Raw genomic sequence first — 135,953 nt, 5'->3', positions numbered from 1 at the left:
AGTACTTCCGTCAATTTTTCCGTCCGTCTTGATCGTTATTGATCCAGCCACACACACGATATGACATTTCTATCCCTCATTGACATGCATTATACTTGTACTTGTGAGGGGTAGAAACATCATATCGTGTGTGTGGTTGGATCAATAACGATAAGACGGACAAAACGATCAAGAATTAACGGAAGTGTTAAAAATGGAAACATGGTGAACTTTAGGTGCTATTAAAGTGAACCGGTAACTTTCGGTGCTATAAAACAAAAAACGTGAACTTTCAATGCTATATAACCAATTTTTCCTTAATTGCAACTCCTTTAACCAACTAACCAAAGTCTTTTTCCTAAGATGTCATTGGGAGAGATCTGATTAAAGATTAGCAGGCAAGGCAATAGACAAATGCCACAAGAGTTGGTAGGAGAGAAAAAAGATGACAAAAATATTAATTTCAAGTGCTTGTAATGGACAGCCTCCATGTGGACTTCATGGTGTACATGTCCATGTGGGTGTGTAGATAGAACCTGCTTAGAATTGGCTTAACTTGTTTCTCATCATCTTATCTCAGGCAGGTATCAGCTCACAAACAAAAAATATTGCGTGTTCTGGATAACTAGCATAAACCTAACCATGGCATGATTGATGTGGCAATGGTGTTTGATACTTTGATGTGTCATGTTTTGGCCAACTGTCCAGCAGATATCTACCTGACCTGAATGATGTGTCTTGAGTCTTGACATGTACAGATGTACTTCCTCCGTATTTTAATGTATGACGCCGTTGGCTTTTTAATCAACATTTGATCATTCGTCTTATTCAAATTTTTTATGCAAATACAAAAATACTTATGCCATGTTTAAAAAACATTTGATAATAAATCAAGTCACAGTAAAATAAATGATAATTACATAAATTTTTGAATAAGACGAAAGGTTAAACGTTTGTTAAAAAGTCAACGGCGTCATACATTAAAATACGGAGGGAGTACTAGTATAAATTAGACTCCAATTAGTTACTTGGTTTAGTTTGTCTCACCTTAACTAGGTTCCATTTGCTTTGAGTTCATCCTTAGCTTTCTCCTCCTTAATGCAATGATTGCGTAAGTCTTATCCTCTTTCAAGAAAAACTAGGAGAGTTCATGCTTCACAGGTGGCTGACGAAAATGCCGTCATGGTCATATTCGCATCACACAGGATCACATTCACATCACCACAACCACAAGGCACCATATATGCTGTATTCCGTCTTACGTACTTATGCAGTTCTGCCCATACTCTTTCATCGTTCTCGTGTAGCTAGCTTATGTAGGAATACTGTTAGCAAATTGATTCTTTATCACGTATTATTGTATCATTTGAAAACTCCTTCGGAGCGTATAAATTAATTTTACGAAGATGTATCTGTTCAATTCGCTTAGAAGACCTTCGCATTCCCGATAATTCAAAAATGTCTTGGGCCTCTTTTAGAATGGAGAAATTTCATAGCAATTGTTGGAGTTGAATATATGTCTATTATCCTTATCTCTAACATTATCCCGTGCAACAATTCCTGCACCCACACATCTTGCAAGCTCAGTTCCCATCAGTGTTAGTTGACATCCATCCCAAAATAGATATCTAGCAAAATCAGTACAGAGTGAGACTTAGAGTCGTAATAGGTCTTTAGAGTAAAAGTAGAGCCGGACTCTTATTCTAGATCCTCTCTTAAATTAATTAAAGAGACACCCCGGTATAGGGGTGAAAATGGAGCGGATATTATCCGATCCGATCCGCTCCGAGTCCGTCCGAAGTGAGGATATGGTAAGGGTTTTTAGATATCCGGCGGATGCGGATTTTTTCATGCGGATGCGGAGCCAGATGTGTATCAACGATATCCGACGGATGCGGATTATTCAATATTTTAATCGGATTATCCGATGTACTATTTGGCGGATAATCCACAATTTTCATGCCACATAACTACTCAATTTAGCCCATTTTTCATCGAGTGGCCCATCTGGCCCATCTATCATAACCTAATCCAACCCTCCCCCAAATCTTTTTGACTCTCATCTTCTCACACGTCTCTCGGTTTCTCCAACTCCACACATGCGCCGCTGCAGGCTGCTAGCGCCGCCACCGCTCCTCCTTCTAGCGCGTCGCCTCTGGCATTGCTGGCACCGTCGCCTGTTGTCCCCACTCCCATACGTCAGCGCGTCCTCCATTGGCCCGTCGCCTCCTCCTGTCGTCCCCGTCGCCACCATCCACCGTCAGCGGTCAGCCCGTCACCAGTGCCAGCGCCTAGGCGCCACCGTCACCAGCACCATCCCCACCGCTAGGCTCCACTGTCGACCCGTCGCCAATGCCATCCCCATCGTCTGTCGTGCAGTGTCCCCATTGCTGCTTCTTGCCGTCGTCAGCCGTGCTATGTATCTTGGATTATTTGAGCCCTTAAGCAATTGACAATTTGCTGGATGTGTTATATTATACAAGCTGTACTTTACCAATTAAGCAAAATTATATTATTGGTTTTTCCTAGAGAGCTGAGATCATGTTCAGATATTGTTTTGCCATCGTATTGCGGCTAATTGTATTGCTGCCCTCTTGTTGTATGGATTGAATACAAACTTAACATTCGACAACTTTTTGTCCGTTTCCGAACCGAGTCCGCACCGACTCAGTACCGAATCTGACGTCCAAAATAATCCGCTCCGTATCCGCACGTCATCCACACCCGCTCCGCATCCGCTTAAAAAAATGGTTTAGGATGTGGTATAACTACTATCCGTCCGAATCCGCTCCGTTTTCACCCCTACCCCGGTATAACCGCATGACAATAGTAGCATAGGGAAGGGAATGATTGACCGGTGGTCTAGCTGGTTAAGGGACTTTCATACCCAATATATTGTAATTATGTTAGATTAGAGAGGAATGCATGTAACTGATGCCTCGAGGACGTAGAATCCGGCTAAACCTCGTCAATAACTATAATGTCTTGGTGTGGTCATCATGATTGGGTCTCTTATGGTGTTATTTCTTGTTCGGAACCGAGGCCAATGTCATGCTGATTTTTATAACAAGTGATATCAGAGCCTAGATATGATGAAAGATCCATGGGGATATGTGCGATGAATGTGCTCCACACCGTGCAATCTGCACATAATGACTAGGGAGGGACATTGGTGCAAGGTGGAGTATGGTGTTGGTCAATGTTTTAACCAGTGGTGTTGAACACTTTAAAGGGTAGCTCGGACCATTCGATGACCTGCAATCAAAAAGAAGACGACCAAATATGGTTCTCAGATTGATTGGTGACTGGAGCAATTGGTGATTCAAGGTGCTGGACACTTCAAGCGGGTTGATTAAAGGCTAAAAGCAATCGATGAATCAATCGGTATAGTTGAACACTCCGGATGGGTTGCCTAGACGTCTTTTCAATGAGTTGTATTTAATAGGGAGATAGACAGACATGACGCTTGGGTCATTTGGCGGCAATGAAAATGACATGGCAATTTGTCGGCTTTGTCTTGCGGCTAGATTAATTGGGTTGCGAGCTTGAGATGAAGCAACAATAGTAGCGGAAGCCACAACTAGATCCTAGAAGTTGATGGAATTCAACTAGAGTAACCACGGGATTGCAATCAACCAAACTTGCAAATCACCGAAGAAAAAGGAGGCACCAAACCTTAGATTTCTTGTGCGGTGATGGTCTAAAGCAACAAGAAATTAGTGTAGAAGGTGCATGACCCTAGTGTGGGTGATGTGCAAGTGGCGTAGGGCTCAACATGATCTTGCTCTAGGCTAGAGGAGGTGGCAGAGTAGAATACATCGGAGATGGTTGGAAAGGCATGTGCATGGAGGTTCGTTAGCGTGAGGCGGTGAAGGAGGAGATCCAGGTTGATTTCTTCAAGATGACGGGCTTGGTATAGGCTCGTGGAAGAGCTCAACGTGGGTAGCAAAAATGAATAAACTCAAGTAAGGTATATGGAAGTTCACGCACGAACAAGTTTAGGTTGATATGGCATATACATCACGTAAAATTTGTTAGATTTTGTGTCGAATACGTGTATAAAGTTGGTTACAAAGTATAGCTTGGAGTTGTAATATGTTTTAGAATAGAAATATAGTTGCTCTCTTATCCTATACTCTCAGTCTTAAATAAAGTGACATAAGCTATATAACCGCATAGTAACAATAACATAGGAGAGAAACGACTAGGTCAGTGGCCTAGCCGGTCGAGGATTATAATGGATTAAGGGGGTGCGTTCATAATCGGTGTCCGGATATTACATATGTTTCAACTGGAAACTCATCAATAAATATCATGTTTATATATGTCTTGTCATATTTGGATATTCTTTCGCATTTAGCTACCAAGGTCTATATCGATGATGACGGTTCCTGTAACATATTTTGTGGAATTTAAAGTAATTACTGAAATTCTATGGAAATTCTTGTGTGTCGAATTCGCCCCCAACATATTAGTTTCAGCTCAGCATGCGGCAGAGGAAGCTGTGGTGGATCGGTACAGATCGCCGTCTAATCAAAGTAAGTCTAGGGCGATTCTTGTTCACACGGTCTTTGCCCCTGAGCCACTAAACGCACTAAAACACCGAGAGGTGCCTGTCCATTTGTATTTTTTCGATGGGCCACTAGCGATGCTGCCCTTTCTTTCTCGTTTCATGTCGCGAAAATGACCAGCAGCTAGCAACTTGACACGGACGGATCTCTCATCAGTGGACGACGCATTTTCCATGGCCTTTTTTCCACTGTTACTTTGCATGCTTCATGGACCAACCGAACTGTACAAGAAGTAGTATATATTTATATAATGTGCTTCTTTGCAAGTCAACCGGTCAAGTCGATCGATCGACTGCGCCCTCCGCTCAGCTGATACAGTGATACGCACACATTAAATAATTAACACAAATATGCAATGATAAGTCTTGGGTAATCCTCAGTCTCAAAATACATCAATTTTTCCCTTATATTTGTTTTAAAATTTATTTATTTTAAGTAATTATTACATCGGAGTTTGTGAAATTAGAAAATAAATGTATTGGAAGTAGATAAAAAAACTAATTGCATTGTGATTTAATAACATAGTGGTATTTTTAATTTTTTTTATATATTGTTATATGTGGAATAGAACTTACTTTGAGACGGAGAAACTCGTCGGCTCCATCATTGGAACGGAAAAAAAAAAACAAAGAAAAGATGGGGGGCGACGCCTGCCTAAACGCCAAACGGATCGAACAAAAGCATCGGTTTCCGCCGGAATTTCCAAGCCCCGGCGTGCATACGGCAACGACGTGTTGGCTCGATCGGCCGGTGCCCCCGCCCCGCCGTGCCCCTCGCGAACTCCAGCGGCTTTTTGGCTTGCCACGCCGCACGCGACGCACAAAACAAATCGCCGCGGCGGAGAGCTCGTAGTACTGGAGTACTACGAGTAGTTTTTCAGCCGAGAGAACCGCGGCCTGCATGCGTCTGCACTGCGTGGACGCCCCCTGCATCTCGCTCCGACCCACGCACGCTGTTTCAGGGAAGAAAACGGCCGCGCGCGCGCGCTCCTCGTGCTTCTCGCTTTCGCGGGTGCCATCACTGATAGGGTGTGGCCATCCTTTTCAGGGTTAAAAAAAACCAACCCATGCTCGATAATAAAACAGGAAGACACTAGACATCGTCTTGCAACCAGTATCCTATCACGACGACATCTAATTAATTTAAGATCACTTCTAAAACTTACTCCTTCCGTTCAGAATGTAGCCTACTAAAATCAGATGGAATATATCATAATAATACGAATCTGATATATATATCCCATATCTAAATTCGTAGTATTAAGATACGTCTCATCCGATTTTAGATTGCTATATTCTGGACAGCAAGAGTAATCAGTTGCAGTGGCTAGGACAGCAGTAGTAGGAGCATGGTGCTACTGTGCATAGTGGATGAGAACGTAGCGATCGCAAATTTGCAATAGCGGCCTAGTAAGCAAAAGCAAGCGTTGAACGAGACAGATTAATTTGCGGATACTGTGGTAGAGGAATTTTGTGCCAGGAGGGAATCAGGTGATCAATTCATCCTTGGAGAGTTGTGTTGGGAACACGCATGTTTTCGCGGGCGCTTTGGGGGAAAGATGCCCTCCGAATGTGATGCTGCCGAGATAGGTGGAGTCGTCGTGTATAAGATGGTTTGTTCTAGCTGATGAAAGTGATAAAAGAACTTTTTTTTTTAGCGTAGATGATGCATTGGTTAGGAGAAGAAGCAAAATATAGATATGGAAAGATCAATCCGTTTTGTACGTTGGCATCTCACCTGGGTGGCCTCTCATAATTGCATATATATATATCATATCCTTTTCTCGTGATGTTTGCGGTTCTTTATCTTATCCTTGGCAGGAAAGATGATGAGTTGTACTGCAAATACTTTGAGGTGAGTTGGATTCCGAAGCTTGAGGTAGCTCGTTTGGCAACCATTCATGTCATAACAGTAAAAGTAGAAGGCCTTTTCTTTGTGAGGAAAGATTTTTCTTTGCTAAGAATGTTATTTATAGACGTCGTCTCAAAATACACTCAATACTATATAAACCTTACATGATTAGCTAATACGGAGTACAAATGTAGCCTGGCATATTATAGTTACAAAGACACACCTCATATTTAAGATTAGCTGACCAAAATACAGGTCATTTGCATGGCCAAGTAATATCTAATATTAACCTAAGAAAGTACTATGGTATGCTGATCAGGAGAAACCATAGATATATAACTTTATCCACTAAAATTTAATCTTATTACCTACACCTCTATCTAAAAAAACTCAAATGTTCGCTATAACAAGAATTTAATTATTTTTAGGACGAATGGAGTACAAACTTATTTGCGGTACCGTTTTACTAAAGTTTTTTTAATAAGGGTGAGGGTTCAGCATGTGTATAAGTATGATGTGTGTATCTATTATGATCGAAAAAGATCATGATATAACATTAATTAAATTTTGCAAGGTATCCTTCCGTTCCATATTATAAGTCGCTTTGATTTTCTTTGTCAATTTTTTCTAGGTTTGATTAAGTTTATAATAAAAAACTAGCATCTACATTATAAAATTAGTTTTCTTAAATATAATATTTAATATTTATTTTGTGTTGAAAATGCAGTGTATAATTACACATATCTTATGAGTATTCTCTTACTATATTTCTCCTTGGTAGATGGGTTAGATATATACTACGTCCGTCTCAAACTGAGTTCATTTTTCACCCCACACACATACCAATACAAAATAAAAAAACTGCAGTACCTCTACATTATCAAATCCTAATACAACTATTCATCATTTTATATCTACTTTCAATATATTTAGTTTTCACTCTCAAAAACTTTAATGCAATAATTACTAACAAATTAACTTATTTTTAAAATAAATAAAATGAGCAAAAATAAACTTGTTATGCAACAAAGGACGTTCTCATTCCGTCCCATAAAAAACAAATATAGGATCGAATGTGAAATATGTATATTCAGATTTGTAGTATTAAAATGTGTCACATCTAATATTTTTTTATAGGACGGTGTGAGTGGTTGAGTATTACGATACGGATATACCCCTATCCTAATTGGCCTCCCCTAAATTTGTGCCCGTGGGAATACCCAAGCGTGCGTGAGGACAAAAGTACCCAGCTCGCACCGCACCACACCACGCACCGCCCACCACCGGGACGATGGATACGAGGGAGGCGCAGGCAGAGGCCACGGCCACCACGCGAACGGCTATAATTAGGCGGCTCCAAAACGCGCCCCCACGCTTTTGCGCCCACGACCCCCCGCGACTCCCCCGCTAATTACACAACTCGCCACCACCGTAACGGGCAACGCCCAGAAGCGTCCGCATCCCCCTCCCTCCGAGGGCGAGATCGGAACGAGGCCCACCCCCCCAACCACCGCCGCCGCCGCCGGCGATCGCCGGCGACGTCCCCTCCCCCCGGGCCACGGGAGGCGCCCCGCCCTCCTCGCCATTGGAGAGGACCTTCTCTCCTGCTCGGATTCGTTTGCTCTGGTGGTGGTGGTGGGGCTTTGCTGGCGCGAGGCCGCGCCTGCCATGCCGGAGACCGGGCCCTACGGCCACAAGAAGACCGACGGCATCTGCGACGGTGTGTGCGGCGAGGTGAGCCATTACTACCCTCCCTTCCCCCTTCCCTCCCCATGCCCCCGTCCGTCCAGAGTCCAGACATGCTCCGCTTGTCGCGGGCGTCGGTTCCTTCGATTCCCCTAGACGCACGGCGCGGCGCATCCGGTCGCCGTCTCCGCGCGCGGGCCGATTTTTTGGAAGCTGATTGCCATATGCTCCGATTTTTGGATGCGATGTTGCTCGGATTTGGGGGCGGTTTGCTTTCCCATGCTTATCTGCAGCGCTCGATCTGCCCCGTTGCGGGCGAAGGGGGGGGGGGGGGATTAGGTAGGTGTGGGTGGCGATATGGAGTCCGGATTCTTAACGAGTAACGACTTTTTGGTGGTAGAATCTCGCGACGTGGCCGAACCGCGTGCTTCGTGCTGGCATTTTCGAACTGTGGAGAATCTTTTTCTTTCGATGAGGTTGGGACTTCCCCTCTTTCTTGCTTGGATCGTGGCTTTGTGCGGCGAAAGCTTCGGGCTCTTGCAAGCTTGTGGAATTTGGGATGCCTACCCCTTTTGGTTTACCCATAAAAGATGCATAATTTGGGTTAGGTATCTTACCGGCTTCTGTGATGGCTGGTGCGTGTTATTGGTTAATGAAGTTAGTTTAATTTGGTTATAGCTGGGCATTGCGATTACCTAGTGCTCCAGGTTCTTGTTGTCTATTTTTTACATGGCTTTGCTGATCTTCACGAGCGAAATTGTCTTTGGCTTTTTGCATCTGTGCTTTTAGCTGTGGCATTAGGTCTCTCATTTGTCCTTTGCTACTTTGTTGCGGTTGTAGTGGAATTCTGAGTTACCGGTGAATTTCAGATGCTGCCTTTGCTGACTGTAATAAGACCTGTATTTTGAAAAGCTAATGTTTAGCGAATGCTTCATGAGGTTATATCTTTTTGGCAAGCAGGCTTTGATTATGGCCTTATTGCCCACTTTGCTCCTGCGTTAGGAATAAATAGTGCTAATATATGCACATACTGAAATTTTTAATAGTTTTTGTGGAGGAGCAGTTGGCATGCAGATGGTTGCTGTTCTTATTTCTTTCATAACTTTTTTATGTCCACTACTGCTCGTTTGATTTCTTATTTTCTTTGTGAATTCATTTCCAGCCTGCGTCAAAGGCAGTTCTGACCATGTCGAGGCTGAGATGTGCACTTCGGGGATTTGATTTCAGAGCACTATTGGCCCTGTTGATAGGAGTGCCAATTCTGATTTTAATGATATATGCTCATGGTCAGAAGGTCACATACTTCCTCAGGCCAATATGGGAGTCTCCTCCCAAGCCCTTCAAAACTATCCCTCATTACTACCATGAGAATGTCACTATGGAGAAACTCTGCAAATTGCATGGTTGGAAAGTCCGGGAGACCCCACGACGTGTCTTCGATGCTGTACTATTCAGCAATGAGCTCGATATTCTTGAAATACGTTGGAATGAACTAAGCCCCTATGTCTCAGAGTTTGTGCTGCTTGAGTCGAACTCAACCTTCACTGGATTGAAAAAGCCCCTGCACTTCAAGGAAAATCGTCATCGATTTGGATTTGCTGAATCACGGCTGACATATGGTATGATTGGGGGAAGGTTCGTGAAGGGAGAAAACCCATTTGTTGAGGAGTCATATCAGAGGGTTGCCCTGGACCAGCTTATTAAGATTGCAAAAATAGAAGATGATGACCTGTTGATCATGTCAGATGTTGATGAAATCCCAAGTGGCCACACAATTGATCTCCTGAGATGGTGTGACGACATTCCTGAGATCCTTCATCTTCAGCTTAGGAATTACCTCTACTCATTTGAATTTTTCCTGGATGACAAAAGTTGGAGGGCATCGATACATAGGTACAGGTCTGGGAAGACAAGATATGCACACTTCCGGCAGACAGATGAGCTTCTTGCTGATTCAGGGTGGCACTGCAGTTTTTGCTTTCGCTACATTAGTGATTTTGCCTTCAAAATGCAAGCTTACAGCCATGTCGATCGGATTAGATTTAAGTACTTCCTGAACCCTGAAAGGATTCAAGATGTTATATGCAGAGGGGCGGATCTTTTTGACATGCTTCCTGAAGAATACACGTTCCAAGAGATCATTGCCAAGTTGGGGCCGATTCCAAGTACATTTTCTGCTGTTCATCTTCCTAGCTATCTGCTACAGAATGTTGATCGGTACAGATACCTTCTCCCAGGGTACTGCAGGAGAGAAAGTGGGTAGATTTTGATGATCTACACTCTTCAATCTGATGTGCATGCCTGTCACTGCCATGTTCTCCACCTCCGAGATTGACTGGCCGTGACGGTTGCATCTGATATGATTGGCTAACTTAGCTGGATGATTGCTTGGGATGAGTGGCTATGGATGATTTCATCATCCTTCACTGTGCAATCTAACACCGGACGACCCTACAGGCTACAGCATAGTGTATAGCCAGAACTATACACACCGGTCGTGGCATGGTTACCTTCCCAGAGGAGCTCATTACCCTGTGGTAGCCACCACAAGTTCACCTGTCATTCATATTACTTCCCTGATTGATACATAAACTGAGAACTGCTGTAGATTGCAAAATCAAGTGAGATTTCAGATTTATATGCTGTAGAACTAGCATTACCCTGCAGATAATCCACACATGCTTTTATTCTCTCTCTCTTTCTTTTTCGCGTTCGTGTTCTGTTCCTTTCTTTGATGGCTGCATCCAATTTCTGGTTGACCAAAAACTCTGGCTTCCGTTGCTCCGTCGTTGGAAATTGCCGCATGATTGCGTGAGCACTTCTTCTGTTTCTTCATCCATCATTGACTTGAGCGCTTGTCTGGTATGTGTCCTGTGGTCAATCCGAGGCAATATCACACACAAGTACACAACCCAATGCCCAAGTTGAACTAAGTTATTCCTTCTTGTGCGTCTAATCTACTGTCTCTTGACCTGTTCTCCAAGCGGTTTAGCAGCTGGTTGGTAGTGAATTGCTAGGTGCAAACAGCTCGCTGTCTGCAGGCCCGGCCTGGCTGGATCGACAGGTGGATGCTTCTATTATCGGTGGGCAAGGTATATTGCGTATAGAACTATAGATAGGCTCGGAGGACTTGGGCAGTTGGGCGAAGCGGTCAGTGAAACATTCTCTGATCACTACCCTATTATTGATACTCCGTACTTGGTATAGCAAATCGGTGTTCTATTGTGCTCTAGTTGCCTCAAATCAACAAGAGGTTTGAGATGGATACTACTACTACTCGTGTAGCCAGTTGTTTTTTCCGTTGGCCAGCCACAAAATGGTTATTTGTCGCTGTCCTTCCTTTCCCTTTTTCGAAGACCCGCCCAGAGTCCATTGACCAGGAAACATAGTTGAGGCCACATAATCAGGTTTCCTTCGAGCACGGGAACTTAATTTATTTTTTCATAGAATTCCTTCGGAAAATCGTCCGATGAATTGCGAATGTGCCGAGCAGCAAATTTGAGTAATCTCGCATATCAAAATCAGTCCAATCAAAACCGATCGATTGATCAGCGTGCGAGGCCCTTGACCTGACCCTTGACCTGACTCGCAACTGGCCGTGGTGTCGCGAGTCGTTTGCACCTGTCGGAAACCCGGACACCAAAGTCCAGCGCTCGAGCCTCGAGGGATCGGCGGTGGGCGGTAGCGTTGCGTGCCATCTTCTCGTCGTCTCGTCAACCCGTCAAGTCGACGAGATCTCAATCGCAGGATACGCCATCATTTGGTCTCGCGATTTCCAGCAATGGGCGGTGGAGGCGACATCATAAGAGTGCATTAGAGCAAGTATAATAGTGGACTATAAGGACATCAGCAGTGTATAATGTCTGCTTGTATCATAAGGTGGGCCCATGTGGACCCAGCCTTTAGCTAATAAACACTTACTGCAATGTGTGGATGGCAAAAAAGGCATTATGGTGGGTCCCACCTAAATAAAAAACATACCACTCCTCAACTACCCGGTCTGGCGTTCCCTTCTCTTCCTCAGTTTCTCCTCATCCAATCCCCTTCTTTCTCGCGGGCGGTGGAGATGGATGCACAAGCGCCGACGATGGAGGCGCGCACGCCAGTGCGGACGGTGGAGGCGGCGCACGCCCGCGCGGATGGTGGAGGCAGCGTGCATGAGCGTGGGCAGATCCCGTGGCAGCATGGCCAGATCCGGAGGCGGCGATGGTGATCCGACGGCGATGAAGGTGGCGTTCACGCGGGGTGTGTGGGGGAGGAGGGGCGTATCTGGCGGCGGTGATATTGGCGGCAGTTCTTGCGGGCATGGCCGGATCCAGTGGCAGCGGAGGCGACGCTCACGGGCGGGGCCGGATCTGGCGGTGGCGATGTCGGCGATGGTGCTCGGGGCACGGCCAGATCCCACGACGGCAACTCCATCCAGGTGCTCCGAGCCTGCTCTTCGTCTTCCTCCTCTTTTCACATGACGGGTTCATCACCTTCTTCCCCTCCCCATGGTGGCAGGCAACCGGCTCCCAGGGTAGGAAAGAGGAGAGCGATTTTTTTTATTGCTTATGGCCGGTCCTTAGGTGTAATGGTAGCTCATCCAAATGACCACTATAAAGACCACTCCCACAATGTATATGGACTCCTTAGGTGGCTTAAGACCCCCTCTATTTCCCACATTGTGGTCGTCCTAAGCCTACTAAAAGCTTATGTGGAGGAGAGAGATAACAAAAAATCAAAGGTGTTGGCTCTTATGCAAGAGCTAGCTTAACACAAGCTCCAAGACAAATACATTAAATGTATAAGTGAGAGATAGAGAGAAGAGAAGAAAATTGTAACCAACCTTATAACCAATATATTATATATGTTGGCTTTAAGATGGATTAATAGTAGGAAGTGAGCTATAGTATTATCCTTGCTCTTAGGACTTCTCGCCGTTGGATTTTCTTTGGCCATAGGAGCCTTCCTCTGTTCATTTAGAGCAGGTATAATAGCAGGCTATAAGCTAGCTGCAAACATATTTTAAGAAGATAAATGAGGAGAGAGAAGAGCAGTGGGCTACAGATTTGTAGCCAGCTGTAGCACGGACTCCAAGATGCAGTGTGTGTATGACAGGTGGGACCAGGTATTAATAGTGTAGTATGTAACTATTGTATGAATGAGCTATTAGATTGGCTATAGATGAATTGGAGCTAGTAGTTGGCTATACTATTAAACTTGCCCTTAGTACAGCGAGATATTACCTTCATTATATATAAAAAAAACTACGGCCCCTTTGAATTGGAGGGAAAATGAAAGGAAAAGAAAGAAATTGGAATCTACACTATTTATACCTTTGATTCGTAGGAATAAAAAAAAAGAAAAACGTAGAAACTTTCCTATTCCTACGATTCCAGAGAAAAAACGTAGAAAATTTAACATGCACTCTAACCTCTTGGAAAATTCCCTCTGAGTTTATCTCTCTCATTTGATTCCTATGTTTTTCCTGCGGTCCAATCAAACGGTCATTCCTATATTTTGCAATCATCTGTGTCGATGGGTGGTACCCGTGGACCGGATATAGAGGGTATTGGGGTACGTTGGTACAAGGATCTACGTAATATGACATCAAACAGACAAAAGACGAGGATTATACTGGTTCAGGCCCCTTGGTAGGTAATAGCCCTAATCCAGTTGATGTGGGATTATATGGTGGAAAACACAAGTTACAAAGGGAACAATGGAACTTGACGGATCCGGCGAGATCGTGGTCGAGTTGGTTCGACTAGATCCTGGCGATTTGGCTCCTTGCAGGCTCCGACTTCGTAGGCTGTGAGGGTTGTGTTGGCTCTGAGATTCGATGCCCCAGGACCTCCCCGGGGGGTCCCTTTTATATCGCAGGTCAGGCGGTTTCCAAGTAGAACTCGGAGATCACAGACCCTATACAATACATTGATGACCCAGTCTTGTCCGAGTAAGACTCTTCCCATCCGTAGACTTCGTGAAGGATTTCCTTAGTGTACGCGGGAAGTATCCGTATGCGCGTGGGTATGCCATACCGATATGTAACGTATATCGAAGGGTAAAGGGTATGCCTAACCCGTAACCCTGACAATCTGTTTTACACTTGCATTCCTATCATAATAATGTGTTTTTCCTATTTCTCCCTTTTTTCAATCATGCGATTTAAATGAGCCCTACATGTTTCATTAGGACGATGAGAAGTAAACGTACTACTACTACGACGACGATAAAGATTTCTCCAATAAGAGTTGGATGAAGATAAAGATTTTTGTAGCATGCTTTTCAAACTGATAAATGGTGTGTGTAGTGTGAAAACTTTCTAGATTAAAGTTTCTCTAAAATATCATATTAATTTATTTTTTAAGTTTGTAATAATTAAAACTCAATCAATTATACGTTAGTACCACCTCGTTTTACGTAAAATCCTTAATTTTCATCTTCATCTTTATCTTTAGAAGAAAAGAACATCACCAAAGTGCAATAGGAGCACTAGAAGGTAGAGTAGATTTTGCAGCTTGGCAGTGGTATGAACTATGAACTTGCGCAGAAGTCGCAACAGTAGAAGTCGTACGCGTACTTCTGTAGAGGATTTACCAGCTCGTCGCGGCAATAAAACATATACATGTACTATTACACCTCATGTCAAGCCTCCCAGTGTGTATAAAGATGCATTTTTTTTTTCAGAGCTTTTGTATAGGCAGAGAACATAGGCTTATTTAATCGTGAAAGAGTGCCGACTTGGGCCCTCCATTTGGCCCAAGCAAGCCCACAAAAGTGACAGGCCACGCATACTCTGCTCCGTGTATGCCCTGAAGGGCTCCCTCCGTTTTACGTAGTTTTGACTTTTTTTTCTAAGTTAAATATTATTAAGTTTGATTAAGTTTACATTAAAATGTAGCAAAACATAAAAATATCAAATTAATTTTATTAAATCTAACATTAAATATATTTATTTTGTGTTGAAAGTAATACGTGGCACATGCAGCAATACGTTTCCCTTGCCAGCAGGGGCGAAGCTAGGAAAAATAGTCACCGGGGTCACCACTAACTGATTATAGCTTATAATAATCTCAAGATAATCACAGAACAAAACTATCGACCATATAATATAATAAAATAAAGTCATGTTGTAGTAAAGTGGTTATGTTTTACATGTTACAAACTTATAACTCCTGTGTACAGTTACGATCCTCTATCTTGTGAAAAAGAACAACCACATCAATACATCATCATCATTTGGACTGTAGCTATATTTTAGAACGCAAGGAGTAATTCATATATTTATTACCGATACGATTGTGTGTAATATTCTCTTACCAACTTTTTTTTACCGAGAAGAACCTCTCCACTGATAGAGGAGAATCAGTACCAGAGGAACTAGTAAGTAGGTATGTTTCTTTGTTAATTTTCTATTTATTACTACTTGTTAGTATTGTTTAGTTGCTAATTGAGCTTGAACATAACAACGTCACCGGACTACCGGGGTCTAGTAGTTTCCTTGACTGGGGTCGTAGCTGGTAAATTAGTGCTGGTACATGATGTTCGCAAAAAATCGTCGGGGTCAGTAGACCCCGATGATTGACTCTAGCGTCGCCCCTGCTTGCCAGTGGGTCCCCAAGTCACTGCGCCGCCTCCTTGTGAGTTGTGACATACTCCGTACAGTACTGTACACAGCTGATTCCGATCATCTTCTGAACATGGCGTACGTGGTCGTGCATGGGCCCAAACGAGCGAGCGGTGGTCGGCCGATCTCTCCGATCCGCACCACCCATCCACCGCCTGGATGGACCACTTGCGCAGCGCAGGTGCCTTCGACACAAAGCGGCAAAGCCCGTAGTAGCACCGCGCGAGTCAAGTCAAGTAGCCAACGCCCGAGCCGAGCCAAGACAGCCAAGCTGCAGCACGCAGCACGCAGCTACAGCGCATCGCATGCTACTCCCCTTCCCTGCAGCTCGCGGCTACCGCGCAGCGCATACTACTACTCGTCTAGTACTTCCCTTCCCGCCGCTGCAGCACGCGGCTACAGCGCAGCGCGTACTACTCCCCTTCCTTTCCCTTCCCTTCGCTCGGGGCTACTGAGACGTGAGAGAGAGCTCTCAGCGTGCCACCGCCACCAAGCGCGAGTGCGAGTTTCCGTTTCTGCTGTGTCGCTCCCTCGCGGGAGTGTGGGGTTGCGTGCTTTGGCTTGGAGAGGAAGAAAAACAGGGCGATGAGAGTGAGCGCGCGGCGCGCCACCAGTGGGCCGTTGACGTGGCGGCATCCCAAGAACCAGAAGGGACAAGGGGGCGCGTGGGCCCCACTCACTCCTGCATCCGGGCCAATTGCCATTGGGCCACGACCGCGGGTGTGCCTGATCCTAGCCAATGGCCAAGGCGGGCGGGGGCTTTTGTCCGGTGCAAGGAAGCGTGGAACACTCGCCGCATAGACGCATAGGAGTACTATACTAGTACTCCGTATACCGCATACGTGCGCCTGTAGGAGAGTGCTGATGAGCGTTGTTCGTGTCTGTCTGATGGGAACCAGGGAACGACTAGTAGTGGTACAGTAGTATTCATGTCCCTGTGTGGAAAGATTACACGGAGGCAGAGATTTTTAACACGGAAATGGTACACTCTTGTGACCCCATATAAATTCAATGGGAGTGTTTGGTAGACGTAGTAGCAATTGCTGTGGGTGCAAAACAGCGAACCGTGCTACAGGACCAAAAGAGAGCTACTTCATCCGTTTCACAATGTAAGACTTTCTAGCATTATCCACATTCATTTAGATGTTAATGAATCTAGACATATATATGTGTTTAGATTCATTAGCATCTATATGTATGTGGGCAATACTAGAAAGTCTTATACTGTGAAACGGAGGGAGTAGCAGCTAGCAGCTGCAGTTGCTTTGGCTGTTAGGGCGTGTTTAGTTGGTGAAATGAAAGTTTTTGGGTGACACATCGGACGTTTGACCGGATGTCGGAAGGGGTTTTCAAACACGAATGAAAAAATTAATTTCATAACTTGGCTGGAAACCGTGAGATGAATCTTTTGAGCATAATTAATCCATCATTAGCACATGAGGGTTATTGCAGCACTTAAAGCTAATCATGGCCTAATTAGGCTCAAAAGATTTGTCTCGCGATTTACATGCAAACTATACAATTAGTTTTTCTTTTTGTCTATATTTAATTTTCTACTCCCTCCGTCAAAAAAAAAAGAAAACCCTGGGTTTCCGTGCCAACATTTGACTGTCCGTCTTATATGAATTTTTTTATAATTAGTATTTTCATTGTTGCTAGATGATAAAATATGATTAATACTTTATGTGTGACTTATCTTTTTAATTTTTTTTATAATTTTTTTAAATAAGACGGACGGTCAAACGTTGGACACGGAAACAAGGTTTGTCTTTTTTTTTTAGGACGGAGGGAGTATATATATGTCCAGAGATTCGATGTGATGTTTTTGGGGAACTAAACATGTCCATAGTACAGCCCAGCTAGAAGCACGGCCGAACACATCCTGCTACTCCATATCTGAAGAAACATTCACTGGTAGGGAGTGGTAGGCAGCTTGAGAGAGTACTACAGTAGAGTTTATACAAGGCTGAGATGAGAATGACTGAATGAGAAGCGGGCAGTAAGGCAGTAGCGGGCTAGCCGCACCGCACCGCACCCGAGCCCGGTTTCCCGCCAAGCGAACAGGATGGATGGTTTTGGTTTGGATTTCGTCGGACGATGGGTAAAGCCAAAGAAACCCCAACCCTTTCCAGACGCGAACCCACCAACGAGGCTGGCTCGCGCAAGCTCCCCTATTTATACCCCCGGCTTCCTTGGCCACTCCCCCCTCTGCCTCACTTGCCAAGAAGTTCCTCCTCTCCTCTCGCTTCTCCTCCTCTCTCCCCCCTCGGATGCTCTCTACCTCCCAGCCCAAGCTCCCGTCGCAGCGCCGCATCCATGGCAAGGTGAGCATCGGGGGGTGGGGGTTTCTCCGATCGACCGGGGTGTGGCCTGGTTTGGTTTAATCGGTTCCTGTTTCTTGGGGGTGGTTTTCTTCCTGCGCTTTTCTTCTGTTCGTTCGCAAGGGCTAGTTTTTTTTTTATCCTCTCTCCCACTTCTCTTTTGCGTGTCTGATGAGCGGATCGATTTGGGGATTTCGCCTCCGCCAGCTGGCTCGTGGTTCCGGGTTGACCCGAGGAGGCGTAATGCAGTGGTGGTTGGTCTGATCGGTGAGAGGTGCATTCTGGTGTTGGGGTTTTTGGAAGGGGGGATCGATCTGGTGCTTTGGGTTCTTGTGTGTGGCGGAGTGCAGATCGAGCTGGTTACTGGTGGCGTGATGGAATCGTGGCCGGAATGCGTGAGATCGGTGGATGTAGCGGTCTCGGATGGTGCATGCGGGGGTGGGGGTTTTTGCAGGCAGCTGAGGTTTGAGGGGGAATCTTCCGCTGGAAGCAACCAAGAAACAAGCAGAGGAGGAAGGCTCTGCTTCTGTTCTATGGAGACTGGGTCATGCGTCGTCTTCCGATCGTTCACAGCTGCTCCTTGCTAACAGAGGGGAAGATTTCGGGTTCGTGTCATCTGATTGCCGATTGGATTGCCACCGGCCTGGGCGATGGTGCAGAAATGGCGTTCAGAATCGATGGACAGAAGATTTTTACGCTGTCAGAATGTGATTTTGGACGAAACCTTACGCTGCCTGAAACTCTGAATGTCCGGTTTGGGTGGATTTTTCAGCATTCTAGCTGCTAAGTGAAGGCTTATTGTTGCTGATGGTCAGGCTTGTTACAGTTGCAGCTGCCAAGGTGAAGGGCTTAGCTTACATATTTCGATACGTTTGTAGTGGAACACTGGATCAGTGAGTAAATGAGCTGTGGAGCCTGTGGTAAATTACCCTGTTCTTTTGGACCCGTGCCTAGCCAATCATAATGGAGAGTAATGTGGCAACAGTTTAGGGAAGTAAGCAGATCCAAAGTGGATTGCCTGAGTGTGCTTGAATTTTGAGGCATATAGCCATTCACTGCTATAGATTGCTCTGTCCATTTACATTTGGTTTCTTGAAACAGAGGGTGAGCTCTGCCCATGCTAGAAAGCAGGGAATGAGGAAATGGAACTCATGGAAAGTCAAGACAGAATGGAAATATGACAATCTTTGAATTTCCAACAACAGCAGTGCATGACGAATGATGTGGAGACCAAAAGTAGTACTAGACTAAGTACTAGTTAGTGTGCTACCATCCATGTGCCCAACATTTGGAATCATGCAGGCCTAGGACACATCTGAATTAGATAGCTGTTAATTTTAATCTTACTCCTACCATTTTTGTGATAGTAAATGCACATAAGATTTCCGGAACGAGTAACTGCACGAAGTACGGTTTGTTGATTAATTATGTTGACCCCTGTTATAGTCATGATTAGTTGCTATTAATTATGTTAAACCAATTAGTGCCTGTCACTATATCTAGAAGTTCAGACTAAGTTCCGTATATGTAGAAGAAGTCTTTCCATATCTGTAACTTAGCACAATTATACTATGTTAGGCTGATTAACCTGAAAATCTGAACTTTTTGGTGAATGACAAGGCGATAGATTGTACTTGAGATAAGTTGGGTCTTTGTTATGTATCTGTTAGGTTCAAATCATCCTACAATATGATGAACATGTCTCACTTCTGTCTTTTTACTGCAGGCCATGGATTATAGCTGGTGGAAAGGTAATTGCTACAAAAATAAGAAATGCAACTCAGCTTCTGAGTTGTAAACTTGGAGAATTGGTTCCAGAAGCATGGAGGGAATGCCCAAACTGCAAATGTCACATTGATAATAGCGATGTAAGTTCAGCTACCTATTGTACTTATGAATGCTTGATTAAACTTTTTAGTTCAGTTGTCTGATACTCTGATGATGTTTTGCCACTAAAGTTTTGTGTGTAGAAAATCAACACTAGACAACATTACTTTTGAAGAGCGATGCTCCGGTACTCTCTACTGGTAGTATTATACTACCAGTCTATTGGTTGTATTATACTACTAGTATATTGGGGGTAAATTAGTAATTTACTAATACTATGATTAGGAGTAACTGTCATTTATGTTTTTTTTCCCGGCTAAATCGATCTATGATCATCCCTTGGCGCTAGTATCACTCATATTCATTAAAAAAGGTGTTTTGCCCATTACTGTGCTGTGTGCTACACTTTATTCCTATTGTCCTGGCTCCCACGTGTCACAATTTCAATATAAAATCCACAAAGCTTGTGGCTCCCTAACCTTGGGTATGACGAGGTTGGCTTTAAGCAGAAATATCAGTAGGGTAAGTTTCACATTTTCTATGCATTTCTTGGTGGTGCTAAATAAAACATCTCATTGCAGGTTACTTTACAGTGGCCAGAATTCCCTGACGGTGTTAAATTTGATCCATCTGATCTTGAAGTACTTGAACATTTAGAAAGAAAAATTAACCTTGGAAATCCAGGGCCTCAGGGTCTTATTGATCACTTCATCCCAACTCTAGAAGGGGTGGAAGGAATCTGCTATACACATCCTGAAAATCTCCCCGGTACTGGATTATATATTTTAAGTTGTTATCAGGCCTTTTGAGCTAGTAGTGATTAGTTAGCTCATGTCTCATACAATCCTCTGTAATTCTGTCAGGTATCAAGCTGGACGGCACCAGCAGCCATTTCTTCCACAGAATATCAAACGCATATGGTTCTGGTCAGCGCAAGCGTAGAAAGATCAGCCACACCGGCCATGCTGCTTCTGACGAGAACATAAGATGGCACAAAACTGGAAAATCCAAACAGATTTACCATAACGGTGTTTTAAAAGGGTGGAAGAAAATACTGGTTCTTTACAAAGGTTCTAAGAAGAACAAGATAGTACAAGCTAATTGGGTTATGCATCAATATAATCTTGGTGTTGAAGAAGGCGGGGAGGACGGAGAGCTTGTTGTTTCCAAGGTATTCTACCAATTATCCTCCAAGCAAACTGGCTCGCCTGAAATGGACTCTGTTACTGAAGAAGCATCTGATGCACTGACCATAAGAAGTGATCCCATTACACCCATAACGAACCCTCCGCTGCCTCGCTGCCTGATGAACAGCCCGTGTGACACGGAGCAGAATGGCACCATTTCACATGATCGGGTAAGCCATGCTACTGATAATGAGCATAGGGCAAACAAATTAATTGCTCCTTTTTTTTTTTACAATACTTCATGTTGTTGCATTGCTGAATTTTACACAGGAGGGGGAGTGCAGCACATCCACTCTCCGGCCCACGGTAGAACCTGGAAACCGTGCAGGGTGTTCTGCTGGAGCGTCAACAACCGGGGACTTCGACGAAGATCTGCTGCAGCGCTGCGAGTTTCCGGGGGACCCCGTCCCAACTCTTGATGACACGCTGCCTTTTCTTTACACGGACGAAACGGACCTTTTCAGCTGGGAAGTACGTGTGCTTTGCTCGTAGTACTCCTTTCTTTTTCCGACTTATATTTGTTACGGTTAAGAACAAAATCTGATTTGCCTTTCCTGAATTGAATTTCTTGCAATAGGATTTTCAATTTGGATCGCAGGAAAGCTTCGGCTGGGTCGATGGGGATCACACGTAAGTGATGCTCTGAGGAGTTGTGGGAGGCAGCGGTACTGCAGGAAGACTCCTACAGGGGTTAGGGTTTAGGGTTCGCTACTCTAGTGAGCTGCAACACTCTTTTGGAGCTGTAGCGCTCTTTATAAGATTGGCGAAATTTGGAGTGGTCGACCCTTCATGTAGCTGATTCTTCGAAAATTTTGTATATGGATCTGCGTATTAACACCAGCTCTATGTAGCCGAGCAGTAAGTATAGTAGTCTCTCTTCCCCGCAAAAAAAAAAAAAGAAAAAAAAATGTAGCATCTCAACCTGAAAATGTTCTGTGAGAACATGTTTATGTGTTGTAACCTTTGAACCATGTTTATGTGTTGTAACTTTGAACCATGCCTAAGTGTTGTTGTAACATGTAAGCCGTTGCTTGACATTTTTCCAGTTTTTTTTATCTGTCTTGTTCAGTTTTTTTTTCTCTCTTTTTTTTTTAAAAAAAGTCTTGTTCAGTTTCTGTATCTCTGCATGAGACCGCCTTTTGGTAGTCGATCTCCTGGGAGAAAAATCAAATACCATTTGCCCAGCTCCGTGGAAAACTCACGAAAAACCCTCCTCCAAAGTTCCCCCATGGCGCCGCCCACCTCCGCCGCCGCCGCCGTCGCGGCGGCCGCCCGCGCCTCGCCGACTTCGGCGGCGGCGCTCGCTCTCTTCAAGTCGGCGTTGTCCGCGGACCAGGCGCTCTCGCCGCTCGCCGTGCTCCCGCACCTCGACGACGCGCCGCCGTCGCTGCCCAACCTCCTGCTCACCGCCTCCGCCGCCGCGCGCCCCCACGCCACCTCCCTCCGCCTCTACTCGCGGATGAAGTCCCTCTCCGTCCCCATCTCGACCTCCTCGCTCCACCCGCTCCTCTCCGCCCTCCCCTCCGCCCCGGCCTTCGCCCTCTTCGCCGACATGTTCCGCCTTCGCCTCCCGCTCTGCACCACCACCTTCAACATCATGCTCCGCCACCTCTGCTCCGCCGGGAAGCCCGCCCGCGCGCTCGAGCTCCTCCGCCAGATGCCCCGCCCGAACGCCGTCACCTACAACACCGTCATCGCCGGGTTCTGCTCCCGGGGCCGCGTCCAGGCGGCGCTGGATATTATGCGGGAGATGCGAGAACGCGGAGGAATCGCGCCCAACCAGTACACCTACGGCACGGTGATCTCTGGCTGGTGTAAGGTTGGCCAGGTCGATGAGGCAGTGAAGGTGTTCGACGAAATGCTCACCAAGGGAGAAGTTAAACCGGAAGCTGTGATGTACAACGCCTTGATTGGTGGATACTGTGACCAGGGTAAGCTGGATACTGCACTCCTTTACCGTGATAGAATGGTGGAGAGAGGGGTCGCAATGACAGTCGCGACCTACAATTTACTCGTGCACGCCTTGTTCATGGATGGGCGTGGAACAGAGGCATATGAGTTGGTCGAGGAGATGGGTGGAAAGGGTCTTGCGCCGGATGTGTTCACGTACAATATATTGATAAACGGGCATTGCAAAGAGGGCAACGTGAAGAAAGCACTAGAGATTTTTGAGAATATGTCCAGGAGAGGGGTCCGTGCGACAGTAGTGACCTATACGTCATTGATATATGCCTTGTCTAAGAAGGGGCAAGTTCAGGAGACAGATGAGCTGTTTGATGAGGCTGTAAGGAGAGGCATTAGGCCTGACCTTGTCTTGTACAATGCTCTGATCAATAGTCACTCCACTTCTGGCAACATCGATCGAGCTTTCGAGATAATGGGTGAGATGGAGAAGAAAAGGATCGCACCAGATGATGTGACCTACAATACGCTAATGAGGGGGCTGTGTCTACTGGGGCGTGTTGATGAAGCACGGAAGCTCATTGATGAGATGACAAAGAGGGGAATCCAGCCAGACCTTGTCACTTATAACACACTGATCAGTGGCTACAGCATGAAGGGTGATGTCAAGGATGCTCTGAGGATTCGGAATGAGATGATGAATAAGGGGTTCAATCCAACGCTTTTGACATATAATGCGCTGATACAGGGGCTCTGTAAGAATGGCCAGGGAGATGACGCTGAGAACATGGTGAAGGAGATGGTAGAGAATGGCATCACCCCTGATGACAGCACATACATCTCACTGATTGAGGGTCTTACCACTGAAGACGAGCGTGCCATTGATGATGAGCGACTGGCTGCAGCAGATGCTGCGAAAGTATGAGCCATCTATTAAGCAGAGAGGCATATTGGGCATCAGTTCAAATACTTCATGCCTTCAAAAAAGGAGGAAAATCAAATGCTTGAACGACTTGCTCAACCTCTGCCATGTGTGCAATATCATGCTAAATTGCCTGGCCATTTTCTGACAGGAGTGCAACATAATCATTTTGAAGCCTGGCGTATCTGGCGATGAGGATCAGGTGGCACTCACGTTTTGTCTCCCCGTTGTTCTTGCCCAAGTTGTAGACGTCCATCTTTTCTCAGTTCATCTGTGGACGTATGCCTGTAATTTTGACAAGAAGGAAACACATGCTGTTTTGAAGATTCCCGACAACAAACATTCCAACCTAGAACTTTCAAGATTCGGCTTGGCTAGATCAGAACTCACTCTGTTTATTTGGTTTTCTCATTGTCATACTATCTTCTATTAATCTGATAACAATAAGGTTAGACAGCTTGTGACTTGTCACTAACGGCTAAGGCTAAGCATAACGCATCTTAATGATCTGTCCTGCCCAGCAAAGTGGAGACTGGATAAAGTTAATCACCCTGGCCAGCTTACTTGTCATTGACAGCATCACAGTGTCTGCACTTTGTGTGGTCCTGGTTTCCATTACTACTGCAAGTATCATCTGAAGAGGTAGCACTGAAGATCATTTTTATTGCATAGAGTAAAGAGGGCCTTTGTTGGCATGTGCTTAGTTACTTCCTGAGGTGCTGCTTTTCATCATTGTCGATTTTGATGTTTCATTGTCATACTCTATGTTGGTAATGATTTATGTATCATGATGCATATCATCACTGATTCACTGTTACAGTGAACCACAGAGCGATAGGTTTATCTAGCTTGTCCTTTTCTTTGTAAGAGTGCAGAGTGTTTGGTCATTGAAACTGTACAGCAGAGACCGTTCTGTTCCAAAACCATAACAATGTTCCTCTTGTTAATTTGTACTATTGGTTTGTCGTTTGGAGCCACAATTTATAGTGCTACTAATTATGACGTCATTCTTTCCTTAATTAATTTCCAGCGGCCGCCTAATATACTCAGAAGTATGTACGCTCTTTCAGTTGCAGCATTGTAAAGCCCGCTGGTTGATCAAAGTTCCGGCTTAATATTTATGTGATTTTCTTGGTTCTTACGCTGCTGAGCTTATCTGCTTTTTAAAATGAATTCGTTTCATTTTACTATTGAGACTATATAGCCAGCTATGTAATTGCATTATTTCACGGATTTGTCAGTGCAGCTAAGCTAGCATAGCATCCAATCATCCATTGTGCGTAAAATGGAAGCAAAATCAGAGATGGGGTCGGTCGACGACGTGGAGAAGCAGCAGCCGCTGCTGTCCGCGGCGGCGGCAGACGAGAAGCCGTCGTCGGGCTGCGACTGCGGCACCACCGCGTCGCCGCCCTTGGCGACGGGGGCGCTGGCGCTGGTCGTCCTCGCGGCGGGCGCCGCCTTCGCCGCGCAGCTCGCGGCGCGGGAGGAGTACGTCCTCCTCGCCGTCCTGGCGTCGCAGGTGGTCAGCTTCGGCGTCTTCACGTCGCTGCTCGCGCTGTGCGCGCTCCCGGAGGAGGAGGAGGAGGGCAAGCCCCGAAGCATCGCCGGCGCGCCGGGGGCGCGGGCGCGGGTGCTGCTGCTGTGGCCGTTCGCGATGGCGCTGCCGGTGAGCATGGCGTGCTGGGCGGCCGAGAGCGCGCCGGCCGCCGTTGGCTTGGCGCTGCTCACGCTGGCACTGGCCGCCGTCCTCGCGTGCTACGCCGAGGTCGTGCGCTCCCTGTGGCCCCGCCAGTGATCGTGACCCCGTCAACCGACGACGAGCACAGGAATAAATTTTCGCCAACGTCGTCTTGCGCGTACATGGTTGTCCTCCTCGTCTCCTCGATTACCGGCCAAAACCACTGAAATTCTCAGACATTTTGTCAAAATAATAAAAAAATTTGTTTGATTTTTCTTAAATTTAGCCGGTTTATGGAGTGGTTCTAGATAGGAACCAATTTGATAAAGCCGCAATAGCAGAGCTGTTACCATCGTATTTTAGAACCCGCTGCTCCGGAAGCAAATCCTTAATGTGTTACTGATATGTGGGCAGTGACGGAGCTAGCTGCTAAAACCTATGAGGTCAAAGCTATATTTTTTTTCAAGTTTTATGTTATTTCAACATAAATATCAATAGCTTTTTAGCTGTTTTGCAAAAACCTATTGAGCCAGTCTACAGATTGCATGTACTTGTAGCTTCGCCTCTGCATGTGGGCCCGTGAGCGATGGGCTCACATAAGACATAACCATGTCCCTTGAGGAGGATCTCTGTAAGGCCATGGCCAACGCTCTATACTGGAGCGTGGTCTCGCCCCTCCCGAAGCTAATATGCCTGCCAGCTCGGGCGGGACCGCACCCCCGCAGAGCGTCATGATGCCTAGTAGAGGGCCGCGTAGTTTTGTCAACTTTGGGCGAGGAACGGGCGAGGAGCCGCGTTGGGGAGAGGCGTCACCCCGCGCCGGGGAAGAAGATGGCGAGGGGCTGGACTGAAGAGAAGGGCATACCCGGGAAGCTTCGCTGCCGCCGCGTCCCTCCCTGTCGTTGCGTCGATCCACGCCGCTGCTGCTTCGATCCGCCGGCGCCGCCTTGATCCCTACCTTCTGCGCCTCCATCCGCCGCTGCCGCCTAGATCCGCCGCCGTTGTGCTCGATCTGCCGCCACTGCTCAAAGCGCTGAGGAGAGAGGCGGCAGCCCCAACGAGAGAGAGGGGAGAGGCCACGGGAGAGGGGAGGTCGCACCGTCCGGGAAGGAGAAAGGCGGTAGAAGAGGGAGGGGTGGACCCTTATATATGTTTGTGATTTTTAAGAGATACTCCCTCCGTCAAAAAAAAAATCAATCTAGGAGGGGATGTGACTCCTCCTAGAACAATGTATGTGGACACCCCATATGTCCACATACATCAATCTAGGAGGGGTCACGTCCCCTCCTAGGTTGATTCTTTTTGGGACGGAGGGAGTATACTGCATATATTAGATGTATATATAAATAAAAATAATCTAAGAGTTTAAATGCAAAATGTGACCGACTGATAGTTAGTGTAGTTTTATCCCACTTAGCATCATCTTTTTATGGGGTTATACCCTGCGTTGGTCATTGCCTACGTCTACAGCCGCTGCTCCCGGTTTGCATACTACTCCCTCCGTCTCACAATATAAGGGATTTTCAATTTTTGCTTGCAACATTTGACCACTCGTCTTATTTAATTTTTTTTGCTTAAAGTACTGTAGATAATAAAGTAAGTCACAAATAAAATAATTAATAATTTTAAAATTTTTTGAATAAGACGAGTGATCAAACGTTGTAATCAAAAACTCAAAATCCCTTATATTATGGGACGGAGGGAGTATTTGCTTTGCTCAGGCTAGCTATAACAATTTGTAACAGCAGTTTCGATTTCATCAGGTTCATTTGATTTGACACCGCCAGATTTTTTTGATTCCCTTGTGAGTGGATACCACACAGCTCTGTAGTCTTATCGTAGCCTAACCCTCACATCGAAATTGTTTCGGCCTTTGGAACACCGATTTTTTTTTTTTTTTGAGAATGCGGGATAAACCTGCTAATAATAACAAGAGGAGGACCACGGGTGTGTGCTTGTCCATCTCCCTCTCGCACTGGAGTGAGGCAGCGACTGGCCGACCGTGCACTCCTGTCCTATGCTCCTGTGCTAAAACATGGCCAATCCTTGGAGCGACGGATTACGACTGGCCTTTGGCCTATGATCATTGAAAACGTTGCGCATGTTGAAAATATGGTCATATGTCAGTCTGAGATTGTGACACACGTGTCGGTCGCACGTGCTACCGTGTGCAAGCGGCCAAGAAGATGTTGGTGGTGGTGGATATTAGTCGCTAGCGCTACGTGTTTTCCGTATCAAACCATGGTTTTAGCACTTACGTTTTGCTTTAAGACGCGAAAATTTTCTTTTTTTTATTTTTTTTACTAAATCACTGGACCCAGGGGAGAACTTCCCCTCCTGAATTTTGTCATTGCATAAAGAGGGAAAAGGTACATTACAACAGATTCAGAGTTTGTAGAGGGGCAGAGAAAGTTTTTTTCCAACTAGATGTTACATCTCTCTGTGAGATGGCAAGGGATGTTTTGCCATAAAAAAAACAGAAATTTTGCCATCAAACACAGGCGTTGTCTAATGCCCTGCACTCTTGTGCTTCCTGCGCAGCGCCTACAGCACCCTCAGCACAATTTTTTTTTTTTGTTGCGAACTTGCGACAGGCAGCCAAGCCAACCGGGTGACCAGGACCTGAGACAAAATTTTGTGGCGGCTGTGCTGCAGCTGCAATCATCCGAGTCGATGAAGACCAAAGACAGAAAAAATTGTTGCGACTGTTCAGCCACGGCCAGCCAACGAAAAAAAGCCTCCACTTACAATGATTCTGGACAGCTTTATCACCGGTTTTTTTTTATGTCACATTCTCTTCTAGGTTGTATTTTTTTAGACGGATGAAGTATATGTTTGAGGGGTCAATAGAATTAGTTTTTTCTTCTTTGAAAATTTGCTTAAGATACACTAACTTTAGTGTAAAAATTGACGTACACAGCACAGACCAAGTCACTGGTCGCCTATCCTGTCTCTGCAACTCTGCCTCTGTAGCCGCGTTCTGTATCTTGCATTAGGAGAGTATAAACTCTTTTAGAGTTTCGTTTATAAGATGAAAGTATAACTTTCGGTCTCTGCAGTAGCTAATAAGGATGTGAGTTGGGTGTGTAGTGTTAGTGTGTTGCAACAAAAGAGAAATAAGTTTTTTTTTTTTAACCGTTGAAGTATAGCTTCATGTGTCTCTGTACCAACTATGTACACTCTCTGTCCAGAACAAATTAATTTTTAGGGATTAATTTGGATAAACCCTTGTTCATATTCGTCCTTACAAAATGTTTTTTTTAAATGGAGGGAGTGTACACGCAGTCATATCAGTGCACACAACTTCCCCAAACTTCAAGAACTAGTTGGAACAAAATCAAATCTCGAAGGAACAAATTTTACTTACAAATTCAAGCATATTTGTACACGGTATGTACGGATCAGCTTTGCTTGCCGCCAAGTGTCTCGATGCCCCTTAGGTGAAGGTTCTGCTCGTCGGCCATAGCCTGCTCAGCATCCGCTTGGACCTCCCCGCCGCCGCCGTGATACGCGACGACGCGCTCCGTGCCAACCCCGCGCGCGTCCTATGCACGAACGCCTCGTCGCCGGCGTCCTCGCCGTCCTCCTCCTCCAGCCTCATCTTCAGCGACGCCACCCTCGACGCCACCACGCTCCAGTCCCTCCGCCCCTCCACGCTCCAGTCGCCGTCCGCCGCCACGCTCCCGGCGGGCCTCTGCTCGTCCTTGCCGTTCTCCTCCGTCGTTCTTGGTCTGGCAAGCAGCGCACTGACGTCGCCGGGAAAGCGCGCGGCGACGCGGTTGCCGTGCCCGGACGAGAGTCCGGCGGCGCGCGCGTTCTCGAAGAAGAGCACCTGCACGACGACGCGGAGGGGGAGCAGCTCGTTCTGCGCCGCGTGCATGGACGCCTTCTCCGAGAGCTTCCTGCAGTTGAGCACCCTGCACAGCTTCTTCCTCGAGCTCTTGTCCATCTCCGGGTGCGCCTACACGTGGCACAGAAGCAAAGGCACACGGTGAGAGAGAGATCAAGAATTCTAAGATTAGCCATGGCGAGGTAATGTCGGCGTGATCAAGTGTCGCGCGCATGCACACCCTGAGATATGTGTCGATGGCTCGGTATAGATCGTCGTGCTCCGGCCGCGCGAAGTCCGGCACGGCCTCGGCGACGGCGATCATCTTGTCGAGCGGCGTGCGGGCGTCCTTTGTGGCCACCACCGCCAAGAACCCGTCCACCAGCTTCCCCACCCGGACCATCGCGCCGTGCGACGCCGCCGCCATGGACGTCGAACGGCGCGCCCCCTCGAGCTCACCGCTCTCGGCCGACATCGATCGCCGGTGCCTGCCCGCGCGCCTCGGGCTACCCTCCGGTCTCCCCGACGCTGCCGCTTGCCGCAGCGCGAATTCCTCGAGTATGGTCACCACGGCGTCCACGTCGTACAGCGCCCCGCCCGCGCACGGCGGCGTCGCCGGTATCAGGAGGTCGCTCACGTTGGCGTCTTCCAGCTGCGACGCTACCCTCCTCGTGAGCTCTTCCTTTGACGCCGGAGAAGCGCCTAGGATGTTCGCCGCCTTGAGAAGCTTCAGCAAGAAGCCGCAGGAGACGGCGTTCCTCTCCGCCGGGAGCAAGCTCGCTATCTTCTCGACGAGGAGGCGGTGGTTCTTGGTGGCCCGGTCGGCATTGGCCGCGCCGCCGCCGCCGCCGGCGGCGGTTTGCTCCGCCGCGTGGTGGTTCTTGGCGGCGATCGGCAGCCACCGGCGCGCGTAGGCTTTGAGCGCGTCGCCAATGGCCTTCCCGTGTACGGTGCCGGTCGCCTTGACGGCCACCATGACGCGCCAGTAGAGGTCAACCCCGAGCTCGGAGATGTCACGCACCCACCACGGCGGCGACGACGAAGACGAACCGGCCGGAACGGCGCCGGAGGCATCGCCGCTGGGGTCCGCGACGGCGAGGGCCGCGACGGCGTCGACGCAGCGGGACGTGACGCCGAGCTCCTCGCAGAGCGCGGCGTAGCGGCGCGTGGAGTGGAGCACGGCGAGCGCGTCCTTCCAACGGCGGAGGAGGCAGGAGGACAGGAAGGCGTCGAGCTTCCCGGCGAGGTTGCCGCGGTCGGCGGCCTCGGACATGCCGAGCCGCGCGGCGGCGCAGCGGACGGCGACCACGTTGTGCGGCCCGATCGTGACGGCGACGCCGTAGCAGAACTTGGCGCACGCCTCGAACGCCTCCGCGCCGCCCGGGAAGGCCGGCAGCTCGACGGCGCCGCCGCCCTCGCCGGACTCCACGCATAGCGCTTGCAGCCACATGCACTTGGAAAGCAAAGGAAACTGTTCCATCCAACGAACCACCCAAAAAAAAAAAAACAAATCAGTTCTTGATCGACGCAAACCACAAGAAAATCTTTGCAGCTACCTTGTGGAGACGAAACAGGCAACCATCCACAAGAATCTGCATGTCAGTGGCCAAATCCGTGGAGACCGACCTGCAACCAACACCAACACCGATCAAAAACAAAAAACGATTCACACGACAACCAAACGATCGAAGTAAAAGGCGATGAACAACAAGAACAAAACTACCTGACGGGGCCTGACAAGAAGAAGGTGTCCGGCCTGTTCCCGAGCTTCATGACCCTCATCTCCGACGACACCGATTCTCCGGCGAGCTCCGGCCGTCGTCGTCGTCGTCGTCTCGCGTGGACGATAACCAGTCCACTCCACTCCCGCCTAACAATGGTGCGGAGCTGGACACGATTCTTGCGTCCTCCTCGGTGGTTAAATCGCAGTGGTTAGGGAGATAGTGGGATGGGATGGGGCAGCGGGAAGGATGGGACTTGGGAGTGCTGGGAATCGCGGGGGAAGAGTCTAAATTTGCGACTGGAAATGTCCAAGGATTTGATGGCAGCAGCAGCAAGGGGATCAGGGAAGAATCTTGATCGGAGACGGCGTGGTGCGGGAGGCGGGGACCAGGAGAGTTTCAGGGATGACAAGTGAGAGGTGAGAAGAGGAGAGCAAAATTCAGTAAAAAATTGCTGAATTTCGCAGTTAGATTTTTTTTAACTTGTATTTCATCCGTTCTAAAAAAAACTTAATTTAAGGGAGCATAAGTTAAATTTGAGCTTTCATGTTTATAGAGTGATTTAACACATATAAATTTATCTTGTAGATTTTTTTAAAAAAATATTGTTTCATCTCCTTCGAGTTTAGAATCCACTCCGTTTACTTGGCTCTTTTGTGCAGCATTCGGTACAAGATATTACCTGTCACTGAGTGGGGTTTCAGTCCTAGTCATTCAACTTGTGAACGAGAGATTTTCCGGATTATGTTATCTTTTTCCTTGAGTTGAAATGTTTGGTTATCTTGTTATTTTGTGGATTTTGTCGACATACGATGTAATGTGATAAATAATAATAGGTTCTAGCTCCTGTTGAGTGAAAGGCTGAAATGGCGGGATTCTCATTATCTTTTAGAAAACACAGATTTTTCCGGAATATTTATGTGAAATGGACTTGTGATGGACTACATAAACCAAGCTGGAACTATGTAAAGATGTTTTTATCAGGTGCAGGTTCAGAAATGGCTATATTCTTTTCATTTTTTTTTTGGTGTGTGTGGGTGCATAACAAATTCATTATAGCCCATTGATTTGACAGTTGTGCAATCCAGTCCAACTAATTGCGGAGCTGAGCCAGGGTTGAGTGGACTGAGTGCGGTTTAATAAATTTGGGGAGCCTTTGCTGCAGTGCTTGTTTGTAAACAAAACAATAAGGAAATCAACTGTGGTCCAAAAATGTGGAGGAAAAGTTTGAATACTCCAGTTCAGGTACATTCATCATCAGTTCTCTTATAAAAAAAGGGAGTATATTCATCATCAAAATCTAAAAGTTCTTCTACTTAATTAGTCCCGAGAACTCTGTTTTTGTTTCCTTTCTTTTTCTTTTTCTCTGTTTTTTTTTGGCATGGTATCAGTACTTCGATTTTGCACTGACCTACAGAATACTCCTTTTCTCTTCTGATGTTGTCACAAAATAATGGGCCGTGGTAATGAAAATTTGCCTGAAACTTTCCCCTATGTATTGACCTGAAGTTCTAGCCAATACAATATTCAGAAGACCATTGCCCTGCATAGCTACATTCAGACCTTCTGTATTTCTCGGATCAAGCGCTGTGCAGTTGCAATTGCAGGTTGCAACAACTTGGGCTGGCATTCCACTTAAGGAAACTCGAGAGCATTAGAGCTCATATTCCCTAGGCAGATGAAATGTTGATGTCAAATACTATGAGGACATAACTTCAGCCGTACTGCACTGAGGACGGATCTACATACGAGCATCTTAATCTCCTTATAACAGGTCCACCAGCTGACTGCTTAATGAAATGGAGATAGTTTATCTTAATTCATCGCATGTTTTGCTCTAGATTCATTGTGTAGGAAGGTAAAGACTTGATAGCCATGAGTAACCTTCAAGATGCTTTCACTTCTACACAAAAATACTCAAGTGCTTGTGCATTGTAGTATATGCAGGAGACATTGGTGTCCCTACGTACTACTTGGTGTGGCCACAGGACCTGGTTGATTATTCAATTCTGTCTAATTTATACCATATTAATTAAATATATCAGTTAATAATTTTGTAATTAGTACACATTGGGTTCTAGTTTTTTTTTGGTTCGTCACTTACTGAGGATGTAAACCGTTTCCATCGTGTAAAAAAAAAATGCGTGTCCAATTCTAAGACGATTGACTCTGTGCGGTGATGCTGCTTGAGTCCAGCTGCCTGAGTCGGTCACTGTTCTGAACTTAGACGAACTACTCTGGGCGGTGAAGTTCTTTTGGTTCCCCACAGGCCACCGTCCACTCATTTGCTTCCATGCAAGTTGCAACCACCTCCACCTCTTGCATTTTATGCTCAGTTGAGTGTGTATTTGTGTATTGTGTAGGTCCCGGAGAAGTCTCTATATACCATCATGCCATAGCCCACCACAAGCCCACAAGCTTTCTTCATCTACGTGTTCAGTTGTACGTGTACTAATCTAGAAGAACCAAAACAATTAGTAATTATCTGCACTCAAGATATCGAAAAGGAACGGGCGTGTATTCGCTTTAATCACCGGACTTTACTCCCTGTGAACTGTTTCCTTTTTTCCAGTCCCACTGGAAAGAAAAATCCGTGTATATATACATGCAGCAAAGGCTCGCAGCGACGGACATGCTACCACGCAGTGTGTTAATCGTCCAAGCTTTTTTTGTTCTCCGTTAATCGTCCACGCTGATGCCTGTGCGAAGTGTCCCCTTTTCTGCTCCGACCGAAGCGTGTCGTGCTAACTTGCCCCAACCTTTGCAAAGGATCGGTGTTCAGATTCAGACATCGTCTCGCACGGAGGCACACACGACGACGCACGTCTCCTCTCCTCGGAAAAAGTCCATTTTGACTCCCTTAAATGTACAACGAATCTAATTCATACCCTTCGACCAGAAAACCGGTTAGAACAACTCCCCCAATTATTAAAACCGGTATAAATAGACTCTCTTGGCGGTTTTAGAGGGCGGTTTTGCTGACGTGGCGCTGACGTTGCAATGTTGATTTGGTCTTCGTCCCACGTGGCGTTGATGTAAGATTAGATTTAAAAATATATATGTGGGACCCATTTATTATTCACACACAAAAATTATAATAGGATCCACTGACATGTGGGGTCCACATGTCATTCTCTTCCCAACCTTTCTTCCTCCCCCTCTCTCTCCCTTATCTCTCTCTTTCTCTTCCCATCGGCGAGCAGCGCGGAGAGCTTGCCGAGGCAACGGATGGTGGAGCGGAGGGCGGCATGGGAGTGCGCGAAGCCATGGGCGGCGGTGGGTGGAGAAGGCCGGCGCAAAGGCAGCGCGGAGCGGCGATGCGGCGGCATCAAGAGCTGCCAGTCACCGCGGTCGCTGCTGTCGCGTATCCTGCAGCGAGGCGACGGCGGCGGTGGGAAGTTCGGGTGGCGGGTGCGGCTGCCGCAGCGATACAGCTCCACCTCTGCCGCCGGCGCTGGAGCTGCCGGAGAGAAGGAGATGATGTCGAACGCGTTCAGGCTCGACCGCCGCCGCGAGCTCCCGCCCAGCCCGAATCTCCCTTCCAGCAACGACGGCGCCGCCATAGTCCCGGTGCACTCCGCCGCCGACATCGCCGCCGCCGACACCCTCTGGAAGGCCACCACCGCGGTCGGGGCTCCCCTCGCGCGAATTCCTCAGGCTCGTCACCAGCGACGACGACGCTGACATGGACATGTGCTGCTGCTGCTGCGCCGCCATGGCGGCATGGCGCCATCCACTCACCGGAGTAGTAATTAGCTAGCTAGCTAGCTAGGCAACATGACGACGACCCTAGCTTAATTAGCTTGTGTTTAGTTGGTTAATTTAGTGTTCTTGGTTGCTCGGCGACGTCATTAGCTAAGCTAGCGATGTAGTAGTAGCAGCTAGTGGGAGTATTAATTATCACTCAGGGCGAGGAAACCGACACCCAGAAGGGGGGGCAAGGGCCGCGGCCATGCCGCCCAGATCCGTCGCCACTCCACCCGGCCGCCGCCGCCACCGATGCATCCGAAGGGGGAAGAGAAAAGGGGGAGAGAAAAGAGAGAGAAGGAGGGAGGGAGGAGGAAGAAGAAGGGAAGGAGAAAGAATGATATATAGGCCCCACATGTCGGTGGATCCCACGATGTATTTTATGTGTGAATGATAGATGGATCCCATAGATATTTTTTAATTCTAATGCCACGTAAGCGCCATGCGGAATGAAGACCGGGTTAATATCGCCATGTCAGCGTCACGTGGAATGAAGACCGGGTTGGTATCGCCACGTCAGCAAAACCGCCCTTCAAAACCGCTGGAGTAGTCAAATTATACTGGTTTCAATAATTTAGGGAGTCATTCTATCCGGTTTTCCAGTTAAGGATCACGAATTAAATTCGGTGAACAATTAAGGGAGTCTAAGTGGACTTTTCCCCTCTCCTCTGCTCGTTGGCACGCGTGGTGGGTGCGTCCGGCCCGTTAGCCGCGCGGCTCGATCTCGGAATTTTTTTTTATTTATACATTTTTTTATTAAAATATTTACAAAAATAATTTTTTGTTTTGAAAATTTACAAATCTAATCGCCCGCCGTCATTTGGGAGGGCAATTTTTAAAAATCGCCCTTTCAGCGGGCGGCAAGGGACCTAAATGCAAATTTTCCAGCACAACTTGTTAGCTCTATGATTTTAATTTAAAATTATATTATATAAAGTCAGATGAAATAAAACTTTATATCAAAATTGTAGAGCTCAAGGAGATCTACAACTTTGTAGTTGACAACTTTTTCATTTAAGATGTTTTAGATATCCAAATATTTGTTACAAAATATAAAACATATTTTAAAAAATCTCATATCTATATTTCGAACAACATTGGATGGAGATAAACTTTATATAAAAGTTGTAGATATTGATGAGATCTATAACTTTGTAGTTTATCACTTTTCCATTTAAAATCATTTAGAGTATCAAATAAGCATTATTAGTTTTTAAGCAATTAAAACCGGTGGAAAGGGTTTGAACACAAATAAAAATTTTGCATTTAGATCCCTTGCCGCTCTTTGGGAGGGCGATGATTAGATTTGTAAATTTTCGAAACAAAAAAATATTCATAAATATTTTAATAAAAAAATGTACAAATAAAAAAAATTCCTCGATCTCGCGTGCGTGCTGGCGGGGAACGTGGGCTGTGGCACCGTGCGGCCCGCGTCGCTAGTGGTGGTGGCCGCGAGAGAGGCGAGCCGGTGGAAGTGCCATCCACGCGACTACGCGAGTGAGCCGCGCCACGCGCGCGGATGGGGTGTCGTGGGCATCCGTGGAACGAGACGGGGCGAGCACGACGAGAGCCCTGAGAAAAGGCGTGTTGCTGATGTGGGTTTTTCCACGCCGTCGCATCGTGGATTTCGTCTTGTGCTGCTGGACCGCGACCGAGCCAAGGAAATTCGTATCTCCGGGGCACGGGCGCAGCGAGCGCAACGGCTCGCCTCGCCTCGGCGAAGTCGGAAGGCGCCGCAGATGCGGCGGGTGCCGACCTGTCGGCCTCTCGCTGCCTCCGTGGTCTGTAGCTCATCCGTGCCAAGGCGAGGCATCGACGCGTAGTACTTTTACATCCACAAGTAAAAGTAACCCAACACCCAACACCCCTGCAAGGGTCTCGTCAGCATTCATTGGTCATTCAGGTGGTCTTCGGATCCAGGACTTAAGTTTAGTCCCTGTCTTTAGACACTAATTTAGAGTATTAAATATAAACTACTTACAAAACTAACTATATAAATAAAAACTAATTCGTGAGATAAATTTTTTAAGCCTAATTAATCTATAATTAAAGAATATTTACTGTAGCATCACATAGGCTAATTATGGATTAATTAGGCTCAATAGATTCGTCTCGCGAATTAGTCTAAGATTATGGATGAGTTTTATTAATAGTCTACGTTTAATATTTATAATTAGTATCCAAACATCCAATGTGATAGAAACTTAAAAGTTTTAATCCCATGTAAACTGGGTCTCAGTCGTCCTTGCTGCTGCAAAACGGGGATAAGACAAAGATTCACACTGTGGCCCACAGGTCATAGAAAGATCGGTGACGGGCTGACGGTGAACGCGAAGCAAGCTGCCACAGCCCACAAGGTCGTGACTCGTGAGGTCCTCCGTTGGGTTATTACTACAAGGATTACACAAGTAATAATATTATAATTCCAGCCCCTATCCCACTGACCAATGGACCCCACAATGAGATAAGCACTATAGTACAAAACCACAAGCACACACTTAAACTAATTTTAGAATTACAAAACGCCCCAACCCCAAACCATTCTCCTCCTGTCACGCCACCGAGGCACCTACCCCAGCTCTGACGCTGCCACGCAAGCGACGCCTCTCACTGACAGGTGGGCCCAAAAACCCCGCGAAAACCCGTGAATTTCCTCCTCCCAATCCCTTCCCATCGAAGGAAACGGAATTTGCTTACGGATTAAAAGGGAGGTCTTGACTCAAGCCCGTCTCCTTCTCCTCCTCCCCTCCGCCTCGTCGTCTTCGTCACACCGCCATCGCCATCGCACCGCGACGCACTCCACCTCCGCCACATCCCCCATCTGTTCGTGCAGGGTCACCGGTCGCTTCTCCGGGGGCAAGTGAGTGTTCCGGGGCGGCTGGTCTCCGCCGCGGGGCTTCGTTTGGTCGGGATGTCTCGCCGCCAGGACGCTGCACCGACGGCGCGCGAGGGCGGGAGGGATCTCGTCGTGAAGGTGAGGTTTTCTTTTCTTTTTCTTTTTATTTCCCCGGCTCCTCGCGGGTGCGGTGTTTCTGTGCTGGGAATGCCGCGTTCTTGGTTTGCTCGCGCATGGGGGTTTTGTCGCAGGGAGGTGGGGAGTGGGTTCTGTTGCCCGTGCTGGGTTGTGGAGCGATGCGACCGGGTGGTAGTGTTGTTCTTGGAAGGATGGATTTTGCATCTCGCTGGGTGCATGTAGGTTTACGATGGTTTTGATCTTGTTCGCCGAAGGATGGATTTTGCATCTTTTTGGGCGCCCAGGATTAGATCGTTTCTGTGTTGTTTGCAATTGTGAAACAGTGTATATCGGTCCTTAACGCGGCGATTTTTGTGAGGACTCCTTCGAAATCAAGATTATTGCAGGGATTGTAAAATAGTGTAGAAATATCAGTCCTTAACGCTGGCGATTATTGTGAGGACTCCTTCGAAATCAAGATTATTGCAGGGCTTTTTGTTTTACTGATTAGTTAGATAAGAGTACTTGCTTTGGGGATTTGATTGTGGAGTATCTTGATCACTTGATGTATGTTCCTTTGTAATTTGTTGGTATGTTGAATGTTCCAGGTTTGCATGCTATGGTAGAATAAATCTGTTTAGGTTTGCATGATATGGCTGTATAAATCTCTTCAGTGTAGAAGACAACCCACTTTCCTCAACATGCAACGGCTTAACTTGGTAGTCATCCTTAATTGATTAATGCCATGTAATTTTGGTACTTATGTAGCATCAGGTGTTGAGATTTGGTTCCGTGAATTGTGTTTTGACTCTACTGTTAACTGAATCAACATTGATCAGCTGCTAAGATAAGAACAGAATTGAGTTATCATTTGCTTATGCTTCTTGCCTGCAAAGCAAACCACTTGCCGTTCTATTTAAGTTTACCTGTGCAATTTAACTAGATTGTTATTCTTATCTATCTCATTTTATTTGCTTGACGTTTCAGGTAAAATTCGGTGGCACTCTTAAGCGGTTCACTGCTTTTGTGAATGGTCCGCACTTTGATCTTAATCTGGCTGCTCTGCGGTCAAAGATTGCAAGTGCTTTTAAGTTCAATCCAGATACTGAGTTTGTACTCACCTATACTGATGAGGATGGGGATGTTGTCATACTGGATGATGATAGTGATTTATGTGATGCTGCCATTAGTCAGAGACTGAACCCTCTTAGGATTAATGTTGAGTTGAAGAGCAGCAGTGATGGGGTACATCAGACAAAACAGCAGGTATTGGATTCCATATCTGTAATGTCCACTGCTCTGGAAGATCAATTGGCTCAGGTGAAATTAGCTATCGATGAAGCTTTAAAATTTGTACCAGAACAAGTTCCCACTGTCCTTGCAAAAATATCACATGACTTACGTTCTAAAGCTGCATCATCAGCGCCATCATTGGCTGATTTGCTGGACCGGCTTGCTAAACTGATGGCACCAAAGAGCAAAATGCAGTCTTCCAGTGGTTCTGCTGATGGTTCATCTGGCTCCTCTAGTGGTAGGGGACAAACTATGGGAAGGTTGAATATTAAAAATGACACTGAGCTCATGGCTGTTTCAGCTTCGAACCCTCTGGATATGCATAACTCTGGATCAACTAAATCACTTGGTCTTAAGGGTGTGCTTCTTGATGACATCAAAGCTCAAGCTGAACATGTATCGGGATATCCTTATTATGTGGATACCCTTTCAGGCTGGGTAAAAGTTGATAACAAAGGAAGTACCAATGCCCAAAGTAACTGCAAGTCTGTTACATCCTCTGCTGTGCCACAAGTTACTAGCATTGGTCATGGTGCACCTACTGTTCATTCTGCTCCTGCTTCAGATTGCAGGGAAGGGTTAAGAAGTGATCTTTTCTGGACACAACTAGGCCTTTCTTCTGAGCCCTTTGGGCCTAATGGCAAGATTGCTGGTGATTTGAACTCAACATGCCCTCCTCCACCACTGTTTCCCCGTTATCCACTTCAGTCTCTCCGAGCTGATAAAAGCAGTTACAAGGGTGGTTCCTCTTACCCTCCATGCATCTGCAAAAGTAACACATCTAAGCCAGAGAATCTCTCCCATTATCCAGTTCAGTCCCTCCAAGCTGACAGAAGCTTTAAGGGTGGTCGCTATTTCCCTCCATGCACCTGCAAAAATAACACATCTAAGCCAGATAATCTTTCACCAGTCGGTCTTTATGGACCTTATTCTGAAGGCAGCAGCTGTAATAGGTGCCCATACAGGGATCTCAGTGATAAGCACGAGAGTATGGCACAGCACACACTGCATAGATGGATACAGTGCGATGGCTGTGGGGTCACACCTATCGCTGGTTCTCGCTACAAGTCAAATATGTGAGTTTTGAGTTCAATGGTTCTAGTTCATCATCGAAAGTTGAATTGGAATGGAAGGAAAAAAATTGTCATTATTCTAACATGATTTGTTGTTTTTTGCGTGCAGTAAAGATGATTATGATTTATGCAGCACCTGTTTTTCTCGAATGGGCAATGTGAATGAATATACCAGAATAGACAGACCATCTTTTGGGAGTAGACGATTTAGAGACCTCAACCAGGTGAAAGTAGCAACTTGTTCAAATTCATGATCATATAGTTCTCGTAAAACATTTCCAGAACAGTGTCAACTGACTGTCATCTGGCCATTTTTCAGAACCAGATGCTCTTTCCACATCTTCGACAGCTACATGATTGCCGCTTCATTAAGGATATTACTGTCCCTGATGGCACAGTAATGGCACCATCAACCCCATTTACGAAGATTTGGCGCATACATAACAATGGATCTTCCATGTGGCCATATGGGACGTGTCTTACCTGGGTTGGCGGACATCTATTTGCACGCAACAGCTCAGTTAAATTAGGGGTACACCCTAGCCTTTTCGTATTTAGTATAACTACCAATGTATGGTCAAGAGTGTTAGGCAGTATCGCACTAAAATGTTAACTCTGATTCGGCATGTGCAGATCTCGGTGGATGGTTTCCCTATTGATCAAGAGATCGATGTTGGTGTTGATTTTGTCACACCTGCAAAGCCTGGTGGGTACGTGTCGTACTGGAGATTGGCATCACCCACTGGCCAGATGTTTGGTCAGCGAGTTTGGGTTTTTATTCAGGTTTGTTCCACCATAGATTGCTTTTTCGTCCTCATTGGCTTTGGCACTTCCTTTGTTATCTGATCATTTGGATTCCAAATTCATGTGCAGGTGGAACACCCGGGCAAAACCAGTAGCAACAAGCAGAGTGCTGCTATAAACTTGAACATGCCCCCAGAAGGAAGCAACACAGAATGGAAGCATTCTGTTGATACGAATATTCAGTCTGCAGATATTGTGGATGAATACTCTGGAAGCACCATAACTGATCCTCTTGCACATACACTATACCATGAAGCCACCAAACCGATGGAACCTGAGCTTGTTTCAAGTGGCGCACCTTCTGTACCTAGAACATTTGAATCAGTGCTAGTGCCAGCTACTGATCTCCTCACTTCATCTGCTGGAGCTGAAAAGGCTTCGAAGCCTGCTGCCGTGCCTGCACCTGCACCTCAAGCCATTCCCCTGCCAAAACCTGTTAGCATTCCTGCATCTGGACCTGCGCCTGCTCCTGTTAGTGCGACTACCGCTGCACCTATCGGAGCTGCTGCTGCTCCTATCAGTGAGCCCACCGCACCTGCTGCTGCCATTGGAATGCCCTCTGCAACTGCTCGTGTTGCTTCTCGCCTGCCTACCGAGCCTTCATCTGATCACATCAGTGCCGTGGAGGACAACATGCTGAGAGAGCTGGGGCAGATGGGCTTTGGGCAAGTCGACCTGAACAAGGAAATAATTAGGCGGAACGAGTACAACCTGGAGCAGTCCATTGATGAACTCTGTGGCATCCTCGAATGGGATGCACTCCATGATGAACTGCACGAACTGGTAAGTTTAGGATGTCTCATTCCTATGCACCATATTTTGCCATAGCAGGTAAGAGTTACTCTGAACCTTTGCTTCTTATTTCCCCATCAGGGCATCTGATCAGAACGGAGATGAACGGAGATGAACAAGGCGCTCACCAAGGACAGCGAGGAAGCATGTGGCCGTGAATCTTTTTTGCCCCTCCCAGAAGGGCCAGTGATGACCTCGTCGTGTTCAGCTATTGAGCACCTTGCAGTATCCTTAGATAGACCGTAGTATTTATAAATAGCTACCTAGTTAAAAGCGGCGTTCGTGCTGCTGTGCTACCCCTACTCGCCAGCAACCTTAGAGAGGGTCTGGTGTAGTGCCAGTAGTGGTGTTTAAAGACTTCTAATCATCAGTGTGTAATCGAAATAAGTACCGTACCTATTAGTTGTTTATTATGCTGTATGATGTGTTAAACTTGTTGCTCGCCTGGTTCTTTGCGCTATTCTCGTGAATGTTGCTGCTGGTTCGGCTTCTCCCCTTTGTGGGGGAGTATGTTGTAAGTGCTTGGTTTTTGGAAGAATTCTCGAATGCAATAGCGCCGTGTAACACAGTATTTGCAAAATTTTGAGAACACTACTCGTACGCGTGATACACAGAAAGGAGATCGAGAAACGATGAGCAAAACGTGAATCACAATTGCCAAGAAACGGATGAGCAAAACGTGAATCACAATTGCCGGCGACGGCAACACGGCCGCTTTGCCGCCGCTTCCATTTCTAGCGCAACTAAAACCATAGCATATGACTGGCACACGCATTGAGGCCTAAAGCCCACTCTCAGCTCATATTAGTCTCCACATTATTATTCGACAAAGTAATATAATACTGTAACAAGTGAAGCTACGAAAAGTAATATAACACAAAACGATTTTCCCAGATGAGATGGTAAGCTTGGAACGCATATAGTATGTACACGATGCTCAAACACCACACATGTGAGCGCTTTCAGTACTGCTGATCCAGGTAGGCATCTTTCTCCGTCTTGTTCTCGCCACTGAGGTACCCCACAAGGCTTCCGGAAACGTCGGAGACCCAGGAGACGCTGCGTGCCAGCCAGGCCGAAGGAGTGGTCGGTGCTTGAGGGCTCTCCGCTGCTGCGATGCTCTTCCGTTCTTCCTCGAGCAAGATGTCAAGCCACCTCTGCAACATGTATTCTTTCACCGCGTCCACGCCTTTGCTCACGATCTCCATTGGCGGCATAGAAAGAGGATTCTGCTCCAGGTTGAGCTTCTCTAGCTTATCCAGCCGACCAAAACTGTCGGGAAGAGCATGGATCTGGTTGTTGCTGAGGTCAAGCTCGCGCAGATTCAGCAGGTCACCGAAAGAAGCAGGGAGATCCTTCAGGTCACTAAAGTTGCTGCTCAGGTTCAGAATTTCAAGACTTGAAAGTTTCCCTATGGCAGATGGCAGACCACATAGTTCATTGAAATGTGCATCCAGGAGGTACAATGACCTCATCTCACAGATAGATGACGGAAGTGACCGCAACTTGTTCATATGGACCCAGAGTTTCCGCAGATTTACCAGCTCATACCCAATGTTGGTTGGCAGATAAGCAAGCCCATTGTAGCTCGCGTCAAGCTCAATTAACGACCTGGAGTTGCACCAATCAGTCAATTGAACAGTAACACTTGCTGAACCCAAGAATTAAAGCTAAGGAAAATTATCTACCTGCACTTTGAGATGCTATCTGGCAATGACCTTAGCCTGTTGCTTCCCACATTCAGAATCCTCAAATTCAATAGCAGTCCAATGGAATCAGGAAGAGAAATCAAGGCATTGGAAGCAAGACGAAGCTCTTCAAGATGATCAAGTCCTCCTATAGCATCTGGAATAACCTACAATCACATTGATTCACCAATGAAGCAAGGGACACAACAACAGCATACTTAACAAAATGTGTAGAGTATATCGCAAAGGAAATATGACCAGGCAAGCCACTGAGGATAAAAGGGTTATGAAAGGAAATAATTATATTTAGTACGTGCATAACTGTTTATGTCTATCTTTAAACTTAAGTGATTATAAAGGTTTATCAAAGAAAATAATTATAGTTAGTATGTGCTTAATTGTTTATGTCTGTTTTTAAACTTAAATGAGCACAACCTATTATCCCAAAAATAAACTATGAAATTTCTAAACATCAATGTAAGCACAGATATAGAGAAAGTGGCCAAAATTCAAAACAAACCCAGCCTTCCCTACTCTTATCTATGATTTTCCAATGATCCAAACCAACCATGAAATACAGGATGATGTTATAAAGTGAATACACAATCTAATCAGGAAAATACATACACACCAAGCTCCTACCAGTTCTACATTTGTTCTGTCAATACTTATTATACATAGTATCCAGCTATTCTGAGTTTCAGATTGTAGAAGGTCAACAGCTAACACACAGTACTAGTGCAACTTTCAGCACTTATCCACCCATAACCTAATTTAGTAGTCAAACAAAAACAGTAAAAAGAAATACTAACATACAGTGTTTCACTATTTACATCCTAAGGCCTAAGATAGTACTAGTAACTGTTTCATCACCAATAAATAAGTTGCACTAGTAATAAATCTATAAAGAAAAATAGTACATGCGCCCAGTCTTGAGGACTCTAAAATAATAGGATCTGACCATACCATAATACACACAAAAAAAACACGATCCTACTGAAAATTCAGTGCCCAAACTATTTTCAGCATACAGTTCAATCCATCCATTCACAGGTCAAATGGTAGACTGTGTACAACACCACAAAACAGGCATTTTATGGCTCACGTACACATTTTGCATATGGCCCTATAATTCTGATCATCTTCAACATAAGATTCAATCCATGACCATGAATTCACAATTTCACAGTACAGAAGAGAAAAAATCCCATCCGTTCACATGTGTAAATGCGTGCAAAATCCAGTGCAAAGCATTGTTTGGGTTACAGGGCTCTAAACAAGCAGATCTAAAGCATGCAGAGATAACAGATTTCTCACCTCGAGCTGATTGCGCGAGACATCGAGCACGCGGAGCCCCTGGATCCTCCCGAACGCCTCCGGCAGGTGGCGCAGCTGCCGGTCCACGAGGCGGAAGCTCTCCACCGGCTTGCCCTCCTCGGCCTGCCTCAGTACCGCGATCACCTCCTCCTGCACCGCCGCATCATCCCCGGCGGCCGCCGCCGCCGATTCGTCCCTCCCGTCGGGCTCCTCCAGGTCCTTCCCCTCCATCGCCGACCGGTACACCGCCTCGAGCCTCCCCTCGGCCTCCTGCAGCAGCGCCTCGTAGGCGTCGTGCGTCTCCTCGAGCCGCACCACGGCGCGGCAGGCCTCGAGGTCCCCCTCGGGGACCCGCCGCGAGCCCCCGGCCTCGGCGTCGGCCGCGGCGACGATCGCGCGGGACGAGTCGACGAGCTCGTGGTCGGGCCGCGGGCCGAGGACCTGGAGCGCGGAGCGCGCGGCCGACACGTCGGCGACGGCGCGGGTCATGGCGCGGAGCACGGACGGGTGGCGCAGCCCCGGCATGCGCTCCACGAGCTCGAACTCCCCCGCGGTGGAGGGCGTCCGCGGCGACGGCGTGTGCACGGGCGGCTGCTCGATGTCGAAGTCGCCGCCGCCGCCGTCGCCGCCGGCAGGGCGGGTCTTGGCGAGGGTGGGGAGGCGGGAGAGCACGTAGGAGAGGATGGGGTGGGCCTGCGGCGCCGGATCCATGGCGGAATTCGGGAGGGGGCGAGGCGGCCGAGGAGGAGGAGGAGGAGATGGGGGAAAGCAGTCGCGAACGCGAGTCGCGAGAGTGAAGGCTGCTTTTGTGGAGTAGCGGCGTCTGGCTCGGTGGTTTTTTGGGCGATTTTGGGGGGAGGCGGCGGCGACGACTTGGTTACTGTAGTAGTTGGGTGCCCTTTCACCCTTTGCCGAACGGCGCCGGCTCTGAGGGGAAATTGGTCTCTCTGTTCGTACCGAAAGAAGAAATAAATCAGAGTTCAAATTTATATCGTCCGATTTTTTAGCACAATTCAATGTTGTTGTAGTACAGTTTGAAGCTTTATAACGTCGTAAGCCAATTTTCTCGTTTCGTTAGCAAAGCTCACGTCTGGTTGTAATTCATATACGATTATAGACTGTTCTATATATTCTTCAAGGTATTAGAGATCCGATACATTTATTTATTTTAAACTTATTAAATTTTATTATTTAAATTTGATCTAGAAAGTTTTTTAAAGAACCCCATCTTATTCCTTATTGTTTGACAATAAGACTCGTTTTCTTATCTTGAAGAAAATTTTATAAGAGCTTTGATGTAGTTATTGGTTAATTCTAACAGATTTTTACCGAGAAGCTGGTTATGTGATTAACATCGATAAAAACATAAAAATAGAACCAGACATTTTTATGATGAGAAACTTGATTAGCATTCAAGCCTGTACACCTAAGATGAAACTGAGGGATGTGCACCTGGAAATCCATACAAACCTAGCACCACCACCATGACTCTCAGAGCAGGTACAATAACAGGCCTGCTATTAGCCAGCTATAAATATTTTTTATAATGAGATAAAAGATAAGAAAGAAGAGCAGTGGACTACAGATATATGGCCAGCTGCAGCACAGACTCCAAGACACAATGTGTGTATGACAGGTGGGATTATATATTAATAGTATAGTAAGCAACTATTGTATAAATTAGCTATTAGATTGGTTAAAATGAATTAGAGCTAGTAGTGGGCTATACTATTAAACTTGCTCTCATGAGATCCCATGAGCGGTGCGGTACTGCAGTGGCACCAGGAAGTCGCATGCACCCACGTTCCGCAGATGATGATCTTGTCTATCCAACGAGCAGTCACGCCCATGTTCAATACGGCATCGCCCGATCTACCTCTATATACATCCAACAGTTGGCCACCTCCCACCACAACGTGCCGGCTCGACACTAGGAAAAACCACCGGAATTCGGCCGGTTGATCACGCGCGCGCACGCACAGCTCGGTTCGGGTTTGACACTTGTACGCTTTGGGATCATGTGTATAATCTCGAAGATATCGTATAGTAGTGTAGTTGGTATACATCTCCGTATTCCCCATTTGTTCCGTTCTGTTTTGGAGAGTACTGCGCTACAGCAGCCCAGCCCAAGGCAAAAGCCGACACAGTTCAGTCGTGCATGCAACCTCTCTGCTCCTCTGCAGAGATCTCTCCGTTGCGGCCTTGCTGGAAGAACAAGAAAAAAACAGCCGTCTCCTCCAGCTTCTCGCTAGCCCGACACGGCCGGGGCGATCTCCCTGGCGGCCGCCTCGAGCACCTCCTTGGCCCTGTGCGCCAGCTTCTCGCAGATGTTCCTCGCGATCCTCTTCTGGAACTTGCTCCTCTTCACCCACTCGATCCCCACCAGTATCTCGCACCGGCTCCCGCTGCTCGTCGCCGCCTCCGACGACGCGGCCTCCACGCTCCGTATGTTGTGCCTCAAATGCACCTGCATTATAGTCAAATTAATCGTGCACACAATACATTAATACTGGAGATTTGCTTCAGTCTAACAAAAAAAAAAGTATCTCGAGGTACCGGTACGGTACTAAATCGTTTCCGATCGTTAGCTCTAACAATAAACGGATTTGTATCTCGAGATACTTTTTGCTGGACCGATGCAAATCTCTTAATATTAACCACTGTCAGCATAACCACCCTTTCACTCACCGCCACTTGCCTGGCTAACCACTCTCCTCAAACCACACCAAAACAAAAAGGAGAGGAAAAAACAGTGGCATGACGACATCTTAGCTACAGCAAGCACTAGCATCCAACGTGAGTACTCCCTCCGTCCATAAAAAAAATACAAACCCTGGTTTCCGTGCCCAACGTTTGACCGTCCGTCTTATTTGAAAAAATTATGAAAAAAATTAAAAAGACAAGTTACGCATAAAATATTAATCATGTTTTATCATCTAACAACAATAAAAATACGAATTATAAAAAAAATTTATATAAGACGGACAGTTAAAATTGGACACGGAAACTCATGGTTTGTCTTTTTTTTTGGGACGGAGGGAGTAGCAAGTACCTGAGAGTTCATAGGTGTGGTTGGTTGTTGTGATTTGTTGGGTGCGTACCCGGAAGAAGTCGCCGAAGGGGACGTTGCGCAGCGTGATGACGTCGTAGACGGTCCAGCCGTCGCCGTCGTCGGAGGGGAGCCTGAGCTGGGTGCTGACGACCTCGCCGCCGAAGATGGACATGTAGCGGTTGAACTTGTAGCTGGCGTGCCGCTCCAGGACGCCGGGCCGGGCGTCCTGCCACGGGGTGGCGGCGTAGTCGAGGCAGCCCACCCTGCTCATCGCCTTCGCCTCCAGGGGGCCCCCGTCGAACACCCCCATCAGCAGATCCGCCTGCGATGCACACACAATTGTGAGTACAGTACAGAAAGCGATCAAAGGAACGGTGGCGCACAACAGCATGCTGAAGTGACAACCGTGCGCACACAATGCAGTACTCCTACTACAAAGGGACGGTGGAAAACGGGGGTTTCTGCAGAGTTCAGACTGCAAATGGTGGTGGCACAACAGCGTGTTGGTTGACAAGCATGGGTTTAGGATCTTATCTATGGACTATGGAAGAACAAGATTTTGGGAGGTCGGACAAAATCCCACCGATATGTGTTTGAATTTTGAACTGATTTGAATGTAATTCAACCAAATTTGGAGAAATACGAGTATAAACGAACTTTTCAAGCAGTGCAGCTGTACAGAAAAACGAATCCCAGGAGTGAAGTACACTGACGAGTGACCGTTAAATGCAAGAACGCCACTAGTAAACAATAATTATCCTGTAACTTCGCCAAACATTTTAAAATAAGTACGCTAACAGAAGGATACTCCACTCATGTACATTTTTGTGAGTCTAGAAAATCATAAGATAGATTAATATGAAATATATCACTATAAAAATATGCAAAGGCAAATTCAACTTCTACAAGTTGTAACAAAAATAACAAATATAAGGGCATGTTTAGATCCATTTGGAATGGCAAATGGCAAAAGTTTTGGTGGCAAAAATTGTCATTGCAAAAGTACTAGTTGGTGTTTAGATGCATGTTAAAGTTTTGCCATTCTAGCACTAAAGTGAGAGAGAGAAAGAGAGAGGGAGTGGTCCCAAAGCACTTTTTAGCACAATTTGCTACTATGGACTAGCAAATGCCAAATGCCAAATTGCCAACTTTTGCTACTAGTGTTTAGATCCAAAATGGCAAAACTTGTGCCATTTTGGAGGATCTAAACAGGGCCTAATTGTAAATGCACGATAACTATTTTCAATTAAATTTGTTCTTTTTTTGCAACTTGTAGAAATTGAAGTTGGTTTTGCATGTTTGTGTAGTGATATATTTCATATTAATCCATCTTGTCATTTTGTCATTTTTTTATAATTATTTAGATGACATATAAGCAACGAGGGGACATACCCTCGAGGGATGAAAATCCACATCCATGTTTACACAAGTATAACTTATCTAGCCTCTTCCACTAAAAAGGGAGAAAAACAAACGCAATTCTATCAGCAGAAGAACTAATGAAGCAGAAAACTCACATCGATAGGCAGTTCCAAAGTATACTCCTTTGACAGTGGCACATCTCCAATGCTCAGCACAGATTGAACATCATTAAGATCGACATAGTTTTCATCTTCTTGATCTTCTTCTAGTTTAGCCCTCTGTTCAATAGCTGATGATTTGGTTTTCCATAGTCCAATTATTGTTCTAACAATGAAGAACAGATAGTTTTCTCGTCAAATAGATTCTCCTTATCTTATTACTGGTGATAAAGCTAGGAAGAGATAAAACAACCTGTTAGCCTTGCTAAATGAAGCAAACGAATGGAACTGAAACTTCAACCTGCCTTCCTTATCTTGGGACTTTGCACCATTCTTGGCATCGAGTCCCCGGCCGCTCTTCAAGACAAACAACAAAGATGGAGTACCTACTGTTGTGAAAGATGGAGTTAACTCTTCGATTTCCTCGACATCTTCCCACAGAAAGAAGAATTTCGTTTTATGTCCAAACAGATTGGCATAGAAACCAACTATTCTGGCTGACAGAAACAGTCTTCCCTGCATCAGAAGCAACTGCAAGTTACTACTAATATCCACAGATATAATATGTGAATGACCTGATGTTTTCATATTGTAATGGTCCAAAAGAAGACATAAGAGTAGTATAAGGTGATATTGGATTATTAAGTAAAATAATGTTTTCAAAGTAAAATTCTAGGATTGATTTCATATCATGTCAACCGCAATGTGCTCAAACTGAATCCTCGACACAGAGAAGGGAATAAAGAACAATCATACCTGCAACGGCAACTTCCGTTTCAAGGAGCACGCATAATCTGCTATAAGGAATTCTTCGTGTGGTAAACCAAAAAGCTTCTGGAACGTTGCATTTCTGTGAGGTGACTGAACATGTAACTGCAATATAATTACAAATACTGCATCATCACGAGGTTTAATTATTAGTTAAGAGTCAGTACCCAGGAACAAGTTAGTCGAAAGTTACCTTCTTACCAACTTCCTTCTCCATCTTACTTAAGTACTCTCTCATTGATGTCTCAGGTCCTTTTGTGTTCTCCAGAAATATTCTCAAATGTAACCTACTCTGACAAGTCTGAGCTAATTTTCCTTCCAGTGGCACCCATATATCTGCTAGTTCTGCTGACGTGTGTTTAAGGAAGTTAATTTCAGCATGTCCCAGAGAAACTGCCAGATCAAATGGTCCATCAAAATTGAAAACCTCAACATCCAACGTAGCAGGTGGTTCTTCCATGGCATCAAACTCCATTATCTCTGAAATGTTCTTTCAGTTTGTAATAGATGATGAATTAAATTAAGCTAGGAGATTAATGAGTTAACGTGTGAAATCTACTAACCGTTCCATTGAGGGTCATGAGTCTGAAGTTGCACAGAGCTTGTTCGTGTTATGCCGTTACAGCTGAACACAACATAAGGATCTACGGAACCGCTAGAGACAGGCGGCAAGCTTGTGGCCTCTAGCAGAGCTACAGTTAACAACCAACCATCTCCATTTGCTTTAATCCCATGATCACTTCCTGTGACAAAAGAAGATACATAGTTAGCACAGTTATGACTTTATGTTAATTTGCATGTCTAGTGCACGAAATACGGTAAATACACAACAAAGAAAACAAACATACCTCGCTGTACCCTTGCCTCTACAAAACGAGATATCATACTCAGTAAACGTTCTAGCTGAAGAACTAGTATGCCAGATATGATCAGCTCTCCAAACGTGTCAGGTAAATCAAGACCTTTGAACTCAAGACCCATAAGTGGGCCTGGTCTTGACAGAAAGATGTGTACAAGAACATACAGTGCCATTATCACTGTAGAGATGACTGTGAAATTGCAAAAATACTTGTAAGCAAGTCTGATATCTGACTGATGATCAGTCTGGAGCGGTGCCAATAACCGCTCTTTATCCATCCCAGCAGAATCAGCAATTTTTACATGCCGAGACAAAATTTCTGCGTAACTTTCGAAATTTTCTTTCAGCCCATCCCGAACACTTCCCTCAATCATACTTTTCATCATGGTACTCTGAAGGAACTCTACATTGTATGATACAGTCAGATGTGACATTCCTTCACCTGACGACGACTCAGGGTAGTGAATTATTTTGTACAGCATAACAACCTCAAAACAATTTCCAAATGGAACCTCAGGAGTACGAACACGAGTCATAATTACATAACTCTTGCCATCTGCTTTAAGATATGTTTGCTCTTCAATAGTTTTGACGGCTTTCATAAATTTTGTTGCACCTTTGGTGTATTGACATGTCCTGGTTAAGCTAGGAGGATTATTATTGTTCCATGTCCATGGCTGTTCCTCATAGTCTGTAGTTCCTTGCAACTCGCGCAACTCTTTGGAGAACTGAGAATCAGGCCCAAAGACAAGAGAGTTCAAATTCTTCGAGTCCACAAGGTAAGTGTGATCGAACATGACACCACCACTAAGATCTTCTGGCATGTCAGGGATGCTTTTAGACTTCATGATTTCCATAGCTTCTTCAAAGCTTGCATCTGGAACCATTGGTTCGATGTCACTTGTGCCCTTTGCTGTTGCTGCACTAGGCTCTATTAGATCATCATCTTCAGAGTTGGAATTGGAATTTGCTTGGGCTGAACGGTCAGAATTTTCTAAAGAAGATCGTTCTATTGCAAAACTCCTGGGAGAATCAACCATCCCACTGTTGGAACTTGAATGTTCCCAATAAGTTGATCTCTCAAATTCAATGTCAGTGTCGCTCCTAGAGCTCGAACAAGGTGATGAGTGGATAACAGTATTGTCGCTGTTTTCTCCATGCAGTGAAAAGGTGAGAAGAATTTTCCCTGGTTCACAACCATACAAAAAAAAAGAACATATCAGCAGAACATTCACCTGAAGGAGAAGAACACCGTCTCCGTTTTCTATATATGATGTCATTAACTTTTGGACATACGTTTGCCAATTCATCTTATTAAAATAATACGTAATTAACATTTATTTTATTGCGACTTGTGTTATCATACTTTAGGCACGACTCTTTTGCATATTTTTTTAATAAGATAAATAGTCAATGGTGTCATATATTAAAAAAAGCAGAGGAGTTAATGTCTACACCAAACGGCGATGAGTGTGTATACAGCCGAAACTAGGCCGTTCCCAGCTGAAAGGGGATCACACTGCACTACCATAAACTGACACACACACTGGTTAATTGTCTACTAGCAAACACTGAATTTCATCCTGGTTTCCTGCATCGTATTAAGACTATTTGTTCAAATAACTCTCGAGAATTATGTGCGCGTTGAACAATTTCATATACAGTCTGTAGCCTGCTCAAGTCCCTTGCTGATCATTGATCACTAGTATGTATGATGTATCCAAGTCTAGTTTAGGACAAATGCTGCGAAGACCTTAAGCTGGCTACATCTACATGATTAATTGCGCAAACAGTGCAAATTAAAAGAGCATGTCGTTGCTGGTCAGCACGAGTCTCAGTAAAAGAACAGCCGTGAAAGAGACGTCGTCGAACTGCACCATCGGGGATATGCTGGAATGGGAAAAAAATAATTTCAAATGACTTCGAAAGCTACTCAGTTTTGCGAAAGGGCCTGTAGCCTAGTGGTTACAGAGAGCCTCGGTAGCATCATAAGTCCTAGGTTTAACTCCTCATGGAAGCGAATTTTCTATTTAACTCCTCATGGAAGCGAATTTTCTAGGATTTAACGGTTTTGTGTTTTCAGTGGTAGGCGATGTATCCGTCAACAACGAGGTGTCTGTTATGACTTCATCAATCTCCAGGATGGATTTGCCAGCCCAATCTTCAAAGATGCTCGTAAGGGTAGGGTTTGCGCGCGTACGTTCATGGGGGTGAATGTGTATGCGTTGTGAGTGTCTGCGTTGTACTGTGTAATTCTCAAAAAAAAAAAAAAGCTAAGGAGTTTTCATTCCGTATAACAGCATGCTAATCCCTCTTACTACGAGATTGCGTGCTGCATTTGGCAAAGCTAACAAAGATACTGGTAGCTTCACCAAAAAGTCGGCCGCCGCGCCGCGCGCCGACCGATTCGAGAAGGGAGCGGATTAACCCAAAGTACGGACGGAATCACACGTAATTTACTCCGATAATCAAGCTAGAGAATGCGTGCACGCACCGCAATCCGCCGCCTCCGCCGCAGCGCCCGCGCCCTTCTTCCGGCGCCGGTGGTGCTTGGGCTGCAGCGTGAACCACGTCGGCGGCACGGTCGTCCTCCTCCTCCTCCCCGCGGGGACGGCGGCGGCGGGCACCGGCAGCTTCACCCTGCCCACCACCTCCCTCCCGCCGCGCCCGCCGCCCTCCCGCCGCCGCGCCACCCCGACCTCCACCGCCTCGCCCCCGTCCACCTCGAGCACCAGCTCCTCGTTCCACTCCGCCGCCGCCGCCACCGCCCCGCCGCCGCGCGCCTCCACCTCCCGCGTCCGCGTCCTCTGCTTCCCCACCTTCGCCCTCGCGTAGTACGGCCCTCCGCCCCCATCGCCGCCGTGCTCCGGGAGGCCCCGCGCCTCGATCACGTACAGGTAGAGCCGCATGGTGAGATCGATCGATATCAAGCGAGCGAGCGCGGTGCAGTGGGGCAGTGGGAAAGGTTGGTGGAGAGGGTGGTGGTGGAGTTTTAACTCTGTGTGGGCGTGATGACGTGGGCGGGGGGAGGGGGCACGCGGCGGGAGGGGGGAGGCGCGACACGCGGCACGTGGCGGATAGGGGCGCGGCGGGCGAGGGAAATCGCGTGGGCCAGAGGGTGTCAGTGAGAGCCGACGACGCGGCGGGGGAGTTACGGGTGCGGGTGGGGGTGGGGGTGGGGGGAGGAGTCGCGGCTTTGAATTCCGGCCCTTCTAGAGCTTCCCGCTCGGTCGTGGCATGGCATGGCATGGCATGGCATGGCGCGAGGGCGAGGCAGGTTGTGCGGCTTCGTCGTCGAAAGTTTTCGGACGCTTTGATGTCATTTTTAACCTTACCAAATTTTGATAAAGTTGTTAAAAAAAGTGGCTATATTTAGTTTGCTGTTAAATTTTTGTAACTATATAAGAAATCCTGTAAAAATTTTGGCAAACACAGTTGCCAAAATTTCGGCAATGCCAAAATTTGATAAGGTTTTTTTTAAGCATCTAAGTAAATAGGCCCTTCTTCCTCCCCCATGTCATGACTCACAATGGTGACGTTTGGCCCGTTAACAAGTTGGTAGGATGGAAACTATTTTAATCCCTCGAGAGGATGTTCTCTCTCGTTAGTTATATATTACTTAAATAATTATGAAAAAGATACGAATATGAATGTATATCACTCCATATACATGCAAGTTCAGATTTAACTTTTACATCTCGAAAAAAACAAATTAAACTACAGCTGATTAACATATATTCATAGTTAAATTTGTTTTTTTCGTTGCGAAATGTAGAAGTTGAATTTGAAAATGTTTGTGGATATATCACATATTAATACATCTTCTCAAAGTTTTTCATAATTATTTGAGTGACATGCAAAAAAAATGAGGATACATCCTCTCCAGGGGTAGCATATAAAGTCATCGAGACATGGATTATACTCCCTCCACCCTAAAAATATAAAAGATTTTGGGTGGATGAGACACACATCCTAATACTACGAATCTGGACATGCTCTCTATCCAAATTTGTAATATTATGTTGTGTTTCGTCCATCCAAAATCTCTTATATTTTAGACGGAGTGAGTATGGTACATTTGCAGTTTTTCTACGTAAATAATGCATCAGAGCTTAGAAACATTATTTCGTGACTGATATGCCATAGAAAATAAAATAATTCAAATAAAGATAACAATAAATTTAGAATGAAACTTTTATATTTTTACTCTAGCGGTTTAAAGGTGAAGGCTTGAAAAAGAAAATGATTAAAAGAAGCTTTAGATTAATCTAAAATTAAGGTTCAATATTTATATTTTGGCTTAGAATTTTATGAGAACTCTATGAAAGGTAGTTTATTGTTTAAAAAACTACCCTCGTATTTAAAAGGAAATCTACGTCTGCGTAGACAGTCTAACAAGGATTAAAGACAATAAGCACATCATCTTTTCTATAATATAGCAATGTGGTATCTTATTTGATATAATCTACTACGACTCTGAACAAGATTGTAACAGAGATGTCTAGATTAATAGGTTAGGTTATGTCAAATACGGTACTAAATTGCAATATTTTAAAACGGATGGAGTATGTGACTGTTAGGTTCCTTCATCTGGAGGCTTGATGCAGGAGAATAATATACACAGGAGTTCTTGGAGCCGCGTCAAGTGTCGTATCTGTGGCTGTTACGAGTATAATCGGGCAAGTCAAAACATGGCTTGATAATTGAGTCACCTGGGCCAACTCCTTAGGGTGAAGTGAAGTATTCTACGCACCACGGATGCTGAAATACAATTCCTGCCTTCCTGGGTCAACTCCTTGTATCGGTAATCTACAATTCTACATATGCTTGCTGAAAAACCATTCTCATAACATGTGAACGATCAATTTTCAGAAAACTGAAAAACCATTCTCATACCATATGCACGATCGATTTTCAGTATGACAAGAAATGGTGAGCTTGCATACGATGAAAATAATGCTCAGGGCTCAGTGCAACAGCCAACGGCATAAGATGAAACTAAGCATTAGTGGTTGGCCATAAAGTTCAGTGTGATTACATCATTACATAAAGTGACAAACTCCAGAAAGGAAAGAAAATGGTACTCTACCAACCAGCAAGGGGTACTGCTACGCTACTGGTAGTCTTGGTACTGCGCTGCTCCAGGTCGCAATCCACATGAGCAGAAACAGAGACTAACATTCCTAAGCTGCACTACATACATAATACATTACTTTCCATATCAATTTACAGTAGACAGTCCAAAGCTGCACGGACAGTTCCAAGTCAAGGGGGATAATTCACAGAAAGCATTCAGAGGGGCAGATCATCCTGCAGCAGGAGACGATGATAAACCATTATTACACATGGACAGGAGGGCCTGGTGCAGCTTGTAGGACTAAATTTGAGTTAGGCCTGGAACAAAAAATACGGGGTAAGGGCACGATGAGATTATCTGAATAAATCAACACCACAAAGCAAAGTACAGCACAAAAGGAGAAGCGGCAAAGTGAAGCGCTTACATAATCAGTATTAGGAACATCATTTGTTCCCCTTTCTTTTCTTTCTCTTCCTTGTGGAGTTGGAAGCCACATCACCCACATTGGCTGCTGGTGCTGGAGGTGGCACTGCAGGTGCTACCACTGGTGGTACTGCAGGGGTGAAAGGTGGGAAAACCATCGGATGTGGGTGCATTGGTACCAAAAACATTCCGGCGGGCACAGTTGCCGAAGTAGGCGCTATAGCCACCATTGTTGGCGTTGCCTGCATTGTTGTAGATGTGGCCACCGCGACTGTCGCCACTGTTGTAGTCGCAGGTGTTGAATCTGATATGCCATTGCCCCCATCCTCATTGGATGGTCTTGAAGACTTGCCATTTCTCTTACCAGTAGAAACTGGACTGTCTCCAGGCCTTCTATCTTTTCGAGATTCCTCGAACTTCCGTACCTTCTCTTTGGCTTCTTTCATGACCGACAAAACATACTCCATTGCATCAGGGTCCGTTGCTCCCATTTCCACAATGTCAGCAAAGTACTGGTGACCATGCTTGTACAGATTGTCCACTTTATCTTCACGGGCATTTTCCGGTTTTGTGCCCTTCCCTGTAGCTTTGATCGCTTTTGGTGAGATGGGAGTTTCCTTGGATTCCTCGGGGCATTTGTAGTCCTTCCTCCAGCGATCGAGAATATATTTATAAGGTATCAGCATCACAAGTTCCTGTCTCAAGACAGCAAGAGCATGGCTACACAAAATACCTTTAAACTGGAAGGACCTGCAGATACACCACACCTCTTTCTCAGCACTGTTATACATCACTTTGTAGTCATACTTCCTCTCCTTACCAATGACGGTCACAGTGTAAGTCACTATTGATCCATTCCTACTGACTTCAGTGCAAGTCACGTTCATCAGCTGCTTCAAGTGATCTTGGAACTTCTGAAACATATTTATTGTATAAACATTTGCAAATTGCTCCTCAAAGAGTAGACCAGACAAGACTTGAGGCCTTTGCTGAAATGAGCGAAAATCATCATACGCTTCTCGGTCAGACCTAAGCTTCATAGCAGTATCAAATTGTTCAATAAATGTCTTAATTGTGGTCTCTGGTGTAATGTATCCATCAAAAAAGGCCTCCAACCGCTCACTGCGGCGAACAGTGGATATACCAGCCCAGAAAGTATCCTTGACATATGCTGGTACCCATTTTGCCCTCTCTTCAAATAAGGTTGTAAGCCAATGATTATCATGAAGGTTATACTGATTGACCATCTCAACCCATTCCCTCTCAAAATCAGTTGATGTAATAGTGTCGAAGACTACCTTTTTCATTCTTAGGCTAATTGCCTCCTTATCCTCGACTCTTCCAGACATTTCAGGAAGCTCTTTCATGATATGCCAAAGATTGTATCTGTGACGAGTATTTGGAAATACCTCAGCAACAGCTTTGATCACTGGTCTTGAGTGGGTGGTAATAATTGCTTCAGGTGATTTATCATTCATACATTTTAGCCATTTCTTGAATAACCAAGAAAAAGTCTCTGGAGATTCGTCCCCAAGTAAACCGCATCCCAACAACACAAATTGCCCATGATGGTTGATTCCAAGAAAAGCAACCAATGGAATGACAAATTGGTATGTCAAATAAACAGTATCAAAGCAAACAACATCACAGAAGTGCTGGTATGCAGCTCTCGATCTAGCATCGACCCAGCAAACATTCTTGAGCCGACCTTCATCATCCATGTCCCAGTTGTAGAAAAAGTTTGAATTTTGAGCTTGCATCTTATCAAAGAAGACCAAGAGTGCCTCAACATCACCCTCTGCAAATCTCAGCTTTCCAGCCTTGCCTGCTGCTTCAATGGAATAATTTGATTGTGAGAAGGTTTTTTTCACCATGAAGTCTTTGTTTTGGTTGGGTGGCCTGCCTCTGCCAGAGTGAATCTTTGGATTCAATCTAGTCTTGGCATTGAATGGGCGGTGCTCCCTCTGCCAGTCAGGGAGATCTTTAAAGCACATCATGAATCTAACCATTTCAGGATTACATGGATGGTTATGCTCCAGCTCAACAAAAACTACCTCCCACTGGTTTTCAGTTGTGTTATACTTGACTACCATCATTGCTTTGCAACCAGTCTTTGCAACAAGCCTCCTTCGAGCTTTGAGACCAGGCTTGATCCTAGCAATGCCGCCTTTGTAACAAACAAATGTTGCACGGTATTTCACCCCATCAACACTATGGGAAGTCCTCTTTGAGACCCCGAACCCTGCACGGTAGCCATATTCTAAGTAGAACCGATATGCCAAATCGGCTGTCTCAAAAGTCATGCCAACTTGAGGGCTTGTAATATCATGCTTATCCAAAACAGAATTGTTGTTTTCAAAGGAAACAGAGGTGTCCCTGAATTGCAGCTGCAGGCTGCTCTTTGCATATTGATCGCTGTGATGGGTGTCCATCACATCTGCACTTGGGTAATCAGAAACCTATATCGAGACAGAAATTGAACACCCACGAGAGTGTAAGCATCTTGGAATACAGTACACGAAACAAAATTGACAATAGATCATAAACATGTAATTTTGCTGATACAACTGTTATTGATAGACCATAAACGTAACTTGTAATTACTAAATATGACATGGGGAAATGCAAATAATTGGTATCAGCATCTTGAATATATGACCAATATATGTGCCTAAAATTATGGGGCTGACTATATATAATTGGTAAGTTTTTTTTTTACACTAAATGGTATCCCATATCTTCTCCTCCTCCAATAATGTAAACACCATCCCCCAGCCATCACTCAACGCCGCCCCTGCTAACCAATCTCCACCCCTGCATACCCTCTACCTTAGAGGCGTCAGGTCGCCGACAGCAAATCCATCCCCAACTGCTGCCACCTCTACAGACGATGCACCCCACCCCCTCCCCTCCACTTTGCCTTCCTCCATATCCCACTGCACCGATCCATCTTCCTTGCATCCGCTGCCCCTACGCCACCTCCTTCCCCATATCCAGCGGCTAGTGCTGTCATCCACCTCGGAACTTCTCGTTCCCCTTCGTCCCTGCTGCTGAGCCCTCCCACTGCCCTCTCCTGACTCAGTGACTCTGGTTGTGCCAGTACTGCCCAGACCTCCCTCCAAACCCAGCAAACTGCCCCCGCCCCAACCCCAAATCCTAACTTATCATCCTCGCCGCTGCCTGGTCCATGAGCTTGTCCGAGATGGAGGGGAAGGGTCACTGAAGCACGAACCATGGAGCGGATCAGAAAGTAAGGAATTTGCAAGATTTTGCCCCCAATTTTCATTCCCATGTTCAGCCAATCCATAAAATTAATTTGTAATCAGCAAATCAACTAGGTATTATGGGAAACTCCTATATATCACTAAGTTATAATCATCAAACAAGCTCGGTCATTATGGTAAACTCCTATTTACCACTAGAGAATCGACGAGACAATGCCAGGTTGGGTTTCATCGGATTCATCCCTCTAAAAAGTGCGGAGCCAGGAAATTTTGGAGCCTGGGCAAGCCCTCAAGCAGCATGAGACTACGCGAGCAAGGTTGAGAACCGCAATCGTTTCAGCAATCTTCTCATTTCTAAAACTACTAGTAAGGGTCAGTACCCCCAACAAATCAAGCAAGGGAAAAAGGGGGAGATGGTTAGGAGTGAGCAGCAGCTTACTGCCTTAGCACTGGGGACTGGGGCTGTAGCCCGCGACTTCGCCTTCCTATAGCTTTTGCCCGGGCATCGCCGAACGCCGCGCCCACCGCGCGCAGCCTCAGCGCGCGCGTGTGCCGCCCTGCTCTCTCTCCCGTTCCCGCTTTGCCGCGGGAGCCGAGCCGACTGCCCTCGGCGGCACCGCCGCCTGCCGCTGCCGCTCTGCGGCCTCCGCCGAGTGTACGGTCGCCGGACGCCGCGCCGGTTAACTAGGGTTTGCCACGCAGCGTGGTGACTCACCACCGATGGGTAGAGCAGTGGATCGGGCCTAGCAGCAGCGGGGGGAGGGGACAGGGGAGTGCGTGTGTGGGGAGACGGGGGGGAGTTGATGACGTCAGCGACGGCCCAGGCTCGAGGTGGAAGCCCATGGGCTGGAGCAGCAGCCCACGTCTCTGCCTCCACTGGAGTCCGCTCGCCTCAGCCCGCGTCGGAAGGGTGCGGCCGCGGCGCGCGGAGCCTTTGGTGGGACATTTAACTTTCTTTTCTTTTTTTTTTCCACTTTTAAGAGGTGGCAATTAAGAATTTACTAGAGAGGACTAGGAATCGGACGCCCATGTCAGTATGATGTCATCAAGCATGTATGTATGCAAAATTATTTTAAACTATTTTTTATCTTAAATTATTTGTCCAAATCATAATTCGTTTGCACTATTAAATTCGTTACAATTAAATTTTTAAAACAAGACCACACATGGATATATTCCAATGAAAAAAAATAGTTTATTATTGAATTATTTTTAAATGTTGCACGCTGTTCCACCAAGTATATCGGAATTGTTTCACTGGGTAGATCGAAAATGTTTCAATCATTTAAATAGGGCGTTGTTTCACCTTATATAAAAACAATGTTTCAGCAAATAGCGAAAGAATGTTTCAAGTCACTGCAACATTTGATCCATACAAAGTGAAACATTATAAGTATACTTTTTTGTGGAAAAAAAATAAAACAAATTCCCTTAATAGAGAGTTTCCATAATATATGGGTGATTTGTTGCAAAATAATGTTTCAATTCACTGCAACATGAGATCCATACATAGTGAAACATTGTGAGTACACTAGCTAAAACATTTTTAGTGGAACAAAAAATGAAACGGATTCCCTTGGTGGGGACACATGGCAGCACGAGAGCGCGTGGGAGAGACATAAGGATATAAAGGGCATCCGATTTCTCGCATAGAATCGGCCGTCCGGAGAGAAGTATTTCTGAGATTTATCACTCATTGTCTATGACATGTGAGTCCTCATGTATCTATGACACGTGAGTTCAATGGTAATCTTTTATCACCACTCGTAATAGTGGCAAATAAGTTAATTATTCCTCTGGAGGGTGCAACGGGCAAACTAATGTAGAGCAATCTAAGCATCCAAAGTGATTATACTCTATTTAGCACATAATCAGTTGATTGACAAAAAAGCTAGGTCATTTTACCTTTTTGTTTTCAGACGTAGTGACTTGCCTTTCGCCATCTAGTGTGATACGTCATACGAGTACTTTTTAAATACCGGGTACAGAATTACCTGTCTAAAATACCTAGAGTATAGACTATTTGGAGTAGCACCTATCCGCACGTACATACATGTAGACTATCTGTAGTAACACAGACTATTTGGAGATAATAACAGACACCGGGCCTCCGGAACATCTTAGAAATGTTCTCAAATAGGAAGTGTTGAAGCTCACAAATAACATTAACAACCATTTCAGATTACTCTAGTGACCCAAGGCCAAGATGTTCAAGGAAATTGGTTGGTACGATACAAATCAGTAGGATAGTACAAGACTCTTTGCTCAAATACTTAAATACACGCCTGCAATGCTACATTTCAAACCTAACAAAGTTGAGACTTGGAGTAAATTTGTTAAACAGTTAATTCCATTAGCTGCACGAATGCTTCTGAAGCATAAACAATGCTTTAATCTGAAAACCTCAGCTTTCCCTCAATAATATGAAGCGCCTTGCGAGGTCTCGATGGCGAAATCAGAACCAAGTCATACTATAAATAATATGGGATCACGTTCCTTTCCTTGTGACCCTCCGGAACATGTCTTTGATGTTCTTCGATTCTACCTCAGCCTTTTGTTTCTTTGCTGGCCTCCCTTTGCTTGACCTAGTGCTACTACTTCCAAGCTTCTCCTGCGTTAACACGATTAATAAGCTTATAGCACATGAGCTATCCGGTGTAGAACACCCTGATCATCTTCAAGGAGTTTACCTCAGCAGGGCGTAAAGGTACAGGAGAATTCTCTGCACAGAAGGAAGCTTCGCTAGTTTTGTTCGCTTCAATGATCTCCTTGATATCCAACCTGTGGAGAATGCAATGTACCAATGTGAGCATAGTCGATCGGATTTCGCTCAGAAAAAAAAATGCATAGTCAATTAAAAGTCTGTACTGAACTAAAATCTTCAACATAATGCAAGGAGAAGTCTTACTGCAACTTCTTGCAGAGTAACGTTAACCATGGTTCATCGTTCAGGTATTCGCGAATTATTTGGACGGCATCCTTCACTGTAACCAAAACAATGGAAACCGCTCCATTAGAACAATGATTTACATTTTCATAAAATTCTTGAGTTGTGCTTCAAAAGTAACTCAGGAATTTAATCCCTGTGCAATATCTTGAATTGAAGTTACATAACTTTAGTTAAAATGTTTAAAAATAATTTGATATATCCCTTTCTTTAGAGGAGATCCACCTCCACAAGCAAAATCTCCTTTAAGTTTACTCAGACAATTTTGTAATGCAAAGTGGATTCACTAATTAAGGTTGGGACAAAAGTGATCCAATAGGATGTAAATCACACTGACGATCCATTTTCAAACAGTTTTTATTACCATATAATTGTGAAAGTTAGCAACGGTAAAATGTTTATGTACATTTGGATATCAGTTGATAAAACACTCATAAAAATAAACAGAAACATAAGTTTACAAGGAGCTATATCCTTCTTATAATAGACTAATACAGTTGTATTAGACTTAACAAAAAGAGTTGCAGCAACATACATAATTCTTTTTCTCCTTGGGCAGCATAATTTTTGCCTAGCTTGGGGAAAACCTCTTTTAGATTGTGAACCTGTATATGAGATTCATAAGAGTATTTTCGAAACTACAGAGTAACAAGTGAAGTGAGATCAATATGATTCGAAATTCACAGGCATGAATATTAAGTACAGCTAAAGGACGTATCAAAACATAAATTATGAGGGCACATGAACTGGTATGTTCTCATGATGCTACCAAGACAAACTGTTATTTTGAATTTGCAAGGCAGCATAATTTTTTAAAAAATCTAAGTGATATCCCAAAGTGGCATTTGTTTCTTGCAGATAACAATAGCCATTACTAGGTTAATCATGCAAAAATATTGTATGATGTTTTGAGTTGCATGTAGCATGTGGCAAAGTGTTGGTACAGCAGATAGCAGTGGTGTTATAGTGGGCACAACACATGCTAGCTATATTTTTGCAAGAACATAGTTAAATGAAATTTATGAAGTAAAATTGTTCAACTGGAAAATGGCAGGAAATATGCAACAAATAAACAGTACTGGAACACACCGTACATTATAATGGTTGTAGAAGGTTGTAACATAAGGTAGGCAGAATGCTACAAACAGCAGTCAAGGAATAGCAGCCACTACCCTCTGACACCTATTTAGGGACGTTTACAAGAATGACCATGTGCATTCATGTTCTTAAATATATAGGAAATTCACTAGGGTCCCAATTCATGCTTTATTTATCATCTTCAAAACCAAAGTGAACTTAAAGACTAATGTTTGGTGCACATAGTTTATATACAAATATAAATTAAAACATGGTGTGGAAGAATTAAGTTTTAGCCCATCAACATTCTCAATGTTGTGCTCAGTTTGTTGGATTGTTGCATCCTTATTCAAGGCAAACAGTCTAAAAACAATAAGATGCCTCTTTTCCTAACCCACATAAGCAACATTCCACCCTAACTTCATGTTAGATCCTTGCTTTTGTAATATGAAAAGGACAAGTAAAGATAAAAGGTGGGTTAGCTTCTGATAAGAATAAGTATCAGCGGAATAGCATAGTGCAAATCGAGTTAGTAGATGTAATTACTGACACAAGCTAACCTTACAGCACAACCAAGATAAGACCTTGGAATCGTCCAGCCTAAAGAACTTCACATTAGCAACTTCTGCAGGAAAGAAAACATCCATGAGAGATGGTTAAGTAAAACTTCTCTTCCATGAAAACACACAGGAAAGCACGGATGAAACATAAACATCCATATCCAATAAGTGTTTCAGTTCAGCAAGGTAATGAAGCGGTAAAAATGCACCGCACAATCACCGGACTACAAATACAAGTAGGCAGCATTCTGACAGCAGTTTGCTATAATATTTAACTACATATAACATTTAACTTCAGAACAAACATACAAGTCAAACATCTACCTTTAACTTCACAGACCAGATCAATATGGTTTCCTGCTATACCCATGAGGTGTTGATATCCAGGATATCCTTCAACATACAATATTTCATCCAGTTGCCTAAATTTTCCTGGATCTTTACCATTCTGCAGCACAGTAAAGCTGTTGAGGGACTAGCTTTTCAAATTTTCAACAGGCAAATATGTTGAATGTGAACCTCATATTAGAAATATTTCTGATTTGATTTGGCATACCGACATACGTGCAGCTTTCAAAATTGGTAGAAGAATAAAAATGGGATCAACAACTGTGCAGTAGTAGAGGCTGCCATCTACAAGAAGTCAGGAAGGACAGCAGGTCAATAAACTCAGGTATTGAATTTCTCCGCAGTACGATATTTTTCAAAAACTTTATCTGGAATAGATTGTGCCATTTGGAAGTTATTTATGTTGCTGTGTTAGAACAAGAATAGCACCACTCCTTTAACAACATGTCTGTCTGATTCCATATTTTAATTACTTGCTAACAAAATCTAAATGGGTGATTTCAGAGGCAGGGCAATAATTCCTATCAAAATGTCTTCCTATAGCCCACACAAGATAATAATAGACAAACCTTACCATAAAGGCAAAATACAAAGTTTTTCTTAGAAATGACAACTGCATAGCTATGTGTCTGCCATACCTTCACAAACATAATCACCCAAGAACCAAGATCCAAATCGCTCCTTAAACCAATTGAACTCGTGAAGTTGACCGTCGATGAACAGATACCCTGTTTCTTCATCTGTTTGATGATGAGGCAAGAGTTAACGCAAAACTGTTGAATGCTGATAATCTACTTCTGCATGGCTATTCTTCAGATGCTAACAGGCTACCAAATTAGTCTACATTACTAGTGCAGATTTAATAACCGACAAAGAAAACAGAAGCAAGGAGGAATAAGAGCACCTGATCTCGGGTGGCGGAGAGACAAAACATTCCCTTGACAATTGCCATCAGAAGGACCTGCAAGGAAAACACAAAATGGGATGTGATTAACTGATTATACATTTATGCATGTGATGCTCCTCCATGTGATACACTTATTGCTCCGTAATCCAGTGTTTAAAAGACCCCCAAGGCCCAACCAAAAAACTCAGGCGGTAATCTTCAGTTCGCACAATTTTTAAGTCCGCTGGCATTTCGACCAAGCCACATAAATCCACCGAGCTCAAAGGAATCTTGAAAATTGAAGACGAAAACAAACTACTGCTACCAGATGCTTCCAATTGGGGATTTGGAATTAGAATCACTAATCGCACTACCGCCCTGAAACATGCGAGCCTAAACAGACCAGACAGCACAACGATGGCCGGGGGCGGAGGAGGGGCACTCACGAGGGGCGACGAGGAGGCGGGGCGGCGCAGCCAGGTCGCCGCACCACGACGCCATGGACAGCCCCGGCCAGCCTCCTCTCCGATCTCGTCGCCGGCGGTTCGTGGGCGGCTGCGGCCTGCGGCTACTAAAGTTGGCGCCGCCGGCTGGGAAGGGAGCGCAGCGGAGAGGAAGAGGATTATCGCGCGGTAGGGTTTTGGCGCCTCGCCGGCAATGCGCGCAGCGGGAAATGCCGGTTCTCTCCCCGGGGCCCGCGCCGTTTCTCTCCGCTTCCGCCCGCGGAAACGAAACCACATATCCCGAATTGGGCTCTGAGTAAGACGGAAATAAACATATCGGCCCATGGCAGCAAAGCGGGCCGAAAGAAGCTACTCCAGCAAAGCCCACTGAGAATCCCACGCGCGCAGCCCACTTCACATGCGGCAGCGCCCCCGGCTGGTCGGGTCGGGATCGGCCAAGCCTGCGCGACCGTCGTTATCGTCTACACAATTTTTTTTTTATTTTTTAAACTTTTCAAATTTTAAATTTTAAAACTAAACATTTTCAAAAACTCTAAACCTTTTGGAACACTGTCATGCCGGTCTATTTGGCGTGACAGCGTTATCTGGCCACGCCATCCTGCGTGGCATAACAAAATTATCACGCTCGTTGTATCTAGCATGTTGACATGATAAAAAAGTTTCAAAGTCTAATAATAAGTTTTGGAATGGTTTAATGTTTTTAAAAGTTCAAAACATTAAAAAAAATTCTCGTCTACACGAACGTGCGGCGGTACGCGTGACGCGTCAGCTCCTACCCATGCGGGGTGACCAAGACCCCACCCACGACTACCGACGAAGCACGTACGGCAACGCGAGCAATGTTCACCGATCGATCGAGTCGTTTTGTCGTGGGCCCGTTGGTGGATGAGCGTACGTACGTATCAAACGCACTCAGGCATGATGCATCCAGCTATGCAGCACGACGTCGTGCTCCGGCTTGCTCGGTGGATTCGTTTATATGTGCATATTGGCTTGTCGCGACGACGGACGACGGTGCGCCGTGCATCAGAATGGCCTGATGGCAGGATGCACTCGTACGCATGGTTTTGGATATCGATGGGACTAAATTAAGGCTACTTTGATTCAATGGAAATTTATAGAAATTTTAGAGGATTTTATTTCTATAGAAATTTTTCCTATAAAGCCCTTTGACTCAAAGGAATGAGCCTTATGGAATCCCATAAAATTCCTATGGAATGCCTCTTCTCATACAAGTTATGAAGGAATTTTAACAAGAGGTAGAACCTCATGGAAGAAATCTTTTAAGTCTTTATCTTTCCTCAAATTCCTGTGTTTTTCCTGTGGTCCAATCAAACGGTCATTCCTATATTTTTTCTGTGTTTTGCACTCCTCTGTTTTACACTTTCATTCCTGTCAAAATCCTATGTTTTTCCTATTTCTTTGTTTTTTTATTCCTGTGATTTAAAGAGGCCCCAAAGCTGGAGCAAGCGAGTATAATGTAGTATACGTACGTATGCGTGTTCCATCACGCACACCGTTTTGTTTGAGACCACCAGCCCTCGGCGTTTTCCTTTTCTTAATCGTGCATGATGAGGCGCACTACGTGTCTACGTATATCGCGAATCTGAGCTTTCATTTGGCCAAATTAAAAAGGAATATTCAGGCCGTCACGCTCACGCAGCTTTCTTTGCCACTGTGGAGGGTGGAGTGAGGGCAAACTAAGCATGCAGGATAGAGTGGTTGAAGGGGCATATCATCCTGATCGAAATCAATCAAGCAAGCTAGGCTCGATGGCATCATAAAACAGACGAGTATAGTTAGCATTGGATTCCTACATAATCATGCCATGCTGAGTGCACTAATCCGTGTCGTTCTCATCCTAGCAAAGGTTGGATGACTTGGAGTTGGATAGGATACTTGAACTGGTGACATTAGCCGGGCCCTTTCGAAAAAGAAGCATAATATTTTACGATCGTAGTACTGTACGTCGATGCAAGCGTGGACGCATGATGAGACGTTTTTTTATGGGGATCTCGCTTTGGTCTCTCCGGAAATGGAATTCCATCAATTTGACGCCTGGACACGTCAGCTTCCACGAGCTGACATCGTTGGAAAGTTTTTTGAGTGATCATATATTGCAGTTGCAGCTGCCCGGGCACGCAGATTTGGCCTGAGCGGATGACTTCACCTCACGATGTTCCACGACCGTACGTATGAACCGTAGATCCTCCCTGAACTCCTCCTCATCACGGCAAGGGTGTTACCGCTGTACCGCACTACACACAAGTGATCCGTAGCATTTGTTAAGCGTTCGTGCATCCTAATCATGGATCAGAATAAGCATATCTTTTTCTTCATCTTTTTTAGCGAATCACAAATTAAAGGAGAGCATCTCGATTAACCAGCCGAAAAGCCAGTGCCGTATCCGTAGCAATCGGCAATCAGCAAATTGGCAAATGGTGGCCGATATAATGGACAGCAACGTCGGTGCACCACCCAACACACTCGAAGGGTGATCGCTGTCGCGGACTCACAGTTGTCAACTCGTCGCCAAAGTGGCACAAGCGCACGCAGGCGTGCGGGCGTGAGTACGTACGCGAGTACGTGGCCGGTGGCCACGCTGCGCTTCACCACTCCCGTGAACCGAGGAACCAATAATCGGCCGCCGCCGCCGGTTGCTCCACCGCTGGATACCACCACCACGGCGGCCGCACCTGCCCTGCCTCGCCTGCACTTCTGCTGCGTTAACCTGTAGCGCACTGTACAGTGTACACCGCTGCACCTCTCCTCGCTCGCGCGAAGCCAAAGCCACCGGAGTACGCTGTCGCGCTGCTGCTGCGAAAAGCGACCGACATGGAGGCTGGAGCCCACGCTTTTCTCAAAAGCCCTGGTGGACCCTGGTGATGTGGCCCGTGAGCGGAAAAGGCAGCAGACATGTGGGCCCATGGTGACGTGGAGCCATCCAGTCACCAAAATATTTACGGCAGCTGTGAAAAATAGTTGTTGTGGGTGAGCACATCATTTTGTCTATAGCTGATTGTAAGTTGAGAAAATAATACTCCCTCCATCTACTTTTGATAGTCATATTTCATCTTGACACACAGACCAATGATAAATGATTTTACTTATCATCCATTTAAATATGCTACTAGTCATTCCTCGTAAACAAGCGATTCATTAATATTTACATTTCTCGATGTCCATGCAACCAATCTTGTGTGGAAGAATGGAGAGTCATGCATTAAATCTGAAAAAGTCATTAAGATGATAGGTTGTTGGATTGAAATATGCCTATCAAAAATAGATTTTTCAGATTTAGAAATATGACTATCAAAAGTAGATGGAGAGAGTAGTTTATAAGTAAAATTTTTATATATGTATTGTTATCTACTATACTACTTAACCAGAATTTAACTTTTGAATTAATTTTATGGTTATGGCTGATAATAAAAAATAAACAAACGATGGAGGTGGCAGTCTCCTCAAGCTGAGTGCTCCAGTAACACTGAGCTGTTGAGAGGTTGTAGCAGGTGATCGAGTAGTGCGTGCTCCTATCATACACACCCACTCCTATCAGACAGCTCTCTTATCGTTATCCAAAATTCCAACCCATGGTGTTCATCTCACCCCTGTTGACAATACACCATATGGTTTCAAAATTCATAGGCGCGTAGCCATCAAACCTCGCCATCCCTCCCGCATAATTACTGCAGGAATTTAAGCGGACAAAATATAATTTTATATTAAAAAAATATCTAGTAAACATTTTGAAATAAACTCTTTCAATTGCGCTACGAGTTAAGTTAGCTCACTCATTTTAAGTTGGGATAGTGTAATCGGTTGGTGGGCGGTCTCTTTTTTTCTTTTCATATATTCCAATGTGCAAGCATCTATTCACATCACATATACTACTTCCTCCGTTTCATAATGTAAGATTTTTTAGCATTGCCCACATTCATATAGATGTTAATGAATCTAGTCACATATAACACCTATATGAATGTGGGCAATGCTAAAAATCTTAAATTGTGAAATGGAGGAAGTACAATACAAAATGATATTGCTTTCTCATAAACCATTTTCAACGTTTGGTAACAAAATGTATCTAGTACGTTTGGAACATATTTATGAATAGGAGTACAAACAAACCTCGCTACAACTACTAGCTGTCAGCATCAATCGACTGAAAGGTGCATTAGACATGCTAGTATCCTCTTACCCGCAGCAGTGAGCCATTACATGTGGCTCCATGATGCTCGGGCTTTGGTCCACCTATACAAACAAGATTGTTATAAGAAAAATAAATTGCTAAATTAAATCACAAAATTGCTAATATATCATTGGTCATAAAGTCCATCTTCGTGATTCATGCTCTTGCCCTTCTCCTTCGGGTCCGACAATCTCCTCATCTTTTTCGGCGTCGGTGGCACTCCAAACTTCAGTAGGGGACTTACACTGTTAGGTCCCATGTTGGGATCAGGGGTGGAGGAAGGGGAACGAGAAAAGATGAAGGAGTTCGTTAGCTCTAGGGAGATGGCAATGGGAGGTGATAGCCCCACGGTGGGCGGTGGATCGGACGAGCGATGAGATGGTAATGGTGCTGCCGAAGCCGCGAGGTTAGAAGCAGAGTGGGGACCTGGTGTTGACGGTGGGGACAAAGCAGAAAGATTGGTTAGGTGGTGATGACCGGTGGTGGTGGATCCAATGGTATTGGTGGGGAGCTGCCAGAGACATAGAAGACGATGACATGCGAACAGTTCACGCCAGAAAGAAGAGGGAGGGGGAAAGGAGGGGCCTCACCGACACCATTGAAGCCTTCCGCCCAGTCGACTAGGCAAGGCAGTGGCTTGGTGCGGCGGCGAGTGGAGTGTGCGCACGAGGAAAAGGAGAAGCGACAATGGTGTGAGTTGGGACTGAGGGAATGAGAATAAAGTATTAGGGTTAGGCATTGCTGCACAAATCTAAAAGCAATTCAACGATCCATAATTTACATTTAATGGATGTGTGTTCTGTCAAATACTATATTGATAGTCCCACTAAATTATCATACTCCGTATCAACTATAGTAGTTGGCATCAGTGGCGGAGCCAGGGCCCAGCCAGCATGGGCGGGTGCCCAGGCTCCTAGACCTGCGACAGCGTATTACTCCATGGCATACAACATATTGCTCGTTAAGTACATACCTAATTGGCTATTACCTTGCTTCGTTCAATCTAATAGAGCCCAACACGCATGATCAACCAGCACAAAGCAAGATTTTACATGCCAAATCTACTTGTGTTTGTGATTAATGGTCAAGGTTTTATGTGCATGCTTCACCCGTTGATAGGTTTGCCGAGGCTCAAGAAAACTTTTAGATCCGCCGCTGGTTGGCATGTGGATACTTGGTAATTCTCACCCGTACCACAGCATACTTCTCCCCTGGGATTCAGTCTTTGATTGATACGGTGCTGGCACCTGATAAATTAATCACAAAAATTTTCGTCGTGAAGTAATGTCGACGTAGTAATTTTTGCTAGTCGATCCTAATCAGCCCGCATTACAAAATATCCGCTCGGCACCTAGCTGGAGTACTACGCTGAGTAATGCATGCCAACGTGAGAAGGGCTCGAGCATCCTGATTCGTTTTGCTTCCGGCTCAGATGATAAGAACGGCTTCATCTCCCGTCCTTGTCATCGGAGCTCGGTGCGCATGCTTGTGCTCTCGCGCCTCACGGCTCACGTACTCACACGTACCCTGTCAGGTGCACACCCAATTAACCTTTTTAATTTAGTATACAAGGAGTATGTAATTAACGGGATCGATCGATGCAGTAATCTCGTGAAGCAAAAACACTCAGCACTTTAACGGGTTAGGATTAGGTTGCGGTGTCTGCGTTCGCCATGCTGCAATATTCCTCTTGGGATACATGACAAGCAGCGCAGACAAAAGTGCTTTCTGGTGCATGAATATGACCAGTGCTACCTAGTTGCCGGTTTTTTTTAATTAATTTGAGAGACCAATTAAGTATTTTCACTCATTATTTATTGTCACGCCCTCTTGTGATTTTTACGAGCTGTTTCAAAAAGGTAAGGTTCTATTATTTATTCAAGATCTGCAATGTTTTGAGATCACATATTAATATATCACAGATATATAGGCGGCAAATCCCCAAATATCTTCCTAAAGGTGATAAATCATACTTCCTCCGTTTCATATTATAAGACTTTCTAACATCGTCCACATTCATATATATGTTAATGAATCTAGACATATATGTGTGCCTAAATGCATTAACATCTATATAAATGTGTGTAATACTAGAAAGTCTTATAACCTAAAATGGAGGTAGTACTTTAATACATTTTGAAATGATACTTTGTAGGAGTACTTTATGCCATGTCGCTAAAATAGTTGTAAGGAGTACTCTGTAGGAGTACTTATTGAGCGGAAGTAGTTCATAGAAATACTTTCGCTTAATAGGAGTACTTTATTTAAAAAAACAATCGAGTCGTCTTTATGGTATTATCGTCGAAATAGTTTTTTCAATAACTTATGTGATACACAACATTAATATGCTATCACGGCAATGGCAATGAAGATGACAAATGATTAAGGGCTATAGAAAAGTTTGATGATCCTCATATTCTCTAACTTGTGGATGCGCAGCCACAATATACACTTCAACAACCATAGTAAATATTGTCAAAGTACACGGTAATCTTTTTTGAAGTGGAGATCCGGTGTAGGGAGTATATAATAGCAATTCCATATAGTTATGACCATTTATTTTCTATCCAATAGTTTCAAATGATTCCACCATTTTAGTACTACCCGATTTTATTGTACGATGTTGATAGAGCGTTTCATGTGACCTCAGGCTCATCACTTCTCACATTACCTAGCAATTGCATAGGATCCGGAATGATCGAATGATCTCTTCTTGTATCTCATAAAGGAATAATTTCAATCACATCACTAAAGTATCCAAAGCTGATATGTTTATAAAATAACACAAATCCATAAGTAGCACTTGGTGATTATGAAAAAAAGTTATCACAATTCTGCATTATTTCCCTTGATAGCTACCGGCGAGTATAGGGACGTATCAAAGCACCCCATAATTCTTTAGAATACAAAAGATACCACAAAAATTACCACTAGGATACCATCACGGCAATTGCAATGACATTGATAAGCCATCAACCTCAATTTCCTTCGAGACATGATCACAAAAAAACCACCCCCGAGAAAAAAAACAAAAATCAATTTCCAGCTGTCGCTAGACATTTTTAACAAAAATCAACTACCACCACCACAGAAAAGGCATTCTTATTGGCGTTTTGGCGAAAATGCCAACTTTTCATGGAGTGATCGTCTCAAAAGGAAATAAATGAAAAAGAAGAAAAACTTACATACCGGGATCAACACAATGTGGGGTACAGCTTTACCCGTGCATGTAGCATTTGCGGGAAAGGGAGCCCAGAAGAATCCAGCCCACCCACTTCCCCTCCCCTCGCCCAGCCACCTTTCCCCCGTTCGCCTTTATAAAAGCACGTGAGCCCCGAGGCGTTCGCCCTCCAAAACAACCCAAAGCCCCCGTCTCCTCCTCCTCCTCCTCCACCGCCACCACCACCATTCCAAACTCGCCACCGGCTTCTCTCTCTCTCTCTCTCTCTCTCTCTCTCTTCCCCATTCCTCGTCGGCTTCTCTCGCGGAGGAGGAGGAAACGCACGAGGCCGGCCTGGTCCTTCCCCTTCGTCCTAGGGTTCGCGGTAGCCCTAAGCCCGTAGAAACCCCAGAAGCCGGAGGAGGAGTTGGGGGAGGAGGAGGAAGCGGGAGGTGGGGGGAGGGGAGGGGAGGGGAGGACGAAGGCGCGCGGGAGGGCGGAGGCCTGTGCTGTATGTCAGATCGTGTGAGCCGGCGAGGCGGAGGCGGAGGCGGAGAATACGGACACGGTCAGCTCGCGAATCCGCTCCAATGGCCGCAACTCAGGAAAAGGCGCCGGTCGTCGTCTGCTGCGGCGGTGGCGGCGCTGCGGCTGCTCGGCGCGTCGACGGCGGCCCCGGGTCGTCGTCACGCGGGGCGATCGTCGCGGCGCCCGCGGCTGCTGCTGCTGCTGGGAAGGTCTCCATGGTCTCGGGCGATGATCCCCGCGTCGCCGCGGCGGCCGGGGGTGGCGGCGGCGCCGTGATGGAGGAGATCGCCGCCGCGGTCCAGCCCACCACCGCGAAGGTCTCCTCGAAAGGTATACGGGGATCTCCACCCTTCTCTCTCTCTCGATTGAGTTGGATTGGGCATTTTGCGCTATTTTGCTGGTGATGCGTGGTGGATTTGTGTGAGTGGTTGGCGATTGGGTCATGGGAAATGTTGCGGAAGTGCCGTGCCGTGCCGTGCATGGGTCGTAAAAGACAGTAGGATAAGGACGTGATTACGTGACAGTGGTATTCGTGGAGAACTCGAGATCATGATTTCCTCGCGAGCTCAGGTGTGAGTTCGGGAAATGTAGTCAGTTGGTTTTGTGCAAAGTGCATAGTTCTGGACTTCTCGTGCTCATGCAAGTAGAGGATGCAGATTTATTTATTTGCGCGTACGATCGGACAGTACTCGTTACGTACGTTTGCTCAATCGTAGTTCTCGATCGATGCATGCAGGCAGAGTATGCAGATTATAGCTTGCGAACTGTTCATATGTATTTGTTTAGATCTATAGGTGCACTAAATCATTAATCTGCCTTAAACAAATTATCAATTAAAAAGAGGTTGTCCCCCGCAAAGAAAAAATTAAGAGGTTATCCCCACTCCATGTCAACATCATTGGTGAATGGATCATGGGGGCATGACGTGATGTTGCGACACCTACTTGTGGGACTTGCTGTCACATATCTTCCGGTAGTCCGGGCTTGTTGTTTACTGTTCTGGCTTTCTGCTTTGTCGTCGTGCGTTGCAACCTTCAACTTTTTTCTTTGATCACTAGTAGCAGCGATCGCTTCTATCTTTCTTCTTCCATAGTTTTTGGTTGATGGTGAGTTTTGATATGGGAAACAAGGAAAATGTCTGAATATGGATAATGATGTCTGTTTAGTGATGGGCCAATAAATTCTTTGATATAGGGAAACGAGTAAAATGTCTGAAATGGATAACGATGCCCGTACAGCGATGGACCAATAGGCTTGTTGACTATGTGAATCATGGGGCCATCAGCAATATGGAATCTGCACTTTATCTGTATGCGCCACTAGGCACTGGTCGTAAGCTGATCATGCAGGCTGGTCCACGGGGCCATCACAAAGTAGTAATGCTTGCGGGATGCTGAAGAAGTGCAGTGTACGTAAGTTGAACACTTAATTTTTGTGTAGCAAACCCCAAATAGGCTTTCCTTTGAAACTCACTGGGCACGATCTTCTATTCTTTGCCGGGATGGCCGTAGAAAAGGCCATCCAAATGTTATTAAGATTCTGAGCATAATCTTCGATTCTCATCTCATCCAAAATATCGTTACGCATTAGACAAATTCTGCTTCATAGTTTATAAGCTAAAAAGACAGACAGACAGTTATTTTCAGTTTTTTGAACAGATATACTTTCTGAAAACGGTTGAACACTGGTGTAATACTTCACCTGATGTTGGCAGGGGTTACTGAGAAGAATTATTAGTCTCTTAAGACTCTACCTCGTCAAATTTAACTTCAAAATAGATCGTGCCTTCCTAATTTTAACTGTGTTACATGAAGGGATGATTTACAGTAATGCAGTTGATACCCCTACGTGTTCGTCTAATTAGATCAAACAATTCTCCAATCATGTCTATGTGGTGTATAAATAAGGGACTTTATTTCCTGTTAACAACTAGATCTAAGATGGGGGACATAAGTTGATAGAACAATAATGAATATATCTGCACTGTAATGTACTAAGATTCATGTCACCGCTGCTTTGTTTATCTGTATCTTCAGATAGGTCAACAACTGCTTTTTTATTAACTATTATGTATTGCTTCTATTCGTTCAAAAAAAATTATGTATTGCTTCTTTAGCCTTCCTGATAAGCACATCTAGCATGGTCTACTTGACCTGCCAAATTATCTATTATCGATTGTTGGCCTATGTTATTGAAGAGGTCTGGATGTTCATGCAGGAGTTTGGTTATTTGTTGTTGGTCTATGCATGTATATTTTTGTAATTTCTTGGAAGTTGTTTGAGTGACCTGTTCAGCATACATGTCTTAATTGAATTATATTCATTATTATTACCCGTTTCTAATGTTCTGCTGGATGGAACAAAATGGCAGGGATACCTATAATGACCAGAGCCCAGAGAAGCCACCCTTTAGATCCATTATCTGCTGCTGAAATTGCAGTGGCTATAGCAACTGTAAGAGCTGCTGGAAAATCGCCTGAGGTTCGTCAAAATAATATTCCATGTACTTTTGTCTACAACCTTAAAAAAAAGGAGCTGACATAGAGGTTTCTGAATTTGCAGGAACGTGATGGCATGCGTTTTGTTGAAGTGGTGCTATTGGAGCCAGAAAAGAATGTCGTGGCATTAGCTGATGCCTACTTTTTCCCACCATTCCAACCATCACTGCTTCCTAGAACCAAAGGCTCTGCTGTCATTCCAAGCAGGTTGCCCCCTAGGAGGGCCAAGCTCACAGTCTACAATAGACAATCAAATGAGACTAGCATTTGGATAGTAGAACTCTCTGAGGTGCATGCGGCTACTAGGGGTGGACATCACAGAGGGAAAGTGATATCATCTGAAGTTGTTCCAGAAGTTCAGCCTGCAATGGTATTGCCTAAAATAAATTTGTTTAGTTTTTTTTCCTTCCTTTGATTGTTTTGTCCCAATTTTCCAATCATTTAGTCTGTGAAATTTCTTCAAGACAACATTTAAATTTACTCTGCAAATATTGCTTGTAGAACATGATTTCTTAGTTTTCCGGTATTTATGCTTGCATTACAGCTTGAATTGTTTGCTGTCATTGCTTTTAGGACACAATTTATTAGTTTTCCGATATTTATGCTTGTATTACAGCTTGAACTGTTTTTTCTTTTGAAGTTTTTTAGAACCTTTTGGAGCGCTCAGTTCAAATTTCTATATTTCACAGGATGCTATGGAGTATGCTGAATGTGAAGCTACTGTCAAAAGCTATCCTCCATTTATTGAAGCTATGAAGAGAAGAGGTGTAGATGACATGGAACTTGTCATGGTAGATGCCTGGTAAGCTAAGCTTTAGGAAACTTCTTTTGTTTCATATCTCATAGCTGGCTTTGTTGTCTTAGAATCATCATATGGAAAATGATAATGTGAACATTGTTCTAAATCATCAGGTGTGCTGGCTACTACAGTGATGCTGATGCTCCCAGCCGCAGACTTGGCAAGCCTCTAATCTTTTGCAGAACTGACAGTGATAGTCCCATGGAGAATGGTTATGCACGTCCTGTGGAAGGGATCCATGTTATTGTTGATATGCAGAATAACGTTGTCATAGAATTTGAAGATAGGAAGTTGGTTCCTCTCCCCCCACCAGATCATCTGAGAAACTACACTCCTGGGGAAACGAGAGGTGGTGTTGATCGAAGTGATTTGAAACCTCTTATTATCAATCAACCTGAGGGCCCGAGCTTCCGCATTAATGGATATTTTGTGGAATGGCAGAAGGTGCATTGTTGTGTAAAGCTTTTATCTATTATGATGAGATAAACAAAAAAATATTTCCCCCTGGAATTAATAACACTTTTAATGATGTTGAGCAGTGGAACTTCCGTATTGGCTTCACCCCTAAAGAGGGTTTGGTCATCTATTCTGTTGCATATGTTGATGGCAGCCGTGGACGTCGGCCGATAGCTCATAGGCTCAGCTTTGTTGAGATGGTTGTTCCTTATGGAGATCCCAATGAACCACATTATCGCAAGAATGCTTTTGATGCTGGAGAAGATGGACTTGGGAAGAATGCTCATTCTCTTAAGAGGGTGCTTGCTCAGTTCTTAATGATTTTTTACCTCCAGAGAGTTTTAACTTTCATCTGACTATTATATGCCTTTTTTTTTTTGTAGGGATGTGACTGTTTAGGTTTCATAAAGTATTTTGATGCACACTTCACGAATTTTACGGGTGGTGTGGAAACAATTGAGAATTGTGTATGTTTGCATGAGGAAGACCACGGAATCCTTTGGAAACACCAGGATTGGAGAACTGGTTTAGCAGAAGTTAGGAGGTCAAGGAGGCTTACTGTTTCATTTATCTGCACAGTTGCCAACTATGAATATGGTTTTTACTGGCACTTTTATCAGGTAATTGTTTCAACTGACTATTCCTTATATTCCTTCTTTAGCTTTTGGTACGGTTATGCATGAATTATTTCCGATTTGGCTGTTGCAAACATCATGAGATAGTGAATACATATTTGAATTTAGTTCCTTAATGAATTTTTTGATGCTTTAATTTTCTGCTACCACATATTTTTGCAATATAATTTATTTGTTCATTCTGTTGGATATAGGATGGCAAGATAGAAGCAGAAGTAAAACTTACTGGAATTCTTAGTTTGGGAGCTCTGATGCCTGGGGAATCAAGAAAATATGGTACAACCATTGCTCCTGGTCTGTATGCACCTGTTCACCAACACTTTTTTGTTGCCCGTATGGACATGGCTGTTGATTGTAAACCTAACGAGGCTCATAATCAGGTGGGTTGCTTTTTATGCATTTCAATTAAAGTTTTGCTGGATATACTGAATAGAAGTTTTCCACCTAGTTCCACAATAAGGCCTATCATAATGTTACTTTGATTTAGACCTGCTGTTTGTACAAGTAACTTGTCTACAGTGGGTGAAGTTTAGTTCTAGTAGTAGTAGGGCCTTTTGCTTGAACTTGGCATGTATTGATAGTCTGATATGTTGCTTTCTATCACAGGTGGTTGAGGTAAATGTGAAAGTTGAAAATGCAGGCACACATAATGTGCACAACAACGCTTTCTACGCCGAGGAAAAACTACTGAAATCTGAGCTGCAAGCAATGCGAGATTGTGACCCTTCATCTGCACGGCATTGGATCGTAAGAGCATCATCTTTCAGTATCATCCCTTTTATATTGTGCTGGTGTTGATGTACCATGATAACGTTTCCAGTACCTGGTCATTGTTTTCTTTCTTCAGAAATGACGCATTGACTTGCTGCTTTATAGCAGTGCTATTATTTTGCACTTATTAGCTGCATTACTCTTGACCTAATAACAGATAGCTTAGGCCACAACTCTAACTCTCAGAGTAAAGAACATTATTTTTGTGTTGTGGCAGCTGATCATACATACCGATCTTTCTTTCCTACCTAACATTGTTGACATCTGATCAGGTAAGGAACACAAGGGCTGTTAATCGTACTGGGCAGCCAACCGGCTACAGGCTCGTGCCTGGTTCAAACTGTTTGCCGCTGGCTCTACCCGAGGCAAAGTTTCTGAGGAGAGCGGGTTTCCTGAAGCACAATCTCTGGGTCACGCAGTACAAGAGCGACGAGGTGTTCCCTGGAGGGGAGTTCCCCAATCAGAATCCACGTATCCACGAGGGCTTAGCTACCTGGGTCAAGAAGGATAGGCCCCTGGAGGAAACTGACATTGTTCTCTGGTATACTTGCTACTACGATGCATCTGTGTAACTTTCTTCGGTTCACGACTGGGAATATTGTTGTTAACTATACACTGCATCTGCAGGTATGTGTTTGGGCTCACCCATATCCCAAGGCTGGAGGACTGGCCTGTCATGCCAGTGGAACGCATCGGCTTCATGCTCATGGTAAAGACCTTTTTTTTTTTAGAACAAAGACCTTCTCTTGTAGCCTTTCATATCTCCTCTTTGGCAGACGACTTCTCTAGTTTCCACCGTTCTGGTTTTTACAGTATCAGCTCAAAGCCTGTTTGTGTCTTGTTTAATTCTTTTCAGCCACATGGGTTCTTCAACTGCTCGCCGGCGGTCGACGTGCCTCCCGGCTCCTCCGACGCTGACATCAAGGAAGCCGAGTCGCCCAAAGCCATCCAGAACGGCCTCATCTCGAAGCTCTGAAGAGCTTTCCGCTGCTCTTCGTTTCGAAGAAATGCAACTGTGGCATGTCACTGCTACGTATGCTTCTCGTCACTATATTGCCCCAAATAAAAGCTACTCCCATGGTGTTATTCCTGTGTTCTGTACTGTTATGACTTTCCTGCTGCGCTGTTTGATTTGTGAAATGTGTCCTGTTGCGCCATTTGATTTGTGAACTTGAGCCACGTCTGGTGAAATTTGGGATGGCTGACGTTAATGCCTGTATTAATAAAAGCGCGTGTTAGACAGCCTTGTCATGTGCTTATCATTTTCTCTGTGAAGAAACTAGATGCAGTTTGCAGATTCTGTGGGGTTGCTGATGTATACAGCGATTGCGATGGGAACTGCAGACTCAACTAGACATACGGTACCGTTTAGTAGTACAATTATTGTGACATCAATAACATCTGCAGATCAAAAGCGGCCATGTGCATAAAACGGTTGAGCTAAATTGGAACTGATGCACCGTAGGGAAGACTGATGTTCAAAATAGAAACCAAAGGATGAATTTGATGCGATCATAACCAACATCCATCTGGAGATGACTATATAGCACGATAAAATCACCTAGAATTTGTTCACTAGTACATTGCCGTCAACAATGTATGGGCCACAGTCGCACAGAGATTCCCTTAACCCTTCAAATTTCTCAAAGGCAAATTCCACCAACCATCAATTTAGAACAGCTGATCACAGAATTACTTTTCACTGCATTGGACCTACATCCACACTTTTTCAGCGAAAAAAAACACACCAGTTGTTCCTATTTATTACAATCTGAAACAATTCAACTATAAAGTTCTATCCTATGCTGCATCAGGGATATTATTGCCACTTGACCTTCTGTAACAGTATTTCTGCTGTCATAATTTCTGTACAAAAGAAAAGGAGAGAGGGGCTTGAAAGTTAACATATACACAGTTCCACATACACTAGAGTATGCCACAGATGCATATTGCTCACTTGGGCCTTCAGGTGGTGAATTTCCATTTTACTTTTGGCATCAAGGGGTTATTAACTTGGTATACGTGAGATGGGCCCATTTGCTCATCTTCTGGTATACAGTGCTCTTGGTCTCCATTTATCCGCATCTGACAGGGCACGTTGCGCATTCACAAGGGAAAGTGATTCAAGTATTACATCCCTCATATGTGAGGCAGCAGCTTCTCCACGGCGCGTCGCCAACTCTAGGTACATAAGAGACCTCACCTTGTCTCCTGCCTAAATAAGAGAAGAATCATCATAAAAAAAAAGGCATAAGTAAATGCATAACACGCCAACATTGATGAAGCAGTAGGAATAGTACGAACGACGATGACATAAGTTATACAGCTGATACTACTTCAGTACAAACATACAAGTTTTTGGCAATTTCAAACTAATTCTGTTATTAAAGATATTGGCTTTTTAAAATTTAAAATAGTACACACACCGTATTCTGTTTCTTGAAATGCCCTTAACCAAACCGTTATGACAAGTATTTACATATCTTACCTTATTACATGGCCTAAACTTATGCACTAAAATGTACAATTGGAAGAACTGCATGGTGGCTAACAGAAAAGGAATATATAATGAATACGTTGTTTCCACACAGTTAGATGATTCATTCACTAGGTGAAATGGAATGACATACCGCACAAAGTTTAATACCACATTCATAAAGAGCTTTCTTGTGACCGCAATCAGCAGCTAATTGCAGCCACCTCTTTGAACGCACTTGATCCTGTGAAAATCCTTCACCATAGTTGTAGCACAAGGAAATGTTGTACATGGCTCGCACATTTCCTCCCTCTGCAGCTCGCAGGTACCATTTTGCCTGCATTTACAAAGTTCCTTATTTTAAACAAGCAGATTCAAGGCAATAAAGCACACAGTCAACTTTGTGCGCTACAGTGGTGGTAATCTTGAGACCGCCAATTTAGCAAATTCAGACTGATCATGATGGTGCAATTATGAGTACATCGGTAGGGAAACCCAACCAGATCAAAAAGCTCCTTTCTGTCAAAAACTCTGGTTATCTCAGTTTTGATAGATCACATTGTAAACAATGGAATGTGAGATCAAAATAAAACTCGCTACAAAACCACAACGGAGCTGATAAATTGGTAAATTATCCCTAAATCGTACAGCTCTAAATTGCCTGACTATAATTTAGTTCATACAGTCCATAGCTTGTAGGAGTAGAAACAAGATACCACAACAAAGAATAAATGATGCTGGTTCAACAATTGGATACATCTATAGTAACTGCGTATTTCTGTTTCGGGGAAAATTTGCGATATGCAGATGTAAATGTAACAAGAGGAGGCATCTTACAGCTTCCCGCTGGTTACGCTTGATTCCTTTCCCATTCTGCAAGCAAAGGCCCAGGTTGTATTGAGCACGAGCATTGCCAGCAGCCGCAGCTGGATAAAACCATCTAACAGCTTCCTCAGCCTTGGGTGGATCAGCTAAAAAATGATTTGGCAGCAACAATCAGTTGCAATTCGTTGAGATGAAGAATATGATTGCAGCAACAACAACAACCCAGTAGGTTTCTCCCCTGCTAGTTTAGAATCAGACTTGAGTTAAAGGTTACTAAAAGAATCACAAAAAGACAAACGCCAGCGACAGAGCAAGGTCAAAACTTTGCCCTAAACACGAATGGTTCTAATCATGCTGTGAGCAAACCCAATTCGTCCTAAGATTCGTCAAAGCTTTCGGCTACAGTCTCGATCGAGTATCCAAGAAAGCTATTGATCCCGTAGGCCAAAATCCGGGGGTACCTTCTAGGTAGGAGACGCCGAGATTGCACATCCCGACGGGGTGCCCTAGCTCCGCCGCCTTCTGGTAGCACCCCACCGCCTCGTCACGCCGCCCTTCCTCCCAGCACATCAGCCCGGCGTCCACCATCGCCGCCGCGGACCCCAGCCTCGCCGCGCGCTGGAACAGCCCCAGCGCGCGCTGCCTCTCCGCCTTCCGCCCCTCGGCGCCCGCGGCCGCGGCCGCGCCTGCCGCGTGCTTGACGCGTCGCCCCCGCGCGTGCAGCGCCGCGGCCTCCCGGAGCGGCCGCAGCGCGTCCCGCCACGCGCGGCACGCCCGGCTTGCCGCCGCGACGTCCGACGCCCCCGCGGCCGCCAGCGCCCTGTGCACGAGCTCCGGCGGCAGCGCGGAGAAGTCCGCGCCGGCGCCGGCGCCGGCGGCGGGCTCTTGCTGCTGCTGCTGCGGCGGCAGCGGCGAAGGCGGAGGTTGAGGCTGAGGCTGAGGCTTCGGTTTCTTGGAGTGGCGGTGGCGGCGGCGATGGTGGTGGTGGTGGTGGGGCGGCGGCAGCGGCGGAGGGTCGGACGGCGGCGGCGGCGGCGGCGGGGGGCCCACGACGCGGGGGCGGGAGGAGAAGGGCGGCGGGGAGGGGGTCGGGGGCGGCCAGGTGCGGCTCGCGGCGTCCATGGCGAAGGCGATGCGCGTCGGGCGAGGGAGGAGGAGAGGACGGGATGGATTGTGGGGGGAGAGAGGGTGCGCGTGTGTGAACGCGACGACGGCTTGGGTTGGGTGGGTGGGTGTAGGAGGAAGGAGGTCAATGGGCTGTGGGGGTGAGGGAGTTATTATGTGGATGGCGTGTGGGGCCCACGAATTATTGGGCCCGGTGACAGTTACACGTCGGAGCGGTCGGCTGAAGTATTTTGTTGGCGTCCTTGTCTCGTAGTACGTTGAAGTGTTGAACGCCTGCATACCCGCATACCCTGATGTTTTTCCTATGTGCGTGGTTAAAAAAAAAAAAGGTGATTAAGCCCTCTTTATGATTACCGTCTACTCCCCCGTTAAAAAAAACTTAACCTCGTATTAGATTAGACGTTTCCTAATACAACGAATCTAGACATACTAATGTCTAGATACATTATACTAGAAAACTTATATTTAGTATTAGATTGGTTTTTATACGATGGAGGGAGTATGTTTTGCCTCGTGCCAAACTGTTTTTCAACTTGTTACTGGTTATAGGCCCGTCTGTCGTAACGTTTCTTTATTCAGTTTAGTGAAAGTATTTGAACAGAATAGGTTGATTGGTTTTATGTATCATGATTGGTTTCTTTAATCGGTTTTTACGGGAAGAGAAGTGTTTCTTATAGCAGGAGCCAGGAAGTGAGGCGAAAGAAAGGAGGACAACTCTCTCATTTAGGACCTGTTCATTTGATGTCATTTTCAATATTACCAAATTTTGATAAAGTTGTTAAAAAAAGTGGCTACATTTAATTTGCTGCTAAATTTTGGTAACTATATAAGAAATCATGATAAAATTTTGGTAAGTTGTCAAAATTTGGTAAGGTTTTTTTTGCATCAAAGAGTCTGTACATTTTGATGCCAAAAAAAAACATTACCAAATTTTGGCATTACCAAAATTTTAACATAGTTGCTAAAATTTTTTGGTAACTTACCAAAATTTTGGCAGTATATAGCTATCAAAATTTAGTAGCAAACTAAATGTAGCCACTTTTTTAGCAACTTTACCAAAATTTGGTAAGCTTAAAAATGGTATCAAAGTGAACAGGCCAAAAGTGAACAGGCCCTTAAGGAGTAATAAGAAATGCTTCAGGAGTATTTAGTCTATAAGTGAGTAGTAACTTTTAATTAAGGTGAAAAAAAATCAAAGTCATATTGACAACGTCGGTTATAAGATAGTTTTTTTTTTCCTGTCATGTAAGAGTGACATTTATTTGCAAAATACTAATAGAAAAGTTGCTTGTTTGATTTGGGTTAAACTTTCTTACAATTTGGCTAATGTAAGTCAAACCGACTTGGTATTTGTTCTTCATAACTTATTTTCTTGGTTAGAAGCAAGATAAGCATATATATAAGAGGTTATTTTAGCAACGCATCTTAAAATATCATTCCAGCTGTTTGTGGCTGCAATTGCAGCTGTCGTAGCAACGATATGCTTATCTAAGCAGACTGAGCTGAAGCTAACTCGTCAGAGCAAGGTTATGTACATAAAAACAAGAAACACGTACGCATATCAAATACTTTTGCAAGTTACAGAAATTGACCTCAAAGAAACTTGTTTTCTATATAAGGGAGTTATAAACTCGTCATCTACTCCGATCCCTCCCTTTCAAAATGTTTACCATTGATTAAAATCTTTGTGTGATACTTACTTAAAGGAGTTGTGTTAACTAAAGATAATTTGGTGAGACAGAATTGGAATGGCAGCTTGAGGTGTTGTTTTTTTTATGAAAAATAAGTCTATTCAGCCTCTCTTTTTAGATTGTCATTATGTAAAGTTCATATGAAGAGTAGTTCAGTTTTTTTTTTGTTTTAATTTTCCTACAAGTATATCTCTACTCAACATCTCTTTTTTTATTGTCATTATGCAAAGTTCATATGGAGAGCAGTTCAGTTTTCTTTTGGTTTTAATCTTCCTACAAGTATATCTTATATTTTTTAGGGTGGCTTTTGGGTGTTGACAAGGAAAAGAAAAAACTGATACTTGTTGGAGCTTCTGCAATTTGTTGGGCTCTATGGTTGAGTAGAAATGATATGGTTTTTGACAAATCAACATCTATCACCTATATGCAGGTAATTTTCAGGGCAACACACTGGCTCCGGTTGTGGGCACAGTTACAAAGGTGTGATAATGATTGGGAGTTTTTAAAAGTTGCATGTCGCAAGATGGAGACGACTGTTATGCAACTTTTTACAAACTATGGATGGTGATTCACAAATAGGCTAGAATAAATGTGTTCTCCTTATTTTGGTTTGGTTCACTCTTTTGTGTGTTTTGTGCGTCCTATTTTATTTGAACTACACTCTTTTCTGGAGTGCTACTTTATAATAATTGACTGTAACTCTTTTTAAGTAAAGGCCGGGATATTATATTCTATTATCTAAAAAAACTAACCAACATCATAAAAAAAGGGTTCATCAAGTACAAATACAGATGCATTACAGGTTACACCATTACTAACTATAAACACTAACACCGAAAGTTATGGCCGGTCTTGAAAAGAAAGAAAATATATAGCCTTGTCATCAGCCATCGCAACCAATAGGAAACCAAGTGTAAGCGGAAAGTAAGATCGCAACAAAGAGGTATTTGAAGTCTCGGTTTCATGAAATGCATTTTAAAAGTATATAATTTGCATCGTCACTGCCCGATCCAATCAATAGAGTTAAAATCAAGTTTTTTACCTACCAATTCTCATGTGTGATGCCTTCAAGAAGAAAATATTGATTAGGTTGATGCCATGACCGACTTCAACTAGTGAAGACCAAAACCAGAGTTTTTTTTTAAAAAAAAAAAGAGGTATCACGGGTTCAAAACTAATGGCATGTTTGGTTGCTGACCTAAGAGAAATGCCTAACGAAAACCAACGCCTGAAGCTAGCAGGAGAAATTGAAGATAGATCCCTGACTTGTTGCCTGAGATTGTTTGGTTCAAGACATATGCTCGAGGAGATCAGTAAGAAAGCAATTATAATTGGACCCATAGCTACCAAATCACCTTTATCTCCCTTGCCTCCTTAGTTGCATGAGTGAGGCGTTGCAATTTGGTGGCCTGAGCCTGGCTAATCAACATGGACCGGTTGTCAAGTTAGACAACTGAGCGAGTGCACCAGGAGGTCAACCAAACAAGCTATAGGCGGACCTCAGGCTTGCATATCAGGTCAGACAAAACCACCAGGGCTGCAACCAACATGCCCTAATCCATGCCTCAACTAGAGAAGCCCAACTCACTGGATCTACAAGTAAAGTTCAAATCATAGTCATCAAAATTGTAAAGATATTCCCACCAATAATGGTCAGTGAATTTTTATTAGTTTCAAAGGTGGATAGAGAATAATTGATTCTATATATCGAGAATTGTGTGCCACTAACAACACTCCTAAACACTTTAGCACTCTTAACTGTCTTTGGTGTCTACCTTCGCACACTCCTCATTACCTTAAGCCCGTAAAGAGAGGCATTGCTTTATGTTCCCTTTTAGGAACACAAAGAACAATAGCGAGAAGACGATGTTCCCGTTCCCTTTTTTGGAACACCTAAGTTGCTTTCAGTATTACCATCGAAAGTGATATGCCTTTGGTTGTAGCACTACGCTCAGCATCACGCCATCTATGCGATGCTTGTAAGGGTATCCCATGTGAACTAATAGTATGCCTTTTTATATAAGAAAAGAATATATTAATCGACCTCGAAACTAACAACATGACAATTAATATGCTCGTGTAACATGACAATTAATATGCTCGTGTGGAGATTGATTTTTGTCCCTCGAGAGGACGCTCCCTATTTTATGCATGCTATCTAAAAGAATATCAAAAGAATTTGAAAAAAAAATGATAAGGTTGATCAAGCAAAATAATAAATTTAACCATGAATTATGTGTTATATTTAGGGTCAAATTTGTCATATTTTTGTCTACTTGTATATGTTAAATATGACTTGAATGTTTATGAAGCCATACACACTATACTAATCTATCTTACTAAATCATTTTAATTTTTTTTGACGATTTTTTGGGCGACATAGAAAAACACGAGAACGTTCCCTCGAGGACGTACGGGATAAACTCTTCCCGTGCTCACGCATACTTTTGAGCAAGCATACAGTAAATCGAACCCAAAATGACAACATGAAGCTTAATATAAATAGTATATATACTAGCATAGTTCGCACCAAAAAAAACAAAGAACTCTTGGCTAATTAATGATCAAACCACCCATCCTAACAAGCTACTAAGCTAAGATAGTAGCTAGTACTAGCACATACTCCTATATAGAGAGACCGGTGTGATATGAACCATAAAATTATACTGTAATAACTGCGACGCTCACTTCCTCTGATGCAGCTTCCATGGCGGTCGTCGTCGTTGCTTCCACGTTCGCCGCGCCGGCCGGCAAGAAGTACCAAAGCGGGCTCGACACGCCACCGGTCGCCGGCGGCAACCGCGTGGACATCCTGTCCGCCATGCTGTACACGAAGGCCTCGTAGTCCCCCTCTGCGCGGCTGGCCCAGTAGTACAAGCAGTCGCCTCTCATCAGCTCCGCCGCGCCGTCGCCGCAGCGCGCCGCCGCCGCGGCGTCGTTCGCCCCGAGGAACACCGCGTGGCCGCCGAGATCCTTCGACTCCGACCAGCACGGCGGCCGGCGGCTCCCCCCCGCCGCCGCCGACGCCGGCGGCTCGTACCTCAGGACGAAGACGGCGCCCTCCGGGATGCGGAGCAGCTGCTGGTCGCAGATCCCGGCCGGCGCGACGGCGGAGCCCGCGCCGCTCGGCCGCCTCCACACCTGGTACAGCGCGCCGCCGCAGAGCACCAGGTTCTTGGCGTCCGTGAACCGGGCGATGGTGTCGTACGGCGAGGGGAAGACGGCGCCGGCCACGAGTGGCTCGATCTCGATGGGTCGCAGCCTGCCGCGGTGGCGGCGGCGGTTGAGGCGGAGCACGTGCACGGCGCCGTGCCTCGTCAGGCAGTACGCCACCCTGCCGTTGCCGTCGAAGGCGACGTCGGCGAGGTCGTCGCTGTCCATGAGCGCGGCGGTGTCCAGGACGAGGGCGGAGGAGTGCCCGTCGGTTGTCCTCTGGACGGCGAGCCTGTTCGGCCGGCAGATGCTCACCGCGGCGAGGTCACGCGCCGTGGGGCACGGCGAGAACACGACCTTCGGCGCCGGCGACGTCGACGCCGCCGGCGCGCGCTCGCAGTTGGGATCGTACAGCGACGCGTGCAGCGGGATCTCCACTCCGGTGACCGGGTTGAACAGCAGGACGACGCTCGCGGCGGCGGCGGCGGCGCCCTTCGCGTTGGCGGCGGCGAGGACGACCCACCCGTCGCGCGCGCCGACGCAGCGGCTGGCGCCGGTGGCGTTGGCTAGCCCCGACGGCTGGCGGAGGCCGAGGAGGCGGGACCAGCGCTGCGCGTGGACGGAGCAGACGGCCAGCGACAGTGGCCCGTGGCGGCTCGCCGTGTCGGCGACGGGGGCGAGCGGCCGCGAGGTCGGCGGCGGGAGCGCCGCGCGCCACGAGGCGCAGACGGCGCGGCAGGAGGCGTAGCCCCGGAGCGCGCAGAGGTCGGCGACGCGCGAGACGAGGCCGGCGTGGAGGTCGGCCCACCGCCGGTGGGTTGGCATGTCGTCGTCGGCGTGCTGCATGGGATGAGAAGAGGTTAGCGCGCTACTCCTACGTACTACTCCTAATTAAGATCGTCGTAGGGTTTCAACGAACGCGGTCGCAAATAATAACCCATATTTATGCTCAATCTGTTTCGTGGAGATCGTGGATTACTTGGCCTAACTCTGCATCGCTCGCGTTAAAAAATTTGTGCGGATATTTCCTAGTCTTCTCTCTCTTGATTCTTGAACCTGTATTGCCCTGCACGTTAACTGTTTTGGTAGCTGAGAGTACGATTACGATTTACCCGTGAATAATAACGTGCATGGTTAGGGCTTGCTTGGTTCTAAGTTCTAACCTAGAACTAGGATAAAAATATAGAAAAAGTCTAAATTATGCCCCTTAACTATTGCCGTAGAGATTGTAACGGTCTGAATAGAGACGGATCCAGCGTAGGTGCTAGGAGCTCAAGCCCCCTACCCCGCTAATTGACCATTAAGAGAAAGGGAGAGATGGGAGGAGGAAGAAGAGGGAGAAAAGGGGTAGGGGCTTAGAGCATCTCCAACAGCATAGCTATTTCACTCTCTAAACTAAAATTTAGAAATTTTGAAAAAAAAAAACGAGCTCCAATAAACTGGCTATCCTGCTCTCCAAGCTATTTGGTTGGCCAAATGGGCTCCTAGGTGGCCAAACTTGGCCAGCCAAAACTGGCTCTCCAACTGTGGGATTGTGGGACCCACAACCATATTTTTCTTCCCACATCTCGCATTCTCTGTGTCCCCAAACTCTTCAACGCTGCCTCGGCTGCTTCCATCGCCGCCCTCCGCCGAAATGGACCGGAGGCGCGAGCGCCTCTTTTGCCCTGCCTCCCCTGCCGTCCCCCTTCCACCATCGCCTGGAACCGAGTCCCCGCGCTCCACCTCACTCCCTCCCTCCTCTCTCTCGCCCCTGCCTCCCGGAACCAGCGGAGCCACGGCGACAAGGCGACGGAGGACCAGGCAAGGCCGGCGAGGAGCAGAGGGCCACCCCTTGCGGCTTCCCGCGCCTCTCCCTCGACTCCGTCGCCGTGGCCGCCATGTGCCTCCAGTGCCATCCCTGCCCATGTGCTGTCGTGGCTGCATCTTCCTCGCCGTCGTCATCGCCTCGCCAAGTCGTCGTTGTGGCGAGCCGCCGCCTTTGCCATCCCCACCCCGAGCTCCGCCGCCGCCATCGCCATCCCGCTCCGAGCTCCGCCGCCGTCGCCTCGTCGCCGCAAAGGGAGAGGGAGAGCACCTCGGCGAGCGCCGCCTCCCCGCGTTGCTGCACCACCGCGCGTCATGTGTCAGCCACCGTCGGCATCAACGTGGTCGACGGGAAGGAAGGAAAAGGGGAAAAAGAAGGAAAGAGAAGGAAGGTGGGGGAGAGAGAAAGAAGAGGGTAGAGGCTGACATGTGGGTCTATTTTTATTTTGGAGAGGATTAATAGAGAGTCTGTTGGAGTGAGTATCTAGTTTGACTAGTTAAATCAGATAAAGAGTTGGCTATATGAGTGTTTAGAGAGTTCGATTTGGGGAAGCTGTTGGAGATGCTCTTAGAGGAGGAATGAGACAAGCCCTCCTACCATTCATTTTCTGGATTCGCTCCTGATCCGAATTATACGACCAGACATTTGACATTTTTAATTATTTAAACCAAACAAATTTAACAAGCCCTCAATTTAGCTCCAACTCCTAAATTTAGCTCTAGAAGTTGGGTCTGGAGTAGAGTTGTGAAGCTGCCTAAACCCAGCTCAACAACTCTAAGTTCATTTTGTGAGAGAGCTCTACCTAGCTCCACTCCCAGTTTTGGTGGAGCTAAAACTGTTTGGCTGAGCTCTAGCTCCAAGAGGGGTGGAGCTGGAGCTGTGCCAAACAGGCCATAGGTAGAAGGTGGTTTTAGAGACTGTTTGGATGGAGGCCTAAGTAAAATCTGGCTGGGCGGACACATCCTTGAGATCCACTGAGTCGATGTTTGGTAGAAGCTAGCTTGGATCGGGGAATGCTTGCCGATGCCGATAGGGTCGGCCTTTTTGCTAATTGTTTGTGTATCTTGCTTGCCGGCCGACGGAAGGAGAGGAGTCGCGGGCGGAGGCCGAGGGGGGATAGCCACCGATGGTGACGGGTTTAAGGAGGAGGAGGACGCGCACCTCCGCTGTGGATATCGGCGTCGGTGGCGGATTGCCACCGCCCCGTCGGCTTCGTGCGCTGCTGCTTCGGCCGCGGTCGCGCTCGTCCGCCCGCCGCCCCAGTCCACATTATAGGGAAGAAGAGAGAGAGAGAGGGGATAGAGGGAAGAAGAGAGTGAGGATGACATGTGGGGCTCACTATTTTTTATTAGTTTATGTGTGAAACTAATCTGTGGGTCCCACGAGTTTTATTACTTTTCCGGTTCAAATTGCCACGTAAGCGTCACGTCAGATGAAGACAGAGACAAACTAGCCACTAAGCGTCATGTCTGCCAAAACCGCCATCTAAAACGCTGAGGGACCTCATCTGCACCGGGTGTGATAGTTGAGGGACCCGATCTGGTTTTCCAGTTGAAGGACGAAAATCGGATTCGGTTAAGGGACCTATGATGAACTTATTCCATTTTATTCGGCCATAAGACACACTATACTGGCCCATTCAGCCCATCAATTAGACAATTAACCGAAAAACCTAACCATCCAGCCCAGCAACCGCCAGTCCGCCTCCTCCACGCCCACACGCCGACGCGCGACGCGGCGCCGCCGCCTCCTCCTCCACACGCCGCTTCCTGCCTCCCTCCGCCACCGTCGGCGCCGCCACCGCTCCTCCACAGCCCGCGCGTCGGCGGCGCCGCCCAACCACCACCACCACCTCCGCCTCCGGCATCACCGTCCTCCTCATGAATCGAACATCACATCGCAGCTGGTAGGAACTGCCCCCCATCCTATGCTCGCCTCATGCCGCCGCGTCCGCCTGCGCTTCCGCTCCGCTCTCGCCACCGCCGCCGCCTCCCCCGTCGAAGCTTCCATTTCCACCTCCGACTCCGACGTGGACCCCGAATCCCACGGCCCCGCGGATGCCACGCTCCTCCGCCGCCGCATGCGGGCGTCGGCCGCCGAGGGGAACCTGGCCGCGGCGCTGGACGCGCTCGCCCTCCTCCGGCCCGCGCCCGCAGGCGCCCACGACTACAACGCCCTCCTCCACGCCTACCTCCGGTCCGGGCAAGCCGCCGCGCAACACGTCGCCGCCGCGGAGCATGTAGCCGCCGTGCTGTGTCACATGCGCTCCGTCGGCCCGGCGCCCAACGCCCTCACCTTCAATACCGCCTTCAACGGGCTGCTCCGGCTAGGCCACCTCGACGCCTCGCACGCGGTACTCGAAGAGATGTGGTCTCGCTGCGGATTCGTGCCTTCGTTCACCACGGTGGATAGACTCATCAAGAAAGCTGTTAGTGGCTCTAACTTTGAACTTGCACTGAAGGTGTTCGACCTAATGCTCAGTCTGTGTTACTTTCCGACTCTCCCTATCGCCAATGCCATTGTCTCGATTCTATTGAAAAGTGGCAGCGCTGAGATTGCATATGAGGTTTTCATGGTGCTTGTAAATAGGAAGTTTGTGCCAGATGTGTATATGTACAACCAAATTCTGTTTGGTCTTTGCAAGTCAGGTTGCAGCAATAAGGCATTGACTCTGTTCTGTAACTTGAAGAAGAGAGGACTCTCTCTAAACGTTTATTCGTATACAGCATTGGTCTTAGGATTATGCAAGGAGAAGATGTGGGCCGACGCATACAGGGCATTGGAGAAGATGTGCGATGAAGAGTGCAAACCCTCTGTTGTAACATATACCGTAATTGTGAATTTCCTCTGTAGAGATGGTAAGATTGATGCTGCGATGCATGTTTTCAGGATGGCATGCAAAAATGGCTGTTGTCTTGATAGCACCATATGCAATGTGCTACTCCATGCACTCTGCTGTGAAGATAGAATACCAGAAGCTCGGGTGATTGTTGATTTGATGGAGGAGGCAGGATTGGTCCCTGACTATTTCACCATTTCTTCTCTGGCTGCTGGCTTTCTGAAAACTGGGGATGTCATGACCTGTCAGAATTTTATACGAATGGTATGTAACAGGAGCAATCATGTGGATATTATCACTTGGAATATATACCTCCATAGCTTATGCTGTGATGGGCAGGTTAAGAAAGCATTAGCTTTGGTTAGTGGAATGATGGAGAGAGGACTTGTACCATCTACTACAACATATAACACTATACTGAAAGGCTTCTGTATGGAGCTGGATCTTCAGGGGGCATTGCAGATGTTGGACCATTTTAGCTCTACTGGTGTTCCCTGTGATTCAGTCTCCTTCAACACTATCCTCTCTGCAGCCTGCAGGCAGCAGAATGCTTCAGTTATCCGTATGGTTCTCTATCGTATGCATGTGGAAGGAATCAACCTTGATGCCATCAGTATGACATGCTTACTCCGGTACTTTCACAAATGTGGGAAGTTTGCTGAAAGTGTTAACCTTGTTGAGAGTCTGCGAATTCAGGGCAGCCTACTGTTTGTGCATGGTACTTGAGGACATCAGCAAATTTTATGGTTGGTCTTCTCTTGTTGCTGGGCTAAGCAAGCTTGTAGGATTGTAGCATCCATTCTTTGGTTTGGCCTTAAAGGAAGTCAGATTATTGGGCTCAGTTGGATGTCAAGGTCTGTTGCGCTTGCAGTAATTCCATGGTCAATAATTTGATGATTAAGGTACTGTTCAGAACTTCAGATTACAGTTACATCTATGGTCATGCAGTTACCTGGTTGACCTTTTCCACACCCAATCCAAATAAAATTTCTAAATTTTATACCTGTTGATTGTACTGATCATATGATTGGGAAGATTAAGATTGCATATACACGGAGATTTATACTTCATTTGTGGTACTATTCTGCAACCAGTGGATATGCTCTTGACTGTTTTGGTACATCGTCCAATAATGACCAATAATTTGTGCAGTAATTATCTCATTGAACCATAGTCATTGAGTGGTGATATTTCAATTCCCAAACACCTAAAATTTTAGGTGCACCACCATTCCCCCCTGATGTGTATTCTTTGTTGTTGAACTGCACCGTCATCTCTTTAGCTCAAGTACTGTGGGCCATGAGGTTGATTTCAAAACTGCATGTTACATTTTTCAAGCTCATGTAGAGTATTTTTTTTTCTTCTTCTAAATTTCCTATTTCTAATCAACAGTCAACAAATTGTGGAGCATTTCATGAAGGCTTGAAGGTTGAAGAGAATGGTGAAGAGCTGCCGGATCCTTGGGTAGGGTGATTCAGATGCTAGCGAAAAACCATTCCTACATCCTACTTTAAATTATTACTGACTTCTTGTTGATATGGGAGAAACAAAAAGAAATCTCTGCAGGTCATACTTATATGAGTTAAATTTACCTCATGTGGGGTTAAATATACTTCAATCAATGATTTTTTCTGAACTCATCTGAAAACCAGTTACTTCTCTTAATAATCTAGATTATGAATGTAGCCCAAACACCTGATGATTTAGCCTGTTTGTTTCAATCTAGGGTCTAGCTTGCCCATCCTAACTATTGTTGAGCGAATCACTTCTTCCAGTTTATTAGCAACTTCGTTTTTGATAGATGAGTTCATTTAATGTGTACTATTTGAACTGTAATCTGATTGGAATATCTCTAGGGTATTATTCTTTTGTCTATGAGCTGATTATGCTGGGGAGAGCACCATCATTTATGCCACCTGGGAGCGCATGTGCTCGAGAATGGAGCCATCCTTCAAGGTAATTCCTCCAGAAATTATTTGGCCTCACCAATTAGTACTACAATACTACACAATCCTGGTGATCTTTTTTTACTACAATCACTATAAAGCTTGGGCATTCTGCAGCTTCTGCTATTCACTGAGCATTGCTGCAAAATTTTGTTTGAGAGAGTAGAGCTGTGAGTGTGTGAAGTTTCAAATATAATTCGTCTAAGCTTTAAATCCTTAATGGCCACTTGTACAGAATACACTACATAATGTTGTTGTCAAATTAAGGCTCATGCATTCACAATGATAAGCCTTTTGATTATTTACGATGTACCACATTTATTTATGTATTTGTCATCAATTATTTGCTTCAATGGACTGTCCAGACAAGATTAGTGCTACTTATGTATCCATATACTACCTCCGTTTCACAATGTAAGTCATTCTAGCATTTCTCACATTCATATTGATGTTAATGAATCTAGATAGATATATATGTCTAGATTCATTAACATCAATATGAATGTAGGAAATGCTAGAATGACTTACATTATGAAACAGAGGGAGTAGAATGTTATATCCAAAGGGATAGCATTAGTGACTCAAATGCAGGGTTACCCATATTTCTGTTTGGTTTTGCCATATTTGCTTTGCTATTGCCGATCATATTTGTACTCCGAACCCTCTAAGAGTATGAAAACAGTTGCTTGTTCGACTCTTCAACCTGCAGAGCTTGGATCAATCGTCTATTTCATTTTTATGAGTGGAAAGATTGATGTGATATAGTAGTGGTATATTGAGTGTACTATTTATTTCAGTCGCACACAGAGGTTCACGGCGACATACATACCTTAGATTCAGATGCCTATCACATGTCCAATTATATATATTTTGGGTGCCAGGTAGATCAGGATAAACATATGATCTACCTCTCCAGAAGACCAGGATAAAAATCCAGAAAATTTCAAGGCTTCAAATTGACAGGTTACAAGACATTTTGTACTGTGCTGTTCCTCTGTTTATTCTCTCTGAGATTGAAGTTAGTCCTTTCATATATTTGGGTGAATCAGGATCTGTGCAGTTTACGCTTCTTAATCTTGCCAACATTCAACATGCCATTTTCTGGAGTTTAAGACTAAGGACGGCAAAAAGGACGGGGAAGCAGTAAGTGCTTGGAGTTTCTTCTCATCAAAATCCTTTCTGTGGCAGATACAGTGCATGGAAAATTGGGCATTAACCAAACAGATCCATAATAAATTATAGCTATTCATTACAAAAGCTAGCCATAATACATGTGTCGTGCATTTGATTATTTCATTAATTCCTGTGCTGTTCTCAGTACATTTTCTAGTACTAGGATTTTATCTTGGTAAAATGCAATTCTTATGTCCATTCATGTTCATCTATACAGGATCTAATTTATTGGTAGACCTGAAGCTGTGTATTCTATGAAGCTGATGGTAGAGGTCCTGGGCCTTTGATGGCGAGAAAAAGTTTGTTGGTTGGTTTCGGGGCTATTTACTGTGTGTTATTGAAGATCAGAGGAGCCGGAAGAATATCATTAATGTATACTATGATCTTAGAGCAAGTTTAATAGTATATAGCCAACTATTAGCTCTAAATCATCTATAGTCGATTTAATAGCCAATTCATACAATAGTTATCTGTAAACATATACTACACTATTAATATAATATGGTATCACCTGTCATATATATGTATTGTGTCTGGGAGTCCGTGTTGCAACTGGCTACAAATCTATAGCCCGCTTCTTTTCATTCTTCTCTTTTATCTCCTTGAGAGCAAGTTTAATAGGATAGCCAACTATTAGCTCCAATTCATCTATAGCCAATCTAATAGCTTATTCATACAATAGTTATACTACACTATTAATACCTGGTCCTACTTGTCATACACACACTACGTCTTGAAGTCTGTGCTACAGCTAACTACAAATCTGTAGTCCGCTGCTCTTCTCTCTTCTCATTTATCTTCTTAAAATATGTTTGCAGCTGGCTTATAGCTTGCTATTGTATCTGCTCTGATATGTGTTTATAGCTGGCTTATATACTGTACCTGCTCTTAGGAATTAGTTTTTTTCTTCTTTTGGAGAGATCTCAGGAATTAGTTGATTGCACTTTGCACATAGGCACATAATATGCCGGTGGGGCGGTGGGGGATGTTTCAGACTCTCGTGAGGAAATATTATTCTGTCAGTGAATAATAAAAAAAATTATTTGCAATGGAGAGACAATGGAAAGTAGGCTTGATATGTTGTTCAAGAAAAATCTGTATACAGTTGCAATTGATCTTGTACGAAGTCCGCAGGCTGTTTCTGTTTCAACCGGTGATATTCTAAGAAAGTATTGTAAACTTAGCCTTCGAAACAGGTTCGAGGTTGTAAGGTCCATTGTTTCTTTGATTAAAGATACAAAATTTATCTCTGTTTCATTAACATACTTTCTAAATTGATAAAAGATACTACCTCCGTCCCATTATAAGTGCAGTTGTGAATTTTTTTTAATGGAGGAAGTAAATTTTATAAAAAAATATATATGTAGAAATTACTGTAAAATATCATATAAATCTATTTACCATGTATCTTTTTTTTTATGTCCGTATTTAATCTCCATTACTCGAACTGGGCCTAAGGAAGCAGGTTACCCGGCGTGCAGATTCACACGGTCTCCGGCTTCCTCATCGTTCTCCAGGAGCCCAAGGTGCTGGACCAGCCGCCGGCAAGTTCATTCCCGTCGACCCCCTCCCGGCCTCGTCCGTCGTCAACATTGGTCAGGCGCGTACCAACCATCGTTCTCGCGGAACTCCGACGACGGAGACGACAGGCGTACACCCCGAACCCAAAGCGGCAAACACCCCGACGGCTCGCTCCCCCCCGGTTTCCCACGTACCCCCGCAGGCCGCAGCCCGCCGAGCCGCGAGAGCTATCTCACGCCGAAACGCCCGTGCAACGTCGCGCGCGCGCGCGGTCGCGACGTACGGCCTCGTCTTCCCCCACAACCTACCGGGGGACGCCTCGAGCCACGGCGCGCGCCTGTTCCACATCCACCCGAGGGGCCCGAGTCCATGGCCGTACGAGAATTTCACGGGCGCGTATGAGAATTTCACGGGAACGGGCGTGCGCAGTGCGCTGGCTGCCACTGCCAGTGGGTGGCGCCGGCTAGTGGCTACAACTACTACTTTGGTTGGACCCCGCCCCGCACTTGAGCATACGCTGCGTCCGAGCGACCCGACCCACTCGCCCCAGGCGCCCTGTGTCCTGCAATGCTGGCCACAGAATGGATTTATGCCAATGCGCTGCGCGTATATAGGGGAGAGGAGCCACTACGAACTGAGATGGAACGCAGCATGCTGAAACCAAACGTCACGGATGACGACTTCATCAGTGTGGATTGCGTATCTGGATGTCCCCGGTTCTGCGCAGCGTTATCCTCGTCGTTGCCTCTGTCTATGTCAGAAGACAAACAATGAAACAGCGGCACACCAGGTGTGCAGGATAATTAAGATACTGAACGAGAAAAAGGAAAATTCTATACGTACTAACTTTTTCTTACTAAATTTTTACTAACATTGACATGTCATGTTATGAGTGCATCTAGATTTTTTATAACTTACATCTACTTGAATCAAACGGTTGAAATGATTGTTAGTACAAATTTAGTAAGAAAAATTTAATACGTGTAGCAGTGCTCCGAGCAAAAACCTCGTATAAAAATGTTCCCTTTCATTGTCGTGGGATACCAGAAGCAAACACTGCGATCATCCGAAGCAATCTCAATCTCACCTGTCCATATCGCGCACGAATTCGTAAAGTGCAAGCTAGAAACATGTGTCACATGTCGTGCTGATCGTTCGATCCACCACGGTGCGAGCGGTGAGTGTCGTGACGAAGCAAAGGCAGAGGCAGCAGCGGGAAACGGCGCCCCCCCGTGTGTCGATCGGCTGTCTCGCCGAACAGGGCAAATAACGCCAACAAAAAACGGCCTCGTTTTGCCTTGCTCGCACGCACCGTGTCGCTCCCAGGCGACAAGCCGTGGCGCGACTCGCCGCCCCCCTGCGCCCCCTCGCCCCCGCGCGTCGCTTTCACGTCGCACCTCTAAATACCACCACCCCGGACTCGGCGGCGAGCCCCCGCGCCAAGAACGAAAGGCGAGAGTGAGAGAGATGGTGGAGATCCCGGCGATCGACCTGCGGCTGGTCGGCGGCGGCGGCGGCGCGGAGGAGACGGCGAGGCTGCGCGACGCGTGCGCGCGGCTGGGCTGCTTCCGGGTGTCGGGGCACGGCGTGCCGCCGGGGCTCCAGGCCGAGATGAAGGCCGCGGTGCGCGCGCTCTTCGACCTCCCCGACGACGCCAAGCGCCGCAACGCCGACATCATCCCGGGCAGCGGCTACGTCCCGCCCGGCACAGCCAACCCGCTCTACGAGGCCTTCGGCCTCTGCGACGCCGCCGCCCCCGCCGACGTCGACGCCTTCTGCGCCCGCCTCGACGCGCCGCCCCACGTCAGGTGACCATTTACTGATCTTGCACCGCCCCCCAATCCCAATTGGAATTGCGATTTTGGTCTCAAGAAACGGATGAATTAATCCGGGCCCGGATGAAGCAGGGAGACCGTGAAGGCGTACGCCGAGAGGATGCACTCGCTGATCGTGGACGTCGCCGGCAAGGTCGCCGCGAGCCTGGGGCTGCACGGCGCCTCGTTCCAGGACTGGCCGTGCCAGTTCCGCATGAACAGGTACAACTACACGCAGGACTCCGTGGGCTCCCCCGGCGTGCAGGTCCACACGGACTCCGGCTTCCTCACCGTGCTCCAGGAGGACGAGTGCGTCGGCGGGCTCGAGGTGCTCGACCCCGCCGCCGGCGAGTTCGTCCCCGTCGACCCCCTCCCCGGCTCGTTCGTCGTCAACGTCGGCGACGTCGGCCAGGTTCACAAACATATCATCAAAATATATTCAATTTAATTACTAAAATTAATAAGATATCCCTCCGTCGGTGCTGTAGGTGTTGTTATTTTTCTATAAATTTAATTCAACCTAAAAATATTAAGAAAATATCAAACGACTTATAATTCGAGACGAAGGGAGTAACTACTACTCCATTTTTCGCGGGAATTTCTCACCGAATCTCGGTGTGTTGTCTCAGGCGTGGAGCAACGGGAGGCTGCACAACGTGAAGCACAGGGTGCAGTGCGTGGCGGCGGTGCCGCGCGTGTCGATCGCCATGTTCCTGCTGGCGCCCAAGGACGACACGGTGAGCGCGCCGGGGGAGCTGGTGGACGGCGAGCACCCGCGCCGGTACAGGGAGTTCAAGTACGACGACTACCGGAGGCTCCGGCTGTCCACTGGCGAGCGCGCCGGCGAGGCGCTCGCGCGTCTGGCGGCCTGACACCTGGCCACGGTCCATTGTCGCGACCGTTTATTACGCGGAGTGCTCACTGCTGACTAGAATGTCCATTAGGCCTCCCTGTATGGCCGTGTCGATTCTGAACAATAAAATCTTCGACGTACGACAGTGAAAAAAATTTGTAAAGGATGCTGAGGGGATGGGAATTTTAGGGGTTAATAAGTCTTTTGTTTGGCTGGAGGAGATGATGAGTTGTAGGAGTAACTGGAAGGTGGAGTTTGTGAGTAAATTCCCACCTTTTTAATATAGAGGACTATAATTGGGAGGAAAGTCCCTTTCTGAGCTCTCTAATTTTAGTTAGTTGAATCTTACACGTCCACCATCACGTAAAATCTAATTTCCATCACCATAATTCTTATCTTTGTCAGTATTTTTTTTCTTTTCAAATACAATACGTGTACACTCACCCCTATTAACACGCACACCCTATAGAACAATGATAGTAAATATTTCCAATAATTAATTCCCTCCGGTAATAAAATATATGGTATTTTAGATAAGTTTTGGGTAAAATTTTAAACTTCGACCGTTAATTTTGTATTATAAAAAATTCATAAAATATAATACATTTATGATAGTACCTTTATGATAGTACCTTTTAAGGTACATCTATGTGAACCATTTCTTTTGTAACAAAAAAAAAACTAATTATTCGAGAAGTTAGTGATGGTCGAAATTTCAAAAGTTTAATCAAAATCTATTCTAAACATCGACCGGATGGAGTATTTGAAAATGTGAAGTATTCCATCCGTTTCACAATGTAAGTCATTCTAGCATTTCTCACATTTATATTGATGTTAATGAATCTAGATAAATATGGAAAATGCTAGAATGACTTACATTGTGAAACGGAGGAAGTACATAAACAAATAGGGATAACTTAGCACATTTACTTGGACAAATTTACGAACACCTCTTCTTTTGCAAAACTAGCTGGGTGGCCCGCGCAATTGCGCGGCTAGCACCTAAACAAAATCTATTTTTAAAGTATGATTTTACTTAAAATTTATTAAATAACTATCTCATTGTCTTAAGAGTTTGAAAGGCCAAACCTTATCATCATCATGTTTCTAATTATATAATTTTTTTTAAAAGTCACACCAGTTGCTACCCCTTATGTCATCTTCTTCTTTATTTGCTTGCTCGATCTACCACTATTTCTATTCATTCTCCTTGGAACCTTTAAAAATTGTGTCTTATAGTTTCTAGAGTTTATTGTCATGTTGGGCTTCGTTTTTATAATTTCTAGACGTCCCATCAAATGTTGCCATTATACTCCTCTATGTCCCGTCCACTGTCTTTTCTCTTTATTGTCATTGAGATTGTAAAAATCGAACATAATTATCATTTGGGTTCATTTTTACTTTCTAGAAGTCCCGTCAAACCGTCAGCGGCTTTGCCATTGTACTTCTCTACGGTTCGCCCGCTGCCTCCCTTCTTTATTGTCATTGAGATTTTAAAATCGAACATAATTATTATCGTTTTTTCTTTACTTTTTAGAAGTTCCAAACCTTTTAAAATTTAACCTTGTAGTTTTTATAGTTTATTGTCTTGTTGGGTTTCATTTTTTATAATTTTTAGAAGTCTCGTCAAACGATGCCACTATGCTACTATACGGTCCGTCCGCCGCCTACTCTTTATTGTCATTGTGATTCTAAAAATCGAACATAACTATCGTTGGAATTCATATTTTATTTTCTAAAAGTCCCGTCAACCGTCGGTGGCTCTGCAATTATACTTCTATACACCCCGCTCGCTGCTTCTCCTTTTTATTGTCATTGAGATTTTAAAAATCGAATATGATTATCAATGGGGTTTATTTTTTTTACTTTCTAGAATTACCGGCAATCGTCTTGCTCGTTTGCTTCACGGCCTGCCTGTCGTCCCTCCTTTTAATCGTCATTAGGATTCTATTTGGTGTTTTATTAGCAGTTTTTATATGCCATATCAATCGCCAACATTCTACTCCTTTATAGGCATGTTACTTAATTTATCTTTTCGTGTGTTTTAGATGGTCTTTTCTTTCAATAATCTTTATTTTTATCACAAATTTTAGTTATTTATAAATTGTATTCATAATTAAAATCATATTTTTATTTTTCTAATTTCAAAATTTATTTTTTTTAAAAAATTATTTAATACCGTATTGTGTTCTTTAATGTTTTTATTTTTTATTTTCAATTTCAGTTGTTTCAAAATTGTATTCCTTCTTGTGCTCTCTTTTAATTTTTCTAATTTTGGATATTATTTTTTTATTCAAAATTTTAATTAATATCGTATTGGGTTCTTATATGAATTCTTTTTTCAATATTGCTTATTTTTAATTTCGAATTGCTACTTGAATTCTTCTTTATTTTCTTTATCTAATTTCGGATTTATTTTTATTTTTATTCCGAATTTTAATTAATCTCGTATTGGGTTCTTATACGGACTCTTCTTTTAATATTTCTTATTTTTAATTCCGAATTTCAGCTATTTTTAAATTTTATTCCTACTTGTACTCTCATTCCTTTTCTAATTTTGGATTTTATTTTATTTTTATTTCGAATTTTGATTAATCTCATATTGGATTCTTATATGGAAACTTATCTCAATATTCCTTATTTTTAATTGCGAATTTCAGCTATTTTTAAATTGTATTCCTACTTGGACTCTCCTTTTCTTTTCTAATTTTGGATTTTATTTTATTTTTATTTCGAATTTTGATTCATATTGTATTGGGTTCTTATATGGAAACTTTTCAGCTATTTTTAAATTATACTTCTTCTTGGACTCTCTTTTTTTTCTCCGATTAATGTGGAAATTTTAGCCCCGCAGCAATGTGATGTCTCCTTTTAAAACTGTTTTAATAATAGATAGATAGATAGATAGATGTCCTTTACTCCAATTTATATTTCTCATGGGCCATATGGCCATAGAGCAACCAGGCTGGCCCACCCCAAACTAATCCCAATCCTTCGCACGTTTACGGTGGCGACTGGCGATGCTCCCCGCTGCGGTCGTCCGTTCGCCACTCCGCCTTGCCCCTCCCCGTGCCGCCGCTCGTCGGAGAGCCGCCGCCGCCGCCGCCGCCGTCATCACGATGCGGGACAGGAGCAAGAACCGGAAGCCGACGCAGCGGGGTCGCTACCTCAGCACCGAGGCCATCCAGGCCGTCCAGTCCCTCAAGCGCGCCGCCCTCCGGGGCTCCCCCTCCGCCGCCGCCGCCGCCGTCCCCGTGGAGCCCAAGCTCCGGCGGCTGCTCAAGGCCGACATGGTCGCCGTCTTCCGCGAGCTCGCCGCGCAGGGCGAGGCCCTCCTCGCTCTCCAGGTACACCCCTCTTATGCCTGTGACTGTCACCGTGCGCAGTGTATATACTACAATTCTGTGATTCAGTTTGTCAGCGAATCGTACCAGATGTCAATACGTTTTGAACGCAATATCAAATGGCGTCAATTGTTACAAGTTGTGAAGTAGTATGATCTAGGGATTCAACAGTGCTACTCTCTCATGACTTAATTTAGGGATTATTATTACGTGAGGAACCAAGGCGAGATCAGAAATTTTGTGAACAAGGATTCAGCTAAAACCTGACATTACTGGAGTATCTGTGAATCTGTGATCACCGGTATATACTCACTAGTCACTACTCCTGAACAGTTCAAGGCACTCCACTGGATATTTTATCGTTCTATTTTCTCATCCACTAATTTATCAATTATCAGTTTATCACTGCAGAGCCTTTGTTGTTGAGTTAAGTGCTTAGAACCCTGCCATCCTTAGTAAATACTTCCCCCGTTTCATAATGTAAGACTTTCTAGCATTGTCCACATTCATATAGATGTTAATGAATCTAGATATACATCCTACATCATGAAAAGGAGGGAGTAGCATGATGTGCTGCTGTTCTGGCTGCTAGCCTGCTATTGAGTATTGGCCATCTAAAATTCTTGCTCGCCTTAACCCAACATGATTCTTTTTTTTTAAAAAAAAATGGAGATGTGTCGTGGATACTTTTTTCTAGAGCACAACAGGGGATATACGTCTGTTTACTGTAGGATATGGATTAGGTTCTATGTGAGACAATACAAGTAGAATATTAAATACCAGTAAAGTCGTGTTAACATATTTGCTGTGGCCTTGCTTACCAAACTCTCCTGATTGATTTGCTTTATGTATTCTTATCTGCATTTAGGATTACTAGATGGTGCTCACAAGCAGAAACTTCTCTAGAACTGAGGAATGGATACTGAGATGCCTCTCAATGTTGATGATTTCTGCTAGGTCTTTGAGGAGATCCGGAAGGAGCATTGGTACAAGCCTAAGTTGCTGTTGTACGTCGATATCGTGACAGTGCTGGCAAGCAAAGGGTTGCGGTCTGAGGTTGACAAGGTTTGTTCATATCTGAAGAGGGAGCAGTTGGAACCTGACACTGAAGGCTTCAATGTGCTTCTGAAGGCACTGCTGGATGCCGAGTTTACACAATTAACCATGGACTGCTTCCGTCTAATGAAACTATGGGACAGTGATCCCGACAGGATAACATACAGAACATTGATTAAAGGCCTTGAGTCCCTAGGAGAGATGGGTCTATCTGCTGATATAAAGTTGGAGGCGCAGAACGATTACGGTGACTTGGACTTTCTTGATGAAGAGGAGATGATCGATACTCTGGAACAAAAGAGCATTTGGCGAGGTTCATCGCTCATCGCGGAGAATAGGAGGGCACGAATTAGCTCTTAACAGGATGTGCCACTGGTAGTGATCTTACCACTCTATCTAATCTGCATTTCAGTATTTGTGAAACTTAGCACGGTTGCGTACATGGTTGTTTGACTGTTTGACAAGGAGATCATTGTGAAATACCAGGAAGCTTTTAGTATAGATGAGAAGAATATGATAGACATTGCACCCAGCAGAATTTGATGACTGGTGACGACTTATACTCACCTGATCATTCTAATGTAGAAGAAAGCATATCTGAGATCTTTTTTATGTTCATGCTTTTTTCCATAGATTTTTTTCCCCCTTAAAAAGTTCTGTGTATAATCATGCATTGCTGCCTTGTACTTGAACTTGAGAAATCTAGTAATATGATACAATTCCACTTATGTGTACAATCTCAATCATTTATCATAGAGAAAGGAAGATCAATCATCGAGAGCAAGTTAAAGATCAGCTGGAGTTTCTCTTCATATCTGTTCATGTCTAATCAGCATAAGAATTCTATTCCATTATATTCCTCCAACTGCTAACAAAAATGCTATACGTACTGAAGAAACAAACAGTTCCTGCACGGCTAAAAAGAATGCGTCTGTGACGATCACGATCAGAATACAGGTGCAGCAAAGCACGATCAATTCGACAACATTTCGCATCAAATCAAAAAGTTCTCTCTGGATTTGAGTGAAGGATAGACCAACCTACCGAGGACTTGGATGATCGATGCTGCGTTGTCAACGGTTCATCGCTGCTCCATCTCGAAACTGAATAACGGAGAATGGGACAGAACGAGTCTGACGAAACCCACGATACGGTGGCGCCGCGGGGGGATGCGGGAGGAGCCGCACCGATCGATCGGCTCCCCGACGGAGGTAGACAAGAGCGCACGGCGCACCCTACTCCGCCGCTCAGGGCTCATCCTCGTCGGAGTAGTCGCCGTCCTCTGCCGCCGCGGGCTGGTCCTGGTCCTCGTCGGAGTAGTCGCCGTCCTCTGCTGCCGCGGGCTGGTCCTCGTCCTCGTCGGAGTAGTCGCCGTCCTCTGCCGCTGCGGGCTGGTCCTGGTCCTCGTCGAAGTTGCCGTCCTCGAAGCCCTGAAGCAAGTAGTCCACCAACTCGTCCTCGTCCATGACGGAGTAGTCGGAGCCTTCCTGCATTTCCTCGTCGCCGGAGCGGCCGGACGGTGGCGTTGGAGGTGGCACCGCCTTCGTGTAGATCTCGCGGACCACGCAGTCCATGTTCGCCTTGGGGTTGGGCTGCGCGTACGCGCGGCGGAACGCGGCGGCGCTCTTGTTGAGCCGGTACTCCTTCATCCGCCATCTCGGCCGCGCCGGCGTCGCCGCCTCCTCCCCCGCGCGGTCGGCTTCCTCGTTGGCGGCGCGGAACTCGTACTTGCGCCTGTACGCGACCGCCTCCCCGCCGTCCGCGCCGCCGGAGTACGCCTTGTCGCCGCCGCCGCACGGAAGCCATGCACCTCCGGGCACCTCGCGGCCCCGGCTGTCGGTGGGCTGGTCCCCGAAGAAGTAGGCGCGCACCTCGTCCCGCCCAAACACGTGGCGCCGCGGCTCGAAGGGGATCGCGGCAGGGCGCGTGGCGAAGACGTCCACGCCCTCCACGACGTCTCCCCTCTGAGGGAGGGAGTCGGCGCCGTGGATCGCCATGGGGCCGAGGTAGTTGGCGATGATCTGGCGGTCGCTGGGGCGGAAGCGGTAGCCCCAGGGCAGGTTCAGCACGGCAGCCATATGGGCGGAAGACGCCATTGCCGAGGGCGGCGAGGAGCTTCGAATCGGAGAGAGAAGTTTATTTTTCTTCTTCTGTTTTTTGTCCTTGGAGAGGAGGAATTGGAGCGGTGGAATTGAGGTTTGTGGATTTTGAAATAGAGTGGCTGTAAGCCTGTAATTTATAAGATGGCAGGGAAGTAAAAAAAAAACCAAAACCTGTTTGGAATTTAGATAGAGGTAGAGAAAAATAAACACAAATGTAAGAAGAGATGAAAACTTTAAGCAAAGTTTCAGTTTCATAGGAGGTTTATGGAGTTGAAATTAGTAATTAAGGCCCTCTTTGTTTAGGCTTAGGTTTATTGGCTTAGACTTTTAAGTCAGCTTATTGGCTTATATGATTTATAAGCCGGTGAATTTACTGTCCTAAGTTTAATGGTGGAGTCATACATCTACCTCACATAAGTCAAAAAAGCTTCTCCAACCTATCTTTTGGCTTGATAGCGTTAGAGTGGCTTATGGCTTAAAAAAACCAAACGAAAAGGCCGCTTGTTTGTTTAATCTTATACTTTTCGGCTTATAAGTTGGCTTATAAGCCTAAACAAAGAGGGCCTAAGTATCCTATAGGCTGGACGCAGTTTCAGAAATCAGAATTCTAAAACATCTGCTGGAACATTTTTTTTTCTTTTCTTTGCTAACTCTAAAACAGATTAAGGTGCAAATCTTCCATTCAAATGACTATATAAGTAAGAATGTTAAGGTAAACATGCTTGTTTACCGAGATTCTTGTAATTAGCTCAATTTTGTGTTCCAAACACCTATAATCTCATGCTTTTTTTTCTACTAAGTTTATTTATGGTTCTTTGTTTTAGAGTATATATGTATTTCTATTTATCCTTACATTTTCACATTTTTGCGTTTCATACTAAAATCCTATGTTTTTTTTTTCGAAAGAAAGCCCGACACTCCATTGGAACTACTCCCTCCATCTATTTTTGATAGTCATTTTTCCAAATCTGAAAATTTTATTTTTGATAGGCATATTTCAATCCAACAACTTATCATCTTAATGGCTTTCTTGGATTTAATACGTGACTTTTCATTCTTTCACACAAGATTGGCTACATGGGCATCGAGAAATGTAAATATTAATGAATCGCTTGTTTACGAGGAATGACTAGTAACATATTTAAATGGATGATTAGTACAATCACTTATCGTTGGTCTGTGTGCCAAGATGAAATATGACTATCAAAAGTAGATGGAGGGAGTATTTGGAAGGTTTGCTTTTGGAAATTTGTTCGAATATTGAGCTTTGAGGCCCATAGCTTGTCTCCGGAGTCCGGACAGCGGGCTACTCAAACGCAGCCCATTATGAGCCCCGAAATAAAAAAAAATGGAAAGGCGTAATCTATAGTATACGTATTAGTATACACGGCGACGCCCAAGGGCTTATCAAACTCTATCCACTCGCCGGGGAAGCAAGCAAACCGCCGCCGCGTGCGCTGGCCACGCCGCCTCCGGCGACCTCTCCTCTCGCATCCGCCATGGCGGAGCCGAGAGCTAGATGCCGAGCTCCCCAGAGCAGCACTAGCCCCACCTGGCCGCGGCGGGTGGAGGCGCTGACCCATATCCTGATCCACCCCTCCCACTCCCCGTCGCTCCACTCGCAGCTCTTCCTCGCGTCCCGCGTGCCGTGCCCGCCACCGGGCTCCACCTACCCGCCGTTCCTCTGCCCCGGCGCCGGCGACGGCGCTGGCCTCCTCCGGTGGGCGCTCGCCTCCGTGTTCCTCCCGCGCGCCGCCAGGCTCTGCCTCCCGCCGTCGTCGTGGCGGTCCCGGTGCCCCTTCCAGCTCCCGCCGCCGGTCGTGCCCTCCGCCGCCATCGAGCCGGCGCCGGAGCGGTGGGGCGAGGCGGAGCTCCGGGGTTACGCGCGGCGGCAGCGGGCGCAGAGGGGCCCCATGAGGGCGCGGCCGCCGCACTCCATCGCCGGGGCGGTGCTCACCATCGTGCCCAACGTCGTCATCGTCGCGGCGGTCATCCGCGAGCTGTTCTGGGTCCGGCCTAACCGCATCTGAGCCCATTGAGGTACGCGGATCTTCACCGGCGGTGCTAGGGTTTCGTGAAAGTGTGGTGCAGTGCAAATTCACATGTTGCGAATTTACGATCGTGTCGCGGTAGCAACTTAGGTGTAAAACGTTCTCAGCCTGCAAGGCTGTGATGTTGTTTGCAATTGCTCCTTTTCAAATTTTAAGCTACAAATTGCAAATGCAATTTATGTGCCTCGTACGTTGCGGATGTCGTAGAGTTCGCCTTTGCAAAGCAACTGGAGATTTGGATTCATCTGAATGACTGATTCTGAACATTTAAGTTGTAGGTACTTGGCAACGCAGGCTCCATTATAGCTCAACATAGATTGTATCTGATGCTGGTGATTTGGTAATTAGTGCAACCAGTGGTTTGTTTGCAACCGACTGAATGCCTTCTTTATTGAAGCAGAGCAGTACATGAGAGCTATAGATTCATGCTGTAGTACATGACATAGATACACATTTGGGGCTCTATCTCTTTTGAACCTGTTGATTATTTATGGCGAGATGTCCACTACCGATGTTGCTTGTGGGGTCAGGAGGCGCTATGATCTCAAGTTCTCAACAGCTCCATCAGGCATCTGGATCAAATTATGCGTAGGGCCCATTTAGCGAGTCCGTTGGTTACACTAAAGTACTGCTGCTACAAACCTTTGGCATTGGTCCTTGGAGCTGTTGAGCATACACTGCTTGCCTCTTTGATTGTCTAGTCATGACAAAGTAACGGATGTTCGTTGGGATAACTACATTCAGGTCCGCTACATGTTGTACTGGCTGCCGTCATTGGGCAGAGATATTTTGCTGGGATATTCCATCTGGGTCAAGTGTAGCACAATGGTACCAGTCCATATTGAGTCTGGATCTTATCTCCACACACATTGATTCTGTGGTGTTAGTCAAGGCGAATTGGTGAAGTATGTCTAGCCGTTTGTGTTGAGGACCACTTGTATATTCCTGAATATTCACTGGAAAAACACAAAGTTTGTAGAGTCAGCTCTGCCATGTTGAAATCTATGTAGTGGTTTGTAGAGCATGCAGCGACTGGATGAAGCACAAAGTTTCCATCATCTTCCATGTTGAAATCCACCATCAGATTAATCTCTTGCCATGAGCCAGCTGCGGAGTTCTCTCCTTTGGCGGGTTGGCTGGATGAAGGGAGGGGGAGCCTATCAGGGGTGAACCGGTGCAATGCCCTTGTCTACCAAACAGCGGTGTTGTTAAATCAGACATCAAGGGGGCAGGAGAAGGTTTTGTTGTCCATGGTTCTGAATCCAAATGCAATGTCACGGTAGGGTGAAGGCCGTGAGTTGTTCATATGAGCCCTGAGCGGCCAAAAGGATGAGTTTAGACTTCAGAGTGCGTAGTTGACATGGAACAGAGATGACTCTGAATCATGATTTCTGGCTTTAGGCATGGGTATGGAACTGTAATAGTTACCTGTAGTTTTTCTGGGTTCCACAAGACCGGGAGGAAATGCTTGACCAGTTAAATTTACATAGGACACCCAAGCAAGTCACTGGAGACACCAGTCTACCTTAAATCTGGGAAGAACTATGAGTAACTGCATGTTCTTTTCAAGGTTCTGGCTACAAGTAACAGTGGCGCCTCATGGGGACAATCGAGGGGCTAATGCAACCCTGAATTTATTCCTTCTGCAGAGGTTGTCCAAGCTACATTTGTCTTGTTCTCTTCTTGAGAGAATGGTAAGGTAGGACCTTTGGTGTCAAAGCTACATTTGTTGTAATCACCCCCTCCTTTTTCTTCTTGATACAAAAATAAACAATATTGCCTGTTCTCTTAAGTTGGCCTGCTATCTTTATTTGGATAGAAGTGTGGGTACATTTGTTTGTGATCAAATCAAACCGTGTTTGTTCTGGACATCATTTTTAGAGTTAAGAGCTTTCATTCAAAATAGAGTTTGAGAGCTCAGGGAAAGTTCAGGTGGAGGTCTGTAGGTGTTACCCTGCACAACAGCTGACCAAGAGTCTCTTTGTCGATCGCTTTGGAGGACAATTTATTGAGAAATTTTTAGCATGCGTGGGAATCGAGCAGGGAGATGACTCGTGATTTTGGGATGCCTTCTACTATCATTGATTAGAATCACGCATCTGTGGTGGAAAGAATGCAACAAGGCGTTTCGTCTGCTTTCAAACACCCGTCACATTTTAAAGATTTCAGTACTTTGTTTTACTCTTGGTGCTTTTCCCCCAAACCACCTGCATTAGCTACTACTGAACTCTCACTGATCACATTATGCTTCTTTTCTTCATTTCTTGTGTTTGAAATTCTTGAATCCCATGTTTGGTCCTGTTTTATCCAGCTGGGTCAGTGCAGTGTAATGGAAGTGCCAATTTACGAACAGACAGGATGTATCACGAAAAAAAATGTTTTGAAATGGTATTGTATGAATCAATACTACTCTAGAGTCTAGAACAATTAGAACAGTATAAAAAATATTAAAAAAATGGCGTACTCATTCTGCTGTGCTGCCTCCAAAATCCCCAAAAAAAAGAAAGAAAAGAAGAAAACTGCTTTGTTAGTGATTGATCGATGAACATGGATTTGTTTACGTCGGGCTGTGCTCGGTCGGCGTCGCGGGCGCGCCGCCGCCGCCGCCGGGCGCGGTGACGAGGCCGAGGATGGGGGAGCCGACGGTGCTGGCCGACCTGCCACCGCTGCCGCTGCCGCTACCGCTGCCACTGGACGGGCCGGAGAAGTTGGAGGCCGAATCGGACCCCTGCTCCCGCCGCCGGCGGTGGTCGTCGTCCTCGGACTGGCACGGGGTGGCGGGCACCGATTCGGAGTCGTCGTCGTCGTCGCCGCCGTCGTGCGAGGGCTCGGGCTGGACCACGCTGTAGAGCTCGACGATGGCGTCGTAGTTGTCCGCCCACCACCGCTGCGCCGCCCGGGCGCCGTCGAACAGCTCCTCGCTGAACCGTATCCTGCGGAGGTGGTTGGTGCCGTCGGGGCGCGCCACCAACGTCATCAGCACCCCGGGCTCCGGCTCCGCCACCCACTCGTGATCGCTCTCCTCCTCCTCCGCCGCCGCCGCCGCCATGGCATGATCCGTGGTGGCCATCGCCTCATCTTCCTCCACCACCCCGGCGCCGTCCTCCGGTGGGCAGCAGCACTTGTCGCGGTGCTCCTGCCCCCTCCCTCCTTGCTCGTCCTTGCCCCGCCGGCGATCGTCATCGCCGCCGCCACCACTAGTCGTGGCCTCGTTGCCATCGGCTTCCTGCGCCTGCGCCGGCGCGATCTTGGCCGACGCGGACGGCGCCGCCGCCGCCGCAATGTCCTTCCCCTCCATCTCCACCACCTCCTCCTCGTCCTCCTCCTCCGGCCGCTTCCCCCGTCTCCGCCGCCGCGTCCGCCCGTGACTCCCTCCGCCACCGCCCATCTTCACCTTGAGCGACATGGCCTTCATCTGCAAACGCACATAAAAAATCACCAAAAATCAAACTCACACCTCCATCCATAACACCATGCATTCACAGTGTGCGCAGCTGCTGGCGTACGTTCTTGGTGAGGTCCCTGATGATCCGGATGGACCTGATCCTGCCACCACCACCACCGCCGCCATGGAAGCACGCGTGCATCCTCCTCCTCCTCCGACCACTCGCTGATTATCCACTCTGTCTCCTCTGCTCATGGGGGCACCTGCGAAAGAAGGAGAAGAAGAAGAGGAAGGCGTGGGGGATGATTTTGATTTGAAATGCGCGTGCGTGCGTGCGTGCGCAGGAGCAGAGTATAGAAGGGGCAAAGCCGCAGCCGCAGCGGCAGCAGAGCAGCACGGAATTAACGGGCGGACAAACGCGCGGTGTCCATCTCACTAAATGCGGGGGAGGGAGAGATATAGTAGGAGTAGTAGTAATTCATGGCGCGCATTTAGGATTTCGAATCCGGTACGTGTATGCTCCAGCTAGGAAGCGAGCAGGAGTAGTACGCGTTTACGCACCCGCACGTACACGTACGGTGGATTTCGAAATTTTTTTACTACCTTTCGGCTCTGCTCGCCGGATACTGCTATACTTGCCGAACATTGATGATGGGTTTCGTTTTCCGAAAGGTCCAAGTGTAACGTTGCGACGCCCACAGGACAAACAGAGATAGTAGAGAGGGGAGTGATACTGCTGTGCTGTACATCCGCCGTTCCAGAAGCAGCACGCCGCGCCGCGCGTGCGATACTGCAGGTGCGGGGTGCGCCGCGGCGGAGACGGGAGCTTGGCATGTGCCGCGCGTTTCGGTGAGAGTGGCGAGGATGGCGGGTGGGGTAGGCTGTGGGTTTACTTGTACTCCTAGTGTCAAAATAAATTAGTTAATAACCTGAATAATACACCGAATTCGTTACAGTGTATTATTTACTCTTCTTTCGTTCCATAAAAAGCAAACTTATATGAAGAAGAAAGAAGATAACGAAAGGAAAATAAAACTTTGTATTTGGCAACTATCTTATGCTAGATTTGTTCTATGAGACAGGGGAACTATGTTGAGAGTCTTGAGACGGAGGAGTAGGTTGCTCCAAGCGGGGCGGGCCTTTTACGAATCGTGATGGGCCGAAGTGGGAGGCCGGAGGCCTGAGGCCCAAGCACACACCGGAAGTGGGCCGGAGGCCCTATAGGCTGCACAATCTGCGCACTAGTGCGCTAGTGGACCACACGCCGGCTTTGCACCCGCCGTTGCTTTGCTTCCACCGTCTTCTTCTCGCTCGCCTGACACGCTTCCCGTCCCAAAGCCTCCGGAGTCCTCCGCCGACGATCGCCGCCGCGGCGCCGCCGTTCCACGCATCGGCGGCGGCAAGGCCTCCGCGGAGTTATGGGGGGAACTTAATCCCTTTGTTCCTCGCCGGTGACTCCCTGGGGAACCTTAACCCCTTTGTTCCTCAACCGCCTATCGCCAATACCTCCGGCTTCTCGTCCGGGGAGCACCCTGTGCCCGGCGGCCCGCCGCATCTGAGCTCTCGGGATAAAGCTCTCGCAAGTTTCGAAATCCGTTGTAAGCTTGCGCTTGTTTCGCAGCAGTGTATGTTGTCGCATGGTTTTGGAACTGCGAAATGTGATGCCATTTGCAAACGTTTTGTGAGAGAAAAAAAATGACGCCAAGCTGTTCCGCAGATTTACAGTGTTTTTTCCCCCAAAAAATTACAGCGTTTTTCATTGCAGTCTTGCAGAGATCTTCTTGCTAGCATTTGTGTAGCACTATGGCAGAAGCCCTGCTAGCCAAAACGGAAGAGTTTCTGAGAAACGAATGTATGCATAAATCATGTCGAAGCTCAAATCAGATGAGACCAGTACTGAAAGTCTGAGACTTTCTTATTTTTGTTGAGTATAGAGGTATGTCCACAACAATATCTTAGAAGTTACAACTTAAAAGTTACAACAGTTCCAATACTGAAGCATTACTTATTGGAGCAGTATATGTAGATGTGAAGATGAGAACTTACATTTTTCTTAAGAGAAAACAACTGAGGATTCTTGTTGAAGTACCCACCATAATATTTGACTTTCTGCGGTTGTCTAAAACTGTAGGTTATATAGCACAACATGCTGCATTACTGCTGTCCTGGGCACGAGCATTACTGGAGTGAACTGATATATGATGCAGGGTCAGGAGGCATCGCGATCTCAACAGCGCCATCAAGCATTTGGGTCACCTTATGCATGGTAGGTCGCATGGCCGGGTCCTCTTGGATGCACCAAAGTGCTACTGCAAGAAACCTCTGTACCCTCTTAATGTCAAATGATGCCTCCTCATCACCCTCCACCAGCAAATCGATTCTTCCAGAACGATAACAATCATTTGCCCAGTCAGTAAGTATTTCTCTATCGTCATTGGTCATGTCTTTCTCCACATTACGCCTGCAACATATAATCTCTAGTAGGATCACCCCAAAACTGTAGACATCCACCTTGGCAGTGATAGCAATGTTCTTGAACCATTCAGGTGCAACATATCCTCGGGTTCCCCGGATTCCAGTGTGCGTTTGTGTTTGGTCCATCCGGAGCAGCTTTGCTAAACCGAAGTCAGAAATTTTTGCTGTGAGGTTGTTGTCAAGAAGGATATTCTGAGGCTTTATGTCGCAGTGGATGATCTGTGTGCTGCATTCCTCATGCAAATAGAGCAATCCTCTTGCCACCCCTATTGCAAACTGAACTCGTAGATACCAAGATGGCCTGACAGTGTCAAAAAGGAATCCAGTAAGTGAGCCATTTGGCATAAACTCATAAACAAGCAATCTTTCAGCCCTTTCATTGCAGAACCCCAGCAACCTGACCAGGTTTTTGTGAAATGTCCACCCAATGGTCTGGACTTCCACTGCAAACTCCTTTTCAATATCTGGCATGATCCTGTCAATTTTTTTTACTGCAACATATGTACCAAGGGGATCTTGTAATTGCCCCTTGTAGACTACCCCAGAACCACCTCTACCAACTTCTTCACTGAACCCACCTGTTGCCTCATGAAGTTCTTCATAAGTGAAAGATTTCAAAGCAAGTCCCCCAGTACTAGATGATTGCTTTGGTAGATCTGTTTTCTTGCTTTCCATTGCAAAATAATTTTGAAAAATAATGAATGAGGCAAGGAGAATGCACATCAAGAAGAAGCTTCCAAGGAGTAGAGAGCTACCGAGGATCCAATGCTTCTTTTGTTTCTTCCACTTGATGGAGTTGCTATTAAGTTGAGACTGAGTATTGTTGTTCTTGGGCACCTTTAGATAAAGTGTTCTATCAACACTACTGTCCAATATTCCATTGGACATGGGGAGCTTCTTCTTCCAACAGTTTCCATTGTTAAACACCACGACAGCGCAGAAGCAATCTGTCAAGCATAGTTTCTTGCACTCATCCATGCCAACAGAGGTGTAGTGCTCATAGTCTGCAAGAGGCCAATCCACTCCATTCATTGGGATCAAATCGAACTGATCGATCATGGTTTCTTCATCCAAGTCACAGCTCTGTGGTTGGAAGTCTGCTTTGCAGCCTTTGTACTTCAGTGCCTGGTCTATGAACGAGTAATGTGGTGGACATTGGCAATCCACTGTCTCGTTCAGGCTCCAGTTGAAGTTGCAGAAGCTGTTGAACCCGCATGCACCACTTCCATCATCACTTCTGATGGCTTGACATATGTTCCTGGGGATGAAGTCCACAGTAGTCCATCCTATGTTGTTCCACTTCCTCGCTGCCTCCTTTGGGTACACATACTGGCGAAAAACACCATCTGGGTCAAGTGTTGCACGCTGGTAGTAGTCCCCCATTGAACTCATGATGGTAGACGTGATATTAATTTCAGTGCGATCCTTCAAGGTGAAGTATACCCTTCCGGTTGCATTGAAGAAAAGTTGTGATCCATTTCCGCCTGTATTGGTGGTCCAATATGTGGAATACGGGTTTCCTGAGGGAACAGCAACTAGATCAAATTCAAGGTCTCCATCTTTCACTTGAAGTAGAAACCGGCCATTGGAGTAGTCTGTGTGTGTCAGTCGACTGTAGAGTTGAACTTCAGAAAATGGCCCTTGTGTGGGAAGGATGGTGTCCGCTGGGCTCGCAAAGGTTCCCCACTTTATAGAACCATCTGCGCCAGCAAGCACGAAGTTTCCAGTGTCAAGCATGTTGGCATAAGCTGCACTGGTAACTTGGGGATTCCAAAGCTCATGGCCACCAGGGTCAAGGAGTGACAGACCATTAGAGCTAAGCTGAAGTCGAGAACCAGAAGGCACTACTACTAGCTCTGGCACCTGTGTGTTGGTCTTAGCATACCATGCCAAGGTTTTGTCGACGGTCTTGTCAAACCAGACAGCAAGGAGGTAAGAGTTGTTACCATTGATGAGTTGGAAGCCAAATGCAAAATCGCCGGAGGGTGAAACCCACGATATGTTCACGCCTTCAGTCGTCAAGAACGAGCCCTTGGTGATGTTCTGCTGGGCTTTAGAGGGAGCTACTGTGAACACTAGGAGGAAGATGAGGGTGAAGAGATGTTCCATACTTTTTGCAGTGGTATGAGTTCAGTTGTTCAGGTAGCAACTTTAGTGTGCTGCAGCTCAGCTATATCATGGCAGGAATGAGGGGTCTGCTGCCTTGAGCTTGACTAGGAAAATTGAAGCGACGACTTGGAAAGACCAGCAGAGGGTTACACGACAAGAAGGGTGAAGGGATAGCTAAGCTAGATCTTTTTAACATTTATTTTTGAACCAATAGGACCCCGAGGACCTGCTTAACCAGAAACAACAATGAAATGAAGACTTAAAAAGTTCGCCAAAGAACTAGTGACATATAGTGAAGGTTTATAATGTATTGGTGTTTCTAAAGTTATTAATATTTTTCACTTGAATTTACAGAATGTGAAAATTTGATGATTTGCCACACCCATCATGTGTTGGCACATTGTCATGTCAATGAAAACCTCCCAAGCACTCAATGTAGGAGGGGAAACAAACATCTCGAAAGGTACTTGATCATCCTTTTCAGTTTCAGTTTCATTATGAGTTGCGTATTGGGAATTCAGATAATATTGCATGATTTTTGTTTACAGATTGTAGAAAATTTACAATTTCAAGTCTTCCTTGGGTAGTTGGGTAAGGCAAGAAGGGTGGTCGCCCTTAGGCTATATACTGGGAGGGGCCTCCCGTATGCACTAATGCTTAACCCAACTAACACAAAGGTCAAATGCGTGGTCTTTTGAGTTTGTTCTGTAATTGTACTATCACTTGAAAGACCAGCATATACAAAGCCTTTTCTAGTTTTCTCACACATTGTGATGGGAACATTGAGATTGTAACATTCTAACTGGTTCATGAAGTACCTAACTAATGCAAGCTGATTCAGATCGATTAGTTTGTGGGATGCAAACACTAAAGCATGATGTTTCTGTACTGTACTTTTGATTTGCTTAATTTACCGGTGATATGATAATCTATTGAAGTTACAAGGAAGCAAGCCATTGATAGCATATTAATCATGGAAACAATCAATCGATTTATGATCCATCAGTTTTATATCACAGTTGCAGTCCTCTTAAATTAACTGGTTTGAACTCAGTTTATGTGCAAGTAAGTGCAAATGTAAATTATCTTTAGATTTCCGGAACGTATGCAATGTCTTTGTGGGTCTGATTGTCTGAGAAACATTGCATATGTTTGAAAAGGGCCTTTTATTTCTGTTCTTCCGGGGCCTATCAAATGTTAGGACCGAGCAGTCTATAATTAACCGTCGAAAAGAAGCAGAGCATCTGGCTTGTCTCGAATATGAACATGAATATGATTGATGCTTCCTCGTTGGAGAAAATAGGTATAACCCAATCAAGTCTTTGTCTAGATTGCCACTGGAGCCTGGAGACTGGGACATGCTGATATAGAAGCTCCAGTCTGCAGCTACCACGTACAGCATGTATGCTACTGGAACAACAGGGTGATTGCATCGGTGTTAAAAATATGAACCGTACACGTGGGGAAGTGATTGTAACACCTGCACTGTTGCTGCCGTTTGTTAGATGGCGAGAGCAACCAACGAGACACCTGATTAGATATTAGCGAAAGTTACTTCCCTCTAGTAATATATAGTAATATAGGAGTACTTGAAGTTTATTACCCCCTCCGTTTCATATTTCCGTTTCATATTATAAGTCATTTTGACTTTATCTAGTTAAACTTGTTTAACTTTGATCAAGTATGTAGAAATGTATGGTAACATTTTGAACATAAAACAAACATGCTATTGAAATATATTCAATGATATATTTGATGAAGCTAATTTTGTATAGTAGATGCTGCTATTTTTTTTAATAAACTTAGTAAAATAATGACTAGAAGAAAAGTCAAATCGACTTATAATAAGGGTTAATTAATGAAGGGAGTATTAGATTTGTTAAGCTTTTGAAACCTTGATCATTAATTTTTTTAGACGAAATGTCAAATACCCTGTTTTTAATAGAAAGCCACAATGGTTAAGCTGGTAACGCCAGCGTACAATGAAGTTCATCAAAACACAGACCGGGCATAAAAATTGAAGATGTTTTCGCGGTTCGTTATCCGTGTTTGAGTTCGTTTGCTTTTGGAAATGCATATCCGTATTTGAGTCGGTTTATAAGATCGCTCACTTTTATTAATACAAAAGAAATCATATAAGAAATCTGTTTAAAAAAACTCAGATGCTAACTTGTGACGATCGGACTTCTAACTACAGCTCACGATTTTCTAAAAAAATATAGTGAATTTCATATTAACTAAACCATATCTCTATCTCTATCTCTATCTCTACTACTTAAAAAATACAAAACGTTTCCTTCGTCCGTTATAACAAAAAAAATAGCAAAAAAAATAAACTAAAAAAAAATCCGACTCACCTAGATCCTATTCCCCCATGAAAACAGAAAAAAAAGTCCGACTCCCCTAGGTAAACGTTTCCTTCGTCCATAAAAAAAATAGCAAAAAAAATAAACTAAAAAAAAGCCCGACTCCCCTAGATCCGATTCATCCATAAAAATAAAAACGGAAAAAAAAGTCCGACTCCCCTAAGTAGATCTAATTCCCCTTAAAACCAATAAGAACACGCTGTGAAAAATAGCAACTTGCAATCCTTGCTGGTGCCAATCTGAGACTGTGATCCCGGCAATCATTCCTGGTGAAAAAAATTCATTTGCTGGATTGAAGATCTGTTTGCAAAAACGGAACCTACAGGACGTGAGCATTCCATTTTTGTATGATTTTAATTTTTGGGATTGTAATTTTATATTTAAGTCCCTGTAATCTTGCAATAAGATATTTGAGGTCGTTTTTGTTAAAAAAAACAACAAAAAAGGATAGAACCAAGCCAGAAAGGTGCATAAAAAGAAAAGAAAAGCCACACCAAGAAAAGAAAATAAAGAAACAAAAAGAAAAACAACAACAAAAAAGTCGGTTTCCCCTAAGTGGTCAAAAAACTGTAGATCTGAACGTTAAAAAAATCCGATTCCTATAAAAGGTAAAAAAAAGGTGAAAAAAAGCTTTAAAAAATGGTGAAAAAAAGCTAGATCCGATTCCTTTAAAAAGGGAAAAAAAGTCCGATTCCCATAAAGTGGAACGAAAATCCAAAAAAACATCTAAAAAAGTTTGTCTGATTCCCTAAAGAAAGTGGCGAAAAAAAAGGGTTCGTAAAAAATAAAAAGCCGGTTTGAATAAAATAAAAAATACACGCGAGAAAAAAATAGAAAGGGCGAAAAAAGGTCTGATTTCTATTCGTTTGAGTAGTAAGTATATATCTCTTCTCTGTCTCTAATCTAATGTAATCTAACTATTTAAAAAGAAAAGATTTCATCATACAACTAAAAAAATGCATGAGAAAATAAAAACGGTTCAAAAAAACACGTACCACAAAAAGTCAGAAAAAAGCGCAAAAAGGCACGCTAAAAAAAGTTTTCCATCTTCCATAAAAAAATAAAAAAATATGTGAGAAAAAAAATTCCATTGTCGGTAAAAATATTTTCAAAAAACATGCGAGGAAAAACTGTCAGAAAAAACGTGCCATTTCTGAAAAATGGTTTGAAAAAAAGCGAAAGAAAAAAACACTGTCTATTGAAAAACAAGCCGCTCTGAAAAAACAAGACGCTTGAGTCATCCATCAATTTTTTGCCATTACTACACTGCTTTTGTTTCGTCATATATTCTCCTATATTGGAAAAAAAGCAAAAAAAGAACATTAAAAAAAACAAGCAAGAAAACACGCGAGAAAATAATTGTCAGAAAAACAAGAAAAAAACACGCGAGAAAAGAAAAGAAAAAAAACACGGGAGAAAAATATGGTTTCCATCATCAGTAAAAAAGTAAAGAAAAAACATGCTATGAAAATACTGTCAAAAAGAAATGCATCATTTCTGAAAAATGGTTTGAGAAAACCGCGCAAGAAAAAAACATCATTATGAAAAACAAGCTGCTCTGAAAAACAATAAAAACACCGTTTATAATAAAATCGAGTCGAAAAAACTATCGGATTCAACGCGAGAAAAAGCCGTTGTTTCTGAAAACAGTTCGAGAAAACCGTCTAACTTAACGTGAGAAAAAAACATCATTTCTAAAAAGGTTAGAGAAAACCGTCCAACTCAACATGAAAAACAAAACTATCATTTATAATAAGAAGCGCTCCGAAAAACGTCCGACTCAACGAGAGATAAAATTGATGGACGTTTGTTGGATAGGGTGCATCAATTTTTTTTTCCATCTCCTACTTTATGGACACTTGGATTCGACTCTATTTTGTGTAGACTTGACCATGCGAGACAGTGTAAGATTTGATTGATCCTATTATTGGTCGCATAAAAGATATTGAAAGAGTATTTTAGTTTATATTGAATAATCCAATTGTTTTAGGTAAAACAAGCATTGGTACGGTTGCCATCGTTGAGGTTGGACCATTACATTGAAGATGTTTTAATTTTCTGATTGGCTTAGCTGCAAACTATCCATCAAATATTGTCATTGATATGGTTATGCATAAAAAAACGTTTTCACCCGTTGCAATGTACGGGCATATTAGCTAGTAATAATAATAAAGTTAAAATAGACTTCAACCTATTTTTTTTAGTTACTCAAAAAAATTCACTAATCGCGCTAATCCGCACTAAAATACCGTGAAAATTGTGGTTTTTTTTTTTCGGTTTTCCGTTTTCACTCGTAATGGCACCCGCCTTGTGCTGCGGTAGCTGACACATGTACATGTGCGTCAGTAACCATTAGTTTTCTCGATCTGAATAAGCCATTGAGTTTTGTCACTACTATTCATAGGGGCCGGGAGTTTTGCTTGTTAGCCCTTGTTTTTCATAAAATATTTCATTGTCTCCAAATACAAGGGGTCTTTAAGGTTTTCTTTTTAAAGATTAAGGAGAAAGGGAAAAAATAATCCTTATTAAATGAGGTGTACGTGAGTAGGAAGATGGTTGGCGTATGACTAAGTGGAAATTAAACGAGTAATGTTAAGTGAGAAAACAATAATTTAGAATCCCTTATATTTAGGTTAAAAGGGAAAATATTTAGTGAAAAACCTGAAAACTAATGTTGGATAGAAAAATATACATCTGAGATTCACGTCACCATAAGTACAATTTTACTTATGAGTTGAGTAAATCTACGAGTAAAAATTTTATTTGTGATGTTGTGAATGAATCTACTACATATGTAGTTTTCATCATATATTTGTATATTAAAAATGTACTCCTACATAGCATTCCTAGTACGAGCAGCCTGGAGCTCGATAGGACCCCTAGCATCACCAAAATTTTCATATTTCCTTTTCAAAACTGATTGACGGTTTTCTTTCTAAAACTGATTTTCAGGTTTTTTTAGTGAAAAAATTATATCGAGATTCCAAAAACTCTAAGCTAGTCTTGGAGTTTCCACCCATATATTTCGCGCGCTTCTCGGGGGTAGAGCCAGGAAGGTCGCAGAGGAAGATCGGCGTGCACAGGAGGATCACGGGATCCTTTTCCGGGCGGTCATGGAGGAAAAAAATATGTTGGTAGTTTAACAAGGAACCATTTAGGCTTTCTCTTGAAAAGTTTAATTTTTTCACTTTATATTTTCATCAGTCTATAAAAACCAAAAACAAAATACTGGTGACAGCCTAACGGTCGGATTTTTGCATATAGGACCTTCTTTAGATCTTCACTACGGAATAGTGGTTGGCCAGTTGGGCTCTTTTTTACTTTGCAAAATAGCCCTCCACATGACATCACCCCTCGCGCGGCTGCTGCTCTCCGCGTCGTCTCTCCCTCCGGTTCGCCGGCCGCCGCCATGGCGAACAGCCTTCTCCACCTCCCTCCCGCCCAAAAAAAAAATGGGGGCAAATCTCGCCTCCAAGTCCACGACCCGTACACTCGTGTCCCTAGGAGTCCACCACGGCGGAGGCGCTGCCCTCCGTGGCGGCGCCGTCGGAGTGGTGGGGGCGAGGCCGAGCCATCAGCGAGCCGAGCACACGGGCGGCGGCGGCGAGCGCGGGCACCGCGGGTGCTGTGGTGGTAGCGCGCCCAACCCCTCGCGCTTCGCCGCGCGGCGTCTTCGTCGAAGGCTCCCGCATCCTCTTCCGCAGCACAGGTAGGTTAGGTAGTCGTCTCCTCTCTCCTCTGGAAGTCTGAAACCCCCGATTGCTATCTGGTGATCTGGTCTCGGAAATTCTCTGTCGCTAGGGGTAGGGGAGCCGTGCGGCTGCGATTCCGTTATTAGTTTATTATTCGCTCTGTTCCGCCGATCGTTGGACTAGGTGCTGCGTGTAGACACGCGTGAATCCTAATTTTGACGAGCTGCCATTGTGATGGTAGCATCAATTCTTGCTAGAATCTTTACTGTAAGTGACTATGCTTTGCGCTCTCAGTTGGTTGTTCTCTATGCTGTTTACTTACAGAAACATTTCCGTTAATTATGGATTTATGGTAATAATGGAACAATCAAACAAAAAAACATGGGACATCAACTATCTCTTTAGACATTGTCATTACAAGCCAGCTTTTAGTAAACATAATAGTGAACTCTCTCACAGATATTATTATTTAGGCGCTGAAGCATTAGCAGTAGATGTAGATGTGAAGATGAGAACTAACATTTTATTAAGAAAACAATTGAGGATTCTTGTTGAGGTGCCTAGCATAGCACTTAATACTTAGGTTAAGCAGCTATCTGAGGCTGCAATTTATTTAGCATGACACGCTGCATTACTGGAGTTCTGAGTGTGGCGGCCATTACTGTAGTGAACTGATATATGATGCAGGATCAGGAGGCACCGCGATCTCAACAGCACCGTCGAGCATTTGGGTCACCTTATGCATGGTAGGTCGCATGGCTGGGTCCTCTTGGATGCACCAAAGTGCTACTGCCAAAAACCTCTGTACCCTCTTAATGTCAAATGATGCCTCCTCATCACCCTCCACCAGTAAATCAATTCTTCCAGAGCGATAACAGTCATTTGCCCAGTCAGTAAGTATGGCTCTGTCCTCATCAATTATGTCTTGCTCCACATTACGCCTGCAACATACAATCTCTAGTAGGATCACCCCAAAACTGTAGACATCCACTTTGGCGGTGACAGCAATGTTCTTAAACCACTCAGGTGCAACATACCCTCGAGTTCCCCGGATACCAGTTGTTGTTTGTGTTTGGTCCATCTGCAGCAGCTTTGCTAAACCAAAGTCGGATATTTTTGCCGTGAGGTTGTTGTCAAGAAGGATATTTTGAGGCTTTATGTCACAGTGGATGATCTGTGTGCTGCATTCCTCATGCAAGTAGAGCAGTCCTCTTGCCACCCCTAATGCAAACTGAACTCGTTGGTACCAAGATGGTCTGATGGTGCAGAAAATGAATTCATTAAGTGGCCCGTTTGGCATGAACTCATAAACAAGTAATCTCTCAGCACCTTCATTGCAGAACCCCAGTAACCTGACCAGGTTTTTGTGAAATGTCCATCCAATGGTCTGAACTTCCACAGCAAACTCCTTTTCAATATCTGGCAAGACCTTATTGATCTTCTTTACTGCAATGTGTGTGCCAAGCTGATCTTGTAGTGTCCCCTTGTAGACTACCCCAGAACCACCGCTACCAATTTCTTCACAGAACCCACCTGTTGCCTCGTGAAGGTCTTCATAAGTGAAAGATTTCAAAGGAAGTCCCCCGGTACTATATGATTGCTTTGGTGGATCTATCTTCTTGCTTTTCTTTGCAAAATAGTGTCCAAAAAGGATAAATGAGATAAGGAGGATCAACACCAACAAGAAGCTTCCAAGGAGGAGACAACTACCGAGGATCCAATACTTCTTGTCTTTCTTCCATTTGATGGAGCCAGGATTAATTATAGACAGGGAATTGTTGTTCTTGGGCACCTTCAGATAAAGTGTTCTATCAACACTACTGTCCATTCTTCCATTGGACATGGGGAGTTTCTTCTTCCAACAATTTCCTTCATTAAACACTGTCACAGCACAGAAGCAATCTGTCAAGCATAGTTTCTGGCAGTCATCCATGCCAACAGAGGTGAATGACTCATAGTCTGCACTTGGCCAATCTATGCCTTTCATTGGGATCAAATCAAATTCATCAATCATGGTTGCCTCATCCAAATCACAGCTTTGTTGTTGGAAGTTTGCTTTGCATCCTTTGTACTTCCGTGCCTCATCTATGAACGAGTAATGTGGTGGACATTGGCATTCCACTGTCTCGTTCTGGTTCCAGTTGAAGCTGCAATAGCTGTTGAACCCGCATGCACCACTTCCATCTGAGGTAGTGAAGACATCACATATGTTCCTGGGGATGAAGTCCACAGCAGTCCAACCTATGTACTTCCACCCTCTGGTTACTGCCTCCTTCTTTGGGTACACATATTGACGGAACACACCATCTGGGTCTAGGGTTGCACGCTGGTAGTAGTTCACCATTGAACCCATGATGGTAGATGTGATAGTAATTTCAGTGCCATCCTTCAAGGTGAAGTAGACCCCTCCAGTTTCATTGAACAGAAGCTGTGAGCCATTTCCACCAGTGTTGGGGGTCAAGTATGAACGATACTTGTTTCCTGAGGGAACAGCAACTAGATCAAATTCAAGGTTTCCATCTTTCACTTGAAGTAGAAATCGGCCATTAGAGTAGGCTGCTTGTGTCAGCCTACTGTAGAGTTGAACTTCAGAAAATGGCCCTTGTGTGGGCAGGATGGTGTCCGCTGGGCTATCAAAGGTTCCCCACTTTGTAGAGCCATCTGCACCAAGAAGCACAAAATTTCCAGTATCAAGCATGTTGGCATAAGCTGCACCAGGGACTTGGGGGTTCCAAAGCTCATGGCCACCAGGGTCAAGGAGTGACAGACCATTAGAGCTAAGCTGAAGTTGAGAACCAGAAGGCACCAATACTACCTCTGGTACTTGTGTGTTGGTCTTAGCGTACCATGCGATGCTTTTGTCGACAGTCTTGTCGAACCAGACGGCAAGGAGGTAAGTGTTGGTGCTGATGAGTTGGAAGCCGAATGCAAAATCACCGGAGGGTGAAATCCACGATGTGTTCACGCCTTCGGTGGTCAGCAACGAGCCCAGGGTGATGTTTCGAGCTTTAGAGGGAGCTATTGCGAACACTAGGAGGAGGACGAGGAGGGTGAGGAGAGGTTCCATCATTTTTGCGATGGTATGTGTTCATGAAACAGCTTTGTGTGCTGCCGCAGCTATATCATGGCAGGTATCAGGGGTCTGCTTGACTTGGAACACTGAAGTGACGACTTGCAAAGACCAGTAGTGGGTTCCCCCACCACCAAAGGAGAAGGCATATCTAATCTAGCTGTTGCAGCATTTATCATTGAACTAATAAGGACAGACAGCAAGGGCCTGCTTTGATTAGGGACGTTGATAAAGGGGGAGACTCTGAAAGTTCAGCAACTGAGCAAAGGGCTTAACTGATGACCTAGGGTGAAAGCACATTGTTGTTCCTAAAGAGCTTCATATTTTACTTGTACTTACAGAATGTGAAAATTTGAGAACTTGGCACCGCATTATCAAGTTGGTGACATATTGATTGACAGTCCTAAATTTTGTGAGAGAAAGCGTACTGTGTAGTATGAGTACTAGAATGTAGGAAGGAAATTCACGAAAACATATCTTTGCAAAAGGTAGATCTTCTCTTTTCAGTTTCAGATTTCATTATGAATTGCGTATTAGAATTTTTTTTTTCCGATGTTGTTATAGGCTGTGGAAGATTTACAATTTGAAGTCATCACTACTGTGTCCCTAGTAGCTTACTAGCTTGGATGATTTGGAACACAATAACACGAGGTTTTTGGTTTCTCTCTTGCTGTTCTTGTTGCAGGCCTTTTTTGCCTACTACTCCCAACTATAATGCATTGATGCTATATCCTTTTGTACATATCCTGACAGAAAATCATCTTCTACTTATGGTTTAATCATCTAAAGAAGTAAAGTGTTTCCCCACACCGAAAATGGAAATAAATCCAACTGGATAGAGTGTTCTGGCAATCTGTTTGACGGCTTCTTCTTCTGGTGAACGCAGGTCAAGTCTCCGTCTAGATTGCCACTTGCCACTGGACATGCTGATACAGTCATACAGATTTCAGTCAGTCAGTTACCTACCGAGCTAATGAGGTGAGTGGTTTGAATGCATCTGTTTATAGAGGAGATATTGCAACAGCAACATCACACCAGCCGACCAGCGAGCAATCGACAAGTGTGCAATGGTGCGTGAAGTGGTCAACAAGCGGGGAAAGGAGCAAATCCTTTGTGACTAAATTTAAATGGAATATTGACCGATTTCAAATCGAAGGGATATCTGTTCGTTTTTGAAACGGCAAATCAAACAAGAGGCTGTTTTGAATCAAAGCGGAAAAAAATGGTGCATGCAGCATTGCCACACCGAAATGTCTTGTGTCCAGTGTTAGGGATGGTGGTGATGCAGCGGGGGTCGACGAGGGCAGAGACTTGGCGCCGGCAGCGCTGACATGGACTTATCTCCTAAAATGGTACTAGGAAAAGTATTTTTTGTGGTCATCTACATATTCAGTTCTGTTTTACCATGTTCAGGTCAAAGCTAGAGAGCTGCTTGTCATTTTATTTTCAATGAACTTATTCGCAGTTGTTTTTCCTCCATTGTCATTTTCAGAAGAAGGCAGTCGACTTGCGCTGGACTGGTGCTGAGTCATATGGGAGACTCACTGAACGGAGTGTGCAATGCAATTGTCAAGCTGACAAGGAGTAGGTCCCAAATTCATTAGCCTGTTGCCTATGGAAATGGTCAGAATGACGACCTGTATGTAGCAAACTTGAAAGATGAAGTCAAGCCGTAACTTGCCAAAGCACATGGGCCAAATCACCAAAAAAAAAAGTACTGCCCTGAACTGGAGCAACTGTCCATTGACTGACCCATCGTGTTGCTGTTCTGTCTGATCCATTGAGCAGTGAACACGGCTGTCATCTTTTCTTCTCACGGCCGACAGGGTTTGTTGTAACTTGCATTATGCTGTCATGTTATCTGCTAATAACTCTGTGTGCTTCGGCTTAATCTCTGTGGGCTCACGCCCCGTCTCCCCGGGCCTCGGTTGGGATGATGGGCCTCAATCTGATCTGGGCCACTTCTCTGCCCATCTCAACTCATCCAAACAGGCCGCGGCTTTGGTTCTTCTCCTCGTCGTCGCGTCTCTCCAGTTCATGGCGTCGCTGTCACTGGGCGTGACCAGAGAGCATTCGGGCGCATTGTTCTGGGAGAATATTCAGAGATAATAGTAGATGGCTTGTGCATGATCCTGACGCTGCCGGCCGGTTCGATTTCACAGTCCAAATGGCAGCCGCAGATAAGCTCCCTGGCTACTGAGGGAAACATCCAACGCATTAAGAACAAAGAAACGAGGATCCAGTGAAGTGAGTACTCTGCACTGAAGTCTGAACCTGCACCAGTCTCAAATCAAAGATTCAGTAAGAGTGAGGACTGGTGTTTTCTTCTTTTCTTTTCTTTCCTTTTTTTTTTTGGATATTAAGCAGTGACTGGTTGCAGGCAATCTCATGTTTTTTTTTTTTTAGTTTTTCTTTTGATGCAGGCAAGCTCATGTTATTAGCCAATAAGTTCACACGCAACCTGCCAAATGAAGCTACTCTTCTATATTTTCTTTCTGCTGGGTCTCTGTCATGGTGGTCAGTGGTCTCACCACTGTGCATCGCTATTTCACACAAGCACGGTGGCAAAATAATGTCGTTGTTGACATCTTATCAAGCATGGGTCTTTATATGGGGATGCTAATTGCTAAGTTGAGCATCCTTGCACAGCCATATGTCTCTCTTTCAGCCTCTGGGTCACACACACATACTCCCCATGGCAGCTGCAGGGGAAGTGGTGATGCTTGGTGGCATTCTCCTCCCTCTCCTCCTGGTTGTCGCCGTCTCCGGTGAGCTGCCGCCGATCAGCCGGAGAAGCTTCCCCGAGGGGTTCATCTTCGGGACGGCCTCGTCGTCGTATCAGGTTAAGCTTCCACTTCCCTTCCAATCCTACAGTTCGATTGGTACCGAACTCAGTTCTCTACTTCTCTCAAGAACATTTGTTACAAGTTGCAAAAGGCTCTCTCTCTCTCTCAATCTACAGATATGATAGATGTACAACACTAAAATGACAGACACAATATTTTCTTTTGAATAATGCCAAAATTGTCAGGAATGTATGGCCTGATCTAATAGGCATTGGGTGCCAATTGTGTCTTTGTTTTGGTCTGAAATCTGAAGAATTGGCCGTTGCTTCACACATGCAGTATGAGGGTGGCGCCAGAGAGGGGGGCAGAGGACCAAGCATCTGGGACACATTCACACACCAGCACCCAGGCATGTTAATTACATCTCCCGTTTGCCTCCGCCTTCCATGCTACACATCAATACAGTTTTGTGTTAGTCAAGCTTAACTAAGTATGATTTATATGTTGACAAAAAAAATTAATCATAATTAGCAACCTCTCTACTTCAATCAACGATACCCTGCATATACATATGGTATTGTAGAAGATGTGCGTCTGGCTGTGTGATCATGTTTTTTGCTTTCCAGGTTGGTTGGTTTTATTTATAGTTAGACGATCTGATTATCTAAAATGGAATCATTATCTGTTATTGATCGTGGCGATTCATGGGGAGGTTGTGTGGAAGATTTTGCTCTTCCTAATAGTTCAGTGGGTATCTTGAACTAGTAGTCCAATCATGTCTTTTTTTTAAAAAAACAATCATAGCCCAATTAAGATGATTGATCAAGCAGTCACTATCGTTCTCCAAGACCTTTCATCCACACATTTGTTATTGCATTCAATTAGCAAAACAAGCTTTGAATTCTTGACCTATTGTACACAATAGTCCAAAAGGGCAAATGAAGAAACTTGAGCGTATGATTGATATAAATGACAAGAAACAACAGACAAGGACACATCCTTTTTTTATTGACAAATCTCTGGTTTGACAGATAAGATTGCTGACAAAAGCAATGGGGACGTGGCTGCAGACTCCTACCATCTATACAAGGTATAGAAATTAGCCTTTTTCAAGTAGCAGCTTATGGTTTTTTTAATTGATTTTTTTTGTAAGGGTTATGCTCCAATTAAAATATACTCTAAATTGTGTTAGGTTGTTCTACTCCCTCTAGGAGAGTAGGAGATAATCTCTTCACATTTTAATTCCAACCTTCTTTCGGAAAAAATAATTTACTACTTATCCAGAGGAACTTGCAAAAACAATGCAGGAAGATGTGCGCATCATGAAGGACATGGGAGTGGATGCATATAGGTTCTCCATCTCATGGACAAGAATTCTTCCAAGTGTGTGGCTATATCTTCCAGACCTGATGCAATGCACTGTCAAACGCATATAGAAAGATAACTTTAACTCATCTGAAGTTGATCTCATTTTTATTCTGAAGTATAAGAATTTGCATATCTTTCTGACTACAAGTTGATCCCTGGAGAGACATTAAAATCTCACTTGTCATGGCAGATGGAAGTCTGAGCGGTGGAATCAACAGAGAAGGCATCAGCTACTACAACAATTTGATCAATGAGCTATTACTGAAAGGTATGCAACTCTTCAGTGGTTTTATCTAAAAAGAAGTGTTCAGTGTTAAGTTTCCAGTTCAGTTCAGTGGCTACATGCAATATGTGTGGACCATTGGATTTTTTTTTTCAAGATGCATAATAGTCTTACACTTGCAGGGGTGCAACCATTTGTTACCCTTTTCCACTGGGACTCGCCACAGGCATTAGAAGATAAATATAATGGATTTCTTAGCCCTAATATCATGTGAGTCCACAATTCTTCAGTACCTTTTTCTTGATAAATAAATCACTAGTTAAACATGGATTAGTTGAATTGGAAACTGTTCAAGTTTGTAAGATAGAGATGTTATTGTACCAAAAATCAAATACGCGCTGACTTCACCCAAAATAATACCTTCCTGTATCTTTTCAGCTAAAACATCTAAAGTTACTGCGAAAAAGAAGGTGCTAAAATTACTGACTGAAAAATCGTTGCAGAAATGACTATAAGGAGTACGCTGAAACCTGCTTCAAAGAGTTTGGTGACAGAGTGAAACATTGGATCACCTTCAATGAGCCTTTGAGCTTCTGTGTTGCGGGATATGCATCAGGTGGCATGTTTGCACCAGGCCGCTGTTCGCCTTGGGAGGGAAATTGCAGTGCTGGCGATTCAGGAAGGGAGCCTTACACCGCATGCCATCATCAACTACTTGCTCATGCGGAAACTGTTCGGTTGTACAAAGAGAAATATCAGGTCACCAAAAGAATCCGTTTATCACTTGCAAATCATCCATGATAATGATTTTGATAGTCCAAAATGTTTTTCTTGCTTGTTATTTAGTTTCAGTGCTGTCCTGGTAGTAGATTTGTTAGTAGAGCTCTTAGCCAATTACTTTAGGAACCGCAGCTAGCTATTCTAGACATCGAATATAATGACTAGGTTATTACATATACATTTGGATAGACTAATGTATGTCTTTTATTAAAAAAAAACTCATGCAATTTACTACTCATAATAATATATTGTAAACCTTATAAATTGATATTTGAATCCGAATGTAATGTTTGTAGATATGTTTTAGTTCTAATTAATATGGAATGAAAAACACCCTGACTGTACATGCACATCGAACTCAAGAAGTACTGCATGCAAGAAAAGAAAACACAGAACACTTAGTAGAATATATGTAATGTTTGCAACATCAAAGATTTGGGTTCAACATACAGACATCCTTGCGGTTGATCAATAAAATGCTTGTCAAATTCAGGTCTTACAAAAGGGGAAGATTGGAATAACTTTGGTCTCGAACTGGTTTGTTCCCTTCTCCCGCTCCAAATCCAACATTGATGCTGCAAGGCGTGCTTTAGACTTCATGCTTGGATGGTAAATTCTCTGCCACACATAATTTGAACATTCATGTCTAAACCAGGCAGAAGGCACTAACTATGAATTCCCTTTGTAGGTTTATGGATCCCCTAATTAGAGGCGAGTACCCCCTAAGCATGAGAGAATTGGTTCGGAATCGCTTGCCTCAGTTCACTAAAGAACAATCTGAGTTGATCAAGGGTTCATTTGATTTTATTGGACTTAATTACTACACTTCAAATTATGCTGGTAGCCTTCCTCCATCAAATGGCCTCAATAACAGCTATAGTACTGATGCTCGAGCTAATCTTACTGGTGAGTCAAAAAAAGTAATGAATTTGTTTTTCTGTTTTAAATTCGCATTTCACAGTGTTTGCAACCGTGAAATACAATCATATGACAACTTTCTGGCACAAAATATACTTAAAACTGTAGCATAAGCATTTAGCCAGCTCATATCATGGCCTCTGTTGCATTTTTCAATTATCCTTTTTGTTTCAAAAGGGTTCATCAAATTTCCTCCCTATAAATATCCATGCTCTTTCATGCATGAATGAAATGAAAGTAATGCACAAAGATAAGCAAGTATAGGTAATCTAGTAATTTTCAGTACGTTTTTAATTAGTTTGTGCACAAGGAAACAATACACACTAAATGCATTATCAAATACTATGTACTCCCCGACATTATTGCCTCATCAATATATGCTAACCTTGGCTGATTATGCCAGCTGTTCGAAACGGCATTCCCATAGGTCCTCAGGTAACTCCATACTTTGTCCTCCACACAAAATGAATTAACAGCTAAATAATTCACGTGAGATATTGAATTCTGTAAATGACATGTATGTAGGCTGCTTCGCCTTGGCTTTACATCTATCCTCAAGGGTTCCGTGAATTGGTGCTTTATGTTAAGGAAAACTATGGCAATCCTACCATCTACATCACCGAAAATGGTAAGTGCTACTGTGCTAGTCAATATGTTATCCAGTGTTTAGTGTGTAACTGATACTACTATTACACCTTCCGACATTGCAATGAATTAAGTCAACAATACAGTAAAAACACATTTGAATCAATTATATTTTCCTCTCCTGGCTATTTGAAGAGGGGGGAATATCTCCTTTCCTAAGAGTTAATGAATCTTATTGATTTTCTTTCTCTTTTTTTTTTGGTGTCTTAAGGTGTTGATGAATTCAACAATAAGACCTTACCACTCCAGGAAGCCTTGAAGGATGACACCAGAATAGATTACTACCACAAGCACCTCCTTTCACTGCTAAGTGCAATAAGGTATGAACTTCGAGCATATCATACACTCATCTTTGAGTAAGAGTACTTCAGATGTTAGTTGACAGTGCATTACTCCATATGAATTTCTAGGGACGGAGCAAATGTGAAGGGATACTTTGCATGGTCGCTGCTTGATAACTTCGAGTGGTCGAACGGCTACACTGTTCGCTTTGGGATAAACTTTGTGGATTACAATGACGGAGCGAAGAGATACCCCAAAAAGTCTGCCCATTGGTTCAAGGAGTTCCTCCAGAAATGATGAAAATAAAAGCGTGTGAAGAGTTGCACACATTGCTCTTCCCAATTTGAACAGCAGAGAGCATATATGTTACAACAGATGGAGGTATTGCAAGTTTGCAACTATATAAATATTTGTCTTCACTCTCTGCGTATAGCTAGCTAAGCGATGGATAGAGAGTTACATCTTCTATTACGTATATTTCAAAAAATTAAGAGGTTGCAGTAACTTCTTCATCATATTTTGGAGATGCGATCATAGCACAGCGGTAGAGGTTGCTGGTATGCACCCCGTCCACTCAGGTTCGATTCTCTTTGAGCACGCTCACCAAGAATATTTTGTCTTCTCTTCTAAAACCGTTGATACCAAATACTTCCTTGGTATCTACTTCTTCCGTTCAGGTTATAAGACGTTTTGACACTCTTATAAATTTGTAGAAAAAAATCGTAACATTTTCAACCTAAGATAAATTTATTATGAAAATATATTCAATTATTGATTTGATGAAACTAATTTAATATTATAAATATTACTATATTTATCTATAAATTTAGTCAAACTTAAAACAGTTTGACTTTGACCAAAGTTAAAACGTCTCATAATTTGAAATGTAGGGAGTAATTAAGAGTAGCAAAACTTATTGTTTGGTTGATGGTCACATGGCTGAAACTTGTAATCTGGACGGATGAATCTCCTCTACGCGGTACCGTCCTAGTATCCTCTTACCAGTCACTCAAAGTCATACACAGTACTACAGGAAAATCTGCTTCCAATTTGGACCGGTTCAACCGCATTACTCTCTCCGTCTAAAAAAACGAATCTAGAACTGAATATGACGTATTGTACTACCATAAATTTGGACAGAGGTATATCCAAATTCATAGTACTAGAATATGTCACGTCTAGTACTAGATTGTTTTTTATAGGACGGAGAGAGTATGTGTCATGGCCCACTTATATATAATACTTCCTCCGTCTCACAGAGGAAGTACTAGGAACTCGTTGCAGTTGGCTCCGCGTCGCTCTCACACCGTCACACGCTACGTACGTACATACGCGACCCCGCCGTCCCCGACGCCGCTCAAAGATCACACGCACCGACACACATACTACCAGTATGCCACCACCACACATACCAAGCACAAGCACTGCCGCGCGCGTCCTCTCCTTGACGACCTCCTGCCTCCTCCGATCCTCATCATCATGGCGCGCGCGCGGCATCTCTCCTCCACACGTACGTACGCTGCCCGCCGATTGTTTTGCCGCGCGTCCGCGCCGGCCGAGGGCATGCAACGCAAGCTCACGTGAACGATCGATCGAATACAGCCGACGGCAAGCTAATCAGTTAGAGCAGCGCGCGCGTGCTGCATGCGCTGTGATCTCGTGGGATTAGCTTAGGTAGGCCAAAGCATGGCAGTGCGTGCAGTGTTTGAAGATGAGGTAGCAGATCTCAGGCCATATCACACGGCGATCCCACCACGTACGTACGCACCGGGCCCCCTCTCCGTGGTATGGTATGACAATTATGTCTTTGTTTAGTTCCAAACTGTTTTTTAAAACTTTCAATTTTTCCATCACATCAAATCTTTCCTACACACATAAATTTCTAACTTTTCCATCACATCGTTCCAATTTCAATCAAACTTTTAATTTTGATGTAAACTAAACACACCTTATATTGAATCGATATAATGATCCGGCTATTTGGAGAAAGCCCATACAGAGTAGTTCGAAAAAGAAAAAAAAAACAAAAACTCAACACCCACACATCAAGCTTTTTGAAGTCTACAGACTCCAGAAAAACACACCATGACAGAGGTCACAACGTGAGCAAAGAAGAAAGCACCAGCAGTTGATGAGCACGCGCGTGGATTAATTTGGGTGCATTCAGTGCTTCAGACATCAGATGGACGCGCATGGTTAATTGGGACCGTCCATAGGATGTTCGAGCTGAACGTTTAATTAGCGGTCCTAATTTTTTTTATAAGATTTGCTTCGATTCAATAAAAGATATTTTAAGGTACTTTTTTCTAGAATGGAGTAAAACTTTTTTTTAATTTTCTAAACACATGATTGCGGATAAGCTTCTTGCTACCAACTTTTATTGTGGTTCTATTTAGGGATGAAAACGGATTGAATATTTTTTTTCTTGATGACAGGTACATATAATAATTTGAGTATTTGAATATTTACTATGCAGAATTGCATATATCCGCTGTAACTGCCAAAGGCGTGAAGTATACTTTGTTCCTTCCAAACTTTAACGTAAACCTTCAGCGCACACACATATCAGCCTTTTATTGTAGCTCAGCCCAATAACATTAATCCACGTTAAAAAATATTTAGTCCATAATCAAATTATCCGTATGAAACACACTAATTATGTGTAGCGATATTTATTTATATTTTAATAGTTTGGATGGTTTTGTGTTTTGAGAAATATTTAATTCCATTTGTATCCAATCATATATACTACTCTTAATTACCTTGTATTCGAGATAATTTGTATCTGTTTTCTATATTTGAGGTTTTCGTTTACGAAAAAATATGAATAAAAACAGATACAATGGTAGAAACATTATCAGTCTACATCCACTCTGTTTTCATTTATTTATTAATCTGATGGCTACTAACAGAAACAAGCAGCGCATTTTGAACAACGAGCAAAGAGATCTTATCAATGTGCCATCCGATCCGGTGGGCGATCCAGGCCGTACTCTTGCACGTTTTTGGTTAAATAGTGAGATCTTATCGATGTCAATTGTTTCATGAACACACAGAAAACGGCAAGTTGCAAGCATTTAGC

General features: G+C 45.0%; 21 protein-coding genes and 1 pseudogene across 25 annotated transcripts; 10 read left to right on the top strand and 12 right to left on the bottom strand.

The window, feature by feature from the left end:
• The first annotated feature begins 7,773 nt into the window (after positions 1 to 7,773).
• LOC127772013 (uncharacterized) lies at positions 7,774 to 10,917 on the top strand. 2 transcript variants are annotated; one of them, XM_052297982.1, is made up of 2 exons: positions 7,774 to 8,135; positions 9,250 to 10,917. In XM_052297982.1, exons 1-2 carry the CDS (start codon positions 8,070 to 8,072, stop codon positions 10,348 to 10,350), a joined length of 1,167 nt encoding a protein of 388 aa, XP_052153942.1. In that variant the 5' UTR covers positions 7,774 to 8,069; the 3' UTR covers positions 10,351 to 10,917. The 2 variants fall into 2 exon arrangements, with proteins under 2 accessions (XP_052153942.1, XP_052153944.1); XM_052297984.1 differs by lacking the exon at positions 7,774 to 8,135 and adding an exon at positions 8,444 to 8,722.
• Positions 10,918 to 17,911: 6,994 nt separating this feature from the next.
• Positions 17,912 to 22,069, top strand: LOC127770522 (SUPPRESSOR OF GAMMA RESPONSE 1-like). Its single transcript, XM_052296272.1, has 6 exons — positions 17,912 to 18,023; positions 19,747 to 19,888; positions 20,429 to 20,615; positions 20,711 to 21,204; positions 21,305 to 21,505; positions 21,612 to 22,069. Exons 1-6 carry the CDS (start codon positions 18,016 to 18,018, stop codon positions 21,666 to 21,668), a joined length of 1,089 nt encoding a protein of 362 aa, XP_052152232.1. The 5' UTR covers positions 17,912 to 18,015; the 3' UTR covers positions 21,669 to 22,069.
• LOC127770871 (pentatricopeptide repeat-containing protein At2g15630, mitochondrial-like) lies at positions 22,031 to 24,651 on the top strand. The gene is given in 3 exon segments (XM_052296647.1): positions 22,031 to 22,046; positions 22,166 to 22,203; positions 22,206 to 24,651. Coding segments are annotated over 3 exon segments (1,710 nt in total). The 3' UTR covers positions 23,862 to 24,651.
• Positions 24,652 to 28,726: 4,075 nt separating this feature from the next.
• On the bottom strand, positions 28,727 to 31,485 carry LOC127770521 (BTB/POZ domain-containing protein At1g67900-like). Its single transcript, XM_052296271.1, has 4 exons — positions 31,089 to 31,485; positions 30,922 to 30,991; positions 29,607 to 30,836; positions 28,727 to 29,497 (listed from the first exon to the last, which is right to left on the bottom strand). Exons 1-4 carry the CDS (start codon positions 31,145 to 31,147, stop codon positions 28,973 to 28,975), a joined length of 1,884 nt encoding a protein of 627 aa, XP_052152231.1. The 5' UTR covers positions 31,148 to 31,485; the 3' UTR covers positions 28,727 to 28,972.
• A 6,048-nt stretch (positions 31,486 to 37,533) lies between these two features.
• On the top strand, positions 37,534 to 42,208 carry LOC127770070 (protein NBR1 homolog). The gene is made up of 7 exons (XM_052295739.1): positions 37,534 to 37,807; positions 38,774 to 40,155; positions 40,262 to 40,376; positions 40,472 to 40,684; positions 40,786 to 40,935; positions 41,026 to 41,739; positions 41,830 to 42,208. The coding sequence occupies exons 1-7, from the start codon at positions 37,745 to 37,747 to the stop codon at positions 41,836 to 41,838; spliced, it is 2,646 nt and encodes an 881-aa protein (XP_052151699.1). The 5' UTR covers positions 37,534 to 37,744; the 3' UTR covers positions 41,839 to 42,208.
• Positions 42,209 to 42,522: 314 nt separating this feature from the next.
• Positions 42,523 to 45,604, bottom strand: LOC127770071 (plant intracellular Ras-group-related LRR protein 3). The gene is made up of 3 exons (XM_052295740.1): positions 44,754 to 45,604; positions 43,437 to 43,603; positions 42,523 to 43,359 (listed from the first exon to the last, which is right to left on the bottom strand). Exons 1-3 carry the CDS (start codon positions 45,462 to 45,464, stop codon positions 42,711 to 42,713), a joined length of 1,527 nt encoding a protein of 508 aa, XP_052151700.1. The 5' UTR covers positions 45,465 to 45,604; the 3' UTR covers positions 42,523 to 42,710.
• Positions 45,605 to 46,766: 1,162 nt separating this feature from the next.
• Positions 46,767 to 53,896, bottom strand: LOC127769895 (C2 and GRAM domain-containing protein At5g50170-like). Of its 2 annotated transcripts, XM_052295554.1 has the most exons (9): positions 53,447 to 53,896; positions 50,942 to 52,138; positions 50,657 to 50,836; positions 50,287 to 50,573; positions 50,082 to 50,198; positions 49,579 to 49,841; positions 49,323 to 49,491; positions 47,855 to 48,127; positions 46,866 to 47,220 (listed from the first exon to the last, which is right to left on the bottom strand). In XM_052295554.1, exons 1-9 carry the CDS (start codon positions 53,859 to 53,861, stop codon positions 47,002 to 47,004), a joined length of 3,120 nt encoding a protein of 1,039 aa, XP_052151514.1. In that variant the 5' UTR covers positions 53,862 to 53,896; the 3' UTR covers positions 46,866 to 47,001. The 2 variants fall into 2 exon arrangements, with proteins under 2 accessions (XP_052151515.1, XP_052151514.1); XM_052295555.1 differs by lacking the exon at positions 53,447 to 53,896 and having other exon boundaries at positions 46,767 to 47,220; positions 47,806 to 48,127; positions 50,942 to 52,127.
• Positions 53,897 to 55,895: 1,999 nt separating this feature from the next.
• LOC127771065 (protein FAR1-RELATED SEQUENCE 6-like) lies at positions 55,896 to 60,423 on the bottom strand. 2 transcript variants are annotated; one of them, XM_052296880.1, is made up of 3 exons: positions 60,119 to 60,423; positions 56,454 to 58,911; positions 55,896 to 56,346 (listed from the first exon to the last, which is right to left on the bottom strand). In XM_052296880.1, exon 2 carries the CDS (start codon positions 58,882 to 58,884, stop codon positions 56,473 to 56,475), a length of 2,412 nt encoding a protein of 803 aa, XP_052152840.1. In that variant the 5' UTR covers positions 58,885 to 58,911; positions 60,119 to 60,423; the 3' UTR covers positions 55,896 to 56,346; positions 56,454 to 56,472. The 2 variants fall into 2 exon arrangements, with proteins under 2 accessions (XP_052152840.1, XP_052152839.1); XM_052296879.1 differs by having other exon boundaries at positions 60,116 to 60,422.
• A 1,462-nt stretch (positions 60,424 to 61,885) lies between these two features.
• Positions 61,886 to 66,170, bottom strand: LOC127769752 (uncharacterized). The gene is made up of 10 exons (XM_052295379.1): positions 65,941 to 66,170; positions 65,513 to 65,569; positions 65,247 to 65,348; positions 64,817 to 64,893; positions 64,585 to 64,708; positions 64,261 to 64,325; positions 63,159 to 63,228; positions 62,585 to 62,660; positions 62,367 to 62,457; positions 61,886 to 62,287 (listed from the first exon to the last, which is right to left on the bottom strand). Exons 1-10 carry the CDS (start codon positions 65,993 to 65,995, stop codon positions 62,165 to 62,167), a joined length of 840 nt encoding a protein of 279 aa, XP_052151339.1. The 5' UTR covers positions 65,996 to 66,170; the 3' UTR covers positions 61,886 to 62,164.
• Positions 66,171 to 73,770: 7,600 nt separating this feature from the next.
• On the top strand, positions 73,771 to 80,242 carry LOC127769755 (amine oxidase [copper-containing] zeta, peroxisomal-like). Its single transcript, XM_052295384.1, has 12 exons — positions 73,771 to 74,168; positions 76,209 to 76,318; positions 76,400 to 76,705; positions 77,025 to 77,137; positions 77,248 to 77,578; positions 77,674 to 77,889; positions 77,974 to 78,210; positions 78,420 to 78,605; positions 78,832 to 78,972; positions 79,269 to 79,537; positions 79,624 to 79,705; positions 79,853 to 80,242. Exons 1-12 carry the CDS (start codon positions 73,901 to 73,903, stop codon positions 79,970 to 79,972), a joined length of 2,379 nt encoding a protein of 792 aa, XP_052151344.1. The 5' UTR covers positions 73,771 to 73,900; the 3' UTR covers positions 79,973 to 80,242.
• Positions 80,243 to 80,258: 16 nt separating this feature from the next.
• Positions 80,259 to 83,520, bottom strand: LOC127769756 (F-box protein At1g70590). The gene is made up of 4 exons (XM_052295385.1): positions 82,759 to 83,520; positions 82,310 to 82,443; positions 81,627 to 81,809; positions 80,259 to 81,211 (listed from the first exon to the last, which is right to left on the bottom strand). Exons 1-4 carry the CDS (start codon positions 83,417 to 83,419, stop codon positions 81,038 to 81,040), a joined length of 1,152 nt encoding a protein of 383 aa, XP_052151345.1. The 5' UTR covers positions 83,420 to 83,520; the 3' UTR covers positions 80,259 to 81,037.
• A 4,178-nt stretch (positions 83,521 to 87,698) lies between these two features.
• LOC127769291 (uncharacterized) lies at positions 87,699 to 89,112 on the bottom strand. The gene has a single exon (XM_052294830.1). The coding sequence runs from the start codon at positions 89,110 to 89,112 to the stop codon at positions 87,775 to 87,777; it is 1,338 nt and encodes a 445-aa protein (XP_052150790.1). The 3' UTR covers positions 87,699 to 87,774.
• A 636-nt stretch (positions 89,113 to 89,748) lies between these two features.
• LOC127772040 (uncharacterized) lies at positions 89,749 to 90,510 on the bottom strand (annotated as a pseudogene).
• A 1,256-nt stretch (positions 90,511 to 91,766) lies between these two features.
• Positions 91,767 to 96,727, top strand: LOC127771912 (pentatricopeptide repeat-containing protein At1g05670, mitochondrial-like). The gene is made up of 5 exons (XM_052297856.1): positions 91,767 to 93,814; positions 94,305 to 94,376; positions 94,769 to 95,821; positions 95,908 to 96,001; positions 96,249 to 96,727. The coding sequence occupies exon 1, from the start codon at positions 92,001 to 92,003 to the stop codon at positions 93,636 to 93,638; it is 1,638 nt and encodes a 545-aa protein (XP_052153816.1). The 5' UTR covers positions 91,767 to 92,000; the 3' UTR covers positions 93,639 to 93,814; positions 94,305 to 94,376; positions 94,769 to 95,821; positions 95,908 to 96,001; positions 96,249 to 96,727.
• A 2,031-nt stretch (positions 96,728 to 98,758) lies between these two features.
• LOC127769636 (2-oxoglutarate-dependent dioxygenase DAO) lies at positions 98,759 to 100,526 on the top strand. The gene is made up of 3 exons (XM_052295238.1): positions 98,759 to 99,360; positions 99,460 to 99,778; positions 99,996 to 100,526. Exons 1-3 carry the CDS (start codon positions 99,020 to 99,022, stop codon positions 100,236 to 100,238), a joined length of 903 nt encoding a protein of 300 aa, XP_052151198.1. The 5' UTR covers positions 98,759 to 99,019; the 3' UTR covers positions 100,239 to 100,526.
• Positions 100,527 to 103,176: 2,650 nt separating this feature from the next.
• LOC127769418 (protein THYLAKOID ASSEMBLY 8, chloroplastic-like) lies at positions 103,177 to 105,347 on the top strand. The gene is made up of 2 exons (XM_052295003.1): positions 103,177 to 103,566; positions 104,521 to 105,347. Exons 1-2 carry the CDS (start codon positions 103,240 to 103,242, stop codon positions 104,977 to 104,979), a joined length of 786 nt encoding a protein of 261 aa, XP_052150963.1. The 5' UTR covers positions 103,177 to 103,239; the 3' UTR covers positions 104,980 to 105,347.
• Positions 105,348 to 105,398: 51 nt separating this feature from the next.
• On the bottom strand, positions 105,399 to 106,809 carry LOC127769417 (NAC domain-containing protein 67-like). The gene has a single exon (XM_052295001.1). It carries the CDS (start codon positions 106,713 to 106,715, stop codon positions 105,867 to 105,869), a length of 849 nt encoding a protein of 282 aa, XP_052150961.1. The 5' UTR covers positions 106,716 to 106,809; the 3' UTR covers positions 105,399 to 105,866.
• Positions 106,810 to 108,114: 1,305 nt separating this feature from the next.
• On the top strand, positions 108,115 to 110,797 carry LOC127769326 (uncharacterized). 2 transcript variants are annotated; one of them, XM_052294877.1, is made up of 2 exons: positions 108,115 to 108,761; positions 109,051 to 110,797. In XM_052294877.1, exon 1 carries the CDS (start codon positions 108,221 to 108,223, stop codon positions 108,749 to 108,751), a length of 531 nt encoding a protein of 176 aa, XP_052150837.1. In that variant the 5' UTR covers positions 108,115 to 108,220; the 3' UTR covers positions 108,752 to 108,761; positions 109,051 to 110,797. The 2 variants fall into 2 exon arrangements, with proteins under 2 accessions (XP_052150837.1, XP_052150838.1); XM_052294878.1 differs by having other exon boundaries at positions 109,045 to 110,797.
• A 532-nt stretch (positions 110,798 to 111,329) lies between these two features.
• On the bottom strand, positions 111,330 to 112,539 carry LOC127772236 (putative protein Brevis radix-like 5). Its single transcript, XM_052298248.1, has 2 exons — positions 112,279 to 112,539; positions 111,330 to 112,187 (listed from the first exon to the last, which is right to left on the bottom strand). Exons 1-2 carry the CDS (start codon positions 112,357 to 112,359, stop codon positions 111,330 to 111,332), a joined length of 939 nt encoding a protein of 312 aa, XP_052154208.1. The 5' UTR covers positions 112,360 to 112,539.
• A 1,233-nt stretch (positions 112,540 to 113,772) lies between these two features.
• On the bottom strand, positions 113,773 to 117,026 carry LOC127769709 (G-type lectin S-receptor-like serine/threonine-protein kinase LECRK1). Its single transcript, XM_052295331.1, has one exon. It carries the CDS (start codon positions 116,739 to 116,741, stop codon positions 114,336 to 114,338), a length of 2,406 nt encoding a protein of 801 aa, XP_052151291.1. The 5' UTR covers positions 116,742 to 117,026; the 3' UTR covers positions 113,773 to 114,335.
• Positions 117,027 to 122,508: 5,482 nt separating this feature from the next.
• On the top strand, positions 122,509 to 133,290 carry LOC127771199 (beta-glucosidase 13). Its single transcript, XM_052297046.1, has 16 exons — positions 122,509 to 122,816; positions 126,756 to 127,221; positions 127,362 to 128,170; positions 128,276 to 128,711; positions 128,995 to 129,064; positions 129,687 to 129,745; positions 129,963 to 130,038; positions 130,214 to 130,291; positions 130,429 to 130,516; positions 130,750 to 131,005; positions 131,520 to 131,635; positions 131,715 to 131,932; positions 132,348 to 132,379; positions 132,470 to 132,572; positions 132,801 to 132,909; positions 133,000 to 133,290. Exons 4-16 carry the CDS (start codon positions 128,523 to 128,525, stop codon positions 133,166 to 133,168), a joined length of 1,563 nt encoding a protein of 520 aa, XP_052153006.1. The 5' UTR covers positions 122,509 to 122,816; positions 126,756 to 127,221; positions 127,362 to 128,170; positions 128,276 to 128,522; the 3' UTR covers positions 133,169 to 133,290.
• Positions 123,184 to 126,005, bottom strand: LOC127771196 (G-type lectin S-receptor-like serine/threonine-protein kinase LECRK1). The gene has a single exon (XM_052297042.1). The coding sequence runs from the start codon at positions 125,867 to 125,869 to the stop codon at positions 123,458 to 123,460; it is 2,412 nt and encodes an 803-aa protein (XP_052153002.1). The 5' UTR covers positions 125,870 to 126,005; the 3' UTR covers positions 123,184 to 123,457.
• Positions 133,291 to 135,953: the final 2,663 nt, after the last annotated feature.

The sequence above is a fragment of the Oryza glaberrima genome, chromosome 4 (assembly GCF_000147395.1).
Source record: "Oryza glaberrima chromosome 4, OglaRS2, whole genome shotgun sequence".
NCBI classification, from domain to species: Eukaryota; Viridiplantae; Streptophyta; class Magnoliopsida; order Poales; family Poaceae; genus Oryza; species Oryza glaberrima.
This window is presented reverse-complemented; position numbering and strand designations above follow the sequence as displayed.

Bases quoted from the DNA above. Each gene is read 5' to 3' on its own strand.
- LOC127772013 (XM_052297982.1), top strand. From the start codon at position 8,070: ATGCCGGAGACCGGGCCCTACGGCCACAAGAAGACCGACGGCATCTGC. The intron at 8,136-9,249 runs GTGAGCCATTAC...ATTCATTTCCAG, and splicing joins GCGACGGTGTGTGCGGCGAG to CCTGCGTCAAAGGCAGTTCT.
- LOC127770522 (XM_052296272.1), top strand. The intron at 21,205-21,304 runs GTAAGCCATGCT...AATTTTACACAG, and splicing joins GCACCATTTCACATGATCGG to GAGGGGGAGTGCAGCACATC. The intron at 21,506-21,611 runs GTACGTGTGCTT...TTCTTGCAATAG, and splicing joins CGGACCTTTTCAGCTGGGAA to GATTTTCAATTTGGATCGCA.
- LOC127770521 (XM_052296271.1), bottom strand. From the start codon at position 31,147: ATGAGGGTCATGAAGCTCGGGAACAGGCCGGACACCTTCTTCTTGTCA. The intron at 30,992-31,088 runs GTAGTTTTGTTC...TGTTGGTTGCAG, and splicing joins TTCTTGTCAGGCCCCGTCAG to GTCGGTCTCCACGGATTTGG. The intron at 29,498-29,606 runs GTGTGCATGCGC...TGCCACGTGTAG, and splicing joins CCATCGACACATATCTCAGG to GCGCACCCGGAGATGGACAA.
- LOC127770070 (XM_052295739.1), top strand. From the start codon at position 37,745: ATGTCTCGCCGCCAGGACGCTGCACCGACGGCGCGCGAGGGCGGGAGG. The intron at 40,377-40,471 runs GTGAAAGTAGCA...GCCATTTTTCAG, and splicing joins GATTTAGAGACCTCAACCAG to AACCAGATGCTCTTTCCACA. The intron at 40,936-41,025 runs GTTTGTTCCACC...ATTCATGTGCAG, and splicing joins GAGTTTGGGTTTTTATTCAG to GTGGAACACCCGGGCAAAAC.
- LOC127770071 (XM_052295740.1), bottom strand. From the start codon at position 45,464: ATGGATCCGGCGCCGCAGGCCCACCCCATCCTCTCCTACGTGCTCTCC. The intron at 43,604-44,753 runs GTGAGAAATCTG...ATGTGATTGTAG, and splicing joins TCTCGCGCAATCAGCTCGAG to GTTATTCCAGATGCTATAGG. The intron at 43,360-43,436 runs GTAGATAATTTT...GTGCAACTCCAG, and splicing joins GATAGCATCTCAAAGTGCAG to GTCGTTAATTGAGCTTGACG.
- LOC127769895 (XM_052295554.1), bottom strand. From the start codon at position 53,861: ATGCGGCTCTACCTGTACGTGATCGAGGCGCGGGGCCTCCCGGAGCAC. The intron at 50,574-50,656 runs GTTAGTAGATTT...AGAACATTTCAG, and splicing joins TCATGACCCTCAATGGAACG to AGATAATGGAGTTTGATGCC. The intron at 50,199-50,286 runs GTAACTTTCGAC...ATTATATTGCAG, and splicing joins AGAAGGAAGTTGGTAAGAAG to TTACATGTTCAGTCACCTCA.
- LOC127771065 (XM_052296880.1), bottom strand. From the start codon at position 58,884: ATGGACACCCATCACAGCGATCAATATGCAAAGAGCAGCCTGCAGCTG.
- LOC127769752 (XM_052295379.1), bottom strand. From the start codon at position 65,995: ATGGCGTCGTGGTGCGGCGACCTGGCTGCGCCGCCCCGCCTCCTCGTC. The intron at 65,570-65,940 runs GTGAGTGCCCCT...TTTTCCTTGCAG, and splicing joins CCGCCTCCTCGTCGCCCCTC to GTCCTTCTGATGGCAATTGT. The intron at 62,458-62,584 runs GTAAGACTTCTC...CATTCTCCACAG, and splicing joins TTACTCTGCAAGAAGTTGCA to GTTGGATATCAAGGAGATCA.
- LOC127769755 (XM_052295384.1), top strand. From the start codon at position 73,901: ATGGCCGCAACTCAGGAAAAGGCGCCGGTCGTCGTCTGCTGCGGCGGT. The intron at 77,890-77,973 runs GTGCTTGCTCAG...TTTTTTTTGTAG, and splicing joins ATGCTCATTCTCTTAAGAGG to GGATGTGACTGTTTAGGTTT. The intron at 78,606-78,831 runs GTGGGTTGCTTT...TTTCTATCACAG, and splicing joins CTAACGAGGCTCATAATCAG to GTGGTTGAGGTAAATGTGAA.
- LOC127769756 (XM_052295385.1), bottom strand. From the start codon at position 83,419: ATGGACGCCGCGAGCCGCACCTGGCCGCCCCCGACCCCCTCCCCGCCG. The intron at 82,444-82,758 runs GTACCCCCGGAT...ATCATTTTTTAG, and splicing joins CGGCGTCTCCTACCTAGAAG to CTGATCCACCCAAGGCTGAG. The intron at 81,212-81,626 runs GTATGTCATTCC...TCTCTTATTTAG, and splicing joins GTGGTATTAAACTTTGTGCG to GCAGGAGACAAGGTGAGGTC.
- LOC127769291 (XM_052294830.1), bottom strand. From the start codon at position 89,112: ATGCAGCACGCCGACGACGACATGCCAACCCACCGGCGGTGGGCCGAC.
- LOC127771912 (XM_052297856.1), top strand. From the start codon at position 92,001: ATGCTCGCCTCATGCCGCCGCGTCCGCCTGCGCTTCCGCTCCGCTCTC.
- LOC127769636 (XM_052295238.1), top strand. From the start codon at position 99,020: ATGGTGGAGATCCCGGCGATCGACCTGCGGCTGGTCGGCGGCGGCGGC. The intron at 99,361-99,459 runs GTGACCATTTAC...CGGATGAAGCAG, and splicing joins GACGCGCCGCCCCACGTCAG to GGAGACCGTGAAGGCGTACG. The intron at 99,779-99,995 runs GTTCACAAACAT...GTGTTGTCTCAG, and splicing joins ACGTCGGCGACGTCGGCCAG to GCGTGGAGCAACGGGAGGCT.
- LOC127769418 (XM_052295003.1), top strand. From the start codon at position 103,240: ATGCTCCCCGCTGCGGTCGTCCGTTCGCCACTCCGCCTTGCCCCTCCC. The intron at 103,567-104,520 runs GTACACCCCTCT...GATTTCTGCTAG, and splicing joins AGGCCCTCCTCGCTCTCCAG to GTCTTTGAGGAGATCCGGAA.
- LOC127769417 (XM_052295001.1), bottom strand. From the start codon at position 106,715: ATGGCGTCTTCCGCCCATATGGCTGCCGTGCTGAACCTGCCCTGGGGC.
- LOC127769326 (XM_052294877.1), top strand. From the start codon at position 108,221: ATGGCGGAGCCGAGAGCTAGATGCCGAGCTCCCCAGAGCAGCACTAGC.
- LOC127772236 (XM_052298248.1), bottom strand. From the start codon at position 112,359: ATGCACGCGTGCTTCCATGGCGGCGGTGGTGGTGGTGGCAGGATCAGG. The intron at 112,188-112,278 runs GTACGCCAGCAG...GTGCGTTTGCAG, and splicing joins TCAGGGACCTCACCAAGAAC to ATGAAGGCCATGTCGCTCAA.
- LOC127769709 (XM_052295331.1), bottom strand. From the start codon at position 116,741: ATGGAACATCTCTTCACCCTCATCTTCCTCCTAGTGTTCACAGTAGCT.
- LOC127771196 (XM_052297042.1), bottom strand. From the start codon at position 125,869: ATGATGGAACCTCTCCTCACCCTCCTCGTCCTCCTCCTAGTGTTCGCA.
- LOC127771199 (XM_052297046.1), top strand. From the start codon at position 128,523: ATGTCTCTCTTTCAGCCTCTGGGTCACACACACATACTCCCCATGGCA. The intron at 130,292-130,428 runs GTATGCAACTCT...TTACACTTGCAG, and splicing joins CAATGAGCTATTACTGAAAG to GGGTGCAACCATTTGTTACC. The intron at 132,380-132,469 runs GTAACTCCATAC...ACATGTATGTAG, and splicing joins GCATTCCCATAGGTCCTCAG to GCTGCTTCGCCTTGGCTTTA.